At 38.0% G+C, this 119,665-nt stretch overlaps 3 protein-coding genes across 8 annotated transcripts; 1 reads left to right on the plus strand and 2 right to left on the minus strand.

The window, feature by feature from the left end:
- Positions 1-482: 482 nt before the first annotated feature.
- On the minus strand, positions 483-34,826 carry AGL (amylo-alpha-1, 6-glucosidase, 4-alpha-glucanotransferase). 2 transcript variants are annotated; one of them, XM_053984599.1, is made up of 34 exons: positions 34,630-34,826; positions 34,059-34,208; positions 31,104-31,314; positions 30,084-30,250; positions 29,430-29,633; positions 25,319-25,500; positions 25,000-25,111; positions 24,586-24,706; positions 24,303-24,405; positions 24,117-24,214; positions 23,393-23,532; positions 21,490-21,677; positions 19,806-19,929; positions 19,067-19,230; positions 18,439-18,540; positions 18,050-18,202; positions 17,819-17,969; positions 16,546-16,670; positions 16,322-16,434; positions 16,075-16,209; positions 15,438-15,568; positions 14,723-14,859; positions 13,079-13,212; positions 11,773-11,948; positions 10,192-10,294; positions 8,742-8,967; positions 8,223-8,334; positions 7,711-7,846; positions 6,451-6,563; positions 5,520-5,731; positions 4,885-4,982; positions 4,236-4,323; positions 4,012-4,145; positions 483-3,543 (listed from the first exon to the last, which is right to left on the minus strand). In XM_053984599.1, the coding sequence occupies exons 2-34, from the start codon at positions 34,138-34,140 to the stop codon at positions 3,426-3,428; spliced, it is 4,593 nt and encodes a 1,530-aa protein (XP_053840574.1). In that variant the 5' UTR covers positions 34,141-34,208; positions 34,630-34,826; the 3' UTR covers positions 483-3,425. The 2 variants fall into 2 exon arrangements, with proteins under 2 accessions (XP_053840574.1, XP_053840575.1); XM_053984600.1 differs by lacking the exons at positions 483-3,543; positions 4,012-4,145; positions 4,885-4,982 and having other exon boundaries at positions 4,237-4,323.
- A 400-nt stretch (positions 34,827-35,226) lies between these two features.
- FRRS1 (ferric chelate reductase 1) lies at positions 35,227-60,462 on the plus strand. Of its 5 annotated transcripts, none has more exons than XM_053984614.1 (19): positions 35,227-35,769; positions 35,893-35,979; positions 36,631-36,816; positions 45,758-45,909; positions 48,256-48,445; positions 48,674-48,810; positions 49,182-49,276; positions 49,949-50,099; positions 50,914-51,093; positions 51,960-52,058; positions 52,579-52,726; positions 53,134-53,250; positions 54,023-54,138; positions 54,402-54,488; positions 55,403-55,500; positions 55,660-55,718; positions 56,386-56,529; positions 57,618-57,679; positions 57,770-60,462. In XM_053984614.1, the coding sequence occupies exons 4-19, from the start codon at positions 45,859-45,861 to the stop codon at positions 57,860-57,862; spliced, it is 1,827 nt and encodes a 608-aa protein (XP_053840589.1). In that variant the 5' UTR covers positions 35,227-35,769; positions 35,893-35,979; positions 36,631-36,816; positions 45,758-45,858; the 3' UTR covers positions 57,863-60,462. The 5 variants fall into 5 exon arrangements, with proteins under 5 accessions (XP_053840589.1, XP_053840590.1, XP_053840588.1 ...); XM_053984615.1 differs by having other exon boundaries at positions 36,676-36,816; XM_053984613.1 differs by lacking the exons at positions 35,227-35,769; positions 35,893-35,979; positions 36,631-36,816 and adding an exon at positions 44,674-44,818.
- A 1,629-nt stretch (positions 60,463-62,091) lies between these two features.
- On the minus strand, positions 62,092-87,221 carry PALMD (palmdelphin). Its single transcript, XM_053984619.1, has 8 exons — positions 86,839-87,221; positions 81,599-81,679; positions 75,964-76,094; positions 70,747-70,861; positions 69,831-69,864; positions 69,625-69,735; positions 67,833-68,927; positions 62,092-63,693 (listed from the first exon to the last, which is right to left on the minus strand). Exons 1-8 carry the CDS (start codon positions 86,881-86,883, stop codon positions 63,650-63,652), a joined length of 1,656 nt encoding a protein of 551 aa, XP_053840594.1. The 5' UTR covers positions 86,884-87,221; the 3' UTR covers positions 62,092-63,649.
- Between the last annotated feature and the right edge of the window lie 32,444 nt (positions 87,222-119,665).

Below are 119,665 nucleotides of genomic sequence, written 5' to 3' on the forward strand. Positions count from 1 at the left end.
ATGTATATATATGTACAGAACATATATATGTATACCAGGCACCTGTGCTGTGAGACTTTGATTTTACAAAGCAGAGGTGAAAAGTGAAAGTGCCTTCTCCATAGTGATAGGAATTTTACTCCAAAAGTTAATCACTGTATCACTTGGGTATCCGTAAATCAGTTAATCAAGACTGCTGTCTTGGTGAATTTGCAATACTATGATCTAAATTATATAAACATTCATATCAGAAGGTCTGCTAACCCAAACCCACTCAAACTCAGCTGGGACAGCTGACATTGACACCAACATAAGAATCTCTAGTTTATGTTGTTTTTTTTTTTTTCTAATAAGCTGTTGTTTATCTAATAAGTGTTGTTAGCACCTTTTAATATTTAACCTGAGAAGTTAACAATCTCCCCTGTATGTAAAGTTGCAAGAAATGAACAAGCAACATTAGCTGCAAAGTCTGACTTTTTTAAAAAAACAATCACAAGAAAAGGTTAACTCTGAATTAAAGAATTTTATTTTGTGCATTTCAGAAATGAATAATGACATTTTCTAAAATCAGTTGTTGCTGTGATAGACAGACATGTAAAGCTCATGTTTCCATGTTACATTACAACATGCAGTGTGAGAATGATACATCAGTTTACTTGAATTCTCAAGTTAATAATTTTTGAATAAATCAAGAGCTATTAACTGTGTGAACACTGGTAACAGTTAAAATTATTTCAATTGGGAGGAAAACCAGTTCTTAATATAACATAGATCAAGAAGCACCAACTGGAACACAATGGATGCATAGTTCTTACTGAGTAATTTAATTTATTTCTATTTTACCAATTATAAGTTTGCATTACTAGAAGTCTTTGAGTGTAAAATATAAATTATAATGATAAAGCTCAGGATCAGTAAATATAAGTCAGCTATTTTTAGGGGACAATGACTTGATCTGTATGGATATCAGCTCATTTTATGTTAGAGTTAACATTGTTTTCTTCCCTCTTCATTTTTAAACTGTCTGGCTTGACAAAGTGTTGAGTAGCTTTTTGAAGAAAAAAAAAGAAAAACCCCAAAACCAATAAACCACCACCCCCCCAATAAAGTTAATAACCTTAAATCTTACTTTTGTTGCTACTTAACAGCAAAGTCAACCAATACATATTTTTTCCCTATTTAAAATATTTGTCACTAAAACTATGCTCAACTAACCAGTGCAGAAGCAAGATTATAAATGGGCATGTTTAGAAGTTTAATAACATATGTATTTTTGTGTACACAGTGGTGATTTATCTTTAAGATTGTATTATTAAATTAGAAAACACCCTAGCAATGACAAATATGCAGTGTCTATCAGCAGTTCAGGTTGCAAAACTGGAAAGCAATCTGTACACAGCATAGAAAGGTTTTGATGAAAAATTTCTCATGTTTTTTTTTCCCCAACACTTAAAGAGTGTTATTGCCAATGAATATAATTTTGACACTTGGTGGAAATCTTCAACAGTTATAGCTCTTTAGCTTCACTTCCAATTTTAAAATATTTTCATGAATTAAGAACAATTTTTTTCTGCCATTTTGTTCCTGCTTTCTAAGCCACAGGAGCCATAAAACATACCTTGAAATAATACACAAAAAATAAGTATCCAGGAAAACAGTGAAGCTAGTGAAACAGTAGTACATAAACCTCAATATAATTATCAAGAACTTTGGAAAGTTCAGTGCAGTATGAAAAATACTTTCTATGCCTCTTGCACATTAAAAAAATAATCTGTAGCAGACATTTCAGTAACATTTTTGATCAAATGACAATTCTTATGCACTGTGTTGAGAAAATAAAAAATTCCCAACCCATATACTGCAGCTCAAAAGTTCAGGTATAATATAGACATTACCTATCCCTAACTTCTAAGGACTGAACACTTGAGCAAGGGAGTTAAAATCCTTATTAACCTTTCAAACAAATAGTATGTGAGTATAGCCACTTACAATTCATCTCTTGAACTGGTTAACTTGCCCTTACAGTATCTCCCTGAACAAGACAGCATGTGTGCACTGTACTTTAAACAGATTACAGAAACTTTAAAATACAGACATGATAAAATCTTGATCTGTGTTTTAGTGCATTAGAATTACATCCCGTATTTATTTTTTGCATAATTAACAGCATATGTTGTCTAACATTCAGAAATAGTGCTTTTGCTTTTCTGCCTTGTGATGTGGGAAGTGTTGTCAACCCCACTCTCCGCCTGTTTATTGCACTAAGATGGAAAAATTGTATGAAGAGTTTGAGAATTACCAGCTGCTCTCCTCTCAGTTTGAGAACTTAATAAAGACATGCAGGCATCCAAATATGAAAAAAGACATTTTGCATCATGTTCACTGGATTGTTCCCAAAGGACACCACACAGCATGCTTATTGTTATTGGTGCAATTTCAGAAGGCCCAGAAGCCCCATATTCTCCTCTCTGATAGTAGGCTACTACTATGTTTTTCCCTTGTGTTAAGCATTTCCACCTGATTAATAGAGCTAGGATTTTCCCAGGAAAGAAGGGCTCAGGTGACCCTATCTCTTCAATAAATTAATTTAATAAGCAGTAAAGCATTTTGGCCTTCCCTAACATATAGGCTGTGCATTGTATGCACACTTCTTTTGAATTACCCATGGTGAAAACCAGATATAAATGAAAAAACAGGTTTGCTATATGGCTCATGGTATTTAAATAAATCTAAAGACAGATTAACATCGGATGTTACCTCATTTTTGCTTGAGTTAACTCTCAAAGTAAAGTTTTCAAAATTTTATATATAACTTCAGAAGTTGTTTTATTACAGTATTCATACATTTTATTTCTGTGGTTGCTTAGTCGAGTGTTCAATTGAACACATATAAAAACATCCCCATTATACAGTTCAATGGAGAGATAACATATTATGCCTTCATTAATGCATGGTGCTAGAGCACAAAGCATACCAAACTCAGAAAGTTACAGGTTAGTCTACTTAAGCATGCATTTGCAAAAACATCCATTTACTCTTTAAGAGACAAAGAAAAAAAAAAACATAAGAGCTGTGCTACTTATTTTTAGCTCAGGAAGGAGCAAATTTACTTTGTTACATTAAGATATTGTTTTGAATAGGTTAAAAAAACCAAAGCTATTTAAAATTAAGTTTGTGCATATTCTTAAAATTGCTCCTCACTAAAAGTTGCTGCATCGAGTGTGCACTGCAGTTTTATTTTGTTGTCATGCCCTGATTTTCAAAACACCTAAGCCCCACACAGTTATAGGGCACAGAAGCTGCTGGCATTCAGCATCTCTGAAAGTCCGGACACAACTTAAGTGATTGTGCAGAACAGTTAATTTCCCTTGCAGTGTAAGCCAAGTGTTCATTTATGCCCAATAGTAAGACCACAGAAGTTTCACCAAATCAATCAAAATAAACTTTTACAGGTCATAAAGGATTTCAAGGATAACACCAATTGACCAGGCCTGAGTTTCACAGCTAAAAGGACAATACTGCCCATTCTCATTGGTTAGTTCTGGAAGTCCTTTCCAGGACGATCTGATAAGAGAAAACAGAAATGAGTACTGTTGTTAGATTATAGATTGAAAAAAAAGAACATGTCATTTTATCTGCTGCAATTTTAATCTGTCACTACTTGCCCTTTACTTATTATGTTTTACAAAGTTTGTTTTTAAATACTTCCTTTTTTTTTAAAAACAAATCACAGTCATTTTTTCTGAAACTGATTTCCTGTATGAAATAAGATGCTAATTTTTGTGTAAGATTTATTTCACCCAGTATTCACATGGATAAGTATTAGGAATTCTGCAATCTGTGAAAGGCACTAGATCCCACCTGTATTTGAAATCTGACTTGAGACCTGCAATTGCAATTGCAGGTCTCAAGTCTTTTCCTATCTAGAAAAGAGATCCTATTTATACAGTAGATCTGTACTCTTACATGCAATTGGATGGCAGATACCACTAGCTTGGTACTTTGAATATTTTGTGTTTGTTGCTACCTTACCTTTCAAGATGAACATAGTGGCGAGAAAGAACATTCTTAATCATAACTACAGTTTTTGCATATATCTCTGGACCAATCAACCTAGAGAAATACAGTTTGGCACGAAGAAAATATCCAATTGGCCACAGCCATTCCTAAACAAAGAATGAAAGAGATGATTATCAAAGCAGCTGGTTTGAAAAGATGACTACACTTTTTCTAAAATTGAAGGAAGTAGCTCTTACAGGTCCTTGGTGATAATTAAATCCTTTGGCTACATTGTAGTTGTCATTGTCAAGAGCATTATCATAGACTCCACAATACACCATATCACTGCAAGAAACAAAAAATGTATTATGCAAACAAAGTCTTAATTAAAATGATACACAGAAGAGGAAAACAGAAATTAACCAAAAAACCTGTCATTTACATTTATTGATGGTTAAGTTAGGGAGGTCTCCAATTGGTTCTGTACTTTACATGACAGTGAAATTCCAAATAAAGTTTAAATTTGTAGGAAAATGGTCAACATCTTGAAAGGACTAAAGAGTCATAATTTTACTCTTTTACTTTCACTCAAACTGTAGTGCTGTACACTGTATCAAACACTGTATGTCCCAAGATGCAAATTCAACATCTTTGGTATGATAACAAATTTGACTTGCTTACTGTGAGGCATCCAAAACCACCCAGCCATTGCCTATATAAAGAAATTAATTACAGACTTCTAGAATGGCAAAACAATTGTTCTAGAAGTACTTCCTGCAGCCTTATTTCATTGGTATAAATGAAGATTTCACATCATCACCAACCCTGCCCTACATCAAATAATTCCTACTGTCATGTTTATTGTCTTTAGGAATTACCACTTTATCTTTTCTCTGCTGTACTTACTCTGGGTCTAAGGTTTTCATGCCTAATGGACCAAGAAGCTTTTCCTCTGCTATCTGCAGAGCCTTCCAAGCTCTCTCAGGTGTAAACAACTCAGGGGCCTAATAAAATAATAGATTTAATGAATAATGTCTGTGCATATACATACATAAGGCTGTGTATACAAATGCAGAAGACAACAAAAAGCCTGAGTTTTGCATTACTGAATCAACTTCTGGAACCTGAAAGTCAGAGTAAGCAAGAAAACATAAGTTATCCAGTGCTTTTTCCAATTTTGATTTTATTTTATATACCCTCGGCAAATATTATTACTGAAGCTCTTTACAAATCCAATGGAGACAAAGAATCCTTCCTTTTTAGCCAATTTGATGGGAAAAGCAGCCTCCTAGATCTAGCCATAAAAGATATTCTGAATACAGTGAACATGGCAAATTAGAAAGTCCTGTCTTGATATATTTTTGGACAAAGATGGACAAATATTAAAAGCATGGGAAAAAAAAAAGCTGCTTTCAAAAAGCTATTCCAAGCTATGTATGTTCCTGATAGAATGCCATGCAGGTGGACCTTAAAATTTTCTTTGTAACTGAACTAAGCTTGCATTTAAGTGCAAAGCCCTCCTCCCACTGCCCCACACTTACCACAACCATTGCTATTGGAAAATTTGGCCTGAGTTGGTAATCACACCATGGACTCGAAGCTCCATAGCTGTCCTTATAAATTCCACGTTTGTGTACAAGATCTGGGTGTTTTTCATTAGGGTCTGCTGGATTCTCAGAGACATAGAACAGCTTTTCAAAGTGTCCTTGAATTTTCCTGTCCCACTCATCATATGTGATAATCTCCTCCTTTCCTGCAAGATGTCACACATGGTGTTAATTTTCTGCAATCAGCTACAGTGACAACAGCAGAAGTACACTTCTTGAATTCCTGACATTTAATATAACAGGAGCAGACCAAGAGCACCTCTCTCAGTTTGTGATTCCCTACATTTAGGCCAACTGTACAGATCACAGCAGCAACAGTTCACTGAAATTTCTAGTGAGACTAACACAACATTAGAGTCTCCATAGGGTACATACTCACTTGGGCTGGCTAAGCTTAAAGTAACTTTATGATTAGAAGAGTACAACCTCTAAAAGATAAGGCACTTCCTATGATACTCATGTAAATATTCCCAGCAAGGGGGTTTTCTGTGTTATGAATACTGGGGGAGGGACAGAAAGAGAAAATAAAGTGTCCTGCATAATTTTACTTTGCATTCTAGTAATAAATGTTGCAATCATCATAATACACACTAACCTTATCAGTTATACCCATTTTGAGAAAAGGTATTCAGGCTCTGAAATTCCTTTGTAATCCACAGAATAAACTATTTGAAATATTGAGAAGATGATATAAACTTCTCTTAAGTTTTTATACTAACAGAAGGATTTTGATCATACAAGATACTTTCTCAAGTTTTTGCCCTTTTACCCCTAAATCTTCTTGTGAGGTTATATGGTCACTATTTCATTGTTTTAGTTATTTTTGTACCCCAGTAATACAATTACGAGATGTGCCTGTTTTTACCATGTCTTTTTACAGTGACTCCACGAAATGGAAATATGTTCTTCCCAGATAAATCCATCAACCAGCGAACCGCTGACTTGCACAGGCCAACCATTTCCACAGCAGAGCCATCTCTAAAAAAATAATGATAATAAACCTCATTATTTACTTTAAGAAGGCTATTAAAGTTCAATGAGTGACTGAAAAATTTAGATTCATAAGCCTCTTATTTAGAGACTACTATTCCCCTATTTCTCAGTCAGGGAATGAACTTGATTGTAAATTGGGCAGCAAATACCCTTTTCTGTCCTTCTTTAAAATGATATTATCATACCCAGCTAATTAGCACAAATGGAGGATAATTTTATACCAGTGACTGTAACATGAAAAAAGGATCAACCCCAAATGTGGTCCTCTGATGTTAAAACTGTGTTCAATACAAAGCTTCTCAACTGCACACACACTTCTGTAACTTAGGTAATAGTTCTGCCATAAGAGACTACTCAAGTCAAAAGTGATGGATTAAAATTAGCACTAAATTCACTTCTTGGACTTGCTTCTTTTTTCAGGTAATATTCATGTAATCAATATATGCAAATATTTCATAATGTATCATACTCAGCTTTACTGTCTACGTGATGGAATTTTCTCTCCCATATCACCAACTCAGGCTCTTTTGGAAAGTACCTCAACCGTTCTTGGTTCCCAATTAAAATGCTTGACTGTCAAGAAAGATAACATTTTCCTCAATTCTTACCCATGGAAGGCAATTAATTTGAAACTGATACTGTACTAAATTCAAGCAAGGATGCCTGCAACAGGTTGCTAGCACATAATAAAGAGCCTACTTAAAAATGCTTAATCTCAACTCTGAAAATGTAGATGTTGTAAATATTTTTGAATTCAAATTAAGAAGTATTCAAACAACACAATTATCAATATATAACTCATATGAGAAGTTTGAATAACAAAGTACTGCTAGTACAGCAAGTATACAGTCTTTCCTAAATTACATTTTACTACCTGAATTCAGAAGTCAACTCTTGGCATGGAGCTAAGACTGTGACAGAAGCCATGGGCTTCACGTGCCCAAGAACACAGCTTCTGACTTCAAATCAGCACAAAGAAAACGAATTCCATAAACATTTTAGTAGGTAGAAATGTTTAGAATATTTGAGAGATAACTTCTCAATGTGTCAATAGAATTCCTAGTGGTTCTGCAGAAGAATTTAAATTAAAAAAAGAATTAAACCCCCCCGGCCTCAAGCCCAGCTTTCATACCTTGGAGTAGCTGGAATTCCTGTGTTGCGAGCTCTGTCACTCTCTCCCATTTTATCCATCCAAGTGCCACAATTGAAGCGGCTCCCTCCAAAGACAAAGCCAGTTTCATGGTCAATGCCTGCAGTTACATTAAAACCTGGCAAGAAAGAGTATCAGCTGTTAACTTCATTTTTTAGACAAAACAAGACCCCAACTACCCACACCCCCAACCCAAACTTCCCAATAAACAAAAAGACCTTCTAACAAGAGACCTGAAGTAGGTTTCTGAAGGCAACTGTACTTTAAGTGAAATTTTAATGGTAACGTGCACCATATGACCAGTGGCTAACAATAAACTATTATTTAGGCACTTCAAAAATATTACATATATATAAAGTAATAACGTTTTAGCTACAATAAATATATATTAAAATAAATACATGCTCAATAGAAAGAGGAAATAAGAGGAAAAGGAAATACAAAATATAATCATCAACTTCTGTTTTGCACAGCAAGTGTTCTGTGTATGTTACCTTCATCTCTCATCTTTTGGTCAATCTGAGGACCAGCATTCCTTTCTCGGAAATTTATGCCTTCCATATGTCGTTGCATTGCTTCCTGTATTACTTCGTAAAGTGGCTGATCCTAGATTTATTACATGTTTGGATGACATATGAAAGGCAAGATGAAAAATGAATAGAAAGCATTTCTTAAACCCCTAGTTTATATGGTATTCCACAACAACTCCCACACCAAACATTTTCAAGTAGCATCCTTGGCAATAGCAATACAATGTGTACAACTTTTGATATCAACATTTTTTCAAGACAAAAAGCAACAAAAAAGTTTAGAAGCTGATGGAATTTTTTTCCTTCTTGCACTTGGTCTAATCAGGTGATGCAAGAAGTGCCTAAAATGTTGAATTCTTGTGCTATAATCAAATTTCATTACAAACAACAGATAGCAACAGGTTCTTGTAGCTAGAAAAAAATTATATCCTTTCATTAAAACATTATAGTTTTGTTAAATAGTTCAATTAGAAGAATTTTTACCACAGTGCCTGCAGGTTGCGGAGAAGAGTCATCTCTTGGGTACATCCTAGAAACAGGACACCTGAGAATGTCTAATCCATTGGGAACAATTTTACAGTACTCCTGGATACACTGAAGCCACCACCACACAGCATCGCGACAGTTGTATCGGGCATGTGTCCCCCCACCGAGCAGATTGGGAATGAGACCATGTCTTAAAGTCCCAGCAAATGCTAAAATGATGTTTCTAGAACAAAAGAAAATCACAGTCTTGACTGAATTGTCTTCAAGGCCATTGTTAGACCAAGTACCAAGTACAAAGCATACAGGATTACATTATTAGCAAGAAGACAAACAGCATTTTAAACACAGATTCCAAAAGTTTGCTGTTGAAAGCTACAAATTATTCAATTTAGCATGAACTTTTTACAATAAAAAACCACCCATTCTCCAACAAATTCTTCAATATGATTACATTTACATCAGTCTGTACAAAACATACGTCATCTATTCATATGGTAAAGATAATTTGCTTTTTAATAGGTAGTGATATAGATCCTAAATCCAAATCCCACTGAGGTCACAGGGAAGGTTTTTATTGACCTTGTGTATGATTACCCTGGTATCCATTCTGATGGGTGGGGTGGAATGGGGACGGAGGGCAGGAGTAGATGGGAAATTCCTATTAAAATACAGAGAGGTGACAGCAACTGAGGTTATGAGAAGTTTCATATGAGAACCGTTGCGCATACCTTGCAGAAAACATGAATTCCAACTAGCTTTAAAAGGCAAAATAAACATCCTAGTTGACTGCAGATCTTTCTGCATGAGAAAGCTAACAGTTGGCCAAATGTACAACAGCATAAATACATGCTGATTTACACCAACTAATTTTTATGTTTCCATTATGTGCCAAGCTCCATTCAAATTAATATTAATCAAAATATTAAATTCATCTGGCTTATGTATGGCTCATTTATCAAGTTAAATATTTATAGCTACCAGATTGCAACAATGCACAATTAGCTGATATCTAGTATCAACAGACAAATACTAGCAGTTACAAAAACATCATGACAGACCTGCATTCACACCTTTCTGTTTAGAACAGTATTCTCTTTTGCTACTTTAAGTTTTTACATAAACAATTCTGAAATTATTGCTCAGCAACAATGATGCAGGTACTAGCGAAACAATCACTTTGTTCAAGGACGAACAGTAGCACTGCTGGAGTTAAAACTACCTTACCTCTACAGAACATCAGCTTTGTATCACTGCTAAGAAAGTAAAAGACTGAGTAGTATTTTTAATCCCACTTAGAGGGAGCTCCCAAATATGTCTAGTGCCAATAAAGTTTTATACTGCACATCAACTGTTTCACACAGCTTGTGCATCAGCTCAGGTTTTAAGAGCATTGCTTTTTCCTAACTGCCTACAAAGCCAACAAGAACCAAGGCTAGGCCAGTCTTACCTTGCTTCTAGATAGCGCCCAGTAACTAACATTAGACCTCTTAGTGCAATAAAAGTATCCCTTCCCCACGAACGAAAAATTCCAGAAGAAAAGTGAGGTAAACCTGAAAAGAAATGTCATTATTCATCTAATGAATTGATATAGCAGAAATCTCCAAGCACACATATATAAAACAACCAGAAGTTAAAAAAAAAACCAAACAAACTAATTTATAACTTTTTCCTAGATTAAGATATTTCAAATAAACTATCTCCTAGACCAAGTTCTTGATAGAATTAGATACACCCTATTCTAGAATAATGTCTTCTAGAATTTCAAGACCACACAAAAGCATTTCTCATACCACTAACAGTGACATTTTAATTTTTATTAAATCACCTGGCAACTTAACCAAAAGTTAATTAAAAAAAACAGAAAGAAAACTAACCAAAAAAAAAATCAGAACTATGATTGGAACACTATGTTGGAAAGAGTTTATGCATGAGAGTCATGGCCTCTCAGCAGCATAAAGGGGATGAGACTGTTCTCAGACACTGTGAAAGACATTCTGCTTCTCTTTTCCAGGAGCTTAGAGATCTAGTTCTCCAATATGACCTCCACATCTCTGCAAATTCATAGTACATGGCAGCAGCACTTGAGAATGACACAATCTGTGTACAATTAAAAAATCTCAGGCACAACTACTAGTGAGTATGTGAAAGGAATATTTAAAACCAAACCCTTCAGTATAATTAATCTTTATGACCAGTTTAAGGGAACACTGTGCCTCTGTGCCTCTAGGTAACACTGAAGCAGGCAAATGGAATGTTATTAAAATCCAGAAATGAAAGGCAATAAAGCTACACAAGAGTGATGGCAAAAAGAAGAAAAGTACTCCACTGAGAGAGATGCCACTGCATTTGTGGATGCTTAAAAGTTTCCACGGCTTCGGAAAAGGAATGAGCCAACTCAGAACCAAAATAAACTCATTCTAAGCCACAGAAGATAATACTTTGGACAGAGGCAAATGCTCATAGGAAGATTGCCAAATGCTGGCAGAACATTTGGAGGTATAAATATTACTTGCTGACTGCTTTTATGCTCTTTCCTTTTGGAGACAGTTTCTGATCAGGAGTTCTTCTGGTCTGATAATGTTTCTTTCTGAGAACTTGTAAACCAAGTTACAATTGTAACTACATTACAATTCACTTCTTAAATTCACATTTATAAAAGATAAACTAAACCCCCTTACGGTAAGTATACTTATCTCAAGCAAGTCTTCCAGAAAGGAAAACAACATTTTTGCAGATCTCTGTATATGGTAACAACAAATATGGCAAAAAAAGTCTCTAAATAAAGCATTTACATATAAAGTTCTCCCTCACTACCCCCATGAGTACTACTAGAGAAAACTTCCATACTTTTAACATGAGCAAATCTTTACGTTAAACATGAGGCAAAAGTGAGTGAAATTGCTACATTTTATACATAGTTTTTGACATATGGTTCTTAAACATGATGCAGAGGATTTTAATATAGTTACTAAAAGCAGTTTAACTGTTTTGGAAGACTTCTTTTTATTTAAAGGTTGTTCTCACTTACCAGCTGCCAAGGAAACACAACACTGTTCTTTCTGATTTGTAATCTCATTGAGCCTATAGGGAACATCATGTAAGGAAGGAGACAGATCTGGCAGACAAGAGTATTTTCCTATCCCACATAACTGGATTGAACCCAAGGAAAGGTGCTTAACAAATGTTGATCCATTCCGCACAAAGCTGTAATTCAACAGAATGAAATTAAAATAACTTTGCATTCAACAATAGCAGTCTATAAAATGTACCCTTTTACATTTACAGAAGGCTATGACAAGCATTACGTGTAGGAATTGTAAAAAACTAGCAATGAATTAATCCTAGCATTTTGCATGAACTGATTTTTTATCTAAGATTTAATTTGTAAATTACTAGTTTTCCTAAAATGGGTGCCCAATGTTAAGAGTCAAATCTTAATGGATTACTGCCATGGAAGTGTTTAAAACATGTACTTCTACAAAACAGTTCAAAACAAAAAGTTGTTTTGGTTTAGTTAATGCCTATACACACACCTAAGATTTCAAAACTATGAACAAAAGTTTGTCAAAACTAGTCAGTATTTTTAAACATCATATTTTTACATATATATACAAAAACTGCAAATAAAAAAATCTGTTAAGGCATTCCCTGAAATAGTTGATCTCCATTCCTGACTAGTTGACCTCCAAGTATTTTTTCATAAAATATATTACGTTCCATGATTTCACAGCCATACCAAATTCTATTCCCATTTTAATGCCCCTGTTTTTACAAAACAGTATCAAACAGTAGTGACTTGTTCAGCATACTCATAGCTAGAATGAAGCCTCCATGAAATGAGTTTCCCTTCCCTTTGCAAGACAAAAAGAAGCAGACTCTGAAGATTAAACAGTTATTTTAAAAAGTAAGCAGAGTGCTCAGATAATGGGAAGTAATAATGGAGAAGCATTGAAGAAAGCATCAGCATCAAATGCAATGTGGTATTTTCTTAGTTACCTGAACTTTAAGGAATCATTGCATTGGTACTAAAATTATAGCAAAAAAAAAAAAAAAAAGCTTCCAAAGCCTGGCAAAAAGATGCTGGTTTAGGGTTTCCTCCTCCTACTGTGCAATCCCAACAGTAGTTATAAATTGAAACCATGGATAGATGTCTGAACGCTCAGTCTTCCAAACCACCACTGTTAGAAGATGGATTTGATAATTCTCTATCAATTTTATCCTTCTACATTAGAGAATTATGAAAATATTCAAATTACATTCTCCAGCAGATAAAATTTAAAAGGTTATGAGGTATACAGATGCCTTTATAGCTCTGATAAAAAGTCCAAGCATACCTGGACATCTGATGCCATCCCACATCCAGAAGTGTTGTGTAGGCTCCCACTAATATGGCATCAAAGTAGCATGGGATGAGGTAACGTGGAATTCTTTTTAGGTAGACAAACATGGCCTTCAGCCATTTACCAACCTATTAAAATACAACAGAATTAAAACTTGATCCATCAATGTTCAAAAGCCTGTGCTTTCAGGATCCATATTGTTACAGTTTTTGTACATGTATTACACCCCAGTTACACTGTGCCCTACTGCTCCAAACTTTCTTAGAGTTAATGCCTTTTAGCTGAAGAATAGTAGAGGAAAATGTGTATTGCATCTATACTAAATGGGCCAAAATGTGAAGTATAGAAGGAGACTATATTTTGCTAGTCTTATAGTCAAAAAATGAACTATCATGAAGTTGTTATTAAAATTAAGTAGCAAAGAAAAGTCAGAACTCAAAAGGCATGACTATAATCCAAGCATCGGAAGGAAGTTTTGCATTGCTACAAAGACAGGACTGAAGAGATGAAGCTCAGGACCAGGAATAAAAAGTCATCAGAGCTAAATTATGTAGAGCCACTAGAGAATATGAGTGCAGGTTTGTGTCTTGGACTCAGGCTTCTAGAGCTTCACATCCTCGTATCACTGCAAAACATTTGACAGCTGGAAAGTATTTTTATTTCCTTCTAGCCCTGCTAAGTAACATTATGACAACTTTCTACTAAGTCACTTAAGATATAAGCCTTGCAGATAAAGAATGCACCTGTCAAAATATCACATGATGAGCAAAACTGTAGTTTAGTTTCACATAACTTAAGTCTTTGAAACACAATGAAACATTGCAAATTAAGAACTCAAAAATACACAAAAAAAAAGCAACAGTCTTTGAAGAGCAGTAAATGTGGCAAGAATCAGACTAACTTGTTTTCTAGAAAAGCTCTGTTTCTCAGGTCAAATTTAGCATTCACTTCATTATATAAGACTGTTTTAGCCATTCTTCTGTTCTTGTATTACTAGACTTGACTTCAGGAATAAAATGAAGTAACAATGTTAAAGTCTTTATTATTGTATTTGTTAGGTAAGTTACAAAAATCAGATCTTTTGAAATACATAAAGCCTTTTCCATGAAGGAAAATAAACAAAGGAAAGGACTGCACTTTAATGCAGTTATAAAGCAACCTTGAATCTCAGAAATTCCTGTCTTCCCAGTGCTTGGCTGACTGCAACTGTCATAATGTCATACTGATGTATGCAGTAGTATTTAGGGACTCTCTTGAAAGTACTTTCTTAAAACAAACAAAAAAAACCCCAAAAACCACCCCAAAACCTAGCAGAAAAAAAAATATCAGTAATTTCATTTTTTATTTGAGGAGAAGTAAAACAGGGAGGGACCTCTGCAAGCCTTCATGGAAGAGCTAACAATACCTTCATGCCCTATATATTTTTCATTTCCCTTTTGCAGTCTAGTCTTAAGGAGGAGGGAAGGCATTGAGGGGAGGGAAGAAAAACATATTAAAGGTTTAACCTACTAGAAAAAATTGCCTAGACAGGAAATATGTTATAGACAGTCTGAATTTAAAAAAATATATCAGTAATTGGAAATGAAACCAAGTAGCAATTTAAAACCTCAAAGTTACCAAATAAGTATTTCTACTCACTTCTGCACAGGCTCCAGCACGCGAAATCAGACGATTACTGACATAATCAATCATCCAGTCTCCAGATCTTAAATTATCACAAAATGGATGACCCAAATCATTCTTTGGTCTAATGTCAGCCATCACTGACATTAACCCTGAAGATACAAACACAACTCTGTATTAAAAGACACACCATTATCATAAACAGCAGTTACAATGCAGGAGCAAAAGGATGTACATAGCAACAGATGCTTTAACTGGATTGCTTCTCTCCATCTGCATAACAAGTTAAGCTACAACCCAATTCTAGTTTCCTCAGCATAAATCCTAGAAACTTATGAAAATCATTGCAAATAACTAGCATGATGGAATTTGTATGTTTGATAAATGATAGACACTCCTCAGTAATCTAGTAACACCTCAGGTTAGATTAATGCAACTTTTCACTGGAAGCATATTTATTTTCCTTTTACTTTAAAAGTCAAGGCACTGGTGTTAAAACACATCCTGGGCTTCAGTGTTAAGTTTCAAAGCATTGAGAGAGAGGGGTTTTGTTCTAGTATGAGATTTCCTGGGTACAACACCAATTAGTAGCAAGGTCAAGCAGAAAAAAAATCCTTTTTTTTACCAAACAATAGCAGCAGCAACACAACAGCATTACGATGTGATCTAGATTGAGCAGTTCTCATTTACTTTTTTTACTTGATAGAAAAAATAATGCTGCAACTACTACCTTGGAGGCCCGCATACTTTAGGGGTGACCAGTTTGGTATATTGTAACAGCCTCCACCATCTTCCTGTTCTTCTGCCTCACATCTATACAGCACTTGATTTAGTTCAGCCAAAGTTAGTTTAGATGCAATTCTGAAAAAATAGGGGAGGAAAAAAGAGAATTAAACCCAAAATAACATCCGTAAGGAAAGAGGGAAAGGATTTCACAAACAATTCTCATTTCAGACTTAAATTAAAATACTAAAATATATACAGTTCTCTCAATACTTCATTTTGGAAATTCGGAGCCTAATTTTTCAGGTGTTCAAGATGCTCTCAGATGTTTCAGTGTTTATTTAGAAATACAGTATTACGTACAAAATTACACTTATACAATCACACCCCAATACTGAGAAGCAGACCATGTTAGACAGTCTACTTAAGGCAGCAAACACAAACTGGGAAATTTTTCAGTATTGCCCCCACTATGTATTATACATTTAAGAAGATCTCTCAGAGTTTTCATTGCACTCTGACAATTAAAACCCCATTTGTATCACCACCACCAAAACTCAACAACCCTCAGTAGATGTACATAATATTCTCTGCTCCCCTAGTAGCTCTCTTGGTGCTAAGTCAGAAACTTAAAGAACACTTACGAAGAAAATGGCGTTTTTAATATTGGTGCAGAGTGATCATCAGGAAGACTTCCAGATTTAAAATGAGAGCTGAACTGGATCAAATGATTGCGGAGTATCCCCACAGCCTCCTGTGCCTTTGGGTCCAGACTAACTCTGAAATAAAAATGCATATCTAGTAGAAATACAGCACTTAGAAGAACTATTTTCCAGTCTCCTATCACTCTCTGCAAACTCACTCAGCCATATGGCAATTATAATAACATACCTGAATACTATTACACTTCCTGGTGTTAATCTTTCAAATTCTATTTCTTGAACGAATTCATTTGGCCCTTTTATAGCAGTTCCAGCTTGCTTTATGATTTTACTGTCTTTTATCTTAAAAAAGAAAACAAATTTGCAACTGAAATCCACTGGGTTTTTTTCTAATATAAAATATGACAAACTAAAAAATATTACATCAGAACATGGGTGAAGGAGGCTAATTACCTGGATATGCTCTCTGAGCTCCATTGTGAAATTAGGCAATCCATTTATAAAATGTAGATCTTTTTTGTAAGGACTAGCACTTCTCTCAATAGTCCTGGCCTCAAGTACTACTTCATCTATTTTTCCTAGAAAAAGTAAAACCATGTTGCATCTCTTAGAATATTTGAAATTAAAAAAGTGATTCTTTTGAAATTATGAAACAAAAGCCAAAATGAAAAAGCTGGATATTCAATATACAAGTCTCTGTTGTACAGCAGAAGAAGTGAAATATATAGCAAGTATTTTAAACACCTATAAATATATTCACTAAATGTTCATATGCTGTACTGTATTTAAAATGGCAATTTTTGTTATTTTATAATAAATTAATCAAAATCAGATGACGAGAGAATAACAACCTCTCTTTTACTGGTCATCAGCTTTCTTAATTTGCCTATTAGTGTGCTAGACTGCTCTACAAATTGCAGATACAGATGGTTTATCTTTAAAGGGTAACAATTTATTATTAATATACAAATTCTAATTTTCTCTATCCTTTAAGTAATTCACAGACATAAGGTATGCAAGTCTTGTAAATAACTTAAAACATAATGTGACTGATTTTAAAACAAGCCCACAGATGCACTCAAAGAACTAAGTATATTTAAAAAGCCAGTTTGGAAAGCTTCTCTTCAGAAACATTTCCAGGTAATGTATAGAAGTCATTATACTTTGCTACTTTAAAGTACAGTAAATACTCCACATAATTAATTATGTATTGCATACATATACTATGTATTAATATATGTACTGTATACATATTGTCTTTACATTAACTTAACACAGAGTTCTTATCAATATGTGTTTTCAAGCTACAAAATTGCTATATATATTTGAAAGCTGAATAGCAATGGAATCAACAAATAGGAGAAAATTTTACCCTTTTTCCCCAGTATTACAGAATAAACAGTAATCCCCCAACTCTGTACAATTAACCATCTCACTATTAACTATTACTAGTTCACAAACAAGACCATAAACCCCCCTCACACCCTCAAGGGGAGCTTGCAGCTGGAATACACTCAATATGAATGCTTCTGAAAACCCTAAGCATTGCAAGTCTGTTATTGGTTCTTTAACCACTTCTGGGACATAGGTGTTAGTACATATAAAAGGAGCATTATATACTGAAAGTTCTCATATGGACTTCACGAGCATGTGCTTGAAGTTAAAAAGCATGAATAACTTGAAGCTTTTGTACATGACAACAGCTTTTGGAAAGAAGTCTGTTTACCTGGGATACACATTTCAGGTACTTCTTTACTGTAGAAACAAGTTTTAGGATCCCTGAAGGCAGTTCGACACACAGCCACCACAGACTGGTGTGTGTTAGGGCAGTGTCTTGTCACTGCAACTATATCTTCATCAACTTGATCTACATACACCTAGAAAAGACGTAACATTGCAACTGTGCTCACTCAGAGCACACATACGAAGAAATCGCAGTGTTACCCTCACTTCTTGCCTGATTAAAGCCTTTAGCCCCCAGCTCCTGATGCAGCCTATTTATGGCCAGCCTTCCTGCTAGAATTCCTGTTTGGAAATTAACTTCACCAGAGGTCAGATGTGCTGCTGGATTCCACTTTGCATAAAACCTCTCTTCAGATACTACAGAGATCTGTAAAAAAAACAAATTTAAGCAAATATGAACTACTCTGGGAAATAAAAACTACCACACCTTGAGGTCTGAACTGTATAATAAATTCAAATTTCATATGAAGCTGGACAATCTGAAATAACACCAGACACCAAACTGCTTGGAATTTCAAACAAACAACATTAAAATATGTGTTCTAGGATGAGAATAAAAGGTATTTTTAAAGGTAGCTTAGGAATTGAATTGGAGACACGTACCTGGTGTGGTACTAGTTCATCATAGCCTTTGGTACTTCCTGTAGCACAGCATGCCATGGAAACAATCATTGCACTAGGAAGAGCATCATATGCAGATCGGTGCTGCATCAATAAATAAATAGGTAATGAATAGTGAAACCAAGAAAATTCAATCCTCTCAATTCAGCAGACAGAAGATCCACTCAATCTAATAAAGGAAGTGCTAAGCCCATGGCCATAATTTCCTCAATTACAATACAATTATTGGAGAAAATTTCTGCAAATTAACTAAGAAAAACAACTTCAGAAAAATCAAAATAAGCACTCCCTGCCCACCACTTTCTCTCATTCCTGCCTGTAAACAAGCTCAAGAGAAGAGGTCAATAAGCTGCTTACAGCAGCTGGATGAAAGACTCAAACCAGCTTATTTAGTAACTTTTTAGTTACTAAATAATTTAGTACTTCTCCTTTGAAAGACAAAATCTTGAATGGCAGAAGGTATTGTTACAATTTTTTTTTACTCTGCATGAAAGCTTGAGCTGAACTGCATTTGTTCAGGATATCCAGATTGCATCAAGCCCTCCCACAGTTTGGAAATATCACTCCCAAAAACATTAAAGGTAATTATTTTTTTTGTTTACGTGCTCACCTGAATTGGACATTCATTATCATGTGTAATATCCATAAACAGTGCATGAGCAATAGCTGGCATCAAAGGCCTCAAACGTGGCTGAACGAAAGATCCGACAGGCTCACCTCCAAACCGATAGACCAACCTCCCCTCTTCATGGCTATTGTAGGCAGTCATGGCCTCTACGGAACAGAATACCTAAGTGTTTGCATAACAATAACTACCACACAGGACAGCACACAAAGATGTTAATGTGGCATTTAGAAATTGTTATTTTGGTGTATTCAATCATAAAAAAAAAAAAAATCAAACACATATAGCTATATTCTCCAGTGTGGAAACTTGAAATATTCAATTTATTATAATGTATTAAGGAAGAGAAAGCTAATGGGAAAAAAAAGGATAAAAAAGCAGAGATCAAACTGTTTCTCACAGGCTTTAAAAAACTCATGCAACAAAAATCAGACATGATGCAGGACTTACATAGCAGACCTGTGCTACAACTCCTTTTTCCTTCACTAGATCAAGAGTAAAATACTTAGCCTTCTGTAAACTAACAAAGGAGGTCTTCTCTTATTTTATGGCTAGTACTTCATTTTTTGCCAATTATCAAAAAAGTTACAACACAGAATCTGTGCTTCTGATGATATGGAGTTTGAAATTTAAAGTGCATAATCTGGTAGAAAACTTCTTCTTGGAAAAAGCATGTCATCTATAATCTCTCGTTGGAAAGAGACCACACACGCAGCAAGCCTACCTCTTATTAAGGAGGTAATGCCCAGCCTATTCACAAAGATATTGTCCAGCTCCTCATTTCCTGTGAACAGTTCAGCCACTACATACAAATCGGCTCGCAATTTTCTAGCTGTGTCCAGCATGTACTGCAAAAAGCACAGCCAAAAAAGCCACAGAAAGGAGAAAGGTAGATACAAAAAAGGACAAGTTTCAAAGCTAGGCAGGGATTGGACAATAGGAAAATGCCATGCAGCAAAGATAAATAGAAAGCCAAAATTAAGGAACAAAACAAGTTGTTACACAGAAGAGGACACACAAACATAAGCAAAACCAAGAATTAGCATACAACACAGGAGGAGTTAAACAGAACACGAAGAAAAGATAATTGCATAAGCAAAGAACATGAATATGTAAGAAAAATAAAAAAGCATACCAATGTTAGTTTCACATTTAAAACTCCAAACCATACATGACAATCCTACATAATTTTCAACTGCTTATTGTACCTCTAATCAGGCTGGTAATTCCCAGGCGGTTGACAAAAACATTGTCAATGTACTCACTGCCCGTGAAGAGTTCAGCTATCACATAAAGATTAGGTCTGACTGATCTGGCTGTTGCTAGCATCTCCTATAGATCACAATATATTTTTAATGCAAGACATCCATTGTCAGCTATGTATACACAAACATTAACATGAATGTTAACAGAACATAAATGATCATTCAATATATGCAGCACATTAAAAATATTGATAACATGAAAGTTTCAGAAAACCATGGTTATATTTTACCGGTATTACTTATGGATTAAGTAATTCTAGGAATTTTTCTATAGACTTTAAGCTAACTACTGCTTTGTTTTAAAACAAAATCTTAGCTCAAAATACAAGAGCAAAGGTTGGATAAAAGAGATACCTATTGAACTACGAAATCTGAGAAGCACTTCAGTTTAAGCCTTTGCAGTTACCATTCCAAAAATAGTAACACTGAACAAAAGAATGGCAGAAGTTTTGAAAAGGCTACTTACAACTTGAACGGGCAAATCAACTTGTTTTAGAGAGCTCTTTATAGGTTGAGGTAAGCTCTGTTACAAAGTTAAGATTAAGCGCTAACAAGCTGCACTACTCCAAACGTATTTAAAGCTAATTTACTAGGCAAGTACAACTTTGGGATGTAGTCAGCTCCCTGGGAAACAAGCAGCACTAGTCTTAGCAATGAAGAAGTTTCCCAGACGAAACTTGTTGCAGGAGTTCACTACCAGCTTTTAAATTCTGTGAAATGAACCACTTCCTGTTTAATTTAGCAATAGCAAAATATATATGGCAAAAAACCACCCAAAACAGTCAGACTTTCATTCAAGTCTCGGCAATGGCTCCATCTCAAACTGACATACTGGATACTGGCAGTCACTGCACTATGACCACCGCTCAATGAGGGAAAAGGTAGCCAGGCCCATCCACATCCACAATATTTCAGCTAAAGCAGAGAAGTAAAGGATACAATAACTATACCACTCTACAATTTAAGGTAGCTGAAACCATTTCTGAACATCACCAGACAAGAAACCTTCGTTTTATGCAATGAGGAAGATTCATTCCCACTTAAATTCTGCCACGTAAATCCTGCACTGCTGCTGTGAAATCTCCAGGATCTATTTCACAGACAGGACGCTGCTTTATAATAAACATGCTTAATTTTGCGTACCTCAGCTACATGAATAGGTGTTGAGTGGCAGTTGTCCAGACGAACACCATGGAAATATTTGGCAGTGATTTCAGTGTATTTTTTCATATGTGCCCAGAGGTATGGGCAGTCTTCAGGTTTATTACCATAACGCAGTTTCACACTGTCTCCCCAACAAATGAGCTCTCTTCTCAAGTACACATTTGAACCTGTAAACGAAATAAATTCACTTCAGTGTGTGTGTATATATATATACATATATATATATATATATATATATATGTAGAGAGAAGGAGTATAGAATGTGCACCAAAATGAAAATGTGGCATTTTCTACTGCTGGAGAATAGAACGACACTGTAATGAACAGTAAAAATTCTAACAAAAACCACATCAACTCAAAAATCTATATACACTACACTGATGTAAAATTTCACACTCTTCCATGGGAACATTTAGCTTCTGTAGTGATATTGCAACAATTCTTCAGATTGAAATAAAATTCCTTTTAATTCTTCAATGTAGTATAAAAACCTGTACTTCAGAAAAAGAAAAAAAAAACATCAAACAAAATTAGTAGTTTTGCTTTTCACACTGGTCAAATTCAAAAAAGAATTTCACTACGTTTTCATAATCTGTCACAGCCACAATTTGCAATTTTATCTTCTATTAACAGCAGACTGTGATGAATTTCCAAAGACAGTAAGTAAAAAAAGGGAACTGTAAATTACCACAAATTCCCAAAACACTCACGTAAGCACAGACAACCCTTTTCTTCACTAATAGCAGCACAGCCAGACAAGAGAGAAAAACTGTTTCTTTGGATGTTTTTCAAAGGATCATTTAGAGAACTGACTGCATTTGTTTTGCAATTCCTTTATGGTGCCTTTGTGTACCACATTTTCACATTGTGTTCTCAGCTGAAATAATGTGTGGCATAAAACAAAGGCATAACACAAATATAAAGCACTCAAAATCCTGTAGCTGAGTTACAAGAGAAACCTCAGTAATGGAAATTAAGAGTGCTAACTAAAGCCAGTGAATGAGAGGGAAAAAATACAAAAATCTGCCTAGGAGAAAGGGCAATAATCTGAAGGCAACTGAACAAAAACACTCTTGAAACATGTATTATCTCAATTCTTGAGGAGAAAAGTAAATAAAATTTAGTGAAAAGGGTGTAGATTACTTTGCAGAAATCAAATGTTTGCTAACTGCAGATCACTCTGGAGTATCACCAGATTAGCTTGTAAAGCAGACTCAAACTTTCAGACAATTTTTAATTACAATTAAACTGGCCTTTGTTTCATTTAGTTTACCAACTGAATGGCTACTCTGAACACAAGGTTTTTTTGCATTTATTGGGTATCAACACTGTCCCCAAAGGAATTATAATGCAGTATTTTACTGCATGGTGATTTCATGCCCTATTTTACCTTCACAAGTAATCTGCATACTTAATTTGGCTTAACTGGGTCATCTCTTGACTGCCTGACTGCCACTCAGCAGACTTTTCAAGGATCCAGTTTTTGCTCACTAATGCAGTAAAACACTATTCACCTTTTCATTGCATTAGTTTTTCTGCCACACTGTCATTGTCTCATGGAAATGCCAACAAGCACTGGTGTTGGAACAAAGTACAAAGTAAGCAACAAAGACAATGACAGAAGTGGGGAGGCAGGACATCCCCATTTCAGTGGCAGAAAGCTGGTAATTTCCCTCTCAAATCTTGTAAAACTGTACCTCAAATTCCAGTTCTTACAGTTCATCTGTATGCTGAATGGGAAATTAAAGTGCTATAAGCTTAGTATCTGCTATTCTGCAGCTTCATAGGAATACATCTGGAAAGAAGACAGATTTAATAAAATCCTTATTGCTTTGGCTAGAGTATCAAATGGTTTGTAAGAATTCAAATTTCTTTTACAAACCTGGTTCTGCAAAGTTTCTAAGAGGATCATCTCCCATAACCCAGCCATTATGAGCCATGAAATAACAAGCTTTATCTGGCTGATGTATCATAGTTTCTTCTTCCTCCACAGTCAGCTCTTTGAATGGATATGTAAAATACCTATGGAATAGACAGGCAGTTAGAAGAGAAATCAAAGAGACAAGCATCAAACACATATGGTAACCTAAGCTGCAATTCATTGTCTTTGAAATTCAAGTATCTGCTATGAACTGGCTTGTACATAATACAGATAAAAAAGAGAGCAACTTGCATAAATGATGGAGAATTTTCTATTTTGAAGGAAGCTTTGAAGGAGCAAGAACAGATGTTGCCACTATCTTGGTGTCAGCTGGTAATCTAAGAGTAAAGCCGTAGCTCTTTAGATATGAGTGGCATCAAGTACATAAAACATGAAAGGTGTAAACTTTCCCAGCTTCACTCCTCTTCCACCTACAACAGCAATTTGTACTTTGTAAGGTTTTGACGTGCTCTGAATATTTTCTCATGCTTTCTGATCACATTTGTTTCTGAAATAGTTATTGCTGTTGCTTAAAAAAAAATCCTGTCAATTTGCTAAGTGGCATTTGTCTATGTCAAAGAAAACATATTTCTACATATAAATATATAATTTTATTGAACTTTGAACTTGCTTTCCCTGGATAGATTCTAATACTTTCCAAACAAACAAGAAAACATGTATATACCTGGTAACCAAGGGATGTTTTCTACTGATAGGTCCCAGCTTAGGACCATTACAAGCAATTCGTTCATAAACCACAGTCCCCACAAGGCAATTGACAGCCTGGAAGTAATTGAATTATGCATTATTGAAATGCCTGCATTTATTTGCAATTTTAAACAATTCAGCATTAAAACAGTAATTTCAACACCTGTTCTTGATGGTGACTAGTTTGTCTGTATTGCTCAGCATTTAGTTCCTCAATCCTCTTGCGAAACCAGTTACAACATTCTTCTATTGCAGCTGGTCCATTGCTTATCAGAAGGACATTAAAAGCAGAGAACAATCAGAAAAAAGTATTTTAAAAACATGCACCATAAATTACTAAAAGGAATCAAAAACTAATTTTTCCTTATGTCTGAAAATAATGTCTTTTTTTGGCTTTGTAAGTTTAGCTTCACTTAGAATTTAACTTGTAATCAGTAAAGCAGTACCTGTGCGGTATAAAAGTTGCCAGTGCTATGTTCATATCTACAGTAGAGCCAAGTCGTCTATAATCAGGGTCCTGAACTATTTGAAGATGTTGATTTGGATCAGATTTAGTGCCCATTTTGCCTGAGAACAAAACAGAAATGAGTACTCAGAGTAAAAACAGGAATTACATTTAATGGACATACGACTTTTATAATTCTAGCATAACCAAGATGCAGGTGGATGAAGGTATTGAAGGGGTCTTTAAAGATATTCCTAGCCCTCAAAGCATTCTTGTATATTAAATCAGCACAGCGGATGTCTCACATAGCAAAAAATTGCATTATCTTGTTTTCTGTCTAACTGTTAAGTTTACCAATGTCTCTTGAACTATAAATATATAATTCACATGCTTCAGCAGCATAATCTTCCTTTACCTTGAGTTAGAAGGGTTTTAAATTGCTGAACAGCTTTGTTAACATCCACTTGGAAAAATTCCCATAGTTTCAGTTTTGGATATATATCTTCATAAATTATTTTACGTAAACACTGTAAAAATAAAAACTGCATTAGTTACTAAGGTTGTTTGTTAATTATATTTAGCTAAAAAAAATGGGGGAATAAGGGCTTATTTCACTAAATCTATCTGCAAAGCATACACCATTTTTTGTGCATTTACACAACCCCAGTAATATTAAAGGTTTATTCAGCTATTTATGCAGTTCATAAGCTCATACTTAGTTCTCATTCACTTACATTCAAGTGCTGATCATTTTCAATCAAGGGAGGGACCCCTTTGGCAATACACTTTCCATCAGCCACCATACCGGTCAAGTGCCACAGAGCTCTGTCCAGGACCCAAGCTGGCTTCAGGTGAGGAGAATTTACAAGGTTATAGCCACATTCCGGATGTATCCTGAGCCATTCACTGTTAGTAGCTTAGTGAAGAAAGGGAGGGGGGGGAAACCAAACAAAAACATAAATATATAAGCTTAACCCTTTTTTGTATTTTGTAAACATCTTAACATCAAGAAGCTGAGGTACTATAACACATATAGTTCATTCACATTTCAACTGAAGTTTCCTATGTCAATAGAAAATCATATGTAGTGCAGAAATATTATTACTGATTGACCATTATTACTGATTTTTTGGTCAAAAATACAACTGCAGAGACTGCAGAAAAAGTTACACAAAGATATCAATAGTAAGCAATAGTATCACCAATTTTAAAACACCAAAAAAAATCAAATTATGGTGCAAGAAATACATCAAATCCTGAATGTAATATCCTGATATTCTTGAGGTGTTGAAAGCCAAACATACATCCTAAACTTCAATATAAAGTTGTTTATTCTTTAATATTCTTCATCCTGTCAAGATGCTACACAGAGCCAGAGAGGAACAGTGCACACAGCCAAAAAATAATTAATACAAAATATAGTTAAATGGGCATTTAAGAAAGGATTAGCTGTGATACTTGTGTCCATAGAAAGAAGCTGAGTTGTAGGAAGCAACATCACCGAGTCTCACGCAGCAAGATGAGTGCACTGTGCATGCAAATGGAACACTCATTCGGGCCAAACACTACACTCTGTGTCTATTTGCCAAGCTTCCCCTGCACCATCAACAAGCACCAGAAGATATGCTGAACATTAAAAATTAACTTAGAGAAGATAAGGAGCCTTCACTAGAACACAGGTGTTGTATTCCAATATAGACAGCACACATGCAGAAGTACAGGAAAATACATACATAGCACAGAATTTTTATTTTGGAAGTGTAATAATGAAGAAAAATCCCAGAGTTAATTTCTTTCTATTTTTGCAACTCTTTTGCTACACTGTTTAAATGAAAATAAATTTCATATATTCTTCTGAATGAATATTTCAAACTGAAATACTACATTATAAAACTGAAAATAAAAAGAAAACCTCACAGAATGCCTAAGAACAAAAACCAGGTTTTCAGAAAAGCTGAGAGAAACAGAAGTAATACTTCACACATGGGAAAATATAGAACAAATTATTATATTGAAAACATGAAGAGTCACTGATATATCCAGAATTACAGCAGAACAAATAACTCTTAAAATCCCAAATTTGCTTTGTTCAAAGAAGATAAAAATGTCAATGCGAAAAAGAGAACTACTAGCTCAGTCTATAGTGTGAACAGCTCTTCTGAGCACCCTTTTACATTGTATCTCAAGATATGGCAGCATTTCATCATTATAAAGTCAAACCATTTGTGGAAATTAAAATCCTTGTGGTTTAAATACAACCTACTATTAAATCCACCATGTTTTAAAGTTATGTAAAGCAGTATCAAGTTAGGCTGTTAAAGGCTGTTCCAGGCCAAACAGATTATTCCCTCCTGCTCTTTTTTTCTTTATCCTTTACTACTTCTGAGAAAAACTTTCTTCTCCAAAAAGCAAAACCAGCTTAGGTTTTGCCTATAAAGGAATTTCATAAGTAAATACAAATAATTCTAAAAAGACAACATATAATTTAAACCTAAAGGGTTAGCATTAAAAAAAAAGTCAACAGGCCTTCCATTAACTCTGGTACAGAACAGAAGGATGTTTTCTGATCAGAAGGTAAGTTCCAGAGATTCACAACATAACACCAAGAGAAATCTAACTCTGCAGAAGAAAAATGATCCAAAACATTGCTGGTGATTACATTTGCTACAACTAAGGAAAAAATAACATAGTAAAGAGTGTGTGTATAGAATAAAATAAGCATAGGAATACGGAAACACCAAGATGAGGAATTACAGAACACTTTCTAAAATTCATTACATTCTTCTTATAAAAATCTGAAATTATTTTCTTAACTGACTAACTCATTTTTACATAAATTAAACACAAACCTTACTTGAAGGTAAGATTTACTCAAGTGCTATACTACAATTGTACAAAAGTAGCCTCTTGTGAAAGAAAAGTAATACATAATTTACTTGGTTTTATTTTTACTCCTTTATATGATTTTTTACAGCCATGGAAAACTCAGAAGAGAAAAAAACTCCAACTGTCTTTTTTCTGTCTCCTGGTGAAAAGTAAATGTAAACATCTTTCTTATTTGAATATTCCCAGTTACCAGAGAGGGTTTGCAAGTTTATCCGTGATACTCCTGCAAAGATGCCAAAGGCTCAGGGACATGTTACATCAGTGCCTAACTTTTCAAGTTGAGCCACAGATGCTGCCCTTCATTAAAGCCTCACAGAGACATCCAGAGCTGATTCCCACTGTTCCCTGCTGTGCCCACAGTGTGGGCTTCACTCCAGGGTGAACATCAAACACCTCAGCTTAATGCCTGATCCTGCAGGTGATGCTGCTTGGCTCCCACAGGGGCAGAGGGTAAGCAATGCCATTTTTATACAATGGTCTCCACTGGAAAGCAGAAACTACCAACAGACAGAACCACTGTAAGCTGAGGTGTCATGACAGGCAACAATGTCATTAAGGATACCTTGTTTAATGATCTAAAAACCACAATAATCTGAATATTTCTATCCTCTTAGAAGACACTTCTGACCATCTTTTCACCATAGTACTAATGTTGAGTCATCCATTCCAATGAAGATTACATTAACTCTGAATGTAACCTGAAAAAGTCCTTCCACAAATGTAGCGAAGTAACACGATATTTTCCTTCTCAAATATATTCTGGTGTGTAACTATTACAGTTAAGATCTTTCTGTCCATCTAAAAACATTCTCCTTAGTACCATTCAAATATACACTGTTCAAAAATGAGAGGATCTCAAGCATCTCTAAGAGTAACGGGACATCTAGTTTAAAAGTGTAAGACATTTTTTATCCCTAGTTGAAAAGTGTAAGAAATTTTTTATCTAGAACTGGAAGGATGTTTAAAAGCCTGATTGCCTCAGACACAGAGCCAACAACCATAACTAGTAACTTCTCAACAAACAGGCAGGGAACGCACTGTGTTCAAGGCTGATTGGACAGAAATGTTTGGCAAAAGTCAACACCAAAGAACTAAAGCAAATAAACCTTGAAATTCACAAATTAATTATTTTTAGGCATTGTTGAGCCTCAAATGACATCAATCTAAATAACTCCTTGTTTTAGTCTCTGCTATGAGAATGGTAATTGTCTTTAGGATCTTTAAGATAACCGTATGCAGTAGCAACTGCATTTCAAAGAAAACTCATTATTCAAATAATCAAAAAATTAAGTACTACACTTTAAATTTCATCAGATCACACAGAAAAAAATCCACTGTCCCTCCCGCAATTAAGAAACATAACACCTTTGATGTATTAATATACCGATGCTTATAAAAAAGGCTGCTCCAAGCACAAAGCTCTCTTCTTTCTTCTCCCACAGACTGAGCTGTAACATTTTCCCCATTACTTAATCCTACCTTCTTGTCCCAACTCTTTTTCTAGTCTGCATGTTAGACCCAAATTAGAGCAGTTACTTTTAAGCAGCTACAAGCATAATACCCTCTTTAACAAGAAAGTACTCAGTTTATGCTCAAACAATTCCTAATACAGACTCTGTTCAAATATATGGGATCTACACACCACAGATAATGGAGATAGTCATACTATACAGTATAGCATTATACTGTAGTACATACTATACTACAAACACACAACTTATTAATGCTTTTTAAGAAGGGCTCTCCTCACTCTTTCAGTAGCAATACTACTGAATACCTGTTACAGAGACATATCAGTTATAATTGCAAGGAGTTGTCCTGTATTTGAGAGACTCAAAGACAAAGACAACTACATTGTTTAAAACAGCTACTAAAAATGGGTTCAAGAGGGAGAAGTTAAGGGAAATAATGAAATATAATTATAGGACCAATCTGGTTATTAACACACAAAAATCATACCAGTATGATTGTAGACTACATCTGTGATGCAAAGCATATTCCATTCATTTTTCAGTTTCTCCACAAGCGCTCCTATATCACTCCAAGTGCACTTTTTATTATGGTTTGAAAATTCAGGGTTTACTTCCAACTGGTCAGCCAATGAATAACATGATCTAGATAGTCCAAGTGTCTGTAGTGGCGTAAAATGAATCATGTTGTAACCTATGAAATAAAACCGGATTTATTTAATGAGAAAAAAACCCAGTCAAAGTTAATTGAAAGAAGCATAATAAGCTGCACTTATGTACTTAGAGCTACTGTTTGGAATAACCAGTCTGAATCTTCCCCTTCTTAATCTGAATCTTCCCCTTCAAATTCTATGTAACACAAGCTTTAAAAATCACCCTGTCAGTTCTACAAACTTCCAAGTCTATCTGAAATGAAAACAATAAAATAAGTGGTTTCCCATATTAGGAAATCCCTGAATTTTTGCATCTCTGCCAATATTTTAATCAATTCACTGACTTAATCTGTTAATGAAATTGACTATAGTAGAAAATATATAACCAACAAAGAATCTATTAATTGTTTACACTGAAGCTCTTCTGTGTAACTTTGGGTTTTGATCATAAAACAAAAGCTTCTATCCTTGAATATGTCTATTAGCATTACCTGTTTCTCTTGCCACTTTAAGCCTATCTTCCCATTCATGAAACGGTCCCAGACACTTAGCGAGGTATGTCTGGAGCGTAACACAATCCAAAGGCAGCACATGATTATCAGCTCCAACATGCAAAATGGGATCCACAACTATGTAACCACCACCACTTTTTTCATTTCTAGGAAAAAATAATTTTCATTGGTATAATTAACACCGATTATACCAGTCTGTTTCAGAGAGAGAATTCAAATAGCATAGGTTTTCAGAAACACAGCAGCCCAGTACAGTGGCTGGAGGGAGAGGGCAACAGGACTGCATGACACATGAAGTAAATAGTAAACACTGAAATGTTCATCTCTTATGCATCTTTTAAAGTCTCTCTGCTTAAAACTCTGGAAAAGTGAGATATCTTGCTATTTTCTCAGATGCAGTACCGGTTCCTCCTTTTGGCATATGGAAACACAGAAAGCAGGACTGCCCATCTATTACACATAGATCTACATTTTGAGCCCCATCCTCAGGAAGGTACCTGAGCTAATTGTCTCAAGCCTGGAAGAATTTAACCACCCATCATCCAGAAACACAAAATACCAGACTACAATTATTACAGACAGCAGCATTCTCTTCTGCAGTTGTCCCACTAAAACAAAAGACAAAGCAAAGGATCCAAGTAAAGAATGCCAGAGCCTCTGTGCTAGATAGAAAACAACCCTCAAAGTTAATGAAGAGAGTACAAAATAATCATTAGAATGCTGACGAATTTGACAACTTGTAAAAATAGACTGCTTCTCCAACATTCATAGAAAGTTGATCAGCTTGGTTCTGTGTATTCTCCAGAATATCTCTGCATCAGAAAGTACTATATAGCTGTCTATAACTGTCAGAAAGTACTATATATTACTGTCTTTCATTGGTGGATTCTAATTGGTCCCTTGGTTGCAATTTGAAAAATGTATGGAAAAAAAGGGAGTTTTTCATGTAGACCAAGGGAGCAAACTGCATTTGGCTGCAAATACACAAATTTCACTTACCCAAGACTAAAATAGTACTGGTATGACCCAGAAATTTGGAGATCCAACTTGCAGTATTTGTCAGAGTCATCTTCTTTTCCTGTGGGATTGTGCCATGACAGTGTCCTGAACTTGTGGCGATCAAATGCTTCTCCAGAAGCTGGATAATTTGTATACACAGTAACAGGCTTGCCCTGAAGAGTTGGGCCCAATCGGAATTGTAGCTCAAAACCTCAAGGAAAAAAGAAAAAGACAAAAGGTAAAATCACTTGATCAGGAGAACTAGATATTTCTAGTCTCTTATTACAATTCCTAAGTTGCTACTATATTAATAACACCATCATATCTGCTCAGAATTTCAGCACAATTATAAATTTCTACAGCATAGAATCATAAAACATCCTGAGCTGGAAGGCCCTCACAAGGACCACTCAAGTCCAACTCCTGGCACTGCACAGAATTCCCCAGGAATCACACCATGTGCCTGAGAGCATTGTCCAAATGCTCCTTGAACTCTGTCAGGTTTGGTGCTGTCACCACTTCCCTAGGGAGCCTGTACCAGTGCCCAACCACCTTGGGGCGAAGAACCTTTTCCTAATATCCAACCAAAACCTCCTCTGGCACAGCTCCAGGCCATTCCCTTGGGTTCTGTCACTGTCAACACAGAGCAGAGATCAGTGCCTGCCCCTCACAAGGAAGTTGCAGACTGCAATGAGGTAGACAGGCCAAATGACCTTGGCCACACCTCAGTTTTCCCTCAAGGCCCTTCAGCATCTTCACTGCTCTTCTTTGGACAGTCTTTAATAGGTTCAAACCTTATATTGCAGCACTCAAAACTGCATCATCTCTCCCTTCCTTCCTAACATTGTTCTTGGCATACTTTACATATATCCTTTTTCCTTTGCTTACATGGCACCATTCATCTTCTTTCCAAATTGTTTGTTTTTGCTACATAAAGTTTTAAAAATAAAATACAGCAAAACACCATGATCATCAGACTATACACTATTTTATGTAGATTTTGGATTACACAGTCTTTAAGTATTTAGGTTTACCAAGTCTATATAGTAGGCCAACCCATGAAAACATCTAAAAATTTTAGGAACACATTTACAACGAGAAAATATTTCAAATACCTTCATTATTCACTGAAGATTCACTAAACAGGTGAATTTCTTATGTTTTAACTGAAGAATTATGTATACTTGCGTGTGATCTACAATATACAAATTGTTAAACTTTCAGAGAGCTCAACAAACTAAAAGGAATCTTGAATGTGTGCTTCAGGTCTCACACACACATAGAAAGAGGCATAAGTTTAAGCTTAAGATACTTGTGATACTGAGAAAAATTTAAGTTAAAAAATTAGAACATAAAAGCATATGTACTCTACTGAGTTAGACATAAAAAATTCTGTTTAGTCAGGAGATTTCAAAAAGGTTTTCACTTGCAGGTATGATGCTCACTATCTCAAGTGGCTAAGTGCAGGGTTTATTCAAGTGAATGTAACAGATGTAAGTTCTTACACAGTACATGCCAGTCACGTAGTTAAGTGCAGTAAATCACCTACTAGCCCTAGCAGTCTACAAAACTGGGACTAAAAGAAACCTGAGTACTTGCAAAAAAGAGCAAAAATATTAGTACACAGATAATGAATCAGAGACTGTAAAAAATTCTGGACACCAAGCTACAATACCTTAAGCTGAAAAAAACTACTTGCTTATTAAATAGAATCATGGGGACTCTAATACCAGAGTTCAATGTCTGAATACATTTAAACATAAGTGTTATCCAGCTTTGTGTTTCTCTTATTAACAAAATCACCACTGCACCAAAACACACCAGGCAAAGCAGCTGTTTTCAGATCTGAATTCTGTCAGGTAAAATGAAGCTCATTTGAATGTAATACATATATGTATAAAACCACTTTTGGAAGGTTAAGTACACTCTCTTCAGTACTGGCCTGACATTTTGATACAGGGATTACTAAAATTAGAGCACAGGGATATATGCCACTGATATCTTATTTCCTCTAAGAGTTATACTGACAGCAGAAATGCTGTGTTCAAAATTAGCTATGCCCTCTCAGAGACTGCTACCAGCAGGGGCACTTTGAATGTCTGACAGCCATGGACTTCTGCTTCCCTCCTTTCAAGAAATTTTACACAACTTGATGGATAAGTTAAAAATGGAAGTTAGGATCAACTCTGCACTTCTTCATTATTGACATTTCCTTACATTAGGCTGGTCAGAAGATTTTGGAATCAATATAGTTGAAGAGAATTTTTATTCTCAAGAACCAAAACCTTGCTCCTTTGTAGTCTAAATTTGCTGACCAGCATAAAAGTAGACCAATTAGTGGATGGGTTTTGGACTTTTTTTTACAAATAGACTTAAAAACACTCTCAGGAAGAAATAACATCAAGTTCTTATAAGTATGCAGCATGATACATAGCTCTGATAATATAACAAATCTGATAACAAGATTTAGGAGTTGCTAAAGAGCTTATATTCTGAAGCACTACCTCAAACCTGCAGACTTTGCAAAATGCAAGTATTACCGATAGATTTCAAAATTGCAATATTAAAATGGGGTGCTGCATAAGAAGATAAACACTGGAGACCTTGACTTATGAGGACTTTTTCGGGTCACTGAAGTACAGGCTATAAAAGGAGAAGGCCTGTCTAAAAAATGCTTCGCGCTTCAGCCCCATGAAGACTGACGGCTCTTGGCCAATCTGCTCTTCATTTCTGGAGTTTAACGAGTCAGATTAAACTGTGTGCGGAGCCCATAGAGCTCTGCAGTAGAAACAAATCAAAACAAAACAACCCACAACCAAACCCAAACCAACAACACCTCCCATATATCCCCAAAACTCCTCCACTTCAGTATGAGCTCTCTTTCCACCACCATGCAAAGACGATGACGAGGTCCTGGCTATTTCCTTCTCACCTGGTCCCGGCACCCCGACCTACCCTGCTCCAGCCTGAAGAGGGTCTTGTCCAGCTTCTCCATCTCGCCGAGGTGCAGCAGCCGCGTCTCCTTACCGCCCGGCATGGCTGCGGCCGCCCGTCCGGCGCTCCCGCCGCGCCGGGACTCTCAGTGCGGGGATGGAGAGGCGAACCCTGCCGTGAGGGAACAGACAAAACCCCGCGGGTCAGCGGAGACCCCCGGCCGCACGCGGCCGCTCAGGAGCGCCTCACGCCGCCGGCCGCGCTTACATGTTCCCCGGTGCCGGGGGAGCGCGGAGACTCGGCACTGCAGGGCAGGGCGGAGGGGAGGCGGTACGGGACGAGCTGTCAGGCAGAGCCCAGCCCTGCCCCGGCCGGGGACCGCCGCCGGCAGCACCCCGGAGCAACTCCCGTCCCACAGTGCGGCCCGGCCCGCAGCCAGAGCTAAGGGGTGCCCCCGGGAAGGGGAAGCCTGACACCTGTCACTCTTCGCGCCCGCCCCGGCGCTGCCGGAGTGCCCCGCCAGGCCCCTCACGGCCGCCCCGGCGCCCTCCGCGGGGAGCGCTGCCCACCGCAGCCGTTCCACCATACTCACGAGCGGGCCCGCAGAGCGGCGGAGGCGCCGCTCCCTGCGGCGGGCGACGGCTGCCGAGGCCGAGCGGAGCCGGGGCTGGAGCTGCCCGCAGCGGCCGCCCTAGCCTAGTTCGGCGGTCAGTAACGCACTTGCCCACAGCCGCGGCGGCGCCGCTCCTTTCCTGCCCTTTCCTTGTCTTTTTTTTTTTTTTTTTTTTTTTTTTTTTTTTTTTTTTTAACAAAGTTTATTGGTTCCGCGGCAGCCGCGCTCGGAGACAGGCGGCGCCGGCGCAGCTCCCGCGAGAGCCCAGGACCCGCCCCGGCGGTACTGCGGGACGGCCCGGCCGGGGCTACCCTGCCGGGGCTACCCCGCCCCTCCGCTCTCGCTCTCTCCCCGGCAGGTCCCGCCCCTCCGCTCAAGGCCCCACCCGGCCTCGCCCCTCCGGCCTTAGTCCAGCCCCTCCGCTCTCGGCCCCGCCCTGCCCGGCCCCGTTCTTCCGCTCTCGGCCCCGCCCCGCCGAACCGACCCCGCCCCTCAGCTCCCGGTCCCGCCCCTCTGCTGGCGGCCCCGCGAAGCGCGCCCTGAACGGAAAGGATACCTCAGGGATCGCTTAGGGGTACCCCAGGGTTCTCCAGAGATACCTCAGGGCTACCTCAGGGGCTCCCCCCGTGCCCCGCGCTGTTGCGGCAGCGAGCGGGCTGATCTCTCCGCGAGCCTGGCCCCCGCAGCCCGGACAGCGCGGCGTGGTGGTACCTGTCTGCTGTCGCAGCCTCTACAGCCGCAGCCCCACCAGCGCCTTTACGCTCGGGGGGTGCGCACAGGCACGAGAGGTGTCCCTGCGGGGCCCGGCCACCTGAGTCCGGAGCTCTGTGCGGTTTGCCGGGCACTCTGCTGAGGGCTAGGTGGCTTTGAAGGTTGCCTGGAGTACCCTGGCTGATGCCTCTGGGCCCAGCCGCTCCTTGCGGTGACTGGAACGCCGCTCCGCCGAGTCCCCTCAGCGTTCCCGCCCCGCTGCCTCAGGGCCGGCACCCGGCGCCGGGCGGCCGGCTCCGTCCTGATAGGCTGCGCTGCTGAAAAAACATGATGTCAGCCAGAGTTTAAGTGCTATATATAGTGTGTGGACAAGACTACAAACTCCGTGGATCTGTCTTTGACCAAGAGGTAGCATGGTTTTTAAAAAAAACCCAAACACCAGAACAGCACCCCCTCTCCGCCTTGTTTTGCAGCATACTGTCATCCGAAGTGCTGACACCATTCAGCCCTTACCATTGCTTTGTATTGCAGAACACCTGGGACAATTGCTCCAGGCCTCTCACGACCTAAGTCATTAGCTGCACCCCAGTGTAAAGGTCAGCCTTGCGGCTTTGGAAGGTCAGTCTATTTTTATTACCTAGAAATACGTTTTTAAAAAAGTGCTTCTCAATTTACAGTCACTGTGTTATACTGAGTTCGTTTTATATTTTTTTCTTCTCGAAGGTGGTATACTTTGTGGCATTAGAAGGAGTCTGCAAAACAATTTAGGCTTTATCGTTTACTTCCAGCCATCCCATCACATACCCTTATAATTATATATTACTCTAGGGTGTTTATCCAATTACAGTGCATTCAGGGAAAGTCCCAAGGTCTTGATATTCATGGAAACACTTCCACTCATTTCAAACTAAAGTTTTTTTATCATTTAGTAGTTTTTCTCCTTTATTTTCTCTTTCACTTGCTCCTCCCTCTGAAAATTTCAATAAATCTGTTTGTTCCTCATTACAGTTAATGTTTTTTGGTATTGTTGAGAAAGGTTTTCATGTTGGTGTAGGTGAATAGGTCAACTTGTATGCCCTTGACATATACTAGGTTTCCTAGACAAAAAGGAGCAAAACGGAAAAGCACCCCTTTGAGTGCAGTTCCCTTAAGATTCACCTCATCAGGGCTCATTCAGATATGATTCAGATGTGGTACTTACAATATGAGGTATTTCACATGGTTATTTCCTGCCCAGTAGAATTCTCCCATTGTCCTTGTCTTTTCCAGCCCCCTTATTCTTTACTCAGCTTGCTGGCCTGTGTTCATATACAGGACAGACTTGCACCTAGCAGAACCCTGGCTCTCCTGGCATGCTGGCTGTTTCCTCTGAATTGGATGTGTCCCAGAAAAGAAGATAATACAACACAGGAAGCTTCAACAGTTATGGAAGTCATAGGAACAAAACCAAGTGAGGTAACGGAAAGAGATGCGGACCATCTTTTTTCTAGGGTCCTTTGCAAGCTTCAGTAGGTTGAAGTGACTGCAGTTGGTCTGCCACAGAGCCTTTCACAAGTGTCTTTTCTAGGCTTGCTGTTGTCCTGTCACATACTGAAAATGGGCTGGGATTTAAAATTTCATGAGCTGCTTACATAGATAGCAGCTCTAAGAGAGGGAGAGCAAATAATGCCTATGTAGCCAAGTCTTTGCATAAATAGTTACCCTAAAGTGCATGTTGAATATTTTGTGAAAAGTAAGATAGGAACCAAATGGACATTATTGAAGGCAATTTCTCTCCTGTTACTAAGTTTCAAAATGTGGCTCTTTTGATTTCCTCACTCCATACAGAAACTCACTCTACCTTTACTAGGTTTGCACTGGCACGTTTCCTCTATACTATGCATTGACACAGATTTTGAAATGAAACCAGGTTTATGAAAAAGAATTTTTTTTAGTGTCTTGGAACTTGAAGAGTTATGCACTGTGAAATCACTTAATAATTGGTATAATTTATATATTTATAATCACTTAATATAATTTCATTTGCTTTCAAATCAATATAAAAAAATACTGCTTCAAAGATAATGAATGTTGCAGGTCTTTTGATGAGGTGTAATCAGGAACAGAGCAGACTTCTTTAATCCTTTCTCCATCGTCATCATCTCTTATGCTGGCCATCCCTTACAGACTTTGGGTCTGTGTTCATTTAGCACATGTAAATTGAGCAGTTTTTCTCTGTATGGAAACCAGCAAAACATGAATGCACAAGTGCTACCTTTGAGCATTGCACTTTTGTCTAGAACACAACCAACACCAACTGAGCATTTGCTACACTGGCATCTAAGGGGCAATTTTCACAGTGCCATTTTATCTTGTTTGCAGTTTCTCTGTGTGTGATTATGATATACCACAGCAGGAAATGATCAATAGTTGTTTCAAAAATAGGAGTACATACCATATCAATGTTAATCATCAGGAAATAATTTTGCAGCAGTTTCAAATCTACTCATACCAGAATTCTTCATTCCTTTTACATACACCTTCCTAGTGGACCTCTTTTCTTTCCTCCTGTTTTGCAACACAGAACATTTATCCTAGTAGTGGTGTCAATACACTTTGGGAGCTTTTCACTAGATGTCACATCTCACTAATGTCATATTGCTTATGCTTGTTTTAAAGGGTAAAAAGTACTCTAAGTTGGAGTACTTACATGGTGGCAGTAGTTTTTTATGTTTAGTAACAGAAAAATATTTCCCAATAACAACAGTAAAAGCCAAGTAACACAGAGAGAACTTAGTTGAACATCTAACTAAAAGCAGATTCCTTTGGCCTGCACACAGGAAATATGAGACTTTATAAAATTTAAAGTGAGCACATTTTTTCTCAATGCTCTACACTCGTGCCCTGTAAATTCATGAATTAGCACTGTGTTATTGTTCCAAAAACAAGAAGCTTAAGAGGTGTTGAGTCTTCTGTCTAGCTTTTGTTTTCTAATGGAGATTTCTCAACCAGAAATGCAAACTTGAAAGAAAGTTCCTTTTCTTTAAAAGTGTATCTCTGCAGTTTGGTTAAACTTCAGTCTTTTCTGAGTTAGATCTTTGCTATGCAGTGACTGAAAACAAGTGCTTTCTTAGACGGGTACATGCTCAGCAGAAATTTGGGTATGCTCTCGGACATTAGAATATAGTATTGAGTGAAAACATCAGTGAGGACATTGATGTAATCACCTATAGCTTTTCTTAAAAAGTCCCTTCTAAATGGCTAAACAGATTGCAATAGCCTGATGGGCAGTGAATAAATGATAGGCGGGAATAAAAATACCTACTTAAGTCAGAAATCATATGAGATGGAGAGGCTAGGACATGAACCTATTTAGTTTGTCCTTACTGCCTTTCATGTAAGGAAGTGTTTGACCTTTCAAAGATTAACATTTTGGGTTTGTTTTCAGTTCCAGTTTGGCCATTCTTTTACTGTGTGGCCTCAAACAATCAATGCTCTAACATCCATGGAAAGTTAATTTTTAATCGAGTTTAATTTTTAATAGAAAATTGTAAAATTCAATGCAAATATCTTTAAAGAAGACCATATAAAATGTCATTAAAGGTACGTACCTTTTCACATAAGTACTTAAGATACATTTGACTGTGCTTTAGCTAACAGCATCACATTAGTTTGATAATAATCTGCAAACATGGGGACTTGGCAAGCAAAACTAAGTATCTGAATTATATTCTTGTACCATTTAACTTTGTTAAGTGTAAAATTGATTCATATATACTGGGCCAATTTTTGTTGTAGAAGGAGAACATATCACACCAGTGTGCTGAGCCACTACCAGCACTTCTATCTTCCTGTGAATTGTTCCATGTAACACTAGTGAGATATGCTGAGATTTAAGACTTCAGTGGATCTATTCCTAAATGAACTGTAGCAATGTCTTATCGAGCAGATCTATTTCCTCCTCAAAAATAAATATTCAAAGTGTCTCTTGCACACTCCATCTCCTTTATGATGTTCCTTCCTAATATATCAAACTATACTGAGAATATCATTAATATTTTCCTGATCCATTAAAATAATAATCTTTAAATCTTACCTAGATAGGTCTTTGAGTTCAAATGGTAACCAATGGATTTTTCTTTTCTGTTCTATATATTTGACATCAGATTTTTAAGCAAAAAAATAATTACATGAAGTTATCTGAAAGCTAATACTGCGAACTGTAGTCCTGCTCTGTAATCTTTCAGTGCTGGCAGAATTCAAGCCAGGGTAATTTGAACAGGCTAACATGGTGTAATATATTGCAGAAGGAAAATATTTCACCAAATGTATGACTACTACAAGCATTTGTATTAAAAGATATTAAACATGAGCAGGAAGAACAAGGAAGATGATGTAAGAGTGGTTTGCTCTAAAGTGCTACAAAGCTGGAATTCAGACTGGCAAAGCTTTTGCTATACAGCAGTCAGACCACAAAAACATTTACAGTTGAACCATCTCCAAATGCTGCTACCAGAAAATAAAAGTCCTTAGTGTTTGTCTCATTGATATAATCAAGTCTTCTGGTTATTCACAAATTTAAGTCTAGGATTGCTGATGAGAAGTAGTTTGCCTATTACTGGGCAGGTGTTCCTATGTGAACACCCAGAACCTAGGAATTACTGTTGTGTTTTTGGACAAACTGCTGCTGCTGCTGAAGCACTGAGTCTCCATTTCAGCTGGATGAAAATGTCTCTTAGAATAGAACAGCTTTGGTATTTTGCTTCTGAGAAAGTTTGGAACTTCCTTGGAGGTACTGGCTTCCAAAGTGACCTGACTGTGCAGGAGGCAGCCTGTCTGGACTTGGGTCCCTTTACACCTTGCTTGATATTCCCCTGTGCTCATCAATGGAGGATTGCTGCTTACAGGACTTGAAAACTGGTATGAAACAATCTTCTCTCCCTTACTCTTCTCACAGCTCACAATGTTGGATATGCCTTTTACCAGCCATGTTATGGTCTGACCTGTTTATTAGCTTTTGAAAGTCTCTGCAAACCTTTAGATGAGACTTGCTAGAGTAAGAGCTAAAATCCTTGCAGCCCTTCCCATGGAAGTACTCAAACATCACCACATGGTTCCCCCAACAGGGGCACTGGAATGTTGCTACAACTGACAGTGCTGTGCATCATCCCTCCAGCATGACAGCTTGTGCTTGAACCCAGAGCAACTGCAAAACCCACAGACATGCTGGGTCTGAACAAAGAATGCATTTAAAGCCATGAAGGAGTCAAATTAGGAGCTGCTGAGAAAAGGTGAAGAAATGGAAATGGGTTGTCTGAGAAAGGATATCTGAGATGAGATGAAAAAGGTTAGGAAAATCAGTTCCTAATCCAAGTGAAAGGGCAGAGGAAAAAAGCTGGGGGGGGCAAAAGGAGGAATTGAGATTGGCTGGCAAATAAATTGATTGTGTGAGAGAACGTTGTGCAAGATTTCAATTAATCTTAGCTTGACATTATGAATTCTGTAATCAGGTCTACAGTGTCTTACACTGAAGCACTTTCAGGTCAATGCCTTTGCCAGCAAGCTCTTTGCTCCTTGTAAAGCAGAACAATAAAAACTTATCACATCTTGCTGATATAATGAAATTAATAATTTAAAAAAGCATCACATCAGTGGTCAGAAAATACAGAAAACTCAATAAAGTTAATAATGCAGTACTTTCATGAGATAAAACTTGATAGTGTGCATCAGACAAAGCACTGACCCACATCACTTGAACAGGGTGAAATGATTTTACTGGAGTCCTTTATCAATTCATGTGTGGGCACTGCATAAGTGGAGACTCCCAGAAAAGTGACAGGTTGTGTGTCATTTTCTCATAACACCTATACAGACCTGTCTCAAATTGATACCAGGGAACCAATCTTAAATATTTAGTTTCAGATAAGCAAGGAAGTACTTTAAAAAAAAAATCTATATAAGTCATAGTGGATACATATTTTGGTAGAAAGCTATGGGACAGGGACTTCAGCTGTTGTGTCAGAATAAAGATGCAAAACCAAAGCAAGTTTCTGTGCTGGCAAATCTTATTTGACTGATTGGCTACTGCCACCAGGTGGCTTGTTACAGTAATTGACTGAAAACTATAAAATGCCTTTTACCTCTAGGTATACAAGTATTTTCATATAAATACAATACCAATTCTAGATTTTTATAGATGATATAAATTCCAAAACGAATGTGATTAGTAAAGAATCAAAAAATGCATACAGTAGAAAGACATTTCTGAACATAAGGGGCATACTTTAATCTAATTTGTAAATTAACAGTAAGTTGGTAAACCAGGTAAGTATGCAACAGCACCAAAGCTCAAGGGAAACGAAATTATTAATTATAGAGAAAAAAAATCTCACCCTACATTGTGACTTTATCATCATTTAATTCCTTTTAGATGGTCAGGACTGTTTCAATGACTCAACATTCTCCTTACTTTGGGAGGAAAAACCCCCACCATATACAAATTGATTTGGTAGGAAGAATTCTTCATATCTAAGATAACAATATTGTTATTAATTCCCTAATAAATCTTTAACTAAGGCAATAATGCTGAAATGCTTGAAAAATGCTGAAAGCTTGAAAAATCTTGAAATGCATGGTTTTGTGTGTGTAGTTTACGCAAGAGAGAGGTGAGTAAATACTGGTGCCAGGACTGTTCTCTTCAGACAAAGCCTAGTATCCAGCATGTATTTAGCCAACTCCAATGCACTTTTTCAAACACATTTCAGTATTTCAAAATAGGTAATGCTAGTAACAAAAAATTTTTGATCCAGTTATCCATCATCAAAACAATCTTGTAGGGATGCAGCCTTTTTGCACATCACTTGATTTGAACTCAAGTGATGTTTTATGCTTATACCCTTGCCAGTAACATAGAGCTCAATGCACATATATGAAACTTGAGCAAGGTCTGACCTAAAATGCCACAGTTTTGCTGAATAGTTAGCTTAATACCTAAGAGGAAAGTTGATTAGAAGGACTCACATGGTAACATGGGTTCTCTTCAATGGCTTATTGTTTTCCATATAGCTTTGGGCTTAAAAAATAGAATAGCTATCAGTATAAACCTTGGACTGCACAATAGTTAATTTCCAAAATTATATATATTTACTTAATTGCTTTCTTGGTTCTCAAGCAAGAGAAATTCCCCTTTATATACTTGGAATGAAGTCTCCTCTACGAAATTCCTGTTGCTTTCAAAATTATAAGCTTTCACTTAATTCTTTAAGTGCTTATAATAAACCATGCAAAAAAAACCTTATCAGCTTCTTTTCAGGTTAGATGTTCTTTCATTCATTTGCCACTTCATCCTCTGACACAGGTCAATAATAGGTTACACAGCTTTATCTCTTCAGGCTTGCAGGAAGATTCTAACCCACTCCCCAACCCTCTATGTCTCTATCTCATTTCGTTAAGCTAGAACATCTGCTTTGAAACAAATACAGAATTATTATGAACACACTAGCAACAGTTGCAGTACACTTTACAAAGGAGATGCAACTTTTTATAGTTCATATACCCTAGTGCATTCTGTTTACTTTATACTGGATATGACACTTAACAAATTAGCAAGCAGTACTTTTTCATCGAAACATTTTCATTAAGGCTGAAGAACTATTGATTTTACTATTTTTTTTAAGGAGACTGGTATGTTTGAAAAGAGCCCTTCCAGACAGATTGATGATTGCCCATGCAGAAGTATGGGGACCTGTATCCAGTAGTTACAGAGTTGGTTTTTCTTCTCCCTGGTTCTCTTGGTGTTATCTTGGTTTTCTTGCTTTGCAGCTCTTTAGCAATAGCTAACACCTTTTGAAATAAGAGAAGCTATACAATGATAAGCAAAACAGTATTCTCTCCCTTACCCTCTTTACTTTTCACAGAAAAATGATTTTTTTTCTTCTTAAACTCTGATTACCATTTCCAACAGAATTGTAGCTTGCATTTTCATCAGTCTCGTGAGTCTTAATGAGGAAATTACTTCCATATACTCTTATATATATACTATTTATATTATAATGTTTCAGACATATATATCCCATTCTGTCAGTGAGCCAAGACCCTACAATAACATCTTAAAATATTTGTATATTAATTCCACTATACTCTGTGAAAGTTATGAACGTAAAAATTGTCAAGAATACTGGTCCCCAGTTTTCTTACTGTAAATATATTTATGTTATTATTTGTCTTACTAATAATGTATCTGTATTAGGTAAAAACACACAGTCACGTGATAAAGCATGTATGTAGTTAGGCCTGCAATTTTATCAAAGTCTTTAATATATGGGAACTTCATGAATCTAGTTGTAAACGTAATTTTTTCCCCCAGCTAGGGGGAAATAGCCATATTTCACTTCAAGCTATTGCTTATGCATTATGTTTCTTCAGTTGCTGAACACTGAGTGAGATCTCAGCTTCCCAGTAACCAGGAGCAAGATAATACAAGTAACAGTCAAATAATTTTTCTGATTAGGCAAAGTAATCCCTTACTGTTTTTCACGTTAAATATATTTTTTTGATGTTACCACAGGGTACCTCTAAAGGTTAATGCTGCCTTTATAGAAACTGAGAAAAGAGTGAACACTAACAGAGCATTTCCTAGTCTGTTATATTTTACTAAGATATTCTTTTTTAGAAAATATTACCAAATTAATAGTACTAAGATCTCTAGAACTGCTCAGAACTACTCGTAAGCAACTGAATCACTATAGCTCTCCACTAAAGGTGGTTTTTAACACAAACCAAATATTTCTATGCTGTGGGGAAGGCAAATTCCCATTGGATTTCTAAGTAATTGTCTTTTTGTGTCACTTTGTGAATAATTGAGAACTTGGATTTAAACAACACAGAAGTCAGAGAAGCCTGTGTAAGCAATTGCAGTTTCTGCCAGCAAAGCCCCAGTTACAGCCAGTATTTATTTGCTTTCTTGATAAGAAAGGCTTGATTTTGCAAGCCTGTGTATGTGACCACCTTTCGGCCCACGAATAGCACCGCTAATGATCTCTGTAAGCTTCGACAAGGCCAATCTCTCAGTAAAACTCTAGCTGTTAGCCCAGGACGGCCATCCAGACCTCCAGCGTGGGGACGCTGCAAAGAAATTAGATACCCTAACACGTTCCAGGGCCCCGGTTGTGGCGGTTCCCGGCGGGCAGCGCCTGGGTCGGGCACACGGAGCGACTGCGGCGCCCCGGTTCGGGGCTCGGCTCCGCCCCGCCCGGGCCGCGCCCCGCGTGCGGCCGCCCCCGCAGCCAGAAAAGCGCCGCGGCCGCGGGGGAGGCTGGAGCAGATGAAGGGGCTGCCTGGCTCGGCTGCGCTTTCCTCCCCTCGCCCTTTTCCGCCGTAGCGGTGCTGGAGAGGAGAGTGAGGCTCCCTGGGGCAAGGGCGAGTGGGGCTGAGGAGCTGCTGTAGCCTTCGTAGAAGTGATTTGGTTAAACTGATGCCGGTGAGTGCTCAAAGTGGGTACTGCAAGCTTTTTGGAAAGTGTATTTGCTTAATAGGACATCTGCAGCAGGTACGAAGCAAAGTAAAATCTGGTGGCGTTTTAGAGCACCATGTAGATGCTGCCTTTCATGCAAGATTTCTGAATTGCTTTAGAGAAAACTCCTAAACCTTTGTGCCTTAATGAGTCAAAGTAAGCTATGGCTTATTTTATCTGGAAGCCATGCCACCCACGTTCCTCTAGTATCTTTTTTTGCTTCTTGTTATGTGAATATTAGTTTCTTATTTTGTTTCTTTTTTGATGTGTGTAAGAGATGGCTCTATGATAACTGTGACAGTAAATGTGCTCATGCTATAGTTGAAGTTACTTGTTGGGATAACAAACTACATCTTTTTTTAGGTTAGTTTCCAAGTTTGGGCTCTTCATATAGATAAAAGTTTGCAAGGTTGGGCCATGAAGATTCTATGCAGAGCAGCTGCCTAAGTCAAATCATTAAAGCAAACAAGTGAACAGGGCACTATTCGTTCTTGGTGAGATAGATGGAAAAAAGTGAAAGCTGCCATATTTTTAAAATTGTTTATTCTTCTTCTAAAAGAATGCATCTCTTTGATAGGGAGTAAATGTATAATGAGCTTTAAAATCATGCTGCAAATTAATGTCAACTAATACTTGGAGGAAGAAGGTATGAGAAGTTGGTTGTAGGTTCCCCCTGTCTGCCTGCCCTTAACTGCACCAGAATATAATTAAGTGATTCCTTAGTTTGAAACTCTTTGACATCTGGGGAAGTGTCTGACAAAGCAAAGGAAGCTGCAGGGTCAGTGTTTCATTGCAGCTTCATGCATTTCAGCTGAATTGTGGGGAAGCTGTATAAAATATGTGCCTGAAGTAAAGATGCTCTTATAAACCTTACTTTTTTTGTGTGTGTACTGTTTCTTTTTTCAGACAAGCTTCCTGGATGCAGTAAAGGTTAATACAGTTAGATGCAAACCAAATAAAAGATATTACAAAGTCATATAAATTGTTTTACTACAAGTAGAGAGCCAATGGCAGTTTTACTCAGGCTTCGTCACTGTAACAGAAGGACTGGCTGTAAGGTAAGTACCTACGCTCAAACTGTTACAAAAAATCACTTTGAAACACATATGCCCTTGAAATTCTCTTTCCTAGAAAGAATGCGATACTGAGGTGTGTATTTTTTGTGTGCATGGGGGGGGGTGTGTGTGTTTATATTTTAAAAGTAATGAGTTATTATGAATATGTTTTCCATCCTTGCTCAATCCAGCTATCATGACATGATGACTAAGTAGAAGAGGCCAACCCAAGCTCTTTTTATGAATTGAGAGGGAGGGTGACTCTTAGACAGCAAGACTGTCTTCTTTCCCTTTGTAGGGGTTTATTTATAAAGGAATGTGTCATAAACCCTTATATTAATATAGCTTATTCCCCTTCAGGTGGTTCTTTCCTTTTTTGTTCACCCTCCTGTCTGATGGTGCTCAGGAGAAACTTCTGTCAATGGTAGTTTTGTACCTTTGAGCTGGCAGTATATTTGCCTTGCCTGTGGTCTCATCTCTTCTTCCTCTCTGAAGTTAGTTGTAGATTTCACACTATGCAGCTAATGAAGTTAAACAGCTGAAAGAAGGTAAGTTCTTTGAAGAGATCCTGAGTTGGAGTGTGAGCATTGTATTCTTGAGCTATTGGGCTACCTGCAGGTACTGTAGGAGTTGTTTTCAACACAGGAAGAAGTAACTTGCTGCTCTTTGCTTATCCAAATCTTTTTCAGATTTTGATGGTTTTTTTTTCTATTAATCTTTACTTAATCTTTTTCTTCTGCCAGCTTTTGAGTCAGTTGAATCTGACAAGAATATTTCTTGTTTCCTTTACAGCCCTACCACATCCTATGCTACTTAAAGCAGAATACTAACTTACTCTTTTGCTTGTCTCTGTGATATACAGCCTTATCTTTTCTTATTTTGAAATTTTCTCTGGTACATATAATTGTACTGAACCTTAGTCTTTAGCTTTCTATAGGCATCTTTAACTTATGTATAAAAAATTAATTCGATGTAAACTTTTGACAGTTTGGACAAGTGTTTGAACTAGAAGGAAATACTTGAACTAAAAGATATGATCATAATGTTATCTTGAATATTTGGGAGGAGTTGAGTGTTGAGAAAGACTAGAATTTTCTGGTTCTTGAAACCTAACTGTTCAACACACTCTTACCTCTGATTTTCTTCTATTTAGTGGTGTAAAGTTGCTGGGGAGCCCATATATTGAAGTACAAATTTAGCATGGCCTTGGAAATTGTGGATTTCCATGTATGAGAACTTTGGAAGAGTTCATGTTGATGACTCCTATTGTGTAAGATAATGATATGCCTTGTCTTCATTTGACTGCTTTTTAGGTATCAAGAGTTCAGTCTGAAATGGCTCTGTGTATTTCTTATCTTCATGTCCATCCATGCTGTCATGGAACTTCATAACCTGATACTTCTTATCACTTGCTGCAAAATGGGCATGGCCCTTCCAGAAGGCAGACCAACTTGCCTGGTCTATGTTCCACCAGAGCTGATAACTCACTTCTTGTGCCTAAGGACTGAAAGAAAGTTTATCTCTGTTCTCCTGGCCTTTTGGATGTGGAAACACTTTCTTTTGTTGGCTAAGGTGTTCTGTAAACCACAGTACAGCTGTAAGCCCTGCGTGCTACTGGAGCAGCAAAACAATTGCCACAGCTTTAATGAAAACAGTATTGTGGTGGGGCACAACACTGTGTGATGAAAGCTGAGGCTACGGGTTCATATAACTGTTTTAGGATCTGGAGTCCTACTAGCCCTTGTCTTTCATGCATGCTGTTCCCTTGACAAGAGTGTGACAAGCCAAATCCATTGTTTGACTAATTGTCTAGAGGTTCACTATCCAAAAGAAAGAGTTCAAAGGAGAAGTCTTGTGCTTGTCTGCAACATACATATTTCTTTGTCTAAATCTTCATACCAAATTCTCACTCTTGCATGTATAAAATTTATTTCTGGCATATGGCAACTTTAATTTCCCTGCAGAAAGAGGAACTTGTTACTGGGGAATTATTTGTCATATGTGAGGAAATAGACATGGGTTGTGGAAACAAAAGGCAGTCTGTAATGATGCAAAATTTGAAGCTATGATTAATAAAAGTGGGCTTGATACTAGCTGTGGAATTCCTCAGTACTGTCGACCTTTATATATCTGTGAAGCATGTATTGAGATCCATCTGTCCTGTGCAGATGTTTAAGGAACTTGATTTTTTTTTTTTTTTTTTGATAGAGCGAACAGGAGAGGGATTGGCAAAAGACATTTTAAAACCAGTGCTGTATTCTACCATTCAACTGATTTCTAAAGAGGAGTGGTAACCTGTAATGTAAGTATTTATTGTGTTTAATTGCCTGTAAATTTTATTTTATACAGATGGAGCTGCCTGGTGTTGCTGTTTGGATGTTTGTTTGCCTCTGTGCATCTGTGGTTGGCTATCCAAATGGAAAAGTAAGAGAAGCCTGTACTAGCATGGTACCTTGTCATGGTAGCTCTCCTCAGCTGTCACCTGAGCATGCCATTACAGTGAATGGGACTGAATTTAAGCCAGGAGACAAAATAGAAGGTATTGTGTCAGTTACAGCTCAAGAGTTTAATGTATTGTTTCTTTGTATTATAGTATGTCTTTCCTCAGTTTTCTATACTGGATTTATCTAAGCAGCTGAATCTTGTGTAGGGTATCCATTAACCATCATTCAGTACTTGTAAAATGAGCATCTGGTAGCCATTGTTGAAATACTTCCTTCTTCCTCTGGAGTAGAGTTCAACTTAATTATTCTTCTTCTTGCTTTAGTCCATCTGTCTGGACCAGATTTTGAAGGATTTCTCATACAAGCCCGGGATGCAGAACGCCTGGATAGCCCTGCAGTTGGTTCTTTTGTGTTAGCTGACCGGAGACGTTCTCAGCTGCTGACATGTGGTCGTACCAAGGTAGAGGCCAGTGCCTTACAGTCATTCACTGGGCACTGAGGGGCTTGGACTGTCTCTTTATCCTCTTGTCAAAAAGTGGAGCATTTCCTTACTAAGAAACACTCACTATTTCTGTATAAATGCTGCTGGGACCTCTAGCTCATTGCTGGAGTCTTCTGGGTTGAAAGTTACTCCTTTTAGTCTTGAAGTTCGTTAGTATGTGTAAGTTGCTGTGCTACACCTCACCTGAGCTGATCATGACTGACTGGGGAAAAGCCAGTTGTGCTGGGTAGTGCAGTGTCTCTGTAGGATTAAGCTGCAGCCTCTGCTGACTGTGTTAAGTAACAAAATGTGTATCTACTGTGTAACTCTTGATATATGTGTGTTTTCAGAATTCAGCTGTCAGTCACACAAGTAAAGCAAAAAAGAAAGACATAAAAGTTTATTGGATTGCTCCTGAAGATGCTCCAAAACATGTACAGTTTCTGTAAGTAAACCTAGATTAGATTCTAATTTATTAAAATGCAGACAAGGAAAACCTGTACCATTGTCCAGCAACTGAAAAGCCCTTGGGTCCAATGACCTGAGAAGTCAATACCCCTTACTTGCTGCAGAGTCTGTGTTAATGCAGACACTTTTTTAGGAAGAGCTTGAAGGTAGTTTTTTTCTTAGCTTTTCTTTGCTTTCTTTTTTTTTCCTTTCCTCCCAGGGAGTGTATAAGAAGATTTGAAGATTGGTTTCTTTAGTCTTGCTAGCTACCTTCTCACTTCTCATACCTGCAACATACACTGTTAATAATCTTCCTCTTTGCTGTACATAACTAAATTATATGTATACCCTCCTGTTACACTAGTAACTTTTTGTGAACTACAGGATAAAAGCAATGCAACTCTTCTCTGAAGTTCTAATCCATGCCATAGGCATGAATGTTTCTTATATTCACTGCAGCATGTGGTATTATGTTTTAAAATTCTTTTTCTAAGATTTAAGATACTTTCCTATTTCAATCCCTAAAATGGTAGAGGTCTCCATAGACATGAGGGTTTTACAAATAATTTCTGTGAACTCTAGATTCTTTTCCTTTTTTTTTTCCTTTATAAAGTAGCAGCCAACTATAAATATATACAGTAATGACTCTGTGTGTATTGTGTTTTTTAAGAGCCACAGTTGTGAAGAAATACAGGATTTTCTGGGTAAAAATTCCGGGTCCCATTGTTTCCCAGCCTGATGTGCTGTCCCCAACACCACCTTTGCATGCAACGTCAGAGGCTATGTCAACTTCACACCCAGTTTCCTACATATCAAAGCCAGTAAGTAATGATAAAGCTAATCAGGCTATCTTTAATGCTTGTGATGAATGGGATTTAATGAGGTGTTACAGCCTATTAACAGAAAAGGAGAGATTATGGATGAGTAGCTTTGATATCTAAGCTAAGAATGTGACAGCTGCCTTTAGCTGAGTTGCCTGAACTTTGCAGGGTCAAATGTTCTCATGCTGCACACAGGTGAGAAGATTAACAGAATGTTTAGAAATTAATGACCAGAAAATATTATGCATACTTATGAGAGATGGGAAAAGACTTAATCTGGTTTTGACTAATAACTTCCTATTTAGCAGGAAGGAAGCTCAGGCTCAGAAGCTTTCCCCTTTGAGTTCATCTGTGTTACTGACTGAGTCTTGAATGGATCGAGCAAGCATTGCTATTTGATCCAGGATAACTGTGACTTATCATCAATGTATTTTCTCAATATATATCAGTGGCATTTCTACTTTAAAAAGCAAGCATAAAGCTGTAGTACCCTTATTTTCTTTCTCATCTATCAGCTGATACTACCTCTCTAAATATTAGACCAGAGGAAGTTTTTTTTTCTGAAGTTCTTGCTGACTTTTTGAAGTTATTATATTGTAATGTCTTTAAAGTGAGAATTAAACTCAAATTTATCTTGGAATTCACCATCATTTTACTTAGTAATCTTAGGGTAATTGTAGACATGGATTAAGAGATTGGTATGTAGACACAAATGATGTTGTTCCTTGTATGTTTTTTGCTACTATGGGTAAAAAGGAGGAAGAGAATGGAAGCTGTCATCACTCACAATTTGTTTGTTTGCTTAATTGTTTAGTTTAGTGCATCAGGTTGTGGAATTATGAAGTTCTGCATTAGGAACCCTACAAACTGTGATCCTGGGAGTGCTTCATGTTTTTTTCTATCCTTCCAACAAGAGGAGAGTTCAGTTTTTATTGAAATGAGTGGTCCAAGTGAAGGATATTTAGCATTTGCATTTTCCCAGGACCAGTGGATGGTGAGTGTTTTATTTTATTTTCTGTAGTTGCTTTTGTGATGTTAGTAAAGTTTGAATGGAAATGCATATGGGAAATGGAAATAAAGTCACAAAGTGTGACTCTCCCATAGTGCTAAAACACAGGTTGTTTCTTATAGGTGAATATTCACTTTTAGCTCAGGACTGAATAACTACAGTCGAATTTCCCTATAGATATCTCTTATGGCAGAATTCAGCCTGTCTGACTGAAATTCCTGGTTAAATGAATCTCTATTTACCCATCCAAAAAATCTTACCTCTCAGAAACTGAGTTGTTATTTGGAAAACCATTTGCATTTGATCCTCTAATGTTACTCCTATACAAATGGTCTTAAAAATGTTGAAAGATACTTCTCTCTGACTTACGTTAAAGTGAAGGGATGATGCTGTTGACAAATGCATAATACATAAGCTGTTTGTTGCACAAAGGAGATGCTGTTTATATTCATCTCCGTAGTGCAGGAACACTTGGTTCTTAACAGCACTGTTTTTACAGCTGTGGAGGAAAAAATCTTGTAACTGAAGTGGATTTTTAAACAGCTCCAACATCCATCTCTGTCTTGTCTAGTCAATTTGATAAATTTTAAATAATTAAAGAAACTTCTGATAATATGGTTGTTACTCTGGGAGGGGAGTGTGAATCATAATGTGTGGTTCTATGTGTCATCTCTTTGACTTAATGTGGTTCCTCAGTAATAATACTGATGTGCTTGAAAAATGGGGAATAACAGCTTGATAACTACAAAAATCTCTCAGGTCTTGCTGCCAATATTAAATCAAAGACCTTTTGGAGACTGCCAGCAGTGGTTTTTATTGGGCTATAGATATTTTTATTTTCAACTCTGCAGGGTGGTGATGATGCCTATCTGTGTGTTAATGAGGATCACAGCATTCATGTGAGCACTGCCCATCTGAAGGAGCGAAGTCATCCTCTCTTGGATTCAGAGGTATGTTTTAAAACAACTCGGACACTTTCACAGATGTGGCTTTGAAGTAATGTATGCTGCTGCTTTGTGCTTTTGTCTTGCACAGCAGGTGTAAATACTGAGGTGGATCCATGATTCTCTAAGTTGAGATTGGTTGGGCTCTTACTTCCTTGTAAGTGTTTACTTCGGGAGTCTAAATTTAATTTGTGAATATAGTTACATGATGGGAGCTTAGTCTTTTTAGGAACTTTGTCCCTGTTATTCATCTGTCCCTTTCCTAGAACTGCAGCTGCAACTGGTATGTCCTGGGTTAGACATTGTTATAGGCTGTAAAAATTAGTGATAATTTAAACCCTAAGTTGCTATGTTGACTTACTGACATACCTCTTGCATTCCAATTTAGAAGGGATCCCCCTTCCCTGGATAATTTACATTTTTTCTTTGCGTATCAGTGACGCTCTTGTCTTTTGCAGGGTTACTTTTAAGCCAATTACTCAACCAATCTGGCAAGACTGGGTATTAAGTATCTCCTGTTTTACAGAATGCCCTTGAAGATGTGTCATGGAGGCTTGCAGATGGTGTTCTTCAATGTTCTTTCAGAAGGAGGATTCGTCTCCCTGCTTATAAAGGGAGATTTAATCTGGATACCAGTTACTACATCTTTCTGGCAGATGGGGAAGCTAGTGAAGGTAAACTTGACTTACATATGGTTGCTTTTCTTTTAACAGCTCCAAATGAGTTAGTAACCTTTCTGTAAGATATGGTTTAGATGAGAATTGGTGTCTGAACTAAGGTTTCTAAGCTGGAGGCCTTTAATTCAATCACCTTTACTGCTTCTCTGGATCATGGGTTTGCTTGTGGAAGTTATTGCAAATTTGCTCATATGTGTTGTGTTTCCTGTAGCTGGGTGAGTTGTGTTTTGTACAATGAAGTGTGTAGGATGGCTTAGATGATGTTAGGTTCTTACCATATTGTGTGTTAGCTTGTGTGATTATGTGCAGTGGTCACAACAGGGCTTGAATGAATGAATAAGAAATGGACACACAAGTGCAGTGTCTTTTGTTACCAAGAAATAAATCACTCTGTCATTGCTCAGGTGGACTCATATACAAACATCGTCGTCAGCCCCTGGTCACCAATGGACTGTACAACGTCACAGGCCTTCCTCAGGATATCGGAGGTTCCCGGGCCCCACGGCTTATCAAGGCTCATGGTAAGCTGCAGATTCTAGTTTTGTCTTCCAGTTCTAGAATTGCTGAGGCTGGAGGGTTATTGCAGAGTTGGTATTCCCTCTTGTCTTTGTGGCATTTGCATTGTATATTCTGTTGGCTAGCAAGATCTGATACTCTGGTGGCAGAGTGAAGTTCCTAATTTTTCGTTTCAAGAACAGTGTCACAAGATTTTTTTTGCCCAGGAAAATGGACCCACCCTTGCCTTTGCCCTTAAATTTAAAACTGGGACTTGTTTATCTCTTTCTCTCTATTCCAAGTTGTTGTAGTTTCATTTCTGGTTTAGCTCTATTTGAAATGAGAAACCACTCAACTGGCAGTCTGGAGCCACTGAAGTTAATGGGAATTTTTTCTCCCACACTACTGGATTTTAGTGCAAGTCCATGATCGCACTGCCACTCTGTCACACAGATTGTAGCAATGTCATCTTTCATCCTCTGATGTCTGAGTTGGTGATAGAATGGTTTCTCTCACCAATATGTACAAAGTGCATTAGCATGTGTGAAATGTGCAGTAGCCAGAGCTGCTCTGTTACGTTGTGTGGGAAAAGTATGATTATCTTTTGCATGGATGTTTCTGTTCTCTAGCAAGATAAAGGCTATAAAGCTGTAGCCTGAACCAGGTGATATGTTTTTAATTCTTGGTAAATTCTAGCCATATGCATATGGACTAAACAATTACATAGTCTTGGAAGTTGTGCACTTAAGTTACCTATCATTTACCTTATTGGGTTGTTTGTTTTTTTTCTATTTTCAGGAGCGCTAATGTTTGTTGCTTGGATTACCACAGTTAGTATTGGTGTTATTGTTGCACGATTCTTCAGACCTGTCTGGTCTCATTCATTCCTACTTGGAAAGGAGTTGTGGTTTCAGGTGGGCAAAATCTCCACATATCTCCAGCTGTATTTTCTAGCATTATTGCAAGCAAAATTATAAACCTACTAGATCCAAGAAATAGACTAAAAATGGTATGATTTACATCTTTCTTTAATCTTATAAATGAAAAATCAGAAGTTCACCTACTTTACTCGTAAAAGTTAAGTCTAAAGTGGGGATTAAGAATATCTTTTAACTGTAGGTCTACTTAATGTCTTTTAATGATGTAGAGTTTCTAAAAGCAAACTTAACTTTTCTAGGTACATCGTATGCTTATGTTGACCACAGTCATGCTTACAAGCATTTCTTTTGTGCTGCCTTTTGTGTACCGAGGAGGTTGGAGCCAAGTAAGTGTGCACTTTGTCGTGTTTGTTAACAGAAAGGTAAAGGTAGGCACTAAGTGAATGAGGAAGTCCACTGCCAGCTATTACGACTACCCAATTTTCTGTGAAAGCTGTTCTGAAGTAGGCTGATTTCAAATTCTGGCAACCTAGAAGAAGAATTTTGTCCCTTTAAACTACAGGTAAAAATTTCGGTGTTTTCCTTCCTTCCTCTTTCTTCCAAATAACTTCTTTGCTCACAGTTTCTTTATGTACTGTTTTGGTCTGACTTGTTTCCTTAGAGAACATGATCTTGGGAGGGGAGTAAGGATGTGATGACTGACATTAGCATGGTAAACCTGCTGGGAATAAGTGTCTTTCTCAATTTAGATATAACAGTGAGTGATAAGCTTAGTGTGGAGCAGTAGTTAGATAGAGATTGTATACCTGTTGCTATCACCTGTATTCTGTTTGATGCAAGGTCACATCAAAAGTTGGAAAGTCTAGAGAGTGTCTGAATTCAAGGTGGAAGAATATGGTCACAGGTGTGAGCTAGGGAAATTCAATAAAACATTTTTGTGTGAAAGAGAAGACCAGTACTGGGATGAGTTATAAAATAGGCCTATCCTGGAGACACAGGATTGAGGCTGGAGAGCTTGGACTATGGTTTCTATAATCATGTTAGTTTGCTTTTCAGCTGGTGGAATTGCTCAATATAGCAAAAATGTGGGACAAGCCCTGAGCAGACCCACCAATGTGTCTGCTACCAAGGCAAACAATCTCCATCTGGCTGCAGAGCAGCTTGTTGTGTCCTGTTACCTCTGCTGGTGCTGCTCCATTGTAACTTACTAATACAAGAACAAATACAATTTGCAATTTCTTGGTGTCTTTTCTCTCTGTTTATATAGATATGATATTTAAGAAAAATGTCCTCTGTTTAGCAAGCAGGTTTTCATCCTTATCTTGGCTGTGCTGTGATGGCTTTGACAATCTTTCAACCACTTATGGCAGGTTTCAGACCATCTCGTCATGCACCAAGGTACAACTGACTCATTAAATTACAGCCACAGGAATTAAATGTGGCTGATGCTTTTTACAAAGGAAAGTTTTTACAGTTTGAAAGTAGGCAAAAATGTTCTTTGATTTGACCCCTTCCTCCAGTGGTGTAATCAATAAAATGTGTTTCATTGTTTTGCAGGAGGCAACTGTTTAACTGGTTTCACTGGAGTACTGGTACAACAGCTAGAATATTAGCTGGTGAGTAGAAGTAATAGTTGTAACTCCCATTTAACTGATTTAAAGGAGCTTTGCCCTTTGTCTGAGCTGTTGTTCATTTACAACTTCTATGTACATCTAGTCAAGGCATGTCTGAAGATCCTTTTTCTTGGCCATCTTTTGTGTGAGTGTTCAAGGGCAATTGGATACAACTTAGAGAAAAAATTGACTTTAAATCCAAAGGAATTACTGACAAATCTGAAATTCTTCTGTAATGAGGACCTGTCCTTATCTTCATAATTTCTTTTTGTCTTGGAAGATATGAGAATAGTGTTCTTATAGTAGCATAGTTCAATGTTACTGAATGGGAGACAGGAATTCCACTTACAGATCCAGAAGCTGGGTTTAATTCTTGTAATAGAGGCAAGCTTCCACAGCAACCTAGTAATAGAGGCAAGCTTCCACAGCAACCTTAAGCACTGATATTGTGATGACTGGTGACTACCAAAAAAGCCCAAAACAACCCAACCCAAACAACCCCCTATCCCCTCACAAAAAACCCTCAACAGCCTTCAGCTGTGTGAACTCCTTTAACCTTGTTCCTCAAGCAGTTTTAGGTAATTCATGGGAAATCTATTTACAAAATCATTGCGAGAATTTTTAAAGTACAATATTCTTATTGGGTTTTTTAATCTTTTTTACTGAATAGTTGTGACTATGTTCTTGGGAATGGATCTGCCAGCACTTGACCTGCCAGACCCATGGGACACCTATGCAATGATTGGCTTTGTAGCTTGGCATGTTGGTACTGATGTTCTTCTGGAAATACACAGCTACTGTCTCGTTCGTAAAGGTACAAGCCCAGCAAAACTCCTGCTGTCTCCTTGCTTGTTGAGAATGAAACCAGTGTGGATGGAATTTCAGGAGGTGTCCTTTGGCCTCTAACTTGGAAGCTGAAAGGGAGTAACTCTTTAGTAGTGTCATATCTTCTGTAGACAAATGAATATGGAAGAAAACCAGTTTTTAAGACAAAAGTGTTCTAGAAGAGTGGGGTTTGTGCCATTTTAAATAGTAGCTTCTCATTTCTGACCACAGTTCACTGGGGATTAAAATGTGCAGACTGAGATTTGTAAATATTTTCTGAGACTCTATTACTTTTTGCTGTAATTTTGATCCCAGGTAGGTATGTTAAGTCCAGATTAATTAATGCAGATTTAATCTGCATTTAAGTGTTGATAAATTGCTGTTATTGCAGGAGCAAGCTTGAATGCTTGCCTTTTTGACTGACTGGGGAAGGAATATGAAATCCTGACTCCCAGTAGGGAAGAGATGGGTAGTAACTTCATTGGAAATTGTTATCTTCACTGGCTGGTGTCACAGAGAGGAGGTGACTGCACATGTGAACGACCTCGGTCTAAGGCTGAGATGAGACAGCTGCAGAACTGAAGAAGTGTGATTAATTAAGAGTCTGTGTAAGGTGGCATGTGGAGAAGGAGTGATTATAAAAGATGTGAATTTAAATTAAACAGCAGTAATTACTTCCTAGAAGTAGGTAAATTAACCTGAAATGTTTGGACAATGAGTGTTCTCATGTTGGCTAATGAAAATACTTAAGAAATCCAGTTATCTTAAAATATAGAAGGAAAAGGTGTTGGCTCAAAACTCAGTATTTTGATTATTCAGTCCAGCAAAAGACAAAATGTTTTTTGACTTCAGTGTTCAGGATTTACGCTTTATAGGTCAGCACCAGTATAATTTTTCATTTGTGCTGTGAGCGTGGTAGTAACAGGTCATGAAATGTCAAATGAAACTCCCAAGTCCTTTTCAGATTTGATGCTGTGTAAGACTTAGTCACAGGATCAAGACTGCTGCAGTATAAAAATGAAGCCCCCCCTTCCTCTTAAGGGCAGACTTGACTTCTGTTTTTCTTCCCATGAACAGTTGAAGTGATAGAGGATGACAGAGTACAGATACTGCAGTCACTGACATCTGCAGAAGCAGAGGTGAGTCACAATTTGGTAACTACTGTGAAATGGGATGATTCTTCATTTAAACCTGACTGTTCAATGACTTTTCTTCCCCTTTTCTTGCAGGGTCGTCTGTTCAAACAGATTGTGTTAACCATCTATGTCTGTGGAAATATAATATTCCTTGTTGCCTTCCTGATAGCAATCAACCAAGTATGAAATAAGTATTTGAGAATTTTGTGACAAAATACTGTGCAGTTGAAAAGTCTGCAAGGAATACTTTTTATTACAACTTTTTTCTCAACATGGTCCTGAAGATGTAATTGAGAAGAACAGCACACGTATGTCATGCTCAGTGTTAGGGAGATCTGGAATTCAAATCTAGAGAGAAATCCTGCAGTCCTACAAAGACTGTCTTCTGATGGGACTTTTAATGGGAAACTTTGCCTGAGTAGGGAATGAAATCTCTTTTTTAAGGACACTTGTTAACTTGAATGAAGCTTATAGGTGAAAAGAAGACTGGGAAGATGTGCCAAAATGTTTTTATTCATTTCCCTAAACCTTTTGTGAATATTATTGGGGGAACTAGTAAGATATGACTGGTCCAGATTAATCTGTCCACTTTACTGTGTTCTAATATGTGATATGCCAGCTTCTTGCTCTTAACAGTTTTGTGCATAAAGAAACCCCCAACCAAACAAACCTCAAAACTTAGTGAAAGATTGTCACAAATGCAGATTGATGCATGAACTAAATAGATAAAAGTAAAATGCAAAAAGCACTGTCTGCTCTAAGAGCAGTATATTTACACAAGCACAGGTGTTTAAGAACTTCAGTCCTTTAGTAAAACCACCATTTGCCTTACTCAAAATACTGCTCTGTCTCATCCCTCTTGGTGCTTCTAAATCATAAAGAGAAAACATGTTTGCAATATAAATGCACTAAAAACTATAGTAACTTCTCCAAAACTCAAACCAAGAAGAACCTAGCTGTGTTTATGGATTTCTGTTTTACTGTCTTTGGTTGCTTGAGGCTTCTGAATTACTTAACTGTGTGAATAAGATGGATTTATGCCTACTTTAATGGAAGTGAAAATACTTGCTCTGGAATGTTGCACTTGTATTTGTGCTACTGAGCAAAATGTAAATTGGGAGCTAGGTTGACTTCAGGAAAAGCAGCTTCTGTTAATGTTAAGTGAGAGTCCTTTGATCTGGCATATCTAGAAGACAACTATAAGAATTATATAACAACTCTATTCTGAAAGAATATTGGAGGGCAATTTTTTAGTCAACAAAAGGTTTCTCCAAATATATGAACTAGGTACAGAGACTAGAAAGAGACTATATTGTTTCACATTTTTGGTTCATGGTTTGCCTAAGTATGGAGGGATACTCTTGAAATGGTATTTTGGAAATGAAACCTTAGTATGCTGTGCAGTTACAGTGCTTTGCAGTTGTATTTTGTGGCTCTGAAGAGCTTGCTCCCACACATCTTCATTTTTCGTACTGAAAAGTATTGATTTTTAGTTGTAGCAATTCAAGATACGTTGTTCAGCTAGGCATACTAAGCTAGCTGGGAATTAAGATGTTGGGAGGATTGGATAGAATAGTGAGTAGTGAGGCCTGACTTGGTATAGAATTTTACAGCAACATCTCTACAAGTGTGGCCAGCTCTAAAATACTTGTAGGTGTGGGTCAGGTGGTGGTTCTGTGCAGTTACCAAAGCTGTCTGGTTCTGTCTCTTCCTCCACCTTCCCAAGTCCATAGTGCAGCCTGTTGCATGGACAGGTGATATCCAGGAAGCTACACGTTTGTTTGTAGTCAGTGATCTTTTGGCTGCTCAGATACCTGATTTAGCCATAAGGGCATTTCTGGAGCTGGGATGAATCCCTTTGTCAGCAGCAGCTGACTGCGAGTGAGTCCAAGTTGAATCATCTCCCTTAGGAAAGTCATGTGCAGGGTGGGAAAGGGGACTACGAAGAAGTGAGTCACAACCCAGGCTGAAGGACGAGCAGCATGGGGCCAGCTGTGTGGGTGTGAGGTTTTTTTAGAGAACTCTGATCTCAAAAAGCCTGGAAATCTCAGGCTCATCTACTGCTAAAGCTTTGTGAGACTCTTTCATCTACTGTGAATTTATAGAAGAAAAATCACTCAACCTAGGCACAATTGATGGCTTTTTAAGTTCAGTATAATGCCATATTCTTTCTATAATACAATAGCTGTACTGAGGGTTTTTTCATTTACAGGTGACAATGAATGTGGGTTTTAAAACATGAATGTAAATATATCAATAAAAGTTCTTGTCCCTTTTAGTAATGTGAAAATGCTGTCAAAAGGAAACTAGAAAAGTCTTGCCTAGGAGCAAAATGGATTGTCTGTTTTTTGTAGATGTTGTTTTATAAATTACAGCTATGTAAATCCTTCCTGGAAAAACTATTATTGAAATTGAATGTTAAAATAGTTTCACTTTTTAAAGCAGTTTCTTTTCTTCAAGAAAAAAAAAAGTTTCTTTGTTCCACGTTTAATACAACTTTTAAATTGGCAAAATTGTCAATTGTTCTGGATAAATTTTTTTCTTCCCACTGCTTGCAGTATTGTCTGGTTTCTTATAGGAGCCCTTATGTACAGTATTGTAACTTAATTGATTGAAAGACTTGCTTATTTTACATAATTTCTGTTCACACTGCCACTCCTGCCCTTTAACTGCGTAACTATTAAGAGGAAGTAATATGTCATTGTATTCCAATATCTTCCAAAGTTTTTTGTCTACTCCTTTGATAAAATCTGTGGAAGGGTTTGATATTGGCAGGAAAATAGATGACAGGGAGAAACAAGTAGTTTACTACTTTGATTGTTAGGTGCAGCCTCCAAATACTCATCATCTGCTCTTCGCTTAGCTACAAATCATGTTCTTTGCCTGTGCTTTGAACAAAAATTATTTGGTGCAAATGTAATGGAGTTCACAGCTACCTTTTTTTTTTTTTTACTTTAAGTAGTTTTTAATTGACATTTCAGGCTGCAGCACGAAACAGGAGAAGGTGTATTTAATTTCTCCTTCTTACACTGAATGCTACATTGTTTTCTATTTTGTCAGAAATCACAAGATGGGGAGATGTCCAGTTCCGTGTAATAATGGCCGTGTTTTTCCTTCACCTTCAGGGAAGGCTGAGGAGAGCTTGCCTGCTTTGTGTTCCATCAGCTCCTAACACTACGTGGCGCCCTTGTTCAAATAACAGCCCTTCTGTTTCGCTTGCTTGCTGTAAACTGTCCGTGGCAGGTTGACATGTAAAAGTTTTCCGAAATAGGAAGTGTCCCTAAACAAACTAATTGGAACAATTTTCAGAAACTCAGCCTTTAAATTCAAGCTATCTCATACAGATAGATATTCTGGAATGGGTGTTTGCTTGCTATCTATTATTAAGCTTTTGTTTGAGCAGGTATGGATGGTTTTCTTTTGTCATGTGGGTATATCCTTGTCCAGACAACTGAAGATGAACAGCAGTATCCACGGAATAACTGCAGTATTCTGCATTTCTATGCAGAAGTTAATACCTCAGTGGTTTTGGCGCAGGCTGAAGTAAGAAGAGTCCAAGTGAATGGAAGGGTGGTTAACAGGGATGATCTGCTAGTAGCTCTGAGAAATTCTTTGCTCACAAAAATCTGATTCCGACTTCTGCAAGGGGTTTGTGTGAAGGGGGAAACTTGCACATACCTAAGTGGCACAGCAGAACTGGCACAGGACAAATTCTTCAGACATGCTTGGAGCCGCCTGTTTTAGTTCATACCTCACTTAGTTCAACCACTGTCTAGCTTCTGCTGGTCTTCCTTGTGCTGTACAAAAGTGACTTTACGTAATGTAAACCACAAACCTGATCACTCTGAACCAGCTATTTATGACAATCATCCCAAAGGATACTGCACTTAAGAAGGACTGCTGCTTCAGCTTTGCTTCAGAGAGACTTTTGTCTTGTGGGGCCTTAGATATCACTTGGCTTTAATGATGAATTAGAGTTTTGCATGACATCACTACTGACTTTTGAAAAGATGATTTGTCACCTTTTATTTCTGGTCTTGTTGATACAGGATGCAGGAAAGCTCTGGGGCTGTAGCACTAAGATGATGAACATTCCTACTTTCCAGAAGCACAAAACTTTCCAGTCTTTCCTTTAAACCACTTGGACTAGTATTATGATGATAGTTGCTCCCTTTTCCATACTATTAAGTAGTACAGGTTGTTGGGGGAGCAGAGGATGAGTGTCCATAGCCATCTGCTTCTGTTACAAGAATTGTTTGTGACTACTTTGTATCACTCACCTGCTCTCATTTTTTGGTATATCCTTAAGAGTTGAGGCTGAAGCCTTCTGCTTTCACAACCAGCAAATAACAGAAGAAGCATGAGGAAAAAAACTCACTATAAAACAACAAACAACAAGAGGATAGACGTAGAGGAAGTGTACTATAATAAAATTTATTTGTTCTTATTTACTATTCCACTCTCCAGGTAACCATTTCTGACAAGTGTTAAAATTTGAGATTATTGCCCACATCAGACTGGGAGCCACCAAATGTTTAGAGGCTACAAATCAGTCAATTACTACCATCGTGCCTCAGTATGAGGTAGTAACTTCAGTTTTCTGCTTTGAAAAGAATACCAGCGAAAAATTATAGTGGCTTTTTTTTTTTTTACTGGTGCATAATTTGAGTCAGCTGTACCAGAATAACACAACATGAGCTTTATCTGTTTAGTGTTATAAATGAGGCTTAGACCTAGTGAATTAAAGCTGTTCTATTGATTTGAGTATAATGGTGTAGTGTGCTAAGAGGCACTTTTTGTCCCCAAGAACTATGTACTGGAAAATCTGACTTGGACATGATTTCTCTAGGTGTGATTGAACCTGCTTTTAGGGTCCTTATCTCCTCTGCCATGTGGAAAGAATTAACCTATTTTTGGTGGGAGCCTTGAAACTTGCTGGAGAACTGTGCCCAGCAGTGGCTGCACCTGTAACAGATCTTTGTATTCAGCTGCAGGACAAGCTACTGGCAACTCAATATTTCTCATGGGAGGCTTGCCTGATTTTAGCTCCCCAGCCCACTGAAACCTAAACAGTATGGCTGTTGGAGTCTTTTTCTGTTGCTGGGGGTTTGTTTCTTTGGTTGGTTTTTTTGATGGACAGCACTGCCTGTCTGACAACCAGTTTCTTGGAAAAGCAGAGCTTTCTCAGCAGGCTGGGAGGTGAAACCATGCTCAGGAGGTCAGGCTGTTCATATTATTACACACAGGATTGCTCTGTGAGGTTGTGGGTGGGCAGCATGTTTGTGGGATGGTGAAGAGAGCGGGGTGTGAGGATGGCTACGCTGTCATATGTAAATATGTACTGTGGAGGGCGAATGTACTGTGGAGGTCTAGAAGGGGGCTAAATATTTCAATATGCTGGCTTAATTATTTTTTGTTTCTTCTGCTATCACTTAAAAAGGAATGCTTTACATTTTATCCAAGGTAGTATAATTGGAAAGCACTTTTTATATTTACATGTCTTCCCACTCCTCTCTCACATTTTGCTTTTTAATAACCAATGCTTTTATAAAAACAATGCTGGAACAGCATTTTCAGTCAAAATCAGATGGATTGGCACACTTAATTGTGAAACAATGTCCCATGAAGTTCCATGGAGATAGGTGTTTATCTGCTCTGTGTATGCAGCAACAGCGTATTTCTGATTGTGAGAACAGGTATGCATATGTCTTCATATTTGTATATACACTGCATTTATGGCCTTAAGTAACTTCCCACTACTTTTAACAAAATCCAGGATGTGATATGTGTGCATGTGACAGTTGGTCAAATCTGAAAGTCTGTTAAAGTCCATTGCATTATGCAGAGGGCAAAATAGCCCATGAAACAGAGTAGCGAAACAAGCATTATGATCCAGAAAAAGTATGTGGAAGAAAGTCTTCTTAGCTTTATCTGCTTTGAGTGGTAAATTTTACTTCCATGTCATTACAGCTGTTAAAGGACCTTTTTCCCCAGCTTTGCCATTCTCATCCTCAGAGCTGCAAAAATAAACAAAGCCATTGCATTTTAAGTCTTTCTATTTCTGAAGCAAAATCTCCATATTTAGAAAAATGAAGAATACACATACCTCCAGTGGTTAATCCAGCAGAATAAGCATTGTTTTAGTGTTATAGAAAGAAATCAGTAGAAGGTGTTAGTTCTGGTAATTTTGCAATAAAGTGAGTATATTTAGAAATTACTACATAATTGCTATTTAAAAATTAGCACAGCTACCTTCTGTTTTGACTCTGTTACCTTCACTAACACATTACACAGAGTTGGTTTTGCCCTTGTCTGGATGCTGACGGATTAAAAGGATGCATGAATAATTAAACAAACTTTGTTTAAACTAAACTCCTTGGTGGGAGCTGTAACTGTTTGGAAACCTTTTCCTTTTCTGTGATGCTCAGAGAAAACTTTGTTTTCTTCCCAGTGTTGTGAGTCAGAGTGGGAGTTAGTCATGCTCCTGATTTTTTTTCTGATGAAGTAACAGCACCTGTATAAACATCAGTACGGCTGTTGTCTGTAACTGGGTATAATGGGGGTAAGTTTGAAAGGGGCAGTAAAAGGCCAATGATTTAATGTTAAGGTTATTTTTAGAACAGCAATATAATGCTGTTGTTTGATATGTAAAAGCCTCCCCCCAGCACATTGTTGATCTGAGAATGCAATGGGAATAATCTCCATTACTCTGACCTGCTAGTTTGAAGAGTCACCAAAAATAGTGTGCCTCATTCCTGCACCCTGCATATGTCTCTCTGCTGAGACACGAGGGGTCAAAGCAGCTGTTTACTTGATTTACACATGTCAGCAAGTGTCCAACTCAAGCTATGTTTCGAATGCTGAAGTTGATACAAATCATAGAAGCATCTGAGTGTAACTTTATATCAGAGCCACTGATGTTAACCTTAGCTCTTACAAAGACACTGTGTACTTTTTACAGGCTGAGGAATTCTGAAGGATTTAAGCCCTGGTCATGGTTTGAGAACAGTCAGTTTGATGCCTCACTTATAGCTCATAGTCTGGTTTTGTCTTGCTCTATACATTACAGGAAAAGATGGTGTGCATGAGTCTTCATTGAAAAGGATTTTTTATTTTACTTTCTTCATCACAAATGGAGCTGTCTCCATTGTGTTTTTTTGAAGGTTGCAACGCTTCCAGTGGTAGGAAAAAAATAAGCTAATCTAGACTAGCTAGCTGCCAAAAGCCTTGGACCTTTGTGTCCCATGAGAGCCTGTTCCACACTGTCAGTATGTTTTGCTGCTTATTCAGCTTTAGTTTTGCATTTTCTTATTCATTTCACTATGTCTAGCCTTTGTTCCCTCCCAAGGACTTTTCATTTCTCTAAGCATTGCATCTTCAAAACATTTGCACTTGAATTAATTTGCCTGAAATTTGAAGAAGAAAATAAGCCCTAATAATGCAAATACAGGTGTACCAATTATAGTGTTGTCATCCTTTTCTCTGCATGGTTTTCTGAGGGCACATACTTTGAAATATTGGTGAAGAAAGGAGCTTGTGGGGGAAGGAAAATTGCTGCTATGTGGAAAGAGGTATGTCCTACATCTTTGTAAGATTGTGGGCATGAAAAGCTCCTAATTTAATCTGATCTGTCTCTATATAGATTGGCACATGGAACAATGCCTCTGCTTCCTTGTCCTTGGCCATTGCTAACTAATTCAGTAACTTGCTCTTAATGTTCATTTCTTTCCTAAAGAAAAACAGTTTCATGAGGGGCCATCATGCTGTCTCTCCTGTGCTTCTTTGTTTTCCATTGTCTTTCAGAGTCCTCAGTGCTTGTTTAATGTTTAAATGCTGTAAGTGCTTCCCAAAGTTTTAGTTTCCAAGAGGATTCGTTCTTCTGTTTTACTGTTTGTTGTTTTAGTAATGAATGATAAGCTACCAAAAATAATTGACTCCACTCTTTTCTCTAGTGGTGTTTAGGGTGAACCTGCTAGGGTGGGCATCAATGACTGCTTTGAAAACAATATATTTCTCTAAGAAACAGCTCTCTATAATACATTGTTCTAAATCGAGAGGCTTTCCTGGTTTTGTTTCTCTTTTAGAAGTCTCAGTAGGATTAGACAGCAGTTTGGGAAAGATTGAGTCACTTCCTGGCTTTTTCCACTGATCAAAAATGTCCCAGGGAGTGGCAATAAATAAGTGGAGGGCTAAAGAAGAGTATGGCTTAGTTCCAAATTCTACTAGGCACAAAGATACTCACTTGGAGGTAGTGCTGACTGGGGGAACTTTTGAGGCAATTGCCAAATTGCTTTTAATTTAGCCGGGATCCATTTTTCTTTCCCAATTGGCCATTTTCTTATTGGTGTAATAGTTACAAGTAAATGGCTGAGACCAAATACAGATTTACAGGACAGATTCTCAAATATCTTTGCTATATTTGTGCTTAGTCCCTTTTGCTGAAAGTATTTGTTTTTCACTAACCTCAAATGAGAGAGAACCCAGATTGTTAGTGAAGTGTCTGAGTGGAAGGGGAAAAATGTAGAAATTTCAGATGCTTCTCCTGAGAGACAAAAAAAAAGTGGAGGTTGGTACGTATAAGGGTGCTCAGCTAATGTCTCACGGCCTGTGTATGGCCCATCTGACTGGTACTGCCAGCTTGTAGTTACTTCTTGGACTACTCTTTCCCAGGATACTTTCAGGAGCACCCACTCAGCAGGCTGTAGGACGAATGACCTGTTTCAGTGGAAACCTGCTGGTGGGTGCGTGAGTGTCCCTTCTCTGTTATCCTATATTTATGTGATAGGAGAATTAAGGGACCATCCCCAAAATATAATGGGCTAGAGCAGCTTCTGGAGTGGTTTATCTTACCTGTACTAACTACTTCTACTTCCAGTTGCTGGCATAAAAGCTGCTGGCAGCAGCCCTTGGTGCTGAAGAGCACAGAGAAGTATACAGATGGCAGGATGGGTGCTTGAGGAAAGCAAAGGTAATGGAAGTGTAGTGGCCTTTATTGATGAGAAAGGATGGGCAGCACTGCTGAAATGTTTCTGGCTTTTGTGTGCATGACTCCATGATGTTGATGCTCTTAAAAGCAGAGAGCCTTTCTTGCTGAACAGTTCTTCCCAATCACTGCCTACTGATGCAAAAATACTTGAAAGTTCTTACATGATGCAAAGATCATCCTCTCTCCTGACTTTACATGTAGTGTAAAGAATACCTGGGCTGTCGATTCAGCTTTACATTTTTGCTGCAAATTCTCTGGAGGGAGGGAATGTAGCATCAGGACCCCTGATCTTCCTGTAATTCAACCAGAGTGTTCTTTCCTTCAGGTGGAATGTGACTACTGTCTGCAATCTGCTGCTCTGTAAGTATACTTAAATGGAGTCTAATTGTACGTGTTAAAGTGCAACATAATCATAGAGAAGAGTTTTCTATATTTCTGGAAGATTCTGCTATTGCTTTCAAACTTTTATTATAAAACTTTATAGTAAGAAATAGATACTGTATGTATTAATAGAATATAAAATTATTCAAAAATAACTCTGTGGACTACTGAACTAACAGTGTGTAGTGATGAAAACTGTTTCATTATCTTTCAGAAGCTATAAAAATGTCTAACTCGGGTTAATGGAAAAACGTTAAAACTTGCATAAGCACTATCAAGACAATGTTGGCAATGTTGATTCCTTAAAATACAAAGTAAAGCTGATTATTAAGCGGTCTTTCTTATTTAAGGAGTAACTTGGATGATCTAGGAAATAGTTGGAATGCAGACAGGCAGAAAAACATGCCAGTGAGGGAGGAGAAATTAAGTAGCAATGCTGTTAGTTACCTGCAAGAAATGAAAACTAATTCTTCTAATTTTGGTAGCATTAATGGAATTTGAAAGAGAACCACTTTTAATCTTTCAAGGTTATAGGAATGGAATTTCTGTAATAGTTTATTTTCCAAATTTTGGTATGGTAACTAGAGCATTGCTGAAGACAAAATAATTCAACGGATCCAAAATGTAGATTGGTATTTGTTAACAAACAAGAGCAAAAAAATTATTATTAATAGCATATTAGTCTGAAACAATCCAAACAATATAAGTGATACAGTTGCCAGCAGATAAGACCAATATCAATTTGCTACATGAGCAAGCAGCAGTGACATGATTTTCCTTTTCTGTTACCTGTTAGTGAGGGATCTTCTGTACCATCTCCAGACATCTGGCTGTGAAGATGAGCATGGTGTGTTGGTGAGCTTAAGCGTTCCTCTTGCTCTTGCAGGGAGATGGAATTTTTGTGGGATATCTTGTTCAGGCTTGCACCAAGACTGCTCACAGGATTTGTCTGTTGGGCTTCTGTGGTTTTCCTGTTTGGCTGATAAACTTGACTATAATGGCCTATGGGATGATATGCTGGTTTCTCAGATTTGCTGTCATCTTCATCATCGTCATCAATGATAACCAGTTCTGCATGGATAACCCCATCATATGGGGACAACTTCTGGTTTGCTTCTGCATCGTCATCATCAACGCGCTGGTAGCCCATGAAAACCATTGTTACAGGTTCAGATTCATCCACGTAACAAGGTACAGCCTGGACAATGTTGTACCGAACATCTTCCTCATCCTGAGGTGCCGGGGATGCTGCGTTAGGATGACAGGCATTTAAAAACCTTGTCTCTCTATGTTTTTCCCTTGTATTCTGGTAAGGTTTTAATTCCTCAGGTGCAGTATTTCTTTCTTCATTATGAATCACCCTGTTCTCAGGATTAGTGTGCACTTTCTTCTCTGTATGGGAAATTACTGGGGAGGGAGACTTTGGTTGTATTACTTTTGGAAGATCAAGGCCATTCTCTTTATTTTGCTGCATAAAGGGCTCTGTTTTGGAGGAGAACCCTGTTTGATGATTGCTAAAGCCATTCATCTCTCTTTTGTCACTGCCTTCCGGTTTTGGTCCTGGGACTAATTTGTCTTTCTGAGGAGTAACTGGCCTGCAGAATTTGTTTGCAAAGACAGGTTCATGGTACTCCGTGGGAGACTGAGAATTTTTTTCAGTTGCCTGCCGTAGCAGGTCTTCCACTTCAACAGGAGCAAGTTCATCCATCCCATTTTGTGTTGTGGTCCCGTTTGAGGACACTGCATACACTGATTTCCTGCCATCATCATAGACTTTAATTCCTGTCTCTTTAAATTCCTTTGAGGGAAGAGGTATTGTTGATAACACTGTGTTTTCTCCCGTCTTCATGTCTTTTTCAACCTTAATTTCCATGGCAAACAATGCTGTTGAAAGAAACAAGTGCTTAAACTGGTAATGCAGTAGCTGCAAGAAATATAGGACTTCTGACAGTGATAGAGAACAACTGTCAGAATGAATTATTAAATATGTGAAACTATCACATACACAACCCGTGTTTTAGAGTCCCATTTTAGATGTCCCCTTTTTTCCTGTGGAAAAAAGTATTTTCATTCAGTGAGGAAGAATCAGCTGTTGAGACAGTTTTCATTACATGATAGAGTGAGAAATCCAGATTTAACCTTGGCCCCTGGCGTTATGCTGGGCAATAGCAGCTGAAGAGCTCCATGTGCTGCAGTGCCAGAGAGTCTTGGGCACTCTGAAGGGTTAGAAGGCTTTGTAGTAGTTGGGAAATAGCCTGACTGCTGCTGGCTACCCAACAGCTGTAAGTGCAGATAGAAAATGTGAAATGAATTATATGAAGGGAGTCTGTACTTAGTTATGACAGGCAGAAGAATGAAGTGCTAGAAAGAAGTGTCAGTGGTGAAAAGAGTTATTCTCAGTGGCACATACTTTACACCACTGTCTCACCTCAGTTTTGATGACCTAACTGGTAACACAGCTTAAATGAGAACAAATGTCTCATATCTGTAATGTCTATTCTTTGCTTAAAGTGTATTAGATTCAATATATAGGAAGCTTTTGTACATATTGACACCTTCTGGAGTTACTAATAAGCGGTACCTTTTCTCTTGTCTTCATCATCCATGTCAGCATGTGCTGTACTTCTCAGTGCAGAAGGTCTGAAATACTTGGGAAGGTCAGGGATGCTGGCATATATGTAGTCTGCTGCCTCTGAGTAAAGAAGATCCACAGATCCACAAAGCATTAGTATGTTTTAACTTACTTCTACAAGAACCTTTTAAAAATATTCTTTTGACTAAACGTACCTTTTTCAAATCCAGCTTTTTCAGTCTTCACAGACTAGGTGGGAAAGAGAACCATTAACAATAAATGTGATAGTTACTTTTAAGATGTTAACTAGACATTGCTTTAGTTCCCCTGATAGTTTTAACCTTTTGTGTGCACAGCTTCATACAGAGAAGGGGCTAAAAGTGAAATGTGCTTAGTTGGAGCATGGTGAGTGAGACAGTGAAATTTCTGTGGTCTTTTGCCAGTATGATTCCAAGTCACACAGGGAAGGACAAAAATATTATGCAGTGTTAAACAGTGACCTAGCTTCCCACTGTGGCCCAACCTTGTTGGCATCAAAGATTTTTTTTACAAGTCCTACTTTGGCTTTCCAGTTTTACTTATCTCCCTGTGTATCTTCAGAGAATACAGTGTGTGTGTATGTAAGAACAGCTGGACAACTGAAGTTTAGGTTCATCACTGTATTTTTTGAGATGGTTTAAGATGATTTAAAAATATTAAAATTACCTTTTGACAAAGACTAATGGCTGATAACATTAAGATGCATCATAATCTCTGTCAGGGACGTGGTGGAGAGCATGATGCAGTTTAGCTGGACACATCACCTGAAGGAGCATGAATAGATCAGCCTCCGTACCTGGTCTGTACCTGGTGTGTCTGTCTCTGGCTGAGATGCAAAGTTGCTGGGTGTCAGTGGCAGTGCTGTTTTTAGAGATGAGTAAAGATAGGAATTGCTCCCCCACCCCCATAAATAAGCAAATGGAGACATATGGGCATTTAAACAATGTAACATCTTGACCCCTCTCGTGTTTGAACTGTTGTCACTTCAGACAAAAGCTCATGACCACTCATGGGATCCACCTAGTTCCCCTTTCCCTGGATATGATGAAGATTTAGTAATAAATTCTATTTCTAGAATAAGATAGCACTAACCTTTATTATGTCTTCTGTTGTTTTCTCAACAGACTTCAGTTTCTTTAAAATTGCTTCTTCCTTAGCTGAGACTTCCATTTCTTGTCTTTCCAGAGCCTCAATTTCCTTCTCCAGTCTGCAATCACAGTTGCATTTGATTTAATACCAGGCAGAGAACAACACTGTGGAGTTGATGCATTGAGAATATGGACATTAGTAGGGATGGTTCTACTTACCTTGACAAACTTTGCTCTTATGAGATCAACTTGTGGTTTCATACACATTGGGAAAAAGGTGTGAAATAGTATTTTCATTTAAAAAGGAAAGATCCCAAACCCAACAACAAACAAAGCCTTCCACATATAAACATGGACTATTTTGCCAGTTAGGACTTGGCTGATGGGTTAACTATTTTATTTTAGAAACTTTTATTGTTCTGTGAAAGGAATACTGAGGCTCAGAAGTAAAACTTCCTTTTGGGCTGTTGACACTTGCTGTAGGCTTGTGTATTACAGCTCCCTTCCCTGCCCTTCTTATGTGTTAAGTTTATGTTGTATAGTTTCTTGCATATTAAAGCTGAGTACAATGATTAAGGTATCTTTTTTCCTGATAAGAGTTTTTATTTTCTTAGTGTATGACAAACACTTCTAAACAGAAAGGTCCAAGATAAAAAATTGAATCTCTGTGTCAGAGAGGGGAAAAACTATTCCTGGTTGTCTGGGTGTAAAGCATACTGCTAAAGTAAAGTATCTTGGTCAATTTTTCTCTGTTGAGTAAGGCAGTGACTTAAGCAGGTGTCCTGTTTCCTATTTTTTATTCTTTTTAACCAAGACTACTCTTTTCTGCATAAGTGTATATTTGTTGGGTTTTAGATGGAATTTGCCTTATTAGCTCAGTAGTTGGGAAACCAATTTCCCATGAAGATCTAGAATCCAACTCCAGATTTAACTCTGAAGTGGGACTTGAACTGAATGTCTTATGCTATAAGTTAATGCTGTATGACTTTAGTCTCCTGGTTCTTTTTAAAAAAAACTTCTTTTAATTTTAAGGAAAAAAAAGGAAATTTCAAAAGCTTCCATATTTAAGTGAAATATGCCTTCTGTTATTTTTTTTTAATCCATGCTGGAAATCAATGATTGTAGACCTAAGGCAACTGATACCACCTTTTGCTGAGAGCAGCCAGAATAGTTACAACTAGATGATCTGAGACCAAGTTAGAGACAGGGTTATAGAAGTGTTGGCCTATAACCCCAAGGGAAAGAAGTGTTATTTTTTTGTATTTTGACTTTTTTACTGTGTGCTAGGATTCATAATATTATACACTAAGTCACATGAATGATTAAAGTCTGCCATCCCTTTAAAGTAATCAGTCTAGAAAAGCTGGATGCAGGTTGACAGATCAGCATTATTGATTTCCTTCTGTGTGGCTGAGGAATCTGAATTGCCATTATGGCTCTTGCCCTATTTCAGCTCAGATATGTAGAGCTGCACTAACAGGGTGCTGCATGGACTTTTATCTGTTGGTGACAACGTCTCTTTTTTGATATACAAAGATATCACAGACCTCAAAACAGATACGGGGGGAAAAAAAAACCCTTCAGGATGAAAGTAAAAGCTAAAAAAAATATTTAAAAGCTGCTCACACTTTGGACCTGAGCTCTGCAAGATGGCCTTAGAACCCTGATCAAAGGTACTGATTACAGTGCCAAAATTTAAAAAAAATTACAGGAGGGATGAGTATTTTTGGACAGCTATAAAAGAAAGTAATGACCATGTGCCATATTTTTACACTTTACACTTATGGAACAGTCTTTGTTTAATATGTTGAGATGTTTTATTTTTATTGATATGTTTATTTTTAGATGAGACTTGATCACAATATTCTCATAATTTGAAAATCATTAAAAACTTATGGAAGCATAATGAGCTGAAAAATCATTAACTTATACGTGGGTTTATTTCAGTCTTTGCTCTAAACACTCCTAGACACACAGGTGTAAGAAGAGGAGGAAAAATCTTGGAGATACTTGAAAAAAGGGAGGTGGGGAAAAAACCACAACCCCAAATAAATCAAAGATTAAAAACAACCGTGTGTTTACCTGGGTGATCAAGAAACAAATTGCAGTTTATATATGCTCTTTCACCCATACCAACACCCACTTTATATGGTAATTAAGAGACCTGATTCAATACTCAGTGGGTTTAGAGAGAAAATCTAAGAGATGTGATTTGTATAGTTCAAAGAAATTGAAGCCCTTATAACATCATGCAGTTGAAAATTTAGGCCAGGATGTTTCTGATGTGTTCAAATGTTTAGAAACTTCTAAGTCAATCACATTTTTATGAAGTTATATCACAGTTTGTCTTGAAAGGGTCTAGCAACTATTCTAGCAAATATATGAAATTACCTTTTGTACAGCGCTGCATTTTTTAGGTGAGAAATGGAAGTATGACACAGCTACTGTATCAAATCAATCCTTTGAATATTTGTCCTCTTTTCAAGTACCACTGATTATTTGAGAGGGGGAAATAAGTAGTATAGAGGTGTGGATGAGAGAAGAAATCTTAGAAGTCAAGACATTAATTGAAAGGTTTCTCTGCCAAAGTAGCAGCTGAATTAAGAAAATCTATGGAGATTGCCTGGATGCTGCTGGCCACCTGCTGATCTGCTGGAGTTGACATCACTGCCACCCCAGGAAAAAAATAAATGGCTTGAGAATGAAAAGCAGATAGGAAGATACCACCGTGAAGAATTCTAGACTGAGGGGAAAAGGCAGTTTAGCAAGCCCTCACATATTTTTAGGTGAGTCAAATGCTTTAGCAGCTCTGTAGTATAGCCTTGAGTCTGCTTTCATGCATCACATTACAAGCCATTGAATAGGCCTTCATTATTTTGCATTTTTAAATATGTTGTTTAGCAACTAATTCCATCAAGAATGAGTGTTATTAGCTGAAGATTAAGTGAGAAAACAGGACTCTTAATTCTTCATTCAGCTTGTACCCTGACCAAGGATGTGCTCACTTGGTTCACTGAAGCTTCCAACTTGTACAGAGGATAAATAGGACAGATAATGTAAATGCAATTTTTTGTCTGTAACCAAAGCATTCAGCCATTTGTCTCCAAGGTGGCTCAGGCTGCTTGCTATTCACTGTTTTGTCATTGATACAAAAAATAGAACTTCTTCCTTTTATTAAAAAAATGCTCAAATCTGAACTGATTAGTAGACATACACCAGCTCAACTTGACACTCAAGTAAAGAATGTTTCAAAACAGAGATCCCATTTAGGAAGGTGATGGCAAGGCCCATGCCACTACTGTAAATAATTTGCCAGCAATTACAATGTCCTCTCAGCAGAAAGAAAAAAAAATGACTTGTATAAGGGTAATCAAAAAGTCTTTAAAGTGATTAATAATTTTTTAACTGAAGACAAAACACATAGAGAATAATCAACAGAGTGAACTGAAGATCTCCAAATCAAGTGAGTTTTAATAGTCAGATGCTTAGAAGAAAGAATTCTACTGAGCCTCTCAGTTTGTTGTTTCTACTGTATGATGTGTCTACATGATCAATTTAGCAATGTTTGATTTACAGGGCAGGTCAAAGGTCAGGCTTTTTTTAGCTTTGGTGATAACTGTGGTGTAGCAAAAGCACTGTGCAAGAACTGTATGATGCATATTTTATATTTATTAGTGGACTTTATTCCTAGGTTTCTGTATCACTGCTGGCTGGTTTGAAACTGGCCTGGGTGTGTATAAACAAGATGTAATGCTATTTGGAAGGCAATGTAAATGTTCTTCTAGATGCCCTTGCTAAACCACTATTAGGGAGTGGTAGGAAATTTAATTTATAGCAAAAGACATGTGAATAAAACTGCCTAAATTCTTAGTTCAGGCTTTGCTCAGGGTCAACAGAACTTTGAATCTATTCTTTCTTCTCACTACTTAGAGAAGGGCTGAACTTCCAGTGGTCTGATGGGGAAATGCTTGCTCAGCACCATTTCCTTGTTGCTCCTTAGCCCATTCTAGCCCTAGATGTTGTTCTTTTGTGGCACTCACAGTGTCTTATGGGCCCCTCTTGCATGCCTTCAAATGACAGCCTCCTGGGATGTTTTCAGGGCTTGCTGTCTACCTCCTACTGCTGCAACAATGAATCCTACAGAAGTGTGTAAGAAGATGTTCTGCAGAGAAAAGGTGCTTTTGAGCAAGAAGTCAGCATAATTATAGGATAAACTAGCACAAGGCTACTACCTGTCAGGCAAGAGAATTATTATTTGTGTCAGAGATGGAGTGAAGCAGGAAGGAGGGAAGAGGATGGGAGATCACTAGAGAAAATAATCTTGGTGACAGCTTTGCCGAAAGAGTGTGTGTAGGAGGGCAGTAGAAGCAAAGTAGAAAGGAAAATGCTATTGAATTGAAATAGAGGAAGAAGCCTTGAAAAAGGATGATTAAATCATCCTTTCCAAAATCCTTTCCAGAATCTAAAGGAACTGGAACATTTTCTGTGGGTGCTAAAGGGTAGTACCTGTCAGTATGCCTGGACCCAGGGAAGGAGGTGACTGTGTACACAGCTCTGTGGTATTTGAGAAGCTCTAACCGGAGCTAATAAGCACCATGGTAAATAAAAGTCTTTCATGAGACTGTCTCTGCAGTTAAATGTTAGTCCTGTGTGATAGGGAAGCACTAGGTGATGAGATTTGTAGAAACATCTCTACTGAAAGGTAAAAAAAGAACTTTGCTATAGAAAAGTCCTGGGACTAAATTGAGTACAAAGCACATAGAAAACTGAGGATAAGTGTTACTAATGGGGCTAGGGAGCCTGTACTGTTCTGAAGTGCTGTTATGGTGGAAGTCAGGTATTAAGGGCTGTGCCAGGGCCTAATGAAACTGGAGAACTTTCAAAATTTATTGTTGTTTTAAAGCTCTGATTCAACAATTGCTATCTTAGAGCAAGCCCCATATGCTGGGGCTTACAACTACCAAATACAGCATGGAAAGAATATCTGGAATTAGAGAAACAAATACTTTGCAATATAGTTATTGTGTTATTTGTTACAATTTGTGGTATGGAAAATTGTATTCTGTATTCTTTAATTCTGACTGGCTAGAGAACATGGCAAGAATTGCTTTACTCTGCATGTGTTAGTACTTGTTGATATTTTCATCTTTTATAAAATAAGGTAGAACTCGTAAGATGAGACCATTTTAACCTAGTCACAAGGGCAGGGGTACTTCCCTACCTGAAAATGTCTCGTTCCAGCTCATGAGTCCGTTGTTGGTCCTCCTGATTCTGCTTCTGCATTTCTTCTTCTTCTTTTGGAGTCATAGAACTAAAGCCATCCAAGAGCCATTTTTCTCTCAAGGCCTTTTTCTGATGGGGGAAAAAAGGACAAGTAAGTGAATGCTAGAAGTTAGGCTATTTAACCATTTGCTGTATTTGTCTTGATGCCACAGATGTGATCCACAGCATTGTGATCTATCCAGCATAAGGCAACCTGACCACAGTGAGTGCCACTGGAAGAAAAATGCTAAACTTTTGTGTTTTGAGATTGTTCCTAAAGATTTTGCTTTTAAGTCATTGTCCCATTTTATTAGTTCATCCAACAGAAATGTAGAGTATGTCAGCTGCTATCCATAACAGATTAATATGGGTAAGTGGATCAAGTGGTTTGTGTGTTTTCAATAAAGCAAATGAGTTGTACAACCATACATACAACAGACTCATGTGAAAGGCTCCAGTCAGAAGCACAACAGTTTTCTTTCAATAGCCCTAATTTCTGGCATTGCATAGCTTCTAGAAGGAGGTATGACAGATGAGAAGTTTCTGTAAATAAGATTGTATAGGAGTAAGAGATCTCTAGGGAGTTAGTGATGCAATGCTACCCCTGGAATTTAAAAGGATCATTTGTACTTATGATAGTGAACTCACATTTCAGCTGGTGAAGATGTGTGGGGTAAGAGGGGCAGTGGAAAGGTGGAGCGTGGGCAGCTGGTGCCTGGTTACTGTTTCAGCAGACCTGATGTGTATTTAGAGCTGCTGTTGCAGGGGCAACCCAGAGCTTAGGTGTTTAGGTCCTGACCTGGTTCGTGCCTGTGGAGTTCTTTTGGTGCAGTGGTGGCTTACAAATGGGTGTATTGTATGTGCACAGGTAAGTGTATCTCTCTCAGCTGTGTTTTCAAATTCTGAAAAATACCATTGTATGCATTGATTACTTCCTACAGCTGCTTTACACTAGGAAAGGTGCTACCTGAAAGTCATCAGAGCTCTCAAAAATACTCCTTGTAAAATAAATATTCTTGGAGGTAAGGTCATATTTGCAGGCTGAAACTTGTAAACCATGCCAACTTTCTTGCACTCTTTTTACTCCTTTCAGTCTAACTCAGGGGTATAAATGCAGTTGCTGCCTTGGGGAAGGAGTTGGGACTCTTTAGAAATACTCTTTCAACAGGCAAAAAAGGAGCACACATGTGAAGTCTTTAATTAACCATTAATGTCCCAGTTATAATTTAGATTCCTTGAGCTGTCTAATTTCCATATTAAGTTTTTTGTTGTCTCCCCCCATACAGTTTTGTTAATTGCAGGATGTGGATGCAGATTACATTAAATTTTGACTACTGCTGCTTGACGCAGAGTGTGCCCAGCACTGCTGCATTAACCTCAGTGCTGCTTGCAAGGGCTGTTGGAATCCCTGCCTGCATCCTGTATTGAGTCACTTCAACTGCTGCTTCCTGCATTTTCTATTTATTGTGTACTTTCCATGAGGCATTACTGAGGCCCAACTGGCAGAGAAATATATATGTAGGACCTTATTGCAGTCAAAAGCCATTTTCCACTTGACATATAATGTCATAGAAAGTGTGTCTAAAACAGGCTGGCTGAGAAGTCTGTGCACTCCATGGTGCTTTTAATTTTTTTACTTGTGGGATGTAAGAGCAATGTTTACAGTTGCCTTTGCCTGCAGGACAGTATTCTATCTCTGTCAACACTGGATCCTAGGAAATCTTGGTAAACACAGGTTGCTCAAAACTGGTCTCCTGAGCCTTGACTCTGTCTGTAGAATTACTTTACAGCACTTCCTTGTAGTTGTGTTCTAGGCTTTAATGAAACAAATGCAGATTTAATAGGATATTTTTACAGTGTCTGGTAGATGCAGGTAGCCTGGTGTTGGCACAACTCTTATTGACTACAAGATACTGTATTGTCAAGGGCATATAGTTATCAATTCCTTTTCTATCAAGCTGTTTGGATTTTAATGATAAGTATGGCCTCTAGAAAAGTGAGGTTTTCATCTTGGCTGGAACACTGTTAGTCTAGCACTTGTCTCCAAAAATAAATTGATAATTCCTTGTAATATTTAGAGTAGGGCTAGCACTGTAGACCTCAGAAACTGATACCCTGTATTGAAATCAACAAAAGCTTCTGTCTGTATAGGGTTAGGCCCAAGAAAACAAACTCCCTAAATACAAGTGTAAGACAATAGTGTTATTTTTGCATGTTTCTAGAGCAGTTTGCTGCTACTCCCAACTAAATGCCACGTAATCTTTTTCATTTGATTAGCCATTTTTGAAAGAATGACACATTGTGTAGTTTGGAAACAACCTTTGAATAAAGGATGGTTTCAGGTCTGCTCCATCCAGGCAGAGGCACAAGCCAGTGCAGGAGCAGCTGCTTTGGGCCTGACAGGTTTTTTTCTGCTTTCTAACATTTCCTTCCATGACAAAGTGTCTCTAGCTCAGAACCAGGTTGTGTATGTGTTATAGCACTGACATGAAGGCACTTTCATTTTGCATTAGGCTCTGTGTGTTAAGGGACAGGGATACTTGTCCACTGTGATGTGATAAAACCCTGGGAGGGGCCAGAGTGCTGGAAAGTAATCATGCTGTTCTGTGGTTCATGGTCACATCAAAAGTACCATGACAACATCCTGCAGATTCTGTGAATAATTTACAGTGTGTGCTCCAGGTATAACTCCACTACCATCCTTAACAAGGCTGGACTAGCATTGAGAGATTCATCCTTCACTGGAAAGCAAAGGTGTTTTAAGTTTGTGGGTCTTGCTCTCCCAGGAGTATGGCAGTTTACCTTACAACATTTTGGGGAAGGCATAAATAATTTTCACTTCTTTTCACACACACAAAAAAAAGTGGTTCAACACTGTTAACTGCTGGAAGGAAGAGGTGTGTGACAAGCAGCTACAAGGTAGCACTAATGGAGTTCAGGCATGTCAGAAGCCTGAAAATTAATAAACTAAACTGCAAAAGCTCTTAGAAAGTACATGCAAATCACTACTGCACTTTTCAAACAATTCTGTCTGGTCCTTTCCCTTGTTGCTTCAGTGAGAAGGACTCCAGGTAGAAGGAAGGATTAGTTGTTGGTACACCTAGAAATACTGGATAAAATTTCTTCTGTACCCACACTAGAAGCCCCTAATACCTCTTGCAGTTCTATGAAGCCCTGTCCAGACAAGTGTATTTGCTTGCATGCCCTCCACTTCATTCCCTATGTGCACACGTAGGGAATAAACTTTCCTTCTCCACTTCTACCAAATAACTAAGATCTGTCATGATGCCTCGTGTATTTCTAGTAAGAAATCTACTTGGGGGCAGCAAACAAAGTAATTGGGAAGCCAGAGCAGGGATTCCTATTTGCAAAAAGGAAGCTAAAGCTTCCTTTTTTAGACAACAAACAAAAAACATACCAAAGAAAAGCTCCAAAAAAAAAAAAAAAAAAAAAACCCAAAAAAAAACCCCTTTTGATAAACCTGTTGCTAAGGGTTATAAATAGGAAGGACAAAATGAGGAACAGGATAATGCTATCTGTCTAACAAGAACATCTCTGGCAGTGAGATTTACTAACTTGCAATAGTTTCCTAGGGGACAGGTGTGAGTTGTGTTAATAGATCATGTAGCACTGGATTTCACCATGCACAGAATGGTATGTGTATAAATGGGTGGAATCAGCCTGAATTGCTAGGGAAATGACCCCTTAATAAAACTTACTGCAGTGTTTAAATGTTTTAGAAGTCTAAATCTGTTTTAAAGCAATTCATGCACTGGATCCTGTTGTTGTTTGACTCTGTTGAAATACCTGAATTAGTCTGAAGCAAGAATGTTCATTAAGGGACATAATTTCTGGGGTATAAAGCAAAAGATGCTCATGTACTGATGTGTCTGATATTAGGTGCCTGTCTTATTCCTGAGCTGGAAAAAGTAGTCTACATTTTGTGTGCTCCAAATAACTAATGATATGTAAGTATTTATACCACTTACGTGTGTATGTAAGTATATATTTAAAGTATATATTTAAATGTATGCTTGATTCTTCTTTTCCAAGTGAATAATTTCCTCAGCAGATCCTTGCTTTGCTTTGTGTATGCAATAGGACTGATTTAAAAGCTTTTCTGTATGATCTCTGTATGATTTCTCATACAAGAGGCAGAGAAATAACATCCTCTGTTCTCTTCCAAAGTAAAACCATTTCAGTAGTACTTTTCCAGGAGTGTTTTAGCCTCTCTAAAAACTCTGTACAATTTCTTCAGAGTAAGTGCAAGGTTGGTTTTTGCTTTCTTAACTTTTAAAACTCCACTGAACCTATTAATTTTATCTATCAACATGTTCTAAGTCTGTAAGGAAACTGCCCTAGGGCTCTGTCTGCACATAGCAGTAGTGAGGATTAGCTGGTTGTCTACAACAGATCAGTTTATCCCTCTATAAAGAAGGGCAAAAGAGTCATCTGGATTTATAGACATGGAAACGTGAAATACAACTTTCAATACTCAATGTAGCCATGTACCATGATGGAGGGGTCACATGTTTGCTACTCAAAGGTTACAGGACTTGGAAAAGATATTCCCCTCCCTTTTAGACAAGATGTTCCACAAAGGGCCAAGCCTGTCCTTGGAGTAACTATCTTCCAATAAAACCTGGGCATGGCTGTGTGTTGGCTTGCCTGGCCCAGTGAACTAGTTTATCATGGCTTTTCATTTTTTTGGCTTGGCACAAAAGAAAAGGGTGGATGAAACTCAGGCTCTGGTGTCTGTTTTGAAGAGGAGTCTGTTTTAAATATGCTTCTCTCACATTTGCTGGAGGAGACGCGCCACGCTCCTGGTGTTAGATTCAATATATCTTTCTTGAGACGGTTTATCTGCTCACATAATGAAAAGAGTATGTAAAATACCAAGTCTTGCATATTTCTAGAAGTATAGATTTTGTCTCATCTCTTTAAATGACATGGACTGCCAAACTGCTATAAACATTTTAAGAATAGTGATGTTGGATAGAGATTATTGCAATTTCAGTTCTCTACAGAGGTGGATCTTTAGGTTTCTTATACCTTTGGACTTTGTAATCCTGAGTTTACTAGGCCATATTTGAGAACAATATTTGTAGCATTTATACTTTTTTTGAATATACAAAGGAACTGCATTATTTTACTAAAGATAATTAAACAAGCTGACAAAAGCCTACAGTCAAATAAATAGGGTGGATTTTTTTTTCTAGGAAAAAATGCAATTAGACCTCATTATTTTGCTGCACCCTGTACCAAGTGGGGTTGTTGTTGTGGGACTGGGGAGTGAACACACCCAGTCTGAAATGTGAAACTTAATTTTAATCTATGAGTTTTTCCTGGTTATGATCTCATTTTATGCCATGTAAGTGATCAAGTAACATTAGCTCCCCAGAGTAATTTTTTTCAAAGAGTGATGCTTATTAAAGTCAAATGGAGTCCTGGCAGGACTCCACAGAGCTATGAAAATTTGACAGTAAAAGCACGACTTAAATGCATGAAGATTTGCATTCCAACATCCCCAACCTTTATTCATGCTGTATGACTTGAGGCTATCTTCAGTTACATAAATCTAACACTTTACTTACCTTTAAATGTTGGTGTTTCATTTTTTCCTCTTCTACTTTTAGACGTTTCTGTGTAATTTCTTCTTGCAGTTTTCTTTTGTCCTACAAATTAGAAACAATAAAACTTTGTTTAGAGAAATTACTTGTTAATAAAATTATTATGTAAGTGTTGTTCAGTAGGGTGAAATCAATCCATGCAAATAAAGCCTTATTACAAAGCTTATGTGGTGCTCAGGCAGTGCATAATTCTTTGCAGCAATAACTTGATCCTACACAGGTATGGCTTCCACTGCTCTTTCTCCAAAGTACACTTAAATGTGTTAATGACCACAAAGGAGGGATGATGCAAAATAAAAATTATTTAGTCTTGGGAAGGGTAGGGGGAAAAACCAGGAAGAAAGTACAGTTGAGCAAAATTGTACATGCAGAGTGAGACTAAAAATGGGTCCTGACCAAAATTCCTAAGGCTGGCCACAGATCATTTAGGAGAGGAAAGAGTCTGCATGGTCTACACTGAGCAGCTGTGATACATCACTAGATGAAATGGGCTGTCAGTGAATCCAGCACTGAGTTTATGTATCCTGTAGCTAATAGCTGAAATAAACAGGAATAAACAAAGACTTAGAAATTTATTTTGTTAATCAAATAATGATAAAGATGAGAAAGGAGGAGTGTAATATACATCATATATGTTGTTTTCTCAATTAAAAAAAATTTTTGCTTTGTTTTTGTGGCTGCTGCTCTTTAGAAGGATAAACCTTGTGTAGTGCTGGTCTATCCTAGTGCCACCTTAATCCTTTTTATTACAGATTAGAGAAAAAAGGAAATGGGTGAACAATGTCTGAACGCGGGCCATGCTTGAGCCTCTCCTGTTTTTGGATAGCACTGTCACCTTGTGGTTCCTCTGTGTGAGGTCAAACACTGATTTAGTACCTTGTGTCCTCAGCAGACAGGGGGAAAGAAATCATGCCAAAGGAAAGTAACTTTAATAAGATGTATTAATAGGCTATTGTCTTGGTCAGCCTTAATGCTATAAAATTCTCTTGTTGGGCATGGCACCTTGCCATATGCCAATCAAGAAACATTTGTACTTGCTTCTTGATACATTTTGGGGAAGTAAATTAAGTCTTCTGTTGTGCTGTGAAGAAGTGTTTGTTGACTGGAAGCTAATTCTTCTTTCAATTAGAACAGCCTGGCTCGGTTAAAAAAGTGGTACCTTTTTAATAAAGGGTCTGTTTTCAGACAAATATGGTTTAGGAAGGGGTTAACTTCTTCACAAACAGAGGAAGAGCCTTGCCCTTTCAGCCCACCTGGGGAACCAGCTGTGTGTAAGGACTGGAGAAAGTCAGTAAGGAAGTGCTGGACATAAGGCTGGGAGTTGTTCTCCACTGTTTCCCTAGGATCTGGATCTGGGATTTGGAAACAGGAAGAGCTGCGGTGTGCTTGGCTGAATCACTTCACTGTTACTGGAAATGAGAAATCAGCAGTGGGGCCACAGGCTCTAAAGACACTTTTCTGAAGGATAGGATAGGAAGTGGAAGAAGCCACCAAACTCTATGGGGACCAAAACCAGGACAGAGGCTGGCCAGGCACTGCTGATACTATGCTGGGAATTTGTAGGTGAACATCAGTGTCACTGATCTCTCGCAGTCTGCAAAGTATAGCAGTTATTTATAAGCCCTTGACAATTTTTCCTTGATGGTGTTAGTCTGCCTTTTTTAATACTCCAAACAGAACAGGTGGGGCTCTTTCCTCAAAATACATGCTATTTTTATCTCTGAAGTGGTTTTGTGTTTTGCCGATGCTCTTTAATACAATTTACAGATTTAGGATCACTACAATATGTAATTTTTCTGCAATGACCCTTGTGTGAGACGTTATCCAAAAGCTGCTATGCTGGATTTTTATTAGCCAGACCTGATTTTGAAGATAGAATATCTGGTCTCTGATCATCACACTTTTCCTTACTCAGGAAGAATTCCTGGTCTCATGGTATAAATGGCCTTTAAATAACCCATCATTAGATGAGCAGTGTGACAAGAGCTTGTGTTTACAGATTATTACAATTCTTAAGGAAAACTATTTTTGTCTTTATTAAAGTTCTGGATAGGATTCTTAGCCAGAGAATGAACTTTGACTTGCTTTATACTATTAAAAAATATTTTAAGTCAATTTGAATATTCTTTTTGCACCAGTGGAGATGTAATAAGAGTTTGGGCGGTCTGAAATGAGTATTTGTACATAAACTACTGTGCAGAAAGAAACCTGAGTATAAAGGCATAAATTAGTGCATTTTAAACTAACTGTATAGTAAGGAACCTATTCAGTAAAGAAAATTTTGCCTGTTTTTTTCTTTTTCAGAGGTCCACATTTCTTTTATGTCCAATGTGTTCTCTCTGAAATTTTTCTTCTTGTATACTCTGGTGTTCTAGCATGCTTTAATTTCACTAGTAGGTATTAAATATCTGTTAGACAGTTATCCAGACTGAATCAGCTGAAATAGATTGTCTTTTATATGTCTAGGCTATATATCTCTATAGTTCAGTCTAATTCCTAAGCTAATAAGTATGAGGAATCTTTTTGAACCTTGTGTGCCAAAATAACTTTAAAAACCTGTTAGAACACTTTCTACCATGCATTCTGCTATGCTTTGTCTGCACATCATGTCTTGCTTTATGAAGCTTTGACTGTACATCTAATGGAATAAATGTTTACTCCTGGATAGCTAAGGGAGCCGTGATTCTATTAAACCTCATGCTCTGACCCTGTAGATGATCGTTGCTGGCAGAAGTCCTTGAATCCTCTCTTACTATGCTCTTGTTAATGTGAGCAGGATTTGCTTTTTATGACAGAGCATCTTCAGCCATTCCTTTCTGCTGTGCATCAATGCAAGGTAAGACTTGGTGTTAATTTTCACTCCTACTGAAACATGTGGGACTCTTTCCTGATTTTTGTGCACAGAAATGAATTGTGTTCTAGACTGGATCTGTCCGAAAGAAAGGCAGTGGCATCCACAGAGCAGTGTCTTGTGAAATACCTTGCCTGCCAAGTCCATTGGTTTGTGTCATTGTTCTACAGTGGTGCCAGAGATGGTGGTCTTGGTCCCCTGGCAAATGCCACATACTGTCAAATTCCATGGAGCAGCTAATGTTTTAACTAATATATTTTTATTTCCATGTCATTTTCCAGACATAAAAACCACTAAGCATCCAAAGTATTAAAGCTTTCATATCTTAAGGTATGAAAGTCTTTCTAACAAATGAAGGCATTTTATATTTTCTTCTATATTCTAGATACACTAGCAGCAGGTGGCAGCTACATAACAAAGGAAAAAAGTTTCCTTTTCAGAGCCGTGGGAGAATCAAAACATTTAATAACAACACCATCATGAACACAAACAATAATCGTGTTTTCCTTTTTGTTTGCTATATGGAGAAAATATTTGCAAAAGACTTTGAAAACTCCTGCTGGTTGTGTTGCTGTCAAGGAGACGGATATTTAACAACAGACTCCAATAAGGTTCAGTGCAGGTGCAGTTGACGGCTGGAGTGCCCCTTGCTACCCTGTTAGATCCTGTACACCAAACATCTGGAAGGTAGACTTGAAAGTCCCAGGTATTGAGCCAAACCTCCTCAGAGCCACGGAGGAGCTTGCTATTGTAACTGCAGGGTGTTGTTTCTCTGGACAACTCTTACTGCAGGTTGTTAGTGCTGATAACTTCACCTTATTCAGGCTACTTTATTTCTGCAGTCAGAACCCTCCACATGTTTCAACTGAATGCTCTGGACTGATGAAAGTAGGGAGCACTCCTTTACACATCAAGTGTAACAAATGAAGTCATAGGCAGAACCCAAATATTAATTCCTATTTCTTCTAATGCAATACACTGAAAGCTGTCTCAGGTTCTTTAAATAAAAACCTGCTCCAGTATTCATTTGGAAGCAAAGCTGCAACTGGAGGATGCCAGCCTCAGTATGTTCTTAGGAGTCCTCATCAGCCAAGAGTGCTGCCCTATTCCTGCCCCTGAATCCCAGGGAGCATAAAAAATTGTGAGGCCTGGACTTCTCTAGAGTGCCAAAACTGTTGTTATCTTTTGAGTCCATATACCAGAGACAAAGTCCAGGTTATGACCCTGGCTCAGGCAACATTGCAGTTAAACAAACAAATGTACTCTAAACCCTCTAAAACATATCAAATTACCTTATTGTGGACTTGTGTCAGGTCTCAAGTAAATACAATAAATGCTCCTGTTGGCTCTTATCAAGTGCCATAATTAAAACTCAACTGAATTAAAACCCAACCTGTTAGATTCCCATAGATTTTCAGTTAGGCCTTCTTACATTTATTTTGATTGCAATAAGGTATTTTTAAATTCTGCCCACCATTTATTCTGCTAGTTGTGTTTCACAACTAATCTGTCATGTTAGGAGTGTGACAAATACCTTTATTTCCATTATTTATTATTAACCAAGAGAGCACGTGATCCTTCTGGAGGTTTCCTTTCATCTCAGAGGGCCAAATTTTGTTTCAGTTTAAGTCTTTTGTAACTGAATAAATTTGGTTGGAAATCAAATCAGAGGAGGATTTAGCTTCAGCCAATTTTTATAACATGAGGTTGTATTAATTTAAAAATTCTTTAGTTGTTCCTATTACCCACTAGAAATCATCACTCAGATTTCCTTTTAGAAGATAAACTGAAAATGTTTTCTAATGTCTCCAGCATAAACTTCACTGAGTCTGTCCACTGAAAACTGGCAGGTAGACATTTGCTTAATCCAAGTTTGTCCTTTTTTACTTTTCTGACAGCAATACTTATGACAGATCATTAATAATTCAGAAATTGTATTTAATTCCACAGTACAAATGAAAAATTTCTAATCTCACATTATGAAATGTGAAAATTGATTTGTTCTGGAATTCTCTAGCTGCCTTCTGACCTTCAGGCAAACATTCTGTAATGTGTGTTTTAGACTGTCCAGCAGTGATTTGCACACATACTTTCACTGCTTTCAATTTAAATTTAAGGTGCAATACAACCAATGCAACCCATAATAAACTCAGTACAGTCAACTCAGCTGTCTTAAAGTAATACCTTATAAACTAGAATTATTAAGTAACAATTTCAAGCAGATATAAAGTCCTTTCCTTTTCTGTCCTAAGCTAAATCATTATTCAGCAAACACACAGCAGCTCATTACTAATATTACTTTTAAGCCTTTTTTTTTTTTTTTAAATAGTGAATTATAACCATGAGCACTTACTGTTATGGCCTGGAATCTTTCTTTCAGCAATTCGGCTTCCTCCATTCTACAAATCAAAAACAGACAAGTAGTGAAGGCAAACAGAATGAGACCATAAGCAAAAAACCTCCTGGTGGGACTACAAAAAAAAAAAAAAAAAAAAAAAAGCTGAGGTGATTTGATCCAATTCCAGAGCAGAAAGAGGCAGAATTTTTGACTTGTCAGAAGAGTCCCTGAACAGATGAGCAGATCAGTCCAGACAGACACATGTAATGAGGGTGTGGAGAAGAGGCAGACAGGGAGAGTGCTGGCATGAGTTGACTGACAAGTTGGAACAGTGGAGCACAAGCTCTTTTCCTTCAGGAGCTGCCAACTCTTTGTTTTAATGTGCTCGGTTAGCGTGCCACTGCTGCTTTAACTGTTAAATGCCCAAAACAGACTCTTACAGGACCATGGTTGAAGTAAACTTTTATTATGTTCCTATTTATCTTTCCTTTCTTTTTCTATGATTCTGGTGATAAACAGATATTTTAAACATATTAAATTTATTTAAACTAATAAAGTTTATGATTTAAATTATTGATCTTATTTCACCAGTATGTTTTAACCTGTTGTAATATTAGCATTGTAGATGGCATGGAGATTTTTGGGATGGCTGTTTCAATTTAGTTTTGTAGATGAAATTTTTAGAAAAGCTGTATTCATAGCTGGAAGAATTTTAGAACTGCTAACCTGAAGTAAGATAAACTTGAAGCAGTCAGGTCTTTCATTAAATGCAAGTGTTAATCTGTGCAATTACTGGTCAGCTATCTGGGACTCAGGGGAAGCTTTGTCTAAGTAAGGATTTCAGGATCATCACTGCAGTGTTACCGAGATGAATCTAAAATGCTGGTGGCTCTCAGGCTGGATTTTTATTCAGTTGACTTGCTGCAGACTTCTGCTGAAAACAGCATTCTGTGCCTTTAGGGATGGTGAACATTTTGACCTTTCCATTTACCTGAGTGAGAGTCAGCCATCCAAAATCAATCTAGGAAACTTGCAGAACAAGTGGAACTGCCTTAGTAAAATCCAGTTGTGGAAAGAATTCTAAGCAAATCAAACAGCATAAAGGTGTAATGTGAATCTGGAATCCCCTTGTTACCTTCAGTATCATGTAACTTTAAGTCTTTGTAAGGACATCAGCAGAGTCAGTCAGCATGTTTGGGTTTTTCCTGCTAATTCACTGACATGACTCAACTCAGCAGGATTTGGTGACAGGGTTTATTTTACATGTTGGTACAGTGACCTGAAGTTTAATGGCAAATCAAGCTCATTATTAGCAAATTATAAGATGCTACAGAATTGAACGCTTGATGGTGAAATTGCAGCCTTAAAATTCAATAGAAACCAATATTTAATTTCAATTTCCTCCTTTCTAGTATGTCATCACTCCACTATATACATGAGCAGATTTCCCCCCTCTGCACTGGGGATTAAGGATTCATTAATGTTTTCTTTATACTCTGATCCACCCTGAGGTTTTGTTCAAACTTGCAAATATCCCATTTTTAATCTCCAGTGAAGAGTTAATTTCTATTTTTAAAATATTAATATATGCTTTATTTGCTCAACATCTGAAATTTAAAAAATTACAATATTAAAGTAAATGCAAAGTTCAAAGGCAAGTATATTGAGGTGTATCAAGAGACAGATTACATGGGAGTTTAAATAAGTTTGGTTTATGGATAACAGAATAAATTCAATCACCCTGTGAAAATAAATATATTGTTGCTGCAGATGCCAATAGGGAGACAGTCTTTCTGTTTAAGTTTTCATAAGTTAGTATAGCCTGCCTTACCAAACATTGAAAAAAACCAAAACCAACTTATTTTTCTTTGGTCCTCTGTGAAGTTCATCTTAAATTTTAAGTGTGTAGGTGGACTTCAGAATGTTTAAAAAATATTTAAAGCAGCAATGGATTACATCATAAGTAAGGATGTCTGTTTTGGGCCAGAATCTGTACTGTGAAATAAACGGGATCTACACTCAATGGCTGGAGGAATTAGAGCTGTATTTCAAGAGCAAATTAAAATCAATGGGTTTGCATTGCTTAGAATTTTTATGATCTAAAATATTCTCCTAAATTTATGCTTGAAAATTAAGTGTTTTTAAAAACCCTTCTTGTGGATGTTATGTAGTAACAGACTGGAAGGTGTTTAACATGTCTTTCCCTAATCTAAACCAGCAAGTTGAGGTAACCTGAAGAAGGTTTCTAGAATGTTGCTTCTGTTTTTAGGTGACCATTATTAAGAAAGTATTTAAAACCCACTTTAAATATTTTAAATTGTTTGCATCATATATATCCCCTTGTTAGGCAGGATTTGTTGTTCAGTCAATAGGTTGTTTTCCAGTTATCTTAATCCTATTCTAATTGGGATTTATGTGCAAGAGAAGAAATGGACCAGCTGTCATTTTGTCTGCCCGGTAAGCCTGCCTTACCAGGAGGAGTATCCATGGAGTAAAGGTTAGAGCAGTGAATCTGAACAGCTGTGTTTTCAGCCTGCAGGATTCTTGAAACAAGGTTTCTCAGAACCTGCCTGCCAGGAACATATCCAGAGGAAACTATCTACCTATTCTGCAACTTTAAGAAAAAGTTTCTTTTTCTTTTGTTTGAATAGATTCCCTGAGTGATGCAGAAAATGTTTGTGTATCATATAATGAGTCATACAGGTTGAATTTTTTGGCTTCACTTATTTCTTTGTTCATTTCCCTTTTGCACTGTGTACCTGATTTAGGAATAATAATGCAAAAATTCACAGCACAAGGTGAGAGGGTTCCATTATGAAGTCTTACAGAAAAGGGGGTGCTAATTTAGAAGAATGCAATATAATGAACCAAAATCTAGAAGGACCATAGAAGCACTTTCACAGCTGAAAATGCAAGTTCTGTTGTTCATTTCTGGAGCAATGTCTGAGTCCTGGAATGGTCTTCAGAACTGTACTGGCTTTCCCTGGCCATACTCTACATAGGATATCAGCCTCAGTTCTACTCTTCCTCATTGTACTGGGATTTCTTTTGAAACACATAACTAGCCTAAGGTACAGTGAGATATAGATTATTGTGGTAGCAAACAATTGCCTCTGAGAAGAAACATTGCATTAAAGGTAAGGAGAAAGAAGCTTTCACTTTTTGAAAAAGTTAGTGAAGGTGATTAGTTGATTAGTGAAGAGAATGGAGTTGATTCCATTGTTATCAGCTGAAAACATAGCCTACACTTTCTGGAAAGAGTGGTTACTGAGGTCATGAATTCACATTTTGTTCATCTTAACTAGTTTGATAATTTTGCTTTGTAATGAGCTGCCTTTGGTAAATGTAAATGTGTTTGAAACATGAGAACTGTGTTTTGGACTCAGTACAAAAAGGAATTCTATATCCTTACAGTGAGCAAATGCACTGCCCCTATGCATTTGTCTTCATGCAGCCTTGACTCTGACAGCAGGAATAGGGAGGAGATACATTTCATTGAAGGTCTCTCCATAGAAATGTTTACTGCAGCCATCCTGTCAATTGGCCCAAAAGTCTGTTATCAGGGGTGCCTCAACTGATTGAGAGACAGTGGCTTCTCCAGCTAGAACCACAGTTTTACATTTTACAGGTGGAAAATAAACCAACAAGAAATAGAAATTTGAAAATCTAAATAAGGCTCACACCCCTCCATCAAATTATATATTTGAAATTATTAAAAATATATACATTTTATGATCTTAGAGGAAGTTTATAACAAAACATCTGCCAGCTCTCAGGAGGGATTAAATTTTGCTTTGAAGGCCAATTTTGGAGAAGTAATGCCCTACTAGGCAGATATTTTAACATAATGAATTTCTTGGGTCCTCTCACTGAAACAAAACAATATCCAAATATCTCAGATTTATACAGTTTTATGAAGCTAAATTCTACCTCATTTACTTGTTTGAGTAGATACACACCCTAAATCTCTGGGAGGAAAAGCCTTTGGAGTATTATATTTCAGTTGGTACAACTCCCTTCCTGTTGCTATTCATAACTATAAATATATTACTTCTTTAAACTCAAACTAAAAACCCTGCTATTTGTCATTATCATCAGGTTTTTTTTAACACATTGATTTTTTATTTTATGGTACATCTGCTGCTCAGGCATCTTTCAATGCTATGGAGAGGTTTTGGAATGCAGCACAGGCTTAGGTGTCCCTTGTGTGGTAGGGGTCTATCTTATGTTGATAAGACACAGTTGAACCAGCTAAAAGTGCTATTGTGCTAAATATGGACTATCCTGCCCCTATTTTCTAAAATTACACTATGAACTTTGTTGAAGTATACCAATTATTTTTTAATCAGTTAACAATGTTTTGTGTAGCGTCTCTCATATTCCCAGACTTCTGTTCTTAGCCTTGTGTATTTTATGAACCTCTGGATGTGGGAGGCTTTCCAAAGCACCTTTAACACTCTGTTGTGTCTCATCTAAAAATCTCACTTCAGTGAATAGTTTAAGTGCAATTACTGTGGTGATATCAAATGTGAGACTCTTAATAGAATGTGTTCAGGTGCCCAGATAAGTGATAGGACTGTGTTTGTTTTGTGGTGGTTTGGGGAGTTTTTCAGGGTTTTATTTTGTTTGTTTTGTTTTTTAGATGTAAACTGAAAGAAACCCACAGAATCTGAACTACTCAGGATGGATGCCTTAAACATGTTATGGAATGCATTGCTTGCAACTTAGCATTTTCCAACTGTTGCAGATATGCACTTCTAAGAATAGGGCAGAGATTTAAATCCTACCCAGCCAACTGTGTGGGGAATTTTTAGCAGGGCTCTAATCTTTAGTTATTGCATAGTTTGGTTATGTTTTATTAAGTGAAAACAAACCACCCATAACCAGGGCCAAATCCTGCAAAAAATGTAACAAAACCCAAACAGGTGCTGTGCTGTCCATAATAAGGAAACTACATCTCATATTCTTCTGATTCTTATTTTATTGTGTTCTTGGAGACCACAATGAGAAAAGTTGTGATGTTTGGATCAAAGAGACTTCAGTAAGATGGCAGAGCAAAATTAGGGCCTTTTGTGAACACTTAGTGCCAGGTGTACCAGTGCCACAGTACCGAGTGCTGCTGCTGAAAGCCTTAAAAGTACAGATAATTTGCTCTAGAAGGTGAGCTGAAGTAGGAATTGCTTATGAGAAAAGCTCTTTCTGCAGCTGGAGCTGGGCAGGGTGTGGTGTAGAAGAGGCTTCACCAGGGAGGTGGTGAAGCCATTGAGCAGCCTGTGTGGGTTACGTCAGCTGGCTCCCTTCTCCTGAGGCATGGGCAGAGCTCTCACGTTGCTGCTTTGAGAAGCTGCCTGACGAGTCTGTGCCTGTAGCCGTGGAGCTCAGACTGTTCTGCAAGATGAGATGAACCTTATCTGATAGCTCCCAGCAGAGCAAAGAGGAGTTACTGCTTTCTCCTCCCACACTTCCAGCCACATTCTCCTGTCACTTCCCTTCGTCTGATTAATCTGTGAAGCAATTATATTTGCTAATCTGTCAGGAAAGTAATTAAAAAGAAAACTTGAAAACAAACCTAAATCCCCAAATCCATGAGGATCCACTATGTCAGTGAGCTGAATAGGCTCAGTAGGAGATGACAGGAAAGTATTAGGGAGTAAGAAGAACTCTAACTTTGATCAGAAGACAAGCAGCAAGGTGTAGGAAATGTGACTTCTGGCAGCAGAGAGATGAACTCAGCCACCTTGCAGGCCTCAGGTTTACCTTACTGAGTGGTCCAGGGACCATGAGAGACCTCATGCTGACATGTATGATAAGCATGTATGCTTAGTTATTTATCTGAAGCTTGAAACTGCTGTGAAAACACGATGACTTCAGACCCTGGCAATCCTTCCTGTGCTTCCAGATATTCAGTATCCTCCACTGTGGGCGGGCAAAAAATATCCCACATACAATTTGTTTTGCGTAAGCCTTTCCAAGTATTAATGGAAAAAAAAAAAAAAAACAAAAAAACCTGATAAGATTATGTAAAACTTGATTGTTAGCAGAGGTGATAAGATTGTTTATGTCAGATGATGAGTGTTGCAAACACAGGCCTAGTTTCTTCAGTGAAGACCTGTTGTTTTATGCTGAGGAGTTTGTTATTTGGAAGCAGTGACTGAGGAAAAAACTCTGTTTGTCAGTCACTCAGATGTTAGTGTCAGCTGTCCCCTGTCCGTTCCCAGTGCCAGGGAGGTCACCTCAATGACACGGGGCTCTGGCAGCTGACGCCGGCTGCGCGAGTGCCAGCCAGGGCAGCGCAAGCAGCTGAGCCTGAGCACTCATCCGGATGCCTGTGACAGTATGTCACCAACTCTTATTTTTCAGCAGATTCAAATATTTCACTGCTGCTTCACACAGCACTGTACATTTACTTAACCCTTTATTTGGAGTGGTGATTATTAAGTAGGAGCAAAAAATGTGATATAATACAGTTTCGTTATTTTTTGTGGAAGTTTTGTTTTGATTGTCAGGATTTCAGACCTGTTTCATAGCTACATTTTCTAATGAGAAAGATATTATTGTCCTTATTTTCACCTGGATCTGAAGTTGATCCTCTTAGTGGTATTCTGCTCTTTGCTTGGTATTTGCTCATGGTGAAATTTTGGAAGAATTTTTTACTGATATACTGGTTCTGTGGAGATAAAGGAAGACATCCTGCTTCTGTCTCCATGTACCATATTCCCACAGTTAATGTGGCTGTGTGCTCATTGAATCTGCTCACTAAGCTGGCTGAGAACTAACCAAGCTAAAAGGTGGTTATTGCTATGCTGATGAGTCAGATCATTGCCCAGGGAAGCCTAATGAGTGCCAAAATGTGGTCAAGAGAGAGGATAGAAGGTGAAACTGTGGCTACTGGAAAATGCAAAGGAGCAGGAAAGAGCAGTGGAAGAGGAGGGACAAGTGGGAAGAAAGGGAAAGTGGAAAACTGTTAGATAAAATGAGCTGTTAAATGTAAATTTTCCTTTACAGACTATGTAACACAATGTGTGGAAGCTTTCTTTTTTTCCTTTTCTTCCCCCCTGGAGGCTGAATAAACCTTTGAAACACTTTCATCAGATCAAAGGTTAATATCTTATTACAATTCATGAATGCAAAGAATAATCTGGTTATATGAAAGAATATTTTGGGGACTATAAAAGTTATTTTCCAGTCATATCTTCTAAAGATGTGAATGGGCTCTTTACCCAGTGACTTAAAGAGAGCCAAGCTAATCTGCATGTGATGGCAGTGCTTCATTACATATAATTTCTGAAGAGTGTCTCTGCAAATTTCTCTGCAGCCTGGCAAGTAGGACCTGTAGTTGGTTTGGAGATCCATTATGGTATTTACAGATTTCTCACTGTCCAAATGCACTTGGAGACTGAGGGCCTGCAAAGGCTGGAGTTAAATCTATTTTAATAACCTATTTCAATAAAATCTTTGAAAATTTGGAAATGCCATTGTGTGTAGCCTGTGGGTGAAATGACTATTTGAAAAGGGTTTGATGCATTGTGTTAATCTGGAAAAGAGGCTTGTCAGGCAATTTCTCATTTCACTGACTATTATAATAGCCTGCTGCCAAATTGATCTAGCTGTATTGTCAGGCATACTGCTAATGCAGTTACAAGACATTAAGAAACTTCTTCGTGGGGTTTGAATTAGAAATTTAATCCACATTTCTTATAGTCATACTGAGTTGAGCACAATGTTGGTATTTGGAAGAAAAATCAGGAACATTCCAACCACTCTAGTTAACACCTATCATCCTTTTATTTTGTTGGTCTGGTCTCTTATTTTGACTAATGCAGTTCAGGATTGTAATCAAAAGTTGTCATCATGTTGTGACTCCTGAGTGCTTGTAGGACAAGTTTTATATTCTCAGTTTCCAGCGGGCTGTCATTAATGGGAGAAGAACCAAAACATGTGTAGCAGGCACAGCAATCTGTCCTTTCAGTGAAGGAGCATCACAGATCAGTGTAAGTAGTATCAATATCTTTTCACATAGTCTACACTTCAAAAACCAATAGAAGTTAATAATGAGTTCATTTATATGTGTATATTCTTTTCTGCTGAGATTCAGGAACATTTTTTGTGGAAATACCTTTTCTCCAATTGTATGAAATAATTGGTATGTTCATATTAGTACTTGATTCTCTTAGGAGACAGCCATTTAGATTAGTATTACTTGGAATTTATACCATAAATCTCAGTAATTGTTGCAGTAGTTTGTTGTTGATTTGTTTAATGCCATAGCTCAGAAATGGAAAAGCTAAAAGTTAGATGGATCAAAACCTTTAATAACACCAATTTAGACCTCCAGCAGAAGAGGGAGGCACTTTGGGGGAACCTAATGGTTCTGAAGGAAATGGGACCTTAAATGCAGCTGAGGGATCTTAGCTCTCTTTAGTTCTATGAAATGTCCTACATCAATGTTGTATTATTCTGAAATTATTCTTTTTACCAGTTTAAGTGCATGGAATATATTTCATGGTTGACACAGTTTCACTTCATATGTGTCATATTTGGAGAACTTGATGTCTTTAAACAAATAGACATATTTCTTATATACTATTCTAGCCTCTCATTAATTTAATAATTCTGTAAATATTTCAATAAAATACTGACAGGCCACGGTTTCAGGTTTCTGTTTTTAATACTTGTATCATGGTTGGTTAAAAATATAATGAATTTGCATTATTAAGAGTATCCCTCTACCACCACAAATTGAACAACTTCTGCAAATAAGAGATCTCTTGGGGGATGGCAGTTCTTGGCAAAGGCAGTAACTGACTTTTAGTAACCATTTTACTTCAGGGAACTTTGGAAAAAAGGTCCTATTACTGGGAGATCTGATCACTGGCTTTCTGCAGCTAACTGAAACAATTCCATAAAATATGTGCTTGAGTTCTCAAGAAATGAAAAACAGATTAGAAGAGGAGACATTTCCACACGTTATAACCACAACTCCTATCTATGATTAGGTTAGTTTCTCTGGGGACTTGACCTGACAAATAGTTATGTTGGGAGTTCTCAGAGCTGTGTGAGTGTCTTATACTGGCACTAATGGGGTTTTCCAGAGCTGATCTCACACTGCAGCTGTGTGCTACCATATGCAAATTAGCAATTGGAGTTGGCAATGTTGGTAGTGGAATGGTGGTTCCCACTAGGGGCTTCAAAGCAACTCTTCCTCCAAATCCTTATTCCTTTGACTGCAGCCTTTTTTCTTAATTGCCTTACTCTTACGATATCTTCAGCAGAACTGACTGCAATACCTCAGGTCCTGGCTTGTACTTTCTCCAAATTGATAATGCCTGCTTTCCAAAAAACCTTGTGAGAGCCCCAACCCCTTCCACCTCCTCCTGCTTCAGCTAGACATTATCCTAATCCTCAGTCTTTCTCCTATCCTATATTAATCCCATAAATCCTGAGCAAATCTGCCTACCTCTGTCAGTATTTGATGAAGAAGGTCCAGGGGACAGCTCCCAGTGTGCACCATCTGCACTGATAGGCTGCAAAAAACTGACCACAGCTTGAATCTCCACATTTAATTGTCCCTAACAAGCAGCTATGAAATCCACAGAGCAGCTCTAAGTGCTCATAAGATGTTCTAAAAATGTTTTTTTTACATATTGGTCCTTTTGGTTTTGTTATGTATAATACTTGTAGTATAGGACTGTCTTTGAGTTCATGAAATTTAAAATCCAGTTGCGAAAACAACAAGAATACAAGAAGGGGTGTATAGGTCAGACTTTGAAAGATCATGAGCATGACTCAAGCAAGTGGGATTCTGTCCTGGTTACATAGAGATTTCAATCAGAAAAACATCCTGACTGTTGATTCTTCTTGTTTCTCTTGCAGAAAATTACTTTAAATTCTCAAATTAACTTTTTCTTGAATGTACTTAGCCACTTGTGATTTTCTAATTCTTGGAGGCAAAAGCTACCTGTAGTAGAGCTTGTCAAAAACATTTTATATAAAAGGCTAGAAGCTGACACAAGCCCTTCTGTGCTAAAACAACATATTGGAATTCTTTTTCTGTTCCATTTCCTCCCATTTTTAATGCTATTTGTATTGTGTCAATGAATTCTAAAATAGTTAGATCCTACAATCTATTTTCCTACATTATAATTTTAGTTGTATTTTCTAAATCTAGTTTTTACTTTAATTTCCTTGTTTTTCCTGAACATTTGAGTTGTTAGCCAACAAACTTTTGCTCTGATTTGCAGGAACACTCCTGGCTACTGAGAACAATGTCTAATCTCTCTAATTTTCAGTTTACCTCTATTACCAGATACTCTCAGTTTCAGAAACAAAGGTGGGATAGGAATTAGTTTAATGCTTTGGTTTATACGACTTTGATTATTTAATTATTTTGTCACTTAATCATTCAAAATAATTGGATCCTCCTGGGCAATAAAAATGTTTACAATAATTTATGAACAAGGTGCTCTCTCTTTCCACATGTATGTGGGATGATTAATAAAGTTTCCCATCTGTCATGCATTCTGGAATGATAGGCTAAATTAGCATTATGCCTGGGTTAATTTCAGCACTTCAGACGTTTACAGAGAGTCTCTGATGGCTTTTGTCTCCAATCTGTTTAATGACAAGAGTTAGATTTGCTAAAAAATGCTTTTGGGCATTTTTCTTTCAAACCCTGGTTCACAAGGCTCATAACAATAACAAAGCCTTATGTAGGAATAGCTGAAGATTTCTGTTTTCCTTTGCACTTCTGCCATCATGAAGGCTCTTCCTTAGCAGTGTTTCATATTTGTTCACTGACAATAATGTCTGAACATGGCAAACAGACCTTTGCTGTGGTCCTCTGCAATACAGAAGTAACAAACTGCTCTATATGTGTTTTGTAGTTGTAAGAAAGTGAATCTTCTTTTTGTTAAGGCTCACACATGTAAGAATACTATCAAAAGCAAGGCTGTGTGTTTAGGAAGGATGAAATTCCTCAGATTAAGGCATTCCCTGACACCTCAAGATTCTGAGGAGAGTTTGGGAGTCATACTGAATCATCAGATGAATATTAACTTATAGCAAACCTCTAGCTAGAATGGCTAATGTTCCAAAGAGTTTGAGAGTTCCTCTGAGTTAGGGATGAGTTGTGGGGAATAGATTGTCCAATTTTGCTGAAAATGTTTCAAGAGAGATGCTGAAATCTGACTGGAATGCTATGAGAAGAATAATAGAAGAATTTAATAAAAAGTATGTTCTACAAAATGAGTATAACTCATTAAATAGAAAATTAATTGGCTCTTCAGGAAAACACAGTTTCTTACTGATGGAAAAAAAGGCAAAATTTTAACAAAATTCAGTGATTGGATGTTGAAAGGTGAAATTACTGCATGGGAGAAGAGATTTTTAAGAGGGACAATAGTTCCAGAGCAGTGACAAAAGCAAAGTGATGAAACCTGTCACAAAACCTGAGAACATTCTTAGCATGCTCAGGAAAGTGACTTGTTAGATGATACAAAAATGGCTTAATCAAGGGCAATTTAAAATGATTTCTTATTGATATATTTTCAATTTCCTTTTGACTTTTCACATTTTCTGAAGAAATTCTTAAAATTTTTAACAGTTCAGAATTTACTATTTGTCCTGGGTAGGTGGTTATTTTGGCTGTCAGTATTATAGTATCATCTACAGTCCTACAGTGCCAGTTACAGAATGTATTTACAAGACACATGACAGTTGCTGCTGGATCCACTTGCTTGCAGCCTTCCTTTTGGAACTTTTTACATTTTAATCAGTAACCTTTTATAACCCAGAACCAGTGATTTTCAAATAGGGACTGAATTTGCCATTCTTTGTCATGAATGAAGAAATGTGAGTATAAAGATGCTGCCTTTTCATGAGCCAAGGAGAATTGTGAATGAATCTGTGTAAGTCAGGAAAATCAGCCCTGCTTCTCTGTGTATTTCCTGCTTCCCATCTGACAGATAGGCAGGATGGTACTTTCCTAGCTCACAGAGAAGTGTGCCATTGTTGAATATGGACTGTTCCTTGCACAGTCATTTAGATGATTGAATTTGGAGTGTACCTAAAATGATGGTTGGTCATTTGGTAAAATAAATGTTGGGGGAAAAAAAAAATCACTTTAAACAGCCTTTTGATTTATAGATTTCCATGCAAAATAACAATTTGCAACCAACCATAGTAATAATGGAATACTGCCAAAACTGTGCTACCAAAATTCAGGCCAGCCCAGCCCAGAAGAGAATGGAAGCATATGCTTGATTTTTGTTGAAAACCCTGGAACTCATAAGCGAGTGCTCACCATGAAGTATAAGCTGCCTCTGTTTCAAAGGATGTCTCTGTTCTAATTTATTTCTGTTGCATTGGGCTTCTGTGCTTTATTGGTCTCCAGAACTTTACCTTTTAACAAATTATTTTGGATGGCATGGAGCCAGCAGCAGGCCAATGTACTATAGTCATCATTAGCAAATGTGCTTTGCCCTTGAACAGTCTCCTATGCTAATCATTTTATGCCATCACCATCCCTTTTCAGGAGTAGCTGCCCTTGCTAAAAGCAGCCTGGCCCTGTCGATTTGCCAGGGGGAGGTCCTGTCATGTGATTTAGTCCCTGTCAAAAAAGGTCTCTGTGTGTGGCTTGGCTGACTTCTCAGTTCATTGCATGCTGACACTGAGTGTAGCAGGCTGACTGTCTTCACAGAGGACTATAGTTCAGCTGATCTTAGAGGTATTTTCCAACCCTTAATGACTCTGTGATCTCATCTGCTGCCCTTTCTAAATGAGCAACCAGACTGATGTCATGCATTAACAGATGATGGCGCTGGGTTTGGTGATGAGGCCTGCATATTACTAAAATGTGTATCTAGGAATGTAAAATCCATAAATATTCTTCTTACATGTGTATCTCTATAAATTAACTGCTCCTTCCCTCAGAGATCTGACCTCTGACAGAGTGCATTCTATGCAGTCTCTTACCACCACTGTTACATATTGAGGTCCAGTCATACTGGGGGTTTTACAAACATTTGGGCAGTGGTGCCAGTGGTGAGTTTATAAACTAAGTGAGAGGGGTCTTCATAAAAGTCTTGGCTTTGAATCTGTGATGCCTTGTATGTGCTATCTTCTCTGATAATGTTAGAGACCTTATCAGTACCAGGCAAAATGTGCTGTTAGAAATCATCTTTAATGTACTTTAAATAACATAACATGATTCAATGTTTACTGCAACCAAAGCTCACGTAAAACTAGCTGGAATTACTTAGCCTTCTACTCCCTTAACTTTAGCTCTAACTAGATAACTCCTTTTCTAACTCAACTGCCATATTTATTCACAGCAATAGCCTAGCTTAGGGTGTTTATGGTGTTTTTTTCCTAACAATACCTTCCAGTTTGGGATAGATGCAGAACATTTCACTGCCTGAGAGGTTACAAAATGTAATGGGAAGGGTAGAGCATAGTGTGTCACGGTCCCAAACACACAAAATATGAGAGTAAACTGATGTTTCTAATGAATGGTCATAGGTAGTGGGACATTTCTCTGGGCTTTAGTACTAACATTGAGCAAGATGAGGGGACCCTCAGAAATTGTATTTTAGACCAGAAAAATAAAAAAATTAGGAAAGCATACAGGAAGCCCGCTACTCACTTTTGATTTTGTTTCATTTTATTTGTGGTATTACCTCATGTCAATGACTAACTTATAGATATATAGATATAGTACCTTTACACCTCTGGAAACATTCAAATAGATCATGCTTGAACTTCTGGAAGATATTTAATTGTAATTGGAACGTCAATGCATAAACCAGGGAAGATATCATGAGGTTCAGAGATCATGATGAATACTAGGAAAAAGTTAACTGATACATGAGAAAGTAAGTTGCTGAAGAAGCAGTTTCATGATCTATAGTTTGGCCTTTTGTCTGGCCTTCATCAGGTATGTAATAACAAAGCTTGAAAGCTCTTTGATCAGCAGTTCAGCTCCCACACTGGGAATGAGGCAGGGCTTGCTCAGCTGATAGCTCATTCTGACAAAGAAACTGAGTTACAGGAGGGACATAGAGCAGGAGTTGGTGTGGCATCAGTGAAAACAGTAGTAGAGTAAACTTCTGTCAACCACTGTTTGCAGGAGAAGTAAGAACATGGACAGGTTTACCAAGAGCACATCTAGCATTACTTGTTCAGCTGCAGCAGAGGAAGCACTTTCAGAAAAGGAAACGCAGAAACTGGCGCTCCTCCAGGGGTGAACCTGCTAGGGCTTGTAGAGCTTGGCTGTCTGTGGTGGGTGGGGAGATCTCGACGTGTTCTGTCAGACCCTGGCATCTTCACTGCCTATGAAAGAGGGCTGTGTTGTGTTCTGACAGGTAAATATGGGATGACACAGTAGCTGTGTGGAAACAACATAGTGACACAATCACCAGACCACATGAAACTCATGGAGAGCAGAAAGACACTGCTTGAGATGGCATCTAATGTAAGAGAGAGTTGTTCCTCTTTTGAAGTTCTGATGTGATAATGGCTCTTTCTGAGGGTACCAGCAGCCCCCTTTGCTTTCTATACTGGATTGAACTAATGTTGCCAAGGTAATGTCTGCAGGTGCTTTACACCATTACTCTGTGAGCCATGTGGGTACTAGCACACACTTCATAGGGACTGACTGTGATCCTTCCAGCCTGCAGTTAACAACTCAATGTGTTTAGGACTTAAATATATGGAACCTGAAACTTATGAAACCTCAATTTATAGAGCTTGATCCTCTGTGTCTGTTCACCAGTTTCCATCTAGTCTAAGTCCCTTTAAACTCATGTGAAACCTTCCATTTTCTGTCAACAATGCACAGAATCAGGTCTGTTTGTGAGCAGCTCTGGGGACTGTCAAGCAACATGAGGTTCCAAAGAGATTTAGTCTTCTGAGGTACAACATAAAATTTGCTCCTGGGGTTTGGGGCGTGGGGGAGTAGTTTAATTATTTGTAGAGATCAAATTTATTAAAAAAGGTTCTGGCTGTGCAGTGTAATTTCTTTATAGCATCCATTGAGATATTGCAATCTTGGGCTGTTGGAGGGGCCAGCCAAAAGGTTTAGCACCTCATCTGCACTGAGGTAATTAGCCAAAGGAACACTTTGGAGCACTCTTGCGGTGCTCAAAATTGCCTGGAAAGCTAGAAGTAATTTTCAGTGGCATGCTTAAGGTAGTTTTTGGCTCATTCAGAGACTCCTGGGGGTAGTTTTCTAAAACAATGTTTCTTGTGAGCATCTTTGTAAAGAGACATACAAATACAATCTTTATTCCCCTGGCATTGGCTTTGTAAGGAACATTGTCATTGCCTTTTATTTTGAGAGATGTTCTAGAGTTATGCTGGGAGTAATAACCTGGATTTAGCCTTGGAAGCCCTCGAAAAGCTCTGGGTAGATGGGAATTAATATTTTATTTCTGCAATTTTTATTTCAAGAAGGCAATTTCTGTGTACTTTGTGAACATCTTCAAAAGAAAGTGTTTATTTTGAAAAAAATGTTCTTGAACTTCAAGCAAAAATACCACTTAGGGAATGGACTCTCTCCATCTTCATGCTCAGTTTTGCATGGATCACAATGTAAATACCAAACCAGTAATCATCCATTACTAGTTTAAGCATCTCTGAATTCTAATTCTTAAATAGAGCAACACGTTAATAGAGTTTAGTTATGTTTCACTGTGCAAAACAATGCCTTGAAATATGAGGATTAATTAGAAAAAAGTCTCATCTTGCTGTAAGGAATTTGCTGACTCTTTTTGGACTCAATTGAGCAATCCCAGGGCGTGGTAATCTCTTCGATGCAGGAGCTGCGGAGGTAAAGAGCACCTAGAAATTAAGCATTTGTTGTTCAAAACATATAATTACAAAATCTGTCTGGACAGATTCAAGTTCATGCTTGTTGCCTGGAGACAGAGAATATTGGAACTGACAACTAAGTTTTAAGTCTATAGAGGACTATTTGGGCAGGGGGCAAATACACAAAGCAAACTGCATTGATGTGCTTCAGTATATTGAATTACCCTGCAGTGCAATTGGGAGTTTCTGCCAAAAAGCTCTTTTGAGAACATAAATCTTTGATTTCTAGCAGCAGCAGCATTGACAAATGACAGCCAAGACACACATCATCCTGGGTATTATGTAGTCAGCTGGGAGCTCTCTACTTGCTGTATGAGGGAGAAAGGAAATAAGATTACCCTGGCATTTCCAGAGCCTTTTGGGTTTTGTTTTTGGCTAGTCAGCCATTACCAAAACAAACAGGGCCAAATTAATTCTTTGGGTACCTTTGAAGTCAGAGGAGTTATAACTGTACTAAGACCCAAGCTTCTTAGTATAAAGACTGTGCTGAATCTCACAGGAGAATCCCCTTTTCAGAGCCTTTCTCTAATGGTTGCAGTGTTTAGCATGGCTTTTCATTTTTCATGATGGGTCATGCTGCTGCCTCTTCAAAAGCTGCATCTGCAAAGATGTGGTTTTGCCTTTTTTCAGTTTTCAGTGAAACATGAAAAAAATCTCATGAAACAATTAAGAATCATGCCTAGGCCTATCAGTATGCTGTGGGAAAATGAGGAGATGGGTCAGCTAGGGTAAAAGGCATTTCTGTGACAATGTTTTGCTTCTACCATTGCATTTAAAGTCTCTTGATGCCCAAAAGACTTCATAGGGTTCCTTTTACTATTTGATTCCTGTGTCTTTACCTCATCCTCTCTGCTGTGTATAAAAAGTCTTGGTAGGCTTGATATCTTTACAATCTTTCACCTAGGTTGCAGTCAAGGTTACTAGCAGGGGAAAAATATTTGCTCTCCTTTCCCCTAACTCTTAATGTAGGGACTTATTTTATCTATATCTTAAGCTGATACAAAAATAGTGGAAGTTGTTTGCATAAACATTTGTGTGATCCCACTAGGAAGAACAATACCCATGTTCAGAGGTTTTTCCATAGCTGCCTTGTGATGGCTTTTTTCTGGGAAATTGTTTTTTCTGTACTTGATAATCCCCATGGTAGTTTTCTCCAATACCCCAACTTTAGCATCACGTTATAATGATTTCAACAGCACTGACTCACATCTCTTGCAAACTAGAGCAAGTTGCAAATACTTGGCATTCCAGTTTATGTAGCAGACAAATACTTGCCTTCAAATACTCGCTTCTGGGAGGCCATCACAGTGAAACTAACTGATGGACAAGCCCAGGCTTGGAGACAAATGTTTGTTAGTTTTCCTACTTTATTCTCTCTCATGTACATCTGCTGTATTTTTCAGTTTACTGGTTGCTCAGCTAGCACTGCCAACATTGGCTGTTGGAAATGGAAACTTTCTTCTGAGTGAAGCAAGTTGTAATGTCATATATTTGAAAATGGAAAACATCTATAATCTTTACATACAAAGATCTTACCATAAATATAGAAACAAAGCACTGTTTGTGCCCAGACCTCAAATACATCTTTGAACACATCTGTGTGCTGGAAAAATGTTTAGTAATGTGAAGGAAGATGAGTGTTCTAAACATCTCATTATGAAATGCAAAAGGTTTTTATTTTATTTTGCTTTTAAGCACTTTATTCCCACAGGATGGCCTTTTAAAAAAGGAAATGTGGCCAGCAGGAAAAGAAGGCATTTATGTATAAGCACAACTGTAGCCTGGATTGTTGGCTTGGTCTTATCACATTCTAGATAGAGGAATTGAAGGTGAATGGATTCACACCCAAATTCCATTGTAGTCATCAGCAGAAACTTCAGAACTGGGCTCAAGGGCCACTTGTCCATCTCCATGTACAGCTGGTAAAGTGCAAGGATCTCTGAGCCTTTGTCCTGATGTACTTTTAGCTGGTTGATCCTGTGCTATAACTGGGAGTGGGTCAGGTGTTATGGGTGCAACCACAGTGACAGAGATGTCTGTAACCTGCTTAAGAGAAGTCTTGTGTAATTTTTCTGACAGGGATTCAAGATCCTAAAAATCTGGCCTTTTTTGTTCTCAAGGGAACATTTTCAGGCCTCCCAAAAAAGCACAACTAGTGTTTATTCCTTTTCTGCAATTTGCAGCCAGATTTGCACAGAATTTTGTTCAGGGTAGAAAATGCTGCTATCTTGAGTTATTTCTCAGATTCACTGACTGTATGGAATAACTGTATATATAAGGCAGTTTTGCACATTTAAAAATAGAAGTGCACAAATGAAGCTATAAGTAAATGGACATGTAAAAAATATTCCAACTTTCTGTAACAAGCTTTAGACAGACCAGATTTCATCATTAAAAATTAAGATATTGTGATCTCCCTGCCTTATAATCAGATTAGGGAATGGGAATGGATTATTCAGTGAATGGTAATTCCATTTATGTATATATATTACAGAGGGAGCCATGCTTTTCTGTAGCTTTTCTGTAGCATTTGTCAGAAAAGTACAAGTAAAAATACCGGCAAAAAGTCCTGTTTCATGTAAGTTTATTTGCATATTTATATAGACTATGTGATTGAAAGGGTTGCTTTGTAGGAATAGTGTCACAAATCACCCATTACTTGGTGTCTGGATCCCAGCAGACATTATGAGAAAGAACTTCCAGTAGCTTCTATTTGTTTGTATTAATTGGCAGGCCTGTCAAGTGTTTGCTGTGTCAATGATCTCTCCAAAGTCTTTCTTATATGTGTTAATTGCCTGAAAATTATTTTGGTATGCTCATTTCAGGGACTATATTGTAGACTGAAAGTAAATACAGTGTTACAAAGTAAACCTGGAAAAAATTCACCTCCTCTTCCCTAATTTTATTTGTTCACAGGTCTATGTTGGCTATTTCAATCAATGCCTGGCTCATCCAAAGTAGAAAATTATGAATTTGAGAATTAAGCTATCAGCCTAGCACCATTGAGTTAATTTATACCTCAATGAATCCATAATGAAATATTTTAACCTGTTTGCACTGCTTGACACACTTTAAATATTAGACTAATATTATTACCATCCACTAAGTGTGAGTCCTTCCCAGGCTGGGAATATTCCTTATCAAATGTGGGTAATCTTTCCATTAAAATCTCTCTCAGGCAGCAGCTGGGGTGGGAGTCTCCCTAGCTAATGGCTAATAGGAAAGTGCTGCTCACTGGCAGCTTCCCTTCTATCCTCACTGCCTCCCATCAGCCTCCAGGAAACGTGGCTCTTGGAACCTCCTTAGTAATCAGTATGGACAAAGGTACTTCAAGGTGTGCAGGAATTAAAAGGAATAGGAGAAGTGTGTTGGTTTTAGCATAAGCAGATGAATACTTTGTAAAATTATAATATGTGAAGGTTTGGTGCTACATGTAGAACACTCTAAGTAGGAAAAACCCTGTAGCCACTCCTTTGTAGTGTTTGCTAGGAGTCACATTGTCCTTTGGCATGTATGGAAATGCATAATACTGGAGAATCTGACACTGTATTTCCATTGCAGATTGTGAAATCCCACTGGAATTTCAAAACTTGAAGTGTCTTTAAACAAATAGAAGCATCTCTTAAGCTGTGATCATGTTCAGTGAGAACCAGTTTACTCTGATTCAAATGCTTTCATGAAGTTACTCTCTTTTGTTACAAAAAATACCACCTGGAAACAGCTGGAGAGGTGTTCAGCTATGATTAGCACTGCTGAGTCCTGCTCTGTAGCACTGCTGGAAATTGTGTGCACTGGCAGACCACAGTGGAACAGGCTGTTACTGCTGTCACTCTGAGTCAGTCCAGACTTGCCCTCAACACCCAGCCTTCCTCCCCTGCCCTGATCCCTTTTACCTTCAGACTTTCATGGCAAGACTATTATGCCTTTTCTTTCCTGCTTCCAAGTGCTTGAATTAGTGAACTCATAGAGGCTCCTGTTGCTCTGTGTGCACATAAACCTTGCTATCAGTTGCAGAGCTGGTTGTGACTGATTTGTACAAGTCCCAGGCTGAAGGTGACACAGACAGTGCCAGGCAATCAGAGGGTTTGTCCTCTGCCTTTTGCTCTGTAGAGCCATGTTCTGTCACTTCTGACACAGTCCCACCAGGAATTTTTAAAAAATATTTTTTTCTGATGCAAACTAGAAAAAGAATAGCATTATAGCACTGCTGAAAATCTGGAAAACATTTTTGTTTGTCCAGGTCATGGATTTCTGACAGGAATTTAGGCAACAGAAGCACACAAATGCTGAGACAACTTTATATGTCCTTTCCTCAGAAAAAAAAAGGCTATGAAAATCAATGGCAATTCATTGGACTAAAGTTGCCAGAACTTGATTTCAGCATTCTCTGTGCCTGAGGTTGGATGTACTGTAATTTCTATAATAAGTGATATTTTTAAAACCATAGTCAATAAAAATCTTCGCTACAGTACCCTGCATCTACTTAATGCCTCTCCCAGGAACTTAGTGGAGGAGTTCTCTGTTGAGATAGTTATCCTGAGATTAAACTCATTTCATGCCAATAGTTTTTAGAAGTTTGTGGAAAATGTCATTCCACCAATTCCATGTGCAAGCTTCACCATAAAAATAGGGTAGATTTCAGAGTTCAGCAAAGTGCTCTGGAATTCATACCACCTTGATGAGCTTTGATTTTCCTTTCTCATCTTTGTGTCCTTTCACACAGTGTGTTTGGGTGCCTGGTGTAAGCATAAATATTTCTGTTGTGATGTGCATGGTGAGTTGATTGACAGTGGAACTGAGATCCTACATTCCTACATAATCTGCACAGGAACACTTTAATTTGATTTGTAACTCTACACATGAAAGGAAAAACCTCATATTTTATGTTATGTGTATGATTTAAATGAAATAATGAACACCAACTGCTGTAGTGAAAGTGTGGGAGAAACTTGGTCTCAACCAGTTCCTAATTCATCTGCTTGTTTTCCTAAAACAGACCAATATCTCTACCAAAACAGATCTAAAACAATGAATGTCCAAGGCTATAATTTACCACAAGCAGGCAAAAATCACTGTGGTTAATTTTCTTCTCTGAGACTTAAATCTGAAATGAATATTCTGCGTATCACTATTAAAACAAGGTGTGATGGAAAGGTAAATAGTCAGGGGAAATGTCTCCATGCAAAAGAAAAGCTCTCTCTGTGCAGGCATCTATAGAGAGGTTGGGGGCTAGGGAAGGGAGGGGCAAAATACAACAGAAAAAATTGAGATTGTCCTTTTATTTCAATCTGAGAATATAATTTGGAGAAGAAGGAGAAGATTAAAATTACGTTTTTTCAGCAACTTAAAGAGAAGGTTAAGGTGCTAGAGTGTTTGAAAGGTGAAATAACCAGTTTTGAAAGTGAGAAAAACTGAGCAGGAATTGTAATTTATGGAGGTTAGGGACTGAGAAGTTAGGTCAGACAAAATCTTCATGAGAGTCTGACTTCTGATAATAGAATCATCACATGAGACAGCAGGAAACTCAGTGTGGGGGATGTTTAATGCAGTCCATTGTTGGATATAGCTCTGAGGTCTGAAGAATATGCACAAAGCAAAGCAGAAGTAGTGTTTGCTTACACATTTGTTATACATAAATATTTTTGTTACTTGGTGATGGCTCTCCTCACACTGATTTTTGATGCCTTTCCTGATCATACAGAATGTTTAAACAACTAGAACTGGCTAACTAGACTTGCATATTAAAAGAAATTATTCAAATTCTGACAGTGAAAAAGTCTGGTTTAAATTAAGGCCAAACCACAGGATCTGTGTATCTATGTAAATTGGAATTATTGCTATGCATTGCTGCTTTGCTGATGGCCAAATCAGCGCAGTGACCACTGTATTCTTCTGTATTCAAAGTCACTCTCTAATACTATTTCCTGTCACAGAAGCAAGTTTAGAACAATTAGATTAAATCCACCTACATTTCAATATCACCATCTTCTTTCTTCTCCATCTTCTCTTTCTATCCTCTCTCACCATTTTCCCCTTGTCTCTCGAGAATAGCTGCAGTCACAGGCACACATATATTTTAAGATTTGTGTAGCTCTACCTTTGAAATAGGTACTCATCCATTGTGAGCTGGCACAAATGCACTGAAGTTATAGTGCATTCATAAAAATAATTCTCTGTCCTTTCCTCCCACATCTGAAAGCACAAGAGCTCATACTCCAGATCCACATCATAACTGTAGATATATAAACTAGGAGGGTTTTTTTAGTAAATAAGAAAAGCAGAATGAAGAGCAGGATGAAAATACTATGTCAAGACAGCTTTTGATAGACACATTTCTTAAGAAAATAGATTTTTAAGAAATAGTGACCTTACCTTTTTTGTTGTTGATGTTCAGAAACCAAAGTGTGAGACTGCATTTTGGTATCACATTTATCAGCACCGCTTTGCAATTGACAACAAGGCAGAGGACTGGAAGCAGCAAAATCTGAGATTATAAATCCTTTTGATGCTATGTTATTGTGCTTTCTTCATGCACATATCTATCCAGGTGAAGTCTTTTTGGGGTTAAGATAAACAGATGGAAACAAATATTTTAGAAATGTCCATGGTGGGCTAAGGAGTACTTGCTAAAGACTTTTCCTCTGATAAATCAGTTGTCATTGAAGGGACCTACTTGTCTTGTATGTCAGTTAAAATCTAGTAAATTTTTAACCTGTTAGCTAAGAGACCTGAGGCTGTGTGATTTATAAGTGGGTGTAGCCCTCACTTTGGCATTTATTGTGGCCCTTTGTTCTGGAAATATCCTAGCTGAATTAGCGGGTGAGGTAAAGACTGTGATCTACTGCAATTTCTGAACAGATAAAAATGCTGGGCAGATGCTAAAGGTTGTTTTTTTTTTTTTAATTATAAACTTTAATATGATTAACTGTTTTAAATGAAATTGTGTCTGGACAGTATTCAGGAAAAAACACAGCAAATGTATTCTAAAATGGAACTTCTGTGATCAGGGAATTTTCTTAGAGATACAATGAGAAGGCTACATTGGATATGTAATCAATACATGGTTTGTTTGATGCAAAATTGCTTTGAAAGCAATAATTTCATGGCACTGTTGGATTTTCCTGTGTCAATTTTCACACTTCAATTTATCCATTTAGTTGTGTGGGAAGAATGAGAGGGAAAATGGCTGTTTTTTGGCAGGATGCCCTCTGACCACATCTCAGACTCTGCAGGATTCAAAATACACTTCCATAACAGAGAATATCTCCATCAAATCTTCAGGAGACTTAGCCAAAGGAATATTCATTTTGAACTGTTCAAACTGTATATGAGACAAATTGAATAATCTGGAAAAGCTGCTTCCCTAAACAGATATGTCAGGAACAAAGAGCTAAGGAAGCAGGGAAATAGTGAATAGGTCAGAAATGTAAGGGGCCATAGCCCCCTTGCAGTGGAGGTTTCAGGGACAAATCCCTGAACTATAACAAAAAGGCGTGGTCTTTTTAATCCTTTCCAGTTTGGCAATGTGGGATCTCTTTGCTTTGTGGAAATATTCAAAGGCCAGCTGGGATATTGTTATATGTTCTGTACTATGAGTAAAAGTAGGCTGGCCCAGGCTTTGGTTAGCATGGAACACCAGCTGTGTGGCAATCTGTGTCCAAGTCCGTGCGACTTGGCTGATCCCAGCTGTGTTCTGCAGCAGAGTGCCCCAGTTCCCAGAGGTTCTCCTGCTGGCTGAGGTTACCTGCTCGAAGTGAGGTCTGCTCCTTGCTGATAGGGAGATCTGCTGACTTCTGAGACTCACTAGTCACAGAGTCTGGCCTCCTACCAGCAGAGACTGAAGGCTGGTGAACTCTGTCATGGTACCACCTCCTAGCTTTCCTTCTTGACGTCTTCCCGTTTTTTGGGTAGGTAAACGTAAAAGAAGTGGAAAATATGGTTTTGTAGGTGTCCTCTCTTCACTTGGCCAGGCAGAACTCCTGCAGATCCTTTTATTCTCCTCTCTGTGTTGCCCTAGTTATTTTTTTTCCAGGAAAAGATAAGAAAAATACGTTAAATACTAGTAAGGAAATAATTTAAAAAGTGATTAAAAGACTAATCCTTAATGGCACTGAGTATCACCTCCTTTAGTTGAGATTTGCATCTTTAGATTACACAGGAACCCAATTGCTGTGATTGTAGAGGCATTTCCCTCTACAATGGAGGGAACATCCACTCCTCTACGATGGAGTCCCGGCAGCTGTCAGGAGTGTATGGGTGTGTGAGTGTGTCTGTCTCTGTGTGTGTGTCTGTGTGTTTGTTTGTGTCTGTGTGTGTCTGTGCATCGGTCTGTGTGTGTGTTTGTTTGTGTCTCTGTGGGTGTGCGTCTCTGTCTCTGTGTGTCTCTGTCTGTGTGTGTCTGTCTGTCTGTCTCTGTGTGTCTCTGTGTCTGTCTGTCTCTGTGTGTCTGTGTGTGTCTGTGTGTGTCTGTGCGTGTCTGTGCGTGTCTGTGCGTGTCTGTGCGTGTCTGTGTGTCTGTCTGTGTGTGCGCCGCGGGCAGTGATGCTGCAGCGCTGCCGAGCTCCGCCGCTCTGGCGCGGCCAGCTCTCCCTCTGGCGGCCGCTGCCGCTCCCGCCGCTTCAGCTCATTTATGAGTATTTCTCTCTGGAATTGTTTTTTAAATGATCTCTGAAAATAAAATACACACGTGGACTTTTTTTTTTTTTTTTTTTTTTTTTTTTTTTTTTTTTTTTGCTACAAGCCTATCAGCATATTTAAAAGGGGGTGAGAAGTTAAAGAATGATATAGTGATATAATTTTTATGCATCCCTTATATATACATTTTTAATAAAGACTTACTGTGTGCCACGTTCAAGTATTACAGAAGTTTAATTCTGGTCTACAGTGAATGATTTGGTCAATTTTGAGTAAAAAAAATGCCTGAATGATGATATTAAAACCACGATGAGAAGGTAATGAACTTACATAAATACTGAGAAAAGACTGGAGCGGAGATGGACCTGCCTGACTTTGGTAAGAAAATTGACTTCCATAAGATTTTTTTTTTTGTTTATTCATGAATGTATTATCTGCATCTATGTGGTGCATAAGGCAGGATCATGCAGTCAGTGCTCTACAATCAAATCTATGCACACATATACATTAAGGACCACTGACCACTTTGGCTTTATGTTATACTGAGACCTTTGTCTTGATATAGCAGTGTCAGTAGCTTGAAATGAATATTATTTGCTGGACTACAGGAATTTTGTTTGTCTGGAGAGGTGATTTTTGTTCCCAGAACTGCTACACAGTATTATAAATGTCATGATACTTTCTTGCTTACTTTCTTTTGACTCTCATTACTATTGAATTTTAACCCAAAACCAGCTTTTTCAAAGCAAAAGAGCACCATTTCCTCCTCTGTTATGGTATCATCACTTTCACTGTTGTTCAGTTTAACCAGAACAGAAAACATCTGAACCATTCAGGGTAGCTAATGATTTATGCTTCATTATTCTTTGTTCTACTGGCCAGGTCTGAGAGACAGAAGCAAAGTGTGTGAAGTCTCAGCTTTTCTTTGTAGTTCTCATATAGTGCCACCTAAATCAGTCAAGGGCTGCACATATTTAGACTTCCTTAAAATTGGGTAAAAATATCGAGATATTGAAGCTCAAGTTCACAGTTTGACTTGAAGTCTATAGATTTGCAAATATTACCCATGATCACAAAGAACTAAGCAACTGCAGGGGATAAAAATTGTGTTTCGTTTGGCACCGGATCACCATTGACATTAGCAACTTTGAAATTCCCTAATTAAGAAACAAATTCTTAAGTGTCTTACAAACATTTCCAGATAAATATACACATTTGCTATTGTCTTCTAGCCCCTCACAGGGTGCTGAGAATAGATTGTTTTGGAATTTTGTTACTATATTTAATTTCTGTCTGAATAAAAGAATTTTATTTCTATTGAGGCATGTCAAGATATCTTTAATTAATTTTGTGTAATTAGATAAAAAAAAAAAAAAGCTAACAGTGTCAAAGGTCTTAAGCCTGTAAAAAACCCTCATTTTTCTTCTATCACCTGAATGTCACTGAGACACTAGAGGAGACACTGCTTGGTGCTTAGCTCTGTGGCTTATGGTGCATAGAAGCTCTCATTTGATTGAAATGTAAAAGCAATTTTTACTCTTAAAGGGAGTAAAATTACCTTAAATTGCTTTCTTCCATTATCTTTGATTTTTAAAAATTGCTTGCCTATCTGTTTGGCTTTTACATAGCATCATTTTACTTTGGAAGATGCATCCTTATTCTACTTTCACTAGTGCATGTCTGAGCATAGGACAAAATAATTTTTTCCCTCTGAATATTGTGCTGTTAGGATCTCATGCAGAAGAATTTATAGTGCATCTAGATTAGTTCAGATCAGGAATGTGCTTCTGAAGCTAATCTGCTTGTCCCTGGTAAATGTGCTTTGATTCATACCATGGAGCAGTCTTGGGGTGCTTTACTGGATCTCTTTCAGATTAAACTGAAAGGGCAATGTTTTCCAAGAGTATTTTCAATGCTCACTGACTGCATTCAATCCCTAGTGAGACCAGATTTGTTCTTTTTTGAGATAAACCCTAATGAAATATTCATGGTAGCATGTCAGGTCATCAGCACCAACTGTCTCATTGCACAGCTCTGTTTCTAGTGAACCCCAGTCCTTGCTGATGTGTACATGGGCTGCTTATGGCTCCTTTTAGCAGAGGTGGTTTCTGACTCTTTGGCCTTGAAAGTACTTGTGGAAATGTCTCTTAACAATTACTCTTTTGTGGGGCTGCACACCCAATTGCACTTCTCTGTGTTAGGAGGGAAGAAGGAAGGAAATCAATTCTTTGCCAGAGCCCAGTGTGAGATTTTACTGTATACATGTCAGATTGCTCAGTGCTGAGGTTCTGCTTCGCTCAAACTGGACAAGCTGGAATCAGCTGTGTTTGGGTTCCAATTATCCCTGGAATCAGAGCATTCCCCAGGTACTTTCTGGAGCTCAACTTCAGGTTTGCCATATCTACAACAGTAGGGGAGAGGAAAGAAACACAAAGGGAGATTTGCAAGTGACAAAATAGATCATTCTCTCTTTAAGTCATATAAATAACTGGTTCTGCAGTCTTCTGGGACAGATTTTCACTTCTATGTTCTTTCTTGCCTTTCCAAAAACCTTCTCCAAAAAAGAAGTGATAGAGGTTGAACTTAAGATACCATGTTTCTTCATGTAGTGTTGATAAAGCTTGACTGTAGTGAGACTAAAAGAAAAGTATATTTCAGTAATGAACTAATGCAGTCCCAATGGAATGCTTCTGGACTGACAGGGACTTAATGGCAGGGCAATGTAGCAAATTTCTGGATTTTAATGAGATAAACAAAATGCTGCCCTTTATATGATACTGTTAATATACTGAACTTGGCTAAATTAGAGCAGAAGCAGTTTGCAGACTGAGATGTAGGTTATGATGTGGAAAACACTAAGCTCTACACAAGTGGTGTAAAGATTTTAGGTATAAATCATAGCCACACATTGGGAAATTGAATTGTTAATGCTTCCTCAAGTCTGGTTTTGGTGTGGGTATTCTGTGTTTCTTTGTTGGTTGGTGGTTTTGTTTGGGCCTGTCTATCCTGTGTGTTGTCTGTGTCCCCCTTCTACCTTCTCACCTTGTCCCTACCTCCTTTTTTCCTGCTCTGTAGCAGTTCTCTGCAGATTGCAATGAACTCTGGAATAAAAAGTGCATAAAACTCAAATCTGAATAGATTGAGATCAAATATCCTCATTAAATGGGAGTATCTGATACCTATAGGACAGTTCAGAGAAGGTTTGAGTTGATCCTGGTTTTCTAAATTTTATCATGATTCAGCACTTGTTGTTTTAAACTATGTTTGAAGCTAGCACTCATTAATATATTTGAGGTTGATGTATCTCTAGAAATTTATTCTACAGAATTAGGATAATCTCTGGTTAAAGTTCTCTCCAGTTACAGCTTCAGTCCAAGTGACTTGAACTGAGCTAACAAAATACTTGATGTGCTTCAGATATGAAACATGCTAGTAACTTTTGTTTCTCATTGGAGCTCTTAAGCAGGAAATGAATTTCACAGAGATGCTATTGTAGCAGTGTGTTATTAACTCTTCTTTTCAGTCCAATGAAGCCTTGAAGAATTTGGAATAAAACTGAGTTGTCTTAATGAAACAACATTTTAAAAATTACAGTATTTACCAATCTGATAGTTGCTTCAAAATTTTGCTTTGTTAACAAGAAAGCATTAAGAGCTCAAAACCACTGTGAAGGATGTAATAAACAAACATATGAATGAAGTGTGCTGCCCTCCAGGTATATGTTCCCATGTATAAATATCAGGGCTCTTTAACTGACAGTTATTAAATCTTTTGGTTATAATGGTTGAGTTAGCAGCCTCAGCTGCTGGCTGGCATTCAATATCGCCAATATTTTTCTCACTTTGTTGTAAAAATGGGGGTGGGGGGAGGGAGAAAGCCCTGATCCGGTTCTTACTAGCGGGAAGGTGCTTAAGATGCAAATGAAAAACTCTCCTATCCCCTCTTTCAATATGTATAGCAAGTGTATTCAGCCTGTCCTTGCCTTCCCCTGTAAAAAGAGATTTGTTATTTGAGACTGAGCTGTGTAGATTTCTGTGCTTCTCAGTGGTTGTGCTACAATATAAAGATCAGAGATCTCATTCCCCTGTAAGGACACCTCTTTCCTTCTGCAGCAGAAACTCATTAATTTTAATATACACCGGTGAAGCAGCTGAGTGGGCTTTGAGGTCTCCTTCATAGCAGCATGTTCTGTTGCTTCTGCACCACTGAGTTCATTATTGTTTTATTAATAAAGCAAGGAGGAATACAGTGTGTACAGTCCTAATGCTGTCTTGCTCAGGTATCACAGGGCATCAGCTCTCTTCAGAAACATAGAGAGCCTGCTTGAAAATTGAAATGAAACATCCTTTGTTTTGTTTAATCCCCGAGTGAGGAACATGGGCACATATTTCTATGTGGTTTGCTTCTCTATTTTCTTCTTACTCTACAGTTACACAGGTCAAGCCTATGAAAACTGGTGGTGTAAGAAATAAATACAATGTTATATAGGGCCAATGTGGGGCTTGTCTGTATTTCTTCTACAGCAACTGTATGAAAGGTGTTTCCTCAAGCCTCTAATATTTAACAGTGCTGACAGGAGTACTTTTAGAGGTACATATTTACTTTCTGTGCTACTTCATTAGGATTGATGCTTCTTCTAAACCTTGGGAGACCAGTTCCACTTCTGCCAGTTCCCAAGTGGGTCTGAAAGTCTCAGCCCAGTTCAGCCAGGATGCATAAGGAAACATTCATATTCAGAGCAGTGAAGATTTTTAAGGGAGGCACATAGTGGTGCTCAAGACCTGCGTGTATTGGTTGAGGTGCAACTCAGATTTTAATTCAGAATGGAGGTTTCATACAGCTGTCCAGCTCCTTTGTCTCACTTCTGTCATTACAAAAATGAATTGCAAATACAGAATCTGTAAGTTTTAGCACAGTCATTTGAAGTTAGTACTCAGGCAAAATAAGTGGTCACTTCTGCTTATCCAAATATTAGGCAAGTTTCTACTTTGTCCATTAAAAAAGTGTCTATTTAATGTCAGTTTTCATTCTGTAGATTTTCTCAGGACTTGGATGTGAAAGTTAAAACCAAGCAGAAATTGTTGTTGTTTCTAAGACCAAGTTTCCCATCTTCTTTTCTCTTTTTAGGTTCATCTCTCCTTAGAGTCCCTATGTAAATATGCCCTTTTTTTCTGGTTTGCCCCAAGACTTGTTCATTCTAATTTATAGGCCTCGAAGTCTCCTTTGTATGCAGTAATTAGCATACCTGAAGAATGTGCATCACAAGATCCAGCAGAGCCTTATTTAACCTGCTTCTCATGTTTCATGAAAAAGAATGAAGGAAAACATATTGGGATGTCTCTCCATGCTGCTGTCTCCCTATGGTGATTGATTAGTGTCCTGTCAAGAACTGCCTTGATTGACGTGTGCTGTGATAGAGGGATGTGCTGTGCCTGCTCGTTTGCAGTTCCATGTACAACAGAAATGTTCTTTGTAGCATCCTTCTGTTTTGCTCTTGGAGCTGGGGTGTGGCTGGGCAGCAGAGAGGCAACCTTGCTCTCCTGGCCTTGTTACCTGCAGAACAGGTTAGGTGAATCCTTTAACAGGAAGATAAAGCAGCTGAGCATGTTTGGCTAGGCAGGCTTTTGCCTGGCATGCACAGAGACAGAGGGCTTCTGTGAAGATCAGAGTAGAGAAAAAGCCAAGCACTGGGAATGCTCCAGGAGAAGCCTTTCCTCAGAACCCAGAGTGGTATGTTGCAATCTAAAGATGAAGCAAAGTTTATTGTATGTATTGTTCTTCCCCACGTCTGTATTAATGCCAATGCTTTCACAGTTCCTCAGAGTTTTACCTGCCATCAGAAACTCAGATGAATGTTTCTGAATCTTCCACAGTACTCTGGCTGCCAGATGTATGAGAAGGAGCTGAAGGTTGTGATGTCTTGGAAGCAGTGTGGCCTTGGATCCATCTAAGCCCATTGGAAAGCTTCTGTCACCTTTTATCATTGCCCCATCAGGCAGAAGATAAGATTTGCCTTGGAGTAAGTAAACAACTTGTTTGTATTTAAGTAAATCGCTGGGAAAGTTGGTAACACCCTTTACTGTGGGAGGAGAGGTGTTTTCCATGACCAAATGTCTGCATTCCCTGAGTTAGGAAGGTATAGCCAAGATGCTGGTGGCTGGCAGGCTAGAAGTAACTGGCTACTGGCTAGCTATCAAGAAATCTCTGCTAGGTGATTGAAGAGATTTAGAATCAGAATGATATGTTGAAATATGAACAGACACATAAATTAATATCCTCCCTTCATCTTGAGTACTCAGGCAAAGGGAGCTGCGTGGCTGGCCCAGGTAAATGCCTGTCTGGGTAAATGTTCTGGCAGTGGTAGCTGCAGAGAGATGCTTGCTGCTTGAGAAAAGGTAAATTCTTACTGTGAGAGATCATAATGAAAAGCATTGAAAATTCTTACCCAAAGAGATATTCAGGCCTGGATATAACTGAGATTTAGAAAATGTCAGATTTTATGAAAAGAGCCAGATGATGGCAGCATAGAATGCAACAGAAAACAGGAAATTCCTGGGTTAAGTAGCATGAGACCTGCCCTTGAAAACTGAGTCAGAAATCAACCTTTTCATCTAATCCTCCACTTCAACAATGGCTTTTGGAATAATAGGTTTATAGTTCTGGAAAGAAGAAAAGAAAACAGTGATTTTTTCTTCTATGTGACTGTGTTGATCTTTTAAAAGCTAAGCAATAAATCAGCTCAGAAATCTTTTCTGTGGCATGACAGATAAACAGTTCTGCTTCACCCTTTCAGACCCTGAAGTCTTGTATTCTGTCCTTAGCTGCATAAATTCTTCTAGCAAGTCCTACCCTCCACTTTCTTAATTTCTTGTCATCAAGACTTATTCTATAGCTACTGAAGCCTCCAAAGGACAATTCTGAATATATCTCTGGATATAATAGGAAACATAAACCATGTGTGTGTTATTTTTTCAAGAAAAAAGATTAAAACCACATCTGAATCAAAGATTATTTACTTGGGCATCTAAGAAGCTAATGTCTTTATTTTTGTGGTTGTGTGACAGAAAAGTGCTGTCTCTATGGAAAATTATCAGCCTGCTTCTTCCTGGAGCACTGTTTAGTGGTATTGGCAAAGGTCAAGTTGATCACTGGGCAGGGACTGATTTCTCCAGATCTACTGGTCATGGAGGAAGAGAGTTGGGTATTTATCTCTTCAGAACTACTTCTGCAGAAATATTCATGCAGTCCTGGGGAAGCAAGCATGCGGCAGAGCACTTCCAGGACATGCACTGTTAGGAGATAGGAAGTGAAGACAGTGAAGCAGCATGAAGTCAGAGCACATTCACAGCTGCTGTGAATATGACTCACACCTATGTTCATACAATTTAGGAGTGAGATTGCACCTCTTTTTGTTGGTAATTCTCAAATTTGGGAGAATTTCCACAAGCCAAACGGTTCCAGTGATTTTATTTTAATGTTTATCAAAAATATTTGCATCACAAGCTTATAGAAATAGTATCTGGATAACCAAAAGATAAATGGATGTAATGCACTTAAACATTAACTGCTTTTTTGACAACAAAGACCACTGAATTAATGCTTGTTACATCTACAGACTCCTCAGTCTCCTTGGGATTTAATTAGAAATTTCAAGGACATGAGTACAATGCTGAACATTTACAGAAAGAAGAGTTGCTGCAAAGAGGAATGGAGACTGTAGCAGCTTCTGGGTGGAATGAGAGTGCAATAGGTTTGAAGTTCAACTGATTTCTGGAATGGCAAACTCTCACTTGCTGCTGCGACAAGCTCTGGCTCTACAGATCTCGGTTGTTGTAACTTTGACCCTTGGTTCTAAGCAGAACTGGCTCTTTTGCCTGCACTTACCTCTGCCACCTAGAAAGGAGGTAGTCTCCTAAGGAAAGTGAGGATTGTCAAGCCCTGTTTCACTCAGCTACTTTGAAAAGCACAAAGAACAATACAATAATGTTTGTCCTTGTATTTGTGACAACACCATCCTTGGGACTGCACTCATTGTGAGTTTCTACCTCAGCACTTGCAAAAGACAAGATTCTTGGTTATTCTGGTTCTATTAGTTGTGATAGTAAATAAGGACATTTGAGCTAGGAAAAAAAAAAAAAAGAAGTGGATATTTCCCTTTGAAACCTACCCAGGACAGCTCTGTGTTATGGCAAGAGAGCAGGCTTCAAAAGAAAGTTGACTCTCATTTCTGTTCCTGAGCTATCTTAGAAATAATAGGAGTCTGATGGATTGCTGTGGCTGGTAAAAGCAAATTCAAATCATTCAGTAGCACCAGCAAGGAATTTCTGGAATTCACATAAAT

Source organism: Vidua macroura, chromosome 9 (genome assembly GCF_024509145.1).
Source record: "Vidua macroura isolate BioBank_ID:100142 chromosome 9, ASM2450914v1, whole genome shotgun sequence".
Lineage (NCBI taxonomy): Eukaryota > Metazoa > Chordata > Aves > Passeriformes > Viduidae > Vidua > Vidua macroura.

Excerpts from the sequence above, each read along its gene's own strand:
- AGL (XM_053984599.1), bottom strand. The coding sequence starts at position 34,140 with ATGCCGGGCGGTAAGGAGACGCGGCTGCTGCACCTCGGCGAGATGGAG. Across the intron at positions 25,501-29,429 it reads TGTAGTCTACAATCATACTG|CTACTAACAGTGAATGGCTC; the intron begins GTATGATTTTTG and ends TTCTTCACTAAG. Across the intron at positions 24,406-24,585 it reads GCAACTTTTATACCGCACAG|CAATGGACCAGCTGCAATAG; the intron begins GTACTGCTTTAC and ends CCTTCTGATAAG.
- FRRS1 (XM_053984614.1), top strand. The coding sequence starts at position 45,859 with ATGGCAGTTTTACTCAGGCTTCGTCACTGTAACAGAAGGACTGGCTGT. Across the intron at positions 52,059-52,578 it reads ATCCTCTCTTGGATTCAGAG|AATGCCCTTGAAGATGTGTC; the intron begins GTATGTTTTAAA and ends CCTGTTTTACAG. Across the intron at positions 55,719-56,385 it reads AACAGCTAGAATATTAGCTG|TTGTGACTATGTTCTTGGGA; the intron begins GTGAGTAGAAGT and ends TTTACTGAATAG.
- PALMD (XM_053984619.1), bottom strand. The coding sequence starts at position 86,883 with ATGGAGGAAGCCGAATTGCTGAAAGAAAGATTCCAGGCCATAACA. Across the intron at positions 76,095-81,598 it reads TGAAACACCAACATTTAAAG|AAAAAGGCCTTGAGAGAAAA; the intron begins GTAAGTAAAGTG and ends TTCCCCCATCAG. Across the intron at positions 70,862-75,963 it reads CTGGAACGAGACATTTTCAG|ACTGGAGAAGGAAATTGAGG; the intron begins GTAGGGAAGTAC and ends CTGTGATTGCAG.